At 36.4% G+C, this 142,834-nt stretch overlaps 12 protein-coding genes, 2 long non-coding RNA genes, 1 other non-coding gene and 4 pseudogenes across 19 annotated transcripts; 11 read left to right on the top strand and 8 right to left on the bottom strand.

Moving 5' to 3' along the window:
- Nucleotides 1–12,385: 12,385 nt before the first annotated feature.
- Nucleotides 12,386–13,956, bottom strand: LOC132312755 (uncharacterized). The gene is made up of 2 exons (XR_009483319.1): nucleotides 13,581–13,956; nucleotides 12,386–12,637 (listed from the first exon to the last, which is right to left on the bottom strand). It is a non-coding gene; the product is annotated as an uncharacterized LOC132312755 (long non-coding RNA).
- Nucleotides 13,957–16,736: 2,780 nt separating this feature from the next.
- On the top strand, nucleotides 16,737–17,783 carry LOC132314556 (uncharacterized). The gene is made up of 2 exons (XM_059813403.1): nucleotides 16,737–17,036; nucleotides 17,106–17,783. The coding sequence occupies exons 1-2, from the start codon at nucleotides 16,737–16,739 to the stop codon at nucleotides 17,781–17,783; spliced, it is 978 nt and encodes a 325-aa protein (XP_059669386.1).
- A 6-nt stretch (nucleotides 17,784–17,789) lies between these two features.
- Nucleotides 17,790–18,401, top strand: LOC132314555 (uncharacterized). The gene has a single exon (XM_059813402.1). It carries the CDS (start codon nucleotides 17,790–17,792, stop codon nucleotides 18,399–18,401), a length of 612 nt encoding a protein of 203 aa, XP_059669385.1.
- Nucleotides 18,402–50,079: 31,678 nt separating this feature from the next.
- LOC132312754 (GDSL esterase/lipase At4g10955-like) lies at nucleotides 50,080–53,840 on the bottom strand. Of its 3 annotated transcripts, none has more exons than XM_059811247.1 (3): nucleotides 53,619–53,840; nucleotides 51,738–51,835; nucleotides 50,080–51,305 (listed from the first exon to the last, which is right to left on the bottom strand). In XM_059811247.1, the coding sequence occupies exons 2-3, from the start codon at nucleotides 51,803–51,805 to the stop codon at nucleotides 50,363–50,365; spliced, it is 1,011 nt and encodes a 336-aa protein (XP_059667230.1). In that variant the 5' UTR covers nucleotides 51,806–51,835; nucleotides 53,619–53,840; the 3' UTR covers nucleotides 50,080–50,362. The 3 variants fall into 3 exon arrangements, with proteins under 3 accessions (XP_059667230.1, XP_059667229.1, XP_059667231.1); XM_059811246.1 differs by having other exon boundaries at nucleotides 51,738–51,860; nucleotides 53,619–53,839; XM_059811248.1 differs by having other exon boundaries at nucleotides 50,080–51,287; nucleotides 51,738–51,860; nucleotides 53,619–53,834.
- A 2,261-nt stretch (nucleotides 53,841–56,101) lies between these two features.
- Nucleotides 56,102–62,906, bottom strand: LOC132312753 (GDSL esterase/lipase At4g10955-like). 2 transcript variants are annotated; one of them, XM_059811245.1, is made up of 5 exons: nucleotides 62,630–62,906; nucleotides 61,983–62,069; nucleotides 57,904–58,012; nucleotides 56,495–57,454; nucleotides 56,102–56,402 (listed from the first exon to the last, which is right to left on the bottom strand). In XM_059811245.1, exons 3-5 carry the CDS (start codon nucleotides 57,963–57,965, stop codon nucleotides 56,360–56,362), a joined length of 1,065 nt encoding a protein of 354 aa, XP_059667228.1. In that variant the 5' UTR covers nucleotides 57,966–58,012; nucleotides 61,983–62,069; nucleotides 62,630–62,906; the 3' UTR covers nucleotides 56,102–56,359. The 2 variants fall into 2 exon arrangements, with proteins under 2 accessions (XP_059667228.1, XP_059667227.1); XM_059811244.1 differs by having other exon boundaries at nucleotides 61,983–62,064.
- Nucleotides 62,907–65,016: 2,110 nt separating this feature from the next.
- On the bottom strand, nucleotides 65,017–68,462 carry LOC132314553 (UDP-glucose 4-epimerase GEPI48-like). The gene is made up of 9 exons (XM_059813400.1): nucleotides 68,277–68,462; nucleotides 67,830–67,879; nucleotides 67,352–67,487; nucleotides 67,120–67,221; nucleotides 66,730–66,957; nucleotides 66,037–66,115; nucleotides 65,666–65,748; nucleotides 65,371–65,462; nucleotides 65,017–65,131 (listed from the first exon to the last, which is right to left on the bottom strand). The coding sequence occupies exons 1-9, from the start codon at nucleotides 68,457–68,459 to the stop codon at nucleotides 65,017–65,019; spliced, it is 1,068 nt and encodes a 355-aa protein (XP_059669383.1). The 5' UTR covers nucleotides 68,460–68,462.
- A 365-nt stretch (nucleotides 68,463–68,827) lies between these two features.
- On the bottom strand, nucleotides 68,828–68,900 carry TRNAA-UGC (transfer RNA alanine (anticodon UGC)). The gene has a single exon. It is a non-coding gene; the product is annotated as a tRNA-Ala (tRNA).
- Nucleotides 68,901–69,667: 767 nt separating this feature from the next.
- On the top strand, nucleotides 69,668–73,359 carry LOC132315015 (protein BOBBER 1-like). Its single transcript, XM_059813771.1, has 6 exons — nucleotides 69,668–70,281; nucleotides 70,973–71,145; nucleotides 71,308–71,356; nucleotides 72,228–72,394; nucleotides 72,822–72,905; nucleotides 72,997–73,359. Exons 1-6 carry the CDS (start codon nucleotides 69,927–69,929, stop codon nucleotides 73,036–73,038), a joined length of 870 nt encoding a protein of 289 aa, XP_059669754.1. The 5' UTR covers nucleotides 69,668–69,926; the 3' UTR covers nucleotides 73,039–73,359.
- Nucleotides 73,360–84,176: 10,817 nt separating this feature from the next.
- On the top strand, nucleotides 84,177–89,391 carry LOC132312752 (zinc finger protein CONSTANS-LIKE 1-like). The gene is made up of 4 exons (XM_059811243.1): nucleotides 84,177–84,488; nucleotides 86,521–87,027; nucleotides 88,495–88,638; nucleotides 89,037–89,391. Exons 1-4 carry the CDS (start codon nucleotides 84,384–84,386, stop codon nucleotides 89,127–89,129), a joined length of 849 nt encoding a protein of 282 aa, XP_059667226.1. The 5' UTR covers nucleotides 84,177–84,383; the 3' UTR covers nucleotides 89,130–89,391.
- Nucleotides 89,392–91,771: 2,380 nt separating this feature from the next.
- LOC132312750 (probable plastid-lipid-associated protein 14, chloroplastic) lies at nucleotides 91,772–100,428 on the top strand. 2 transcript variants are annotated; one of them, XM_059811239.1, is made up of 15 exons: nucleotides 91,772–91,878; nucleotides 92,310–92,632; nucleotides 92,734–92,777; nucleotides 92,858–92,936; nucleotides 93,077–93,193; nucleotides 93,719–93,904; nucleotides 94,025–94,111; nucleotides 95,086–95,192; nucleotides 95,290–95,377; nucleotides 96,605–96,685; nucleotides 96,788–96,864; nucleotides 97,821–97,964; nucleotides 98,334–98,367; nucleotides 98,841–98,903; nucleotides 99,665–100,428. In XM_059811239.1, exons 2-15 carry the CDS (start codon nucleotides 92,321–92,323, stop codon nucleotides 100,313–100,315), a joined length of 2,070 nt encoding a protein of 689 aa, XP_059667222.1. In that variant the 5' UTR covers nucleotides 91,772–91,878; nucleotides 92,310–92,320; the 3' UTR covers nucleotides 100,316–100,428. The 2 variants fall into 2 exon arrangements, with proteins under 2 accessions (XP_059667222.1, XP_059667223.1); XM_059811240.1 differs by lacking the exon at nucleotides 98,334–98,367 and having other exon boundaries at nucleotides 91,773–91,878; nucleotides 97,821–97,956.
- A 773-nt stretch (nucleotides 100,429–101,201) lies between these two features.
- LOC132312751 (uncharacterized) lies at nucleotides 101,202–107,294 on the top strand. The gene is made up of 6 exons (XM_059811242.1): nucleotides 101,202–101,419; nucleotides 101,551–101,604; nucleotides 104,492–104,565; nucleotides 104,844–104,961; nucleotides 105,618–105,676; nucleotides 106,878–107,294. Exons 1-6 carry the CDS (start codon nucleotides 101,321–101,323, stop codon nucleotides 106,954–106,956), a joined length of 483 nt encoding a protein of 160 aa, XP_059667225.1. The 5' UTR covers nucleotides 101,202–101,320; the 3' UTR covers nucleotides 106,957–107,294.
- A 703-nt stretch (nucleotides 107,295–107,997) lies between these two features.
- Nucleotides 107,998–108,619, top strand: LOC132312749 (uncharacterized). The gene has a single exon (XM_059811238.1). It carries the CDS (start codon nucleotides 108,063–108,065, stop codon nucleotides 108,417–108,419), a length of 357 nt encoding a protein of 118 aa, XP_059667221.1. The 5' UTR covers nucleotides 107,998–108,062; the 3' UTR covers nucleotides 108,420–108,619.
- A 1,035-nt stretch (nucleotides 108,620–109,654) lies between these two features.
- On the bottom strand, nucleotides 109,655–111,040 carry LOC132312745 (rust resistance kinase Lr10-like; annotated as a pseudogene).
- A 3,351-nt stretch (nucleotides 111,041–114,391) lies between these two features.
- LOC132312746 (rust resistance kinase Lr10-like) lies at nucleotides 114,392–115,733 on the top strand (annotated as a pseudogene).
- A 47-nt stretch (nucleotides 115,734–115,780) lies between these two features.
- On the bottom strand, nucleotides 115,781–118,116 carry LOC132312747 (rust resistance kinase Lr10-like). The gene is made up of 3 exons (XM_059811237.1): nucleotides 117,963–118,116; nucleotides 117,455–117,469; nucleotides 115,781–116,605 (listed from the first exon to the last, which is right to left on the bottom strand). Exons 1-3 carry the CDS (start codon nucleotides 117,998–118,000, stop codon nucleotides 115,951–115,953), a joined length of 708 nt encoding a protein of 235 aa, XP_059667220.1. The 5' UTR covers nucleotides 118,001–118,116; the 3' UTR covers nucleotides 115,781–115,950.
- On the bottom strand, nucleotides 118,114–118,659 carry LOC132314552 (putative RING-H2 finger protein ATL21A). The gene has a single exon (XM_059813399.1). It carries the CDS (start codon nucleotides 118,657–118,659, stop codon nucleotides 118,114–118,116), a length of 546 nt encoding a protein of 181 aa, XP_059669382.1.
- Nucleotides 118,660–119,895: 1,236 nt separating this feature from the next.
- Nucleotides 119,896–122,940, top strand: LOC132314551 (rust resistance kinase Lr10-like; annotated as a pseudogene).
- Nucleotides 122,941–130,474: 7,534 nt separating this feature from the next.
- LOC132312744 (uncharacterized) lies at nucleotides 130,475–132,354 on the top strand. The gene is made up of 2 exons (XR_009483318.1): nucleotides 130,475–131,298; nucleotides 132,118–132,354. It is a non-coding gene; the product is annotated as an uncharacterized LOC132312744 (long non-coding RNA).
- A 2,407-nt stretch (nucleotides 132,355–134,761) lies between these two features.
- On the top strand, nucleotides 134,762–135,909 carry LOC132314550 (rust resistance kinase Lr10-like; annotated as a pseudogene).
- The last annotated feature ends 6,925 nt before the right edge of the window (nucleotides 135,910–142,834 follow it).

Below are 142,834 nucleotides of genomic sequence, written 5' to 3'. Positions count from 1 at the left end.
GTTAAGTGGAGCCCTTATAGTGAGGTTGCGTCTACTTGGGAATAGGAGGATGTTTTTCGCTCACAGTTTCCAAGCATAATGAAAGAATAATGGAAAGAAGTAAGAGCGAATTCCGAGGACGGAATTCCTTTTGTTAGAGGGGAAGAATGTAACACCCCTAATTTTAAAAGGATAGTCTCGGTATTTATTTATTTATTTTTGTTGTATTTTTTTTAATTGTTTAATTGATTATTTGACTAATTGTTTATGTGCTTAATTGAATTAAGTGTTACTTGATTAATTGGCTACTTATCTATGTGTTATTTGTATTTTGTCCAGGTGTTATTTGTATTATTTGTTTAATTAGATTGTGTGCTTAAATGATGTATTTGATTAATTGAAATTAATTGTAAATTAAATGATTAAATGTTTTATTTTATTTTATTTTATGGTTATGGTTAGTGGTAATGGACTAACTAATTGGGTCCCATGAACTACTTGGATAGGAGGTTAGATGGGTATGAAAAATTACCCATGGATAGTTGTATATGTATATATATAGATATATATGTATATACATATATATAAAAAGGAAAGTAATTTATTAATATTATAGTAACTTTAGTATTAATAAATAATCTGATATATATATTTATATAATAAGGATATACATATATTTTATACGTAACATGTTTGAAGTTACCTTTTTAATATTATGGTAACTTTAGTATAAATAAATAATCTGATGTATATATTTTATTTATTTAATGAGAATACAGATAGATTATATACGTAACATGTTTTAAGTTACTTTTTAATATTATGGTAACTTTAGCATAAATAAATAAACTGATGTATATATTTTATTTATTTAATGAGGATATAGATAGATTATATACGTAACATATTTTAAGTTACTTTTTAATATTATGGTAACTTTAGTATTAATAAATAATCTAATGTATATATTTTATTTAATTAATAAGGATATACATAGATTATATAAGTGACATATTTTAAGTTACCTTTTTAATATTTTCATTTTTTTTAATTTTTCTTTATTAAGTTGACTTGGATTGGAAAAAGGAATAGGGTTATTATTTAGCCTATAAATATACAACTATAGGTTGAAAAAGGAGTGAAAATATATCACGTAATATATTCTAAAGAGAGAGAGTTAGAGAGAGAAGGAGAAAGAGGAAGGAATGAGAAAAAAACCCTTTAGAGAGAAAATTAAAGAAGAAGAAGTTTAACTTTCAATCCGAAAGTTTAGGGCAAGTTCTTCTTCTATCTCTTTCCCTTTGATTCGTGTTTCTATACATGCCTAGGAAATTTTAGGATTTATTAAACACATAAAATTAAATAATTATGCATGTTTAATTGGATTAAAGCATAGGTTTTTATATAATTGGTTCATATCTGTTATTGTGTTATAAATTAAAAAATGCATGATTTTGGTTTGATTTCTGGTGTGAATTTTACATGTTTAAATTATGTATTTTTCATATCTGTGGAATGATGGAACGTAGAAACATGTCTAGGATTCCTGAACATTAAATAGGGACTAGATTTGGGTTTAAATAAATTTAAATACACTCAATCATAACGATGCTTGCTATTTAAATGTTTAAACAAACGAATGGATTTAATCTTTTAAAATGCTTTAGCAATTGAGATTAAATGTGTAGGATGAATTGGATATGGAGAATGCTTATTTGACGATATAGTAAAATATCATCATGTATAAGATTCAGTTTGTGTAGGACATATGATATAGGAGCTTAAATAAATAATAAGTCATTCATATTATGTGATAACTTGATATCATATTATCATAGTTATTTCTGGAATGTTTGATGTATTTCTTTAATTATTACATCAATTGTTGGATTGTGTGGTTTAATGCACCGGTATGGGACGGTGGCATTCTAGGGACGGATTAACTTATCAGTTAAGTCCTACCTATTTTATATAAGGGAATGGATTAACTAAAATGTTAAGTCCTACTTATATTCAAGTCAGGTTAGCTGAACAAGTTGAATGACTTATAGAGGATTAATTTATTATATAAGGGAATGGATTAACTAAAATGTTAAGTTCTACTTATATTCAAGTCAGGTCAGCTGAACAAGTTAAATGACTTATGGAGGATTAATTTATACTGGATAGGATGGTTACTAGATTATATATATATAAGTATGGTGCCATGATATGAGCTTGAGTCTCAGGATCAGTGGTTAAGGTGCGTATATCGCCAGGGATGTGTAGCTAGATATAGTGTAGTTGTGTACCCTGGTAGGTCTAGGTACTCATGCCCACTATATGTGCGTTTTGCATGTTGTCTACTTTTCAGGTTGAGACAACCCTATAGTCTAGTGAGGTTCCTTTAGTGTGTGTATATATATATATATATATATATATATATATATATACGAACTACTAGTTACTGTTGGATTGACTATGATGTATACGTGTATCAGATCTCTGCTTGGACTGTAGTAGAGTATAACTTGTTTGTGGGCCTGACCCACCATTATTTTTCAGGTGTTCGTCACGAGTAGAGGTTGTTCGTGCTGAGCGGGGATCAGTCTACTTCATTCTTCCGATGTTACATAGGAGTTTCTTTATGATTCAGTTTCCTGTTTTAGATTACTGTCATTTGTTTAGTTTGGATTTTCTAGGGGTCCACACAGTATGGATTTCCGAATTGTATTTTGGAGGATCAATTGTATCAAAATAGTTTATTAATTAATGGAAATATATTATAAGGTTTATTATTAGATTATCATTTTAGTTTCTTGTCAGCATTTTATTTATTCTTCTTTATTCTTTTGTACTCTGTGTTCGTTTATTATCAATTTGTTTTGATATCCTCGGGTATTCGGGCGTGGGCCTGGCCAACCCGCATTCGGAAATTCGGGGGTATCACAGCCGCAGACTCAGGGACAGGCACCACAGCAGTTGCACTATGGCAGGGTGTATAACCCCATGCCTTAGGATGTTCAGGCACCTCAGACTATTGAGGGTAAGTTTCCTATTCATGGTTTAGATGGACGTGTTTTATTTGATACGGGTGCTACACATTCATTTGTAGCTAAGACTTTTGTTACTTTATCTGGGATGAGGACGAGGGTATGCACTAGACCTCAGGGTATTTCTACACCATTGGGCGGTACAGCTATTATACATGAGAGTGATGGGCCTGTGACACTAGATATTGGCAGACTCAGATTTCTAACCAACCTATTGGTCCTGGACATGCACATTTATGATATGATACTTGGGATGGATTGGTTGTCTCACTATCATGCCCAATTTGATTATTTTGATAGATCTATTATATTTACCATACCTGGTCAGGATATGTATGTAGTAGCTATGCCACGTTCTAAAGGGGGCGGTAGCACCTATTTGTTCCATGTGGAGGAGGAAAAGGATGAGGGGATTACTGTGTCATTAGATAACATACAGATTGTAGAGGATTTCCCGGATGTATTTCAGGAGATTCCAGGATTGCCACCTAGTCGCGAGATTGATTTTGTGATAGACTTAGCTCCAGGCACTGCGCCTATTGCTAGGGCACCCTATAGGATAGCACCGGTAGAGATGAGAGAGCTGAGGGATCAGATTCAGCAGTTACTCAGCCAGGGTTTTATTCGTAGGAGTACATCACCTTGGGGAGCACCGGTTCTGTTTGTGAAGAAGAATGATGGTTCGTTTCACCTATGTATAGATTACAAGGAGTTGAATAAGGTTACGATTCGTAACAAGTATACTTTGCCCAGGATTGATGACTTGTTTGATCAATTAAGAGGAGCCACATATTTCTCCAAGATTGATCTGCGTTCTGGGTATCATCAGTTGAGGGTTAGGGAGCAGGATGTTCCTAAGACAGCATTTCTCACGAGATATGGTTCTTATGAGTTTCGTGTTATGCCGTTTGGGACGACTAATGCACTTGCAGTGTTCATGGACTTAATGAACAGAGTTTTATGGGCTTATTTGGACCAGTTTGTTATTGTTTTTATTGATGATATCTTGATCTATTCTCGGTCGGAGGACGATCATGCTCGACATCTTCGCATAGTCTTGCAGACGCTTCGTGAGCATCAGTTATATGCCAAATTCGAGAAGTGTGAATTTTGGCAGCGGGAAGTGAAGTTTCTGGGTCACGTGGTGTCAGAAGGGGGGATAGCGGTTGATCCAGCCAAGGTTTCAGCTGTGGTGGAATGGGGTCAGCCTACTTCACCTACCGAGATTCGAAGTTTTCTCGGTTTGGCAGGATATTATCGTCTGTTCATCCAGGGGTTCTCTAAGATAGCAGGACCATTCACTCATCTGACCAAGAAGGGTGTACAGTTTGTGTGGGATAAGCACTGTTAGCGAGCTTTTGATGAGCTAAAAAGGAAGTTGACTTCTGCACCAGTTCTGGCTACTCCACAAAGCAGGATAGAGTATCTTGTCTACTCGGATGCTTTGTTGCAGGGTCTTGGATGTGTTTTAATGCAAGAGAAGCGACTGATTTCTTATAGATCTCGGAAACTTAAGCCTCATGAGCTTAATTATCCAACACATGATTTAGAGTTGGCAGTAGTGGTCGTTGCCTTGCGTATTTAGAGGCATTATCTGTTGGGTGAGTCCTTCAAATTATTTAGTGATCACAAGAGTCTGCAGTACTTGTTCACTCAGCGGGAGCTGAATATGAGGCAGCGCAAATGGTTGGAGTTTGTAAAAGACTATCATTTTTCTATACAGTACCATCCAGGAAAAGCGAATGTGGTGGCAGATGCACTCAGTCGCCGACCTTTTGGTAGTCTTTCTACTCTATTCACTACTGAGTGGAATGCTTTGAAGAGTGTGGATGAGTTATCGGATGGTTTTATGGCTTGCATGGTGGTTACACCTTCCATCATTTGCAAGGTTTTACAAGCACAACTCATGGATCAACAGTGCATTAACAAGGTTGTAGAGATAGCTTCTGGAGAGGTTCCATTTTACTATGTTGGGGCTGTGGAGGTTTGACGTACAAGGGATGTTTAGTAGTACCTTCTGCTGTTGTTTTAAGGAAGGATGTGATGACTGAGACTCACCACTCTGAGTTCTCTGTTCATCCAGGAGGCGATAAGATGTATCAGGATATGAAGCGGCAGTTTTGGTGGGCAGGTATGAAGAGGGACATTGCTCTTTTTGATTCTTAGTGTAGTACTTGTCAGATGGTTAAGATTGATCATCGAAGGCCGCCAGGAGCTCTACAGCCACTACCAATTCCAGAGTGGAAATGGGAGAGCATATCTATGGATTTTGTGGAAGGGTTGCCAAATTCTTTCAAGGGGCATAATTCCATATGGGTCATTGTGGATAGGTTGACCAAGTCAGCTCATTTCTTGCCTATTTGCACTGATTTCACTTCGAAGTAGTTGGCAAGGCTTTACATCTCAGAGATTGTGAAGTTGCACGGCATTCCATTGTCTATTATATCGAACAGGGATTCGAGCTTTGTGTCTGGCTTTTGGAAGAGTTTTCAACTGGCTTTGGGTACGGAATTGCACCTTAGCACTGCCTATCATCCTCAGACTGATGGACAGACTGAGAGGGTTAATCAGGTCATGGAAGACATGCTACGGTCATGTGTTCTTGACTTCAAGGGACACTGGGAGGATTATTTGCCACTTGTGGAGTTTGCTTATAACAATAGTTTCCAGAAGACTATTGGGATGACACCTTTTGAGGCATTATACGGCCGACCATGTTTATCGCCGTTTGTTGGATAGAGGTTGGCAAGAGCCGATTCTTGGGTCCTGAGTTCATCAAGGATACTTCTGAGAAGATAGCTCTTATACGAGATCGGATGCGTACTGCCCAAAGAAAGCAGAAGAGCTATGTGGATTGTCGCACTCGTGCTTTGGAGTTTCGGGTTGGGGATTAGGTTCTTCTCAAAGTATCTCCTATAAAGGGTGTTATGCGCTTTGAGAAGAAAGGGAAGTTGTCTCCGCGGTTTGTCAGTTCATTCATGATTACGGATCGAGTTGGAGCTGTGGCTTATCGGTTGGCACTTCCGGATAACTTGGATCGCGTTCACAACGTGTTTCATGTTTCCATGTTACGAAAATTTCTGCGCGATGAGGATCGGTATCAGCATATCGATGTTGGGGAGATTGAGTTGCAGCCGGATGTAACTTATTTGGAGCCACCGTGTCGTATTGTCGACCGGCGGGATCAAATTCTTCGTAACAAGGTTATTCCATTGGTTCGTGTTCAGTGGAGTCATCACAATGAGGCTGAGTCTACTTGGGAATAGGAGGATGTCATTTGCTCACAGTTTCCTGAAATATTGGAAGAAGGTAAGAGCGAATTCCGAGGACAGAATTCCTTTTGTTAAGGGGGAAGAATGTAATACCCCTAATTTTAAAAGGATAGTCCTGACATTTATTTAATTGTTTAATTCTTTATTTAATTGTTTAATTGGTTTTTATTTGATTTAATTAGTTTAAATTGGTTATTTTAATTGTGTGTTTATTTCATGGTTATATTAAATTTGGGTTTTGTTTTACTTAATTGATTAATTGTTTTGTTTAATTAGTTGTCTTAATTGCGGATTTAATTGTTTTAATTTAATTTTTTTTAATTGTGTTAATTTTAAGGGATTTACTAATTTAATTTTCTTAAGTTAATTGTTTTAAGTTACTGGTTTAGTTAATTTAAATTAGTGTTCATCATGACTGTCTTATAGCTTTATGTGCCGACAGTGAATATAACCTAGGTTTTTATGGGCCGAGTTATACATGGATTAGGGTTTAATCACTAAGCCTATAAGATTAGGGTTTAATCACTAAGCCTATAAGTATGTATGTCACGGTGGTTTAGGGTTTTAGAACAATTAAACGTAATTTTTGTAGAAGCAGAGACCGTGGGATACAGAGGGAGAATAGAGAGAGATATGAGAGGAAGGATAGGTGGGAGTAAGGTAGAAGGAACGTGGGTTTGTGGAACAGCAGTGGGGAATTGAACGGGCAATACAGAACCTGGGAATTTAGAGTTTCAAGTCTGAAACTCAAAGGCAAGTTCTTTTCTTTCTCCTTCCCATTGCCTGTGTTCTGTGCACCTAGATAGCCTTTAGGGGATTAATTGGACAATAATTGAACCATGTATAATTGTTGTATGATATATTTGATTTCCTGTTGTCGATGAAATTAATCTGAAATTGTTCTGTCATATATGGTTTTGTATGTCTCTGGTTCTGCATAAAAACGTCCATCGGTTTTAAATCTTTTGTTGAACCTTCTACACTAAACCAAGAACTTAATCATCACTAAATGTAAATTAAGACCTGTAAGCTCAAAGTAGAGGAAGAACAGGAAGGTTCAAGTAGCCGGAGATGGAGGGGATAAGTTAAAGCGGAGTAACAAGAGGCCGGAAGCTCTCAAAGAGGGGTGAGAGCCGGCTCCTTAGATGTGGAAGCCGGCTCCCACACAAGTAGAGATGGCTCCAAGGACCTTGGAGCCGGCTCCAAGCATTCTAGAGCCTACTCCCACAATTTGGAGCAGGCTCTCTCTCAAATACACTTTCTAATTTTTTTTTTTTTTTTTTTTTTTTTTTTTTTTTTTTTTACGAGTAATTTGAGACTGTAGGTGTTGGGGACTGTTTGGACTATGTCTGGGACTTCACAGAATGTTTAAAAGGTAGTCTTAGGTTTTAATAAGACCTTTAATTGATGAAAGTTTAATTCTAGACAACGGAACAACAGCATAAAATTTATTGGGTTGTCTATACTGTTAACGGAGGAATGATGGATTAAATTGTTGAATTAAATTTTAGCAATGTATTAGGAGACTGGATGTTTATAAAACCTATTTTAAATGCACTATAAGGTCCCTTATTTATTCCTTGTGATCTATACATGCTTTGGGATGCTACTTGTCGAAATAGTAAGTCTTTTCTACAATTAAGTGGATTACGGTTGAATTTTAATTGCTAGATTGTTAATCTTCTTACTGCAATTATTTTGGATATTAGTTTTGGATTGTAAATTACTAAACTGTTATATATATGATGTAATTTACAAGGATATGGAGGATGGTATGCACCGGTATGGGACGGTGACATACTAGGGACGGTTTAGCTCAAAATACCTAAACCTAACATAACGGATTAAAGGAATGGATTGAAAATATATTGAATCCTAATTGGAATTAAGTCAAATCAACTGTAACTAAGTTGAGTGGCTTTCTGGATTAATGGACGGTAGTTAAGTCACATCGACTGAATAAGTTGAGTGACTAACTAGTGGGTTTGTTATATGTCAGTTTATTAATTATTTGAACTACATACCCTGGATTTGGACGGACTTTATATATATGTTTATAGTACCACGAGCTGAGCTTGAGTCTCAGACTCGTCGGTTAGGGTGCGTATATGCAGTGGATGCATAGCTGGTTATAATAGGTTGAGGTGTACCCTGTTAGGTCTAGGTACTCATACCCACCTTTGGGTGCGTATTCATATGTTGCCTTCTATTCAAGTTGAGACCCCTATTATAGACTAGTGAATGTCCCTTAGTGTGGATATATTTATACGTATGGACTAGATAGATATTGTGAGGTGTCTACGGTGTATCTGCGTATCGGGTCATTGTATGGATTGCAGTTAGATTAGAACTTGCTCTTGGGTCTGACCCACTCCTTTATTATTCTTTTCAGGTACAGGACGGTTCCAGCCTTAGAGCTTGATCGTGCTTGTGGAGGACAGTCTCACATTCATCTGATTACGTAGGACTTTTCTCGATGTTTCTAGCATTTTCTATTTTCAATTTTAAGTTTCAGTTGAACTTTTAGTTAGGGGTCCACCAGTGGATTCCCAAGTTGTAACCTTGAAGTTTTGGAGGATTGGAGTTTTATTTTTTAGTTATGCATGGAGGGTTTTTATAATTAATGTTTTTTCAGTTTTATTCCAACTTTATTATTTCATTTTGTCATCTGTGTTCGCTTTAAAATACTTCAATTGTTTGATATTCCCTCGGGTTTAGGCCTGGGCCTAATCAACCCGTGTCTCAGATCCGAGGGGTATCACACTTGGCATGAGCTTTTATTAGAGACCAAAGGTGAAAGAGCTTAGAGGATTTCAAAAATTGGGGCATTTCTTCTAATTGAGGTAGAGTTTGTCTAATTGTCAATTTCATTGGAATTGGTAGTTAATTAAATGTCTTTCCCTCCTTTGACATGCCAATTTGATGTTAATTGAATAATGAAGATTTTAGGATTTTGGTTGATGCATAAACTTTGTTTAATTAATGTGTTTGATGAAAATTAATTGTTTATCTTGTGTATTAATTTTAATTAACATGCTATGAAGTTGCTATATGGTGGATTATTTCTATTACTCTTTGTATAGTCATCTTGATGTATGTAGAAGCATGTTTAAGTGTTGGATTATCTTGTTATGGTAGTGAAATTGCTTATTGGATAATGAAAGCATGATGAGAATTTGAATGGCTGAAATCAAAATATTTCATGTGCATGTCATGAGGGTATAGATGGGTATAAGAGAGGTGAGGGTGTGAATGTGATGTGTGGATGTGTGAAGGGGTGAATGAAATGTGTGGGTGTGTAGGAGTGTGGAAGTGATGCGTGGACATACGATGGTATAGACAGAATGTGTGATTAGGTGAGGGTAGAGTGTGATATGTGGTTGCATTGGCATCTTATGCATAGCATTGAATATTATGTTGTGTGAATTATTTAAAAATTGAGGTGTCGTATGTGAATCCCTTGCATAATCCCCGTCTCTTTTTCCTATTCATTGCTTGTAAGGCATGTAATTATTTACCATGCTCGAGGAGATGCCACTTAGGTATTCTCTACTAAGCCTTGTGCTCACTCCTCTACTTATTGTCATTTTTCAGGGATTGAAGATGAGCCGGTGAATAATATACATCCATGGATATCAATGTAGATAGGACTTCACTTTTATTTATACCAAAGCTATGTAAATTTTGGCCATAGAGGCCTTACTCTTGTATTTAATTCCTTTGAATTTTGTATAAAATGAGACTTACATAGTTCGGTCTTTAAATGATGTATTGGACCGTGTTATATATCCTACAAAAATTTCGTTATCAATATGTATTATTCTTGCAACATGTTAAATGATTGGATTCATTTTGTATATGGCCCTTGGATAATGAAATTATTTTTTACTCACTCAAAATTAGTTTGTGTGTATTTTAAGTAACGTGCGGCAAATTACGTAATAACGTGGTTGTTGTACTCGAATTTATTGTTGAAATGTATTAATTTTGCACGTAACTGTTGTGACGTGGGTGGTTGAACGATTAAAAGTTGGTGTATAGGGGTTACACAGGACAGTGGAAAGTGGGAGTGAAGATTTTCTAGAACCGATCGACCGGTATCTTCACAGTATGTTTGAGCATTTCACGTCCCTAACCAGTCGACGAGTATCCCAAACCAGTCCACCGGTATCCGTTGGAACTTATGTTCAGAACCAGTCGATTGGTATCCCAAACCAGTCGACCGGTATCATGGCAGTGGGTTTTCCCACTGTTCATATCCCAAACCAGTCGATCGGTTCTGCCTTTTCATGTAATTACCAATTTAAGTTCTTAAAATTACACTTTAGCATCATTTGAAGTTGAAATTAATTATTTTTATGACCCAATTAAATGCCATAATTATATTTTTTGCCCCAAAAGGACTATTTTACCTAGGACCTCATTTTAATTATTATGTGATGCAAGTAAATGGCCATATTACCCTTTGAGTCTCAAATTATTGAATTGGGGCAAATTACCATTTTGTCCTTTTTGGACCTTGATAATTAAATTTAACGTGAAAAGACTGTTTTACCCTCGGATGATTTTGGGCCGGGTAAGGACCCGTTTAATGATCCGGATCCAGTGGATTCGGGTCGTTACAATGACGAGGGCCTGGAGGTTTCTCTGTAAACCCTTCCCATGCCCATCCACAATCAACGAATCTAACGCTTTAAATTTTCCAGAATTGTCCACACCAATTCGATATTCGAATTGGATGGCGCTTGGAATTGGATGAATCGAATGAAAAAAAATGTCAATTGAGATCAAATCTAGGATTCATCAGCGAAATTGAAATGAATTGGACTGGTTTGGACTTCGAATTAGGGAGTGATGCTTTATCTGAGAAACGAAATGGCCGTCGTTCAGAGAAAATCAAGGGTTACTGTTAACGAAGCTTCTGCAAATTTTGGAAGATGAAGCTTCAATGTGTTTGATTGAAACTAATTCTGGAAGTTGAAGCTTCAGGGTTATTGTTAATGAAGCTTCAATGTGTTTGATTGAACCAAATTTTTTTTTTTTGTTTTTTTCACTAATTGAACCTAATTTCACAAAACAAAGTCGGCGGCTGTGATGGTGTCTCCCTGTTTTAATTTTGGTGGTTGGGTTATAGAATCTGTGGTTGTGGTGGTGGTAGGGAGAGAGAGGAACGGTGTTGTGCTGGTGGAAAGAGAGGAACGGTGATGGTGGTGGTGGTTGTGGTGGTGGAGAAAGAGGAACGGTGGTGGTGGAGAGAGACCGGTCCGTGGTTATAGGTTCACACGGTTTGAATTGAAAATTTAAAATTTATCTTCAGAACTACGAATCTTGGAGTGTATTTCACGAATCCGAATCTTGAAGTGTGTTTGATTTGAAATTTACGGGCACGGATTTGCATGTTTATGGTCCTTCATTCGCATGTTAGGTTCTTTCAAGAATTTTTGCAAATTTTGATCCAGAACTTTTGCATTATGAGGCACAATTCTTTTTTGGTAATTTTTCGTGATCCAAAAGCATGCAATTAATGTGCATATATATAAAACTTGAAACAAAATAACGATAGTACATTGCCGTAATTTCCAAACAATCACCATAGTTCTTTTGGCAAATTGACTGGTAATCAAGTTCTTGACAAGGGAGTAAAAAATCCATGTTCGTTTGATTTTTTGTTTTATAAGTGACGTTAACATTGAACCCTGCTAAATTATCCAAAAAAAAATTGAGGGAGACAAAGCAAAACCTAGCCAAGCACACCTCATTCCTGTAATTCTCATAAACCAGATTTACAGTTCTCATCTTACTAGTGTACAACAATACGTCAAATTCCATGCTCTGTAAATTAGATTTCAGCCTGATAGATATCATCAGAGTCGCACCTATCCCTCTCCTATTGTGAAATGCAGTGTGTTTTTCCTATAAAACTCTTTATGTCAAATGCATTTGTAACGATTCCAAAACTGATACTTTTTAAACAAAAAAAAAAAAATTCGGCATGACCTCCCCTAAAAATAGGCCTATCACAACCTGTTTAAATTCATTTTTAACCTATCATGGCTCAAATTCCGAATTCACGGCAATAGTAGATGATAATACACAATCAAATGACCTCAATAATACTTCAAACTAGTATTACTCTCCCCATTCATCAATAAGGTTTACATGTTATCAAATTCACATCCAAAATATCATTAAATAACATAATTATATTACCTAACCATGGTTTTGAAAAATAAATACACATTACTACACTTTTGGGGCCTTACAAAAATGGGAGATATACAAAAGATACAAAATGAGCTCCAAGTCATCCTTAAGCTTGTGGAAGATCGGCATCCACTACCTCCTTACCGGTTCCTGGAAAATGTTAAATAAAATGGGGTGAGCATAAAGCTCAGTAGAGAGTGCCTAAGACGCATCTCTTGTAGCCCCGTGAATCCAAACAAAGCATAGGCCAATAGGAAGAGGGGTCATGCAAAATGAGGGAAACACATATTAAATTCCAATTCCAAACAATCATATGTAAAATGCCATGAATGCTATGATATGCGTGTCACTCCCCATTTCTCAGAATACAACCATACTTTTCAAACTGTTAATATAACCCGCCCTTTGGTGACCCCGCAGCGACACGAGAGGAGGATTGGCTAGTGTCCCTGACCCCTGGTAACCCCGCGGCGTCATTATGGGGCCCAGCTAGCTCAACCACGCTAGGGCGACTCCCTAGTCCCCTCTAGGCTATATTAAACTCCGGCCCTTTGGTACCCCCGCGGCGACCGGGTTTCTCAAAAAAAAACTTTTTCAACAAAGCTTTCCCGAAAATCCCCATTCTTTCATTTTTCAAAAGTCATTTCCATACGTGCAATCCCCAATGATGAATTCATGAATGCCACATACTTTCAATGTTGTAATATAAGGGATTTCTAACATTTGACATGCCGTGACAATATCATAAAATGGGGAATTTAATACCACAATTTACCACACATGCTCACAACAATCAACTAGATATTTAGCATTATAATAAGCATGATAAATCAACCATTTATCACAATTTCCATACAATCCAACAAATACACATAGATACATGCTTCACATACACAATTAAATCATTTAAGGAGTAATCCATCTAAACTAAGCATGCTTATCACATAAGTCAACAAACACACATATATAAAATCTTTATATGCACCATTAAATCATTTTTAAAGCAATCAACCTTAAATCAAGCATGTTTGGCCAAAATTCTAGAGGAATAACTCACTAAGGTACAAGAAAAGTGTGAATTAGACACCTTTACCTCTAATTGAGCAAAAACCCCAATTTTCTTCACAAACCCTAGAAATGGGTCCTAAGATTCGAACTCCAAGGAGTGCACTAAATCTGAAATCGCTTGTATGGATGTGTAGAGCTTGACACGAGCTTCGTTTTGCCTCAAACGGCACTCAATTTCGATAAGAAATGAGATCAAGATCTTGTTTCAAAGTTTTGGAAATTAAAATGAAAAGAAAAACAGAGAGGAAGAGGGGAAGAGAGAGGCGCACGGGAGAGAAGGAGAGAAATGAGACCATTTGTGGTCTCTTGGCCCTTAGTTGGTTTAATGGTAGGTCCCACCACCTTTTATTTTCTTTTTCCTTTAACTTTTTGCTTAAATTTGAGCCATAACACAACATAATACACATAGTATATATACACCTACGCACATAAATACACAGACATTACAGCATCACTGCCAGTCTTTGTGATGACACCCTGATCAGATAATTCACATCGTTAGACTGAAATCCAAAAAATTACATTTAAACAACTATTTTTGATACGCATGAGAGATAAAGAGAGACCTTTTCAGTAATAATACCACTTATTATATTAGGTGGGGTAACGTCAAATGCTGCGTTCCAAACTGAGATTTGGAGGTCTCCAATTCCACCGGCGATGCCAAATTCTTTGGTGAATTCACGACGCAATGGCGAACAGCAGCACAGCTTCAAGTGTTCCCGCAAGAAATCCATAGATGAACAAAACTGGTGGTGATATTGGTGATGATCGGTGGCCTCGACACTACAACGGACTTGAAGGAGACGAACAAATTTGGATTTTCCAGAGAATTGAAGAAATTAAGGTTTTGTTGCAAATGGGTTTAAATTTGAGCGAGCTAACTCTTCAAATTCAATTTATTTAACTACAGTGAATCAGAAAAGCAAAATTGCTAACAGGGACTTAAAGACGAAGAGTGTCCATTGTTTGGTTTTTCGAAATCTAACTGGATTTCACTGGTTTAGGGCTTTAATGGTGGATGTAAGAGATGACACAAGGAGTCAGTTGGAGCTAATTTTACTGTATATGGAAAAGGTAAACATGTCATTTGATTAGTCAAATGAGGGTAAACATGTAATTTTAATCATTAAAGAAATCATTTAGTGGGTCAAACCAAAGTCAAAGGGTAAGAATGTCTTCTTATACGTAAAAAGTGATCTGACACACCTGTCAACTAACTTTTGGAGTGTAAGTGAAAAACGGAACAAACGTTTATAACGTGAGTGATAGTTATTTTTTAAAAATGTTTTAAACTGATATTTGGCCAAATTTCAGGGGATGTTAGTGAAATTATCCCTTAATTTTAAATATGGCAAGGAAAAAAGATAGAAATGGAGATTACCAGACTACTCTGACCATGGCTCCCTCCCCGATTATAAGTTCTCGTTGACCGTGGCCTTTAGGAACTGGGCTATCGACCGCTTTTAACCCCGTTTGCATAGGCTCGTGCACAAATTAACGTTCAATAATCCCAGGGGCTTTCACTTCGACACGTTTTCACTTGTGATCGCCTAGGTAGATGGAAGATACCATCAGGCTAAGCTATTTTTTATTGACCATCTTGCTTCCCCCTGTTTCGTCTTGCTCTATTGATTTTGTATATAGCGGGTGTAGCCCTACTCGTTTGTGTACATGATTTTTTTCTTCTTAATATATTATTATTTACCAAAAACAAGACAAAAAATATGTAGAACAAAAAGGGAAAAAAATGAAAAAAAAAAAGAATTGGAAAGTGATTTTAAAAGTAAAACTACAAAATATTTTTAAATAGCATAAATCGAAAACAATGGAGATAAGGCTGCACATCTGAATCTCCTCAGACTTTGTAACGACGGAAGTCTTGCGCACTCAACTAGCTTTTTTTTACTTTGGAATAGCAAATGCCCTTAAAGAAGCTCCCAACATGCTCTTAGTGATTCATAGATGAAATTTTACATCGCCAATGCAAGTTCACAGGTATAATAAAAACAAAGATAATGCTAGGACAAAGTGCTCATCACCCCCTTGTGCTAGAGGTGATGGAAATTCAACATCCTACCTATAATGTAATTTCAATTTACATCAAGACATATGCTTGAAATTTCGGGGAAAAAAAAAAATAATTAATATATATTTTTTTTAACCTATAACGAAAAATAAATTTACAGATGAGGACACCAAAATGACCCGGGTTTGGTGTGATCCACATTGCATAGGACGGGTCGGGTGTGGACGAACGGGATGGAGCAAGTTCGCGCTGTATGGGCCCAGGTCCATAAAGTCATTTCAGAAGCCCATGTTAAAATGAGGGAAGTCGAGTCCAGCCAAAAGAGAACAATATAGGTCCAGCTCAGTGATGGTTACAACCGTCTATAAATAGAGGGGATTGAGAGGGAAAAGGGGTTAGAAAATCATTGGGAGTGTAAAGTTTCTCTCTCTACAATTAGGGAAAAATTCTTTGAACTTTCAATTAGCGCCGTCTGTGGGAAGAACAGAAAGGATTGATTGATATCATTCCAGATCGGATCGATTCAATGCATTCTGCGAGGAAGATGATTAATCTGCGAAAGCTGAATCAACATTGGTAATAATACGATTTTTCTTGACGAGTCCAGGTTCCGGTTGATTTCGGAAAATTGGCGTCCGATCCAAGCAAATCAGATCCGTGCTTGATCCGGCGAATTGTGCGGTTGTGATCTGTTGTGATTACTGAATCCGGCCAGTAGTGGACTGAATTCGGCAAGTGTAAGTTCAGATCTGGTGTGCGCACGTTAGCGGAACTCCGATTTGATCAAGAAGCCTGCAGTTGATGACTTTGCTCCGATCTGGAATGATGATCGGAGAGGCGAACTTGAATTCTTTGGAGAACGGCCAGCAGATAAAGCTCGATGAGCTAATGAACATGATCGATGCTTTAAGGAAAGAAAATGCAGAGCTACGAGCTGGAATGGAGCATCGTGAGGCTCCTGCAATTTCGAGGCCGCCTCTTGAAGGAGAGGGAGCTTTACCATCCGAAGCTGATCGTCAAGGTGATCCAGAAGAAGTCAATCGTGGTGGTCCACATCGTGATGAAGGTATAATCGGTAATCTGCCCCCGAATGTCGGCCAAGTAGAGGATCGGGAAGGATCTGTTCGTCTAGAACCGCATCACAAATGAATTATGAGGGAGGAAGCACCGGCATATGAACATAGGATTGTGTCACCATGGCGGAGTGAATTTGCGGAAGATAGGTCGTTCGATCCGCCATACCGACCTTCATTAGCAACAGTTGATTACCATAGCTCAGAAAGAAGATCTGCCAATCGAGGATTTCCGTCACGGTTTTCAAGAGAAAACGAAGCATTGCGTTCATCAGCAAGGACGGTCGCATCGCCGTTCACTGATGAAATTATGAACGCACCGAATCCGAAGAAGTTTTCCATGCCGATCTTCATTCTCTTTGACGGAACAACCGATCTGGTCGATGACATATACCATATTCAGTTGAAAATGGCTTTGAATACTAATAATGATCCTTTGATGTGCAAGTGTTTCCCTACGAGCTTGGCTGGACCAGCTCTCAATTGGTTCAAGAATCTGGCTCAAGGCTCAATCGCCAGTTTCCAGGACTTATGCGATAAGTTCATAAGCCAGTATTACGGGAATAAGCGTCCGGCTAAGGATGTATCGAGCCTTTTCACAATGAAGCAGCATGAGGATGAGCGGCTCCAAGCTTTTCTCACCCGGTTCAACCTCGTTAAAAGCATGGTAATGGAGTGTCACCCGTCAACAGCAGTCCAAGCATTTAAACTCGCAATGAACCGGGGGACGCCGTTCCACACCAGCTTGGTGGTTAATACGCCAAAGACAATAGACGAGCTGAATGAGAGAGCTGACGGTTTTGTTCACCTTGAGGAGGGAGAAGCAGCTAATTCAAGGAAGACGTCAATTATTTCGACGGAGGAGAAGTCCAAAGCCAAGATCCGGCAAAAACAAGCTCAACCGCAACGTCACCCCTCATGGAAGGCGGAGAAGAGGCCTAGGGAGGAGGAATCAGTCACTCCACTCAGAGTCACCTTAGCAAGGTTATACCAAGAGAACAAAGATAAGCTTCATCCTCCTCTACTAATCAGGCAACCTCTTGAACAGAGAGATCAGACTAAACATTGTGCTTTCCATAGTGCTATTGGGTATCAGACTAACGAATGCAAGAACCTAATGAGGTAGGTAAAGATGTTAATCGTAAAGGGGGAATTTGCAAGCTATGTTCAAGGTCTGGCGCAAGAACATAACCGCCCGATTGAACAAATCAAGCGGAACCAGAGGCCGAACAAACACAACTCTCAGCCCGTCCGGATTATAAACGTAATTCATGGCCGGCCTGAACAAACGACGGAGTCAGAGGAGTTGCTCAGAACGAGGTTGCGCCAGGCCCAGCTGAAAAGAAGAATTGGTAGTGTGCATGCTTTGCACCAGCAGAACGCGTCCACATCGATAAAGTTTGATAAAACGGACCTGCTACGCGTTCAGATTCCTCATGAAGATCCACTAGTCGTCAGTCTGACGATTGCAGAATGCCTGGTTCGGAGAGTCCTGATTGATCCAGGAAGTAGTAATAATGTCCTGCCCAGGGTGACGTTCGACCGACTGGAGATCGAGCCCGAAAAACTCAAACCCACAGGAAATCTGTTGCTCGGATTTGATGGGAAGCGAGTGGAACCCATTGGAATAGTGGAATTGACAGTACAAGCCGCTGAGCGGGTTTTGACTGAAAGTTTTGTGGTAGTGGAAATTCATCCATCATACAACCTCTTGATGGGCAGAGGATGGATTCACAGAATTTAGGGAGTTCCGTCAACCTTACATCAAGTGATGCGATGTTTGGGTCCGGATGGGACCAAGGTGATAGATATACACGGGGACCAGGTTGCGGCTAAAGAATGTTATTCAGTAACTTTGAAATCTGCTAGAAAAGGAAAAAATCCCATCCGTTCAGCCAGTCCAAAATAGTAATTACAGAACCCTCCTCCCAACAAGGATGGAGGGGAGGAGCCACCAGTTATGACCACAGAACCCCTTTATGAAGTGAAGATTGATCATGAGAAACCAGACCGAACAACAAGGGTGGGAACCAGACTCACTGAAGAAGAGAGACTAGAGTTGACTAATTTCTTGATTCGGAATGCGGATGTATTCGCATGGAGCCATTCAGATATGCCAGGGATAAATCCTGTTGTATCCTGCCATTCCCTCAATGTGGATCCGAATGCAAAGCTAGTGAAGCAGAAGCAAAGAAGATTTGCTCCAGAACGAAATCAGATTATAGCTGAGGAGGTTGATCGGCTGCTTGAAGCCGGATTCATCAGAGAAGTTCAGTACCCGGCCTGGCTCTCTAACGTTGTTGTAGTGCAGAAGAAGAATGGGAAATGGAGAGTGTGCATCGACTTCACTAACCTGAATAAAGCCTACCCAAAGGATAGTGCATCGACTTCACTAACCTGAATAAAGCCTACCCAAAGGATAGTTTCCCATTACCCAGGATTGATTAAATGGTAGATGCCACCACAGAATATAAGCGGTTAACTTTCCTGGATGCTTATTCCGGTTATAATCAAATTCCTATGGACCCAGTTGATGAAGAGAAAACTTCATTTGTTACTGAATGAGGGACTTATTGCTATAAAGTCATGCCATTCGGATTAAAAAACGCTGGAGCTACTTATCAGAGGCTGATCAGCAAGATTTTTAAGGGCCAAATGGGCAGCACTGTCGAGGCTTATATTGATGATATGGTGGTCAAGAGTAAGAAGAAGAGCGATCATTTAGCGCACCTGCAAGATGTGTTCGATGTGTTGCGCCAGTATGGGATGAAGCTTAATCTGGCCAAATGCTCATTCGGTGTAAGCTTCAATCAATTCCTGGGACATATGGTCAATCATAGAGGAATTGAGGTCAGCCCAGCGCAGGCAGAAGCCTTGATCAGGAATGCAGAGCCAAAGACAATTAAAGAGGTACAGACACTCACAGGCCGGATAGCCGCACTGAGCCGATTTATTTCCAAGCTTTTGAACCGCTGTAAACCTTTCTTTGATACAATTCGAGGGTACAGAAGACAAACCTGGGGGGAATGAGCAACGGCAGGCGCTAACCAGCCTGAAGGAGTATATGCGTAATCCTCCGGTTCTGTCTGCTCCAGAACTGAATGAGAAACTCTTTCTATATCTCGGGGTGTCCAGTATAGCAACCAGTGCCGTTCTGATCCGTTACAAAGAGGGCAAGCAGTTCCTGGTGTTTTATGTTAGCAAGACAATGTCTGAACCGGAGAGAAGGTACTCTAGGGCCGAACGAATGATCTTATCGCTGGTCAACGCAAAAAGGAAGCTTAGACATTATTTTGAATCTCATCCAATCGTCGTTTTAACAACTTTCCCTTTGAGAATGATCCTGCATAAACCAGACCTGTCGGGGAGAATGACCAAGTGGGCCATTGAATTGAGTTCATTTGATATCGCGTACGAGCCCAGGACGGCAATCAAAGGTCAAGCGGTGGCAGATTTCCTACTTAACTGTGTTGCTGAAAATACGGTGGAGGATTATAATTGTTCCTGGTAGAAGCTCTTCGTGGACGGCTCCTCGAATCAAATGGGGGTCGGGATTGGAATTCAATTGTAAACACCAGAAGGAACTACACTGAGCCAAGCGATAAGACTAGAGTTCAACGCGACCAACAATGGGGCAGAATATGAGGCGTTGATAGCTGGGCTGAAGTTGGCTAAAGAACTGAAGATCAAGAATCTGATGGCTTATAGTGATTCACAACTAGTCATTCGACAAGTCAATGGGGATTATGGGGCCAAGGATGAGACCATGGAAGCATACCGAACTGCGGTTCTGTGTGAGGCGAAAGCCTTTGATCAGATCAGGTTTATCCAATTGCCGATAGAGTATAACGAAGATGCCGACCACTTGGCTTGTAGTGCATCCAGTTCTGGAGATACTTTAGCTAAGGTCATCCCGGTCGACATACTGATCCAACCTTTCATTTTTGAAGAGCTGCCTAATCCGAGCACTCAATATGTTAATGTTATACCATATGAGCTGAGCTGGATTGATCCAATCATGGCTTACATACATAATGGTACACTCCCCGAGCGTAAGGACGAGGCAAGAAGAATTAGGTCCAGCGCAGCAAAGTATGCCATTGTGCACGATCAGTTGTATAGACGTTCCTTCTCGGGTCCATTTTTGAAGTGTGCTACCCCTGCAGAAGCTAGACAGATTATGCGAACCATTCACGAGGGAGTATGCGAAAATCATTCCGGAGGAAGATCTTTAGCACACAAAGCAATGACACAGGGGTACTTCTGGCCAAACATGGCACGAGATGCAGAAGAATTCTCTAGAAGATGCGATAAATGCTAAAGGTTCGGGTCATTGATACATCAACCACCTGAAGACCTGCACGTAATGGCCACCCCATAGCCTTTCGCGCAGTGGGGGATGAACGTGGTTGGCCCTTTGCCGACTGCAAGATCGCAGAATAAGTATGTTCTGCTAGCTACTGATTACTTCACCAAATGGGTAGAAGCAGAGCCGTACCCTTGTGTCACCCAAACTCAAGTAAGATGCTTCATCTGGAATAATATTATCTGTCGTTTTGGCGTACCAAGGTCAATCGTGATGGACAATGGAACCAACCTCGATAGCAAGCAAGTAAGAGAGCTGCTGGAGGAATATGGAATCAATCAGAAGTTAGCAGCAGTCAGTCATCCCCAGGCTAATGGTCAAGCCGAAATCACAAACAGGACAATATTTGCTTGTATTAAGAAAAAGCTGGAGAATGAAAAAGGCAAATGGTTAGATGAGCTACTGAATGTCTTGTGGGCTTACAGAATAACCCCAAGACGGCCAACTGGAGAGAGCCCATTCGCTATGGCCTATGGCACCGAGGCGGTGATACCAGTCGAGCATTTGGTTCCAACTGTAAGGAGCTTGGCGTGGGATCAAGAGTAGAATGATAGAATACTGAGGTTCAGTCTTGATTTGTTGGAAGAAAAAAGGGATACGGCTGCAGTGAGTCTTGCCTCTTATCAACAGACGCTTGTGAATAGCCATAACAAGAAGGTGAGGCACAGGGGTTTCACTCTTGGCGATCTGGTTCTGAAAAGGAATGTAGGAATAGTCAAAAAGATGTTCTCCCCATGGGAAGGTCCATACAGAATAGCAGAGGTCATAGGGAAGGGGGCATACGTCCTAGAAACTATGACAGGAAGGGTGGTCAATAAGCCATGGAATACTACGTCTCTGAAAAGGTACTACCAGTAAAAGTAGAGTTTAATTTCAAGCATATTGTACGTTCTAAATTGCATGCTTGCAAGTGTACAAAATTTCCATGCTTTATAAAAAGTCTCTTCTTTGTTAAAAATTTACACTTTCCCGTTCAGCAAGTTAGTGGCAGCTGGCACTTCAAGCCGAACGCCAAACACTTGCTCAAAAAATAAAAAATAAAAATAAAAATAAAAAAAGCCAAGTAGCAAGAGGCGTTCAAGCTTAGTGCCAGGCATTCAGCAATTTAGTGGCAACTGGCACTTCAAGCCGAACGCCAAACACTTGCTCAAAAAAAAAAAAAAAAAAAAAAAAAAAGCCAAGTGGCAAGAGGCGTTCAAGCCGAACGCCAGGCATTCAGCAAGTTAGTGGCAGCTGGCACTTCAAGCCGAACGCCAAACACTTGCTCACAAATGAGTAAAAAAAGGACAGAATGGTGACATGGCCGAACGTTAAGCACTTGTGAAAATACACTGCAAAGCTAAAAATAGAAAACTCAAAGGAGGAAAGTGATGCTGAGCAAAAGCATTATTATTCATAACCAAAAAGGCCTCAAGGTACGTAGTACCATACATGCAGATTTAAAAATAAATAAATAAATAAATAAAAAAATAAAAAAAACTGCTATTGGGTGTCAGTTCTGATCTTCTCCAGGCTGTAACTTGTCATTCTTGCCACCATCTTCCTCTGGACCATCGAGATCTTCTCCATTCTCATCTGCCCTATCATCCTTAGAAGGGGAGTCGAGATGAATCACCCCCTCAGCAGGCATAGGTCTGTCGGCAGCAACAGAGGAAGAGAGCACGATGGTAGAAAGAGGAAGAATGTTCAGGGGATGAAAGGGTGGGACAATTCCTGAAGATACGACCTCTATGCATTCAATAAAAATGTTCTCAGCTGGGTCGCATGGTGGATTTTGATAATTGTTTGGGGGGTGGATGTCCAGAGAAGCATCTAGTTCATCAGGACCAGCACAAGAACTTGATTCACCTTCAGGGGGAGAACGGTCAACAAAACCATCTCTGTACCCTTCAGCATACCGGATGGCACTGGTCCTGGTAAAGCGAGCAAGGAGAGCTCTCATACCCCCTTCGACTCTGCCGATCATATTCATCAGGGAAGACCGTTCGTTTTGAAGTTTTTCTTGGGAATTCGCATGCGACAACCGTTCAACAATGAATGAGTGCTGAAGGTCTCCCTTTTCGGCTTTGAGAGAGTCCCTTTCTGTCAGAGCCACACTCTTCTCAGTTTTTAAGATGTCAACCTCATCATGAAAAGAATCCCGTTCGGTCTTCAGGGAATCCCGTTCAACTCTGAGGGAATCCCTCTCGTTTGCCAAACCGTCTCTCTCTGCCTTTAGGTCAGCAACTCCCTTCTCTGAGTCCCTAAGCTTAGACTCCAGCTCAGCAACTCTAGCCTCAAGAAGAGTCTCTGCTTCAACAGACCTTTTAAGGCCCACAGAGAGAGACTTAAGTTTTTTGTTCAAAGTTTCAATTGTTTTTTGAAAGGTGAACATCCTGAATAGAGTCTGCATGAAGAAAAAGAAATTCAAGTCAGACTAATTACTAAGGAATTATAATAGAAAAGGAACACATTTCAGTAGAAGAAGAGTCACCTCCATAGCAGTGGTCGGCAACCGTTGGAACATCTCACCAAAGGATAGCTTGTTCTGGATTTCAAGGTCTTTGGGGGTCCAGAAACCCTTGTAGAAAGTAAATGAGGTGAGGGGGTCCTTATATATTGAGTCAGTGGGGCCAATGGTTGATCCATCTTCACGGCTGATCCAACTTTTTTCCAACAGAATAGCATTAGCTGGCCCCCCATTGTCCTTAGAATTTCCAGCATCCTAAGTGCTCTCTGAGGAAGTGTCAGACGAGATGTTTGATGGCATATGACGGGGGCAGCAGGACGGACTTCAGCAGCATGGCCCACAACAGGGTTCTCAGCATGGGTGAGCTCAGAGGGCGCATCAGCAGAACGGTTTGAGACTTGAATCACAGCTGGGGCAACCGCGACTTGTTCTGGGGCAGAGATAGCAAGGAGAAATGATGTGGAAGCAGGTGTAGATTATGAAATGGTGGCAGGAGCGTTAGGAGGGGTGGGAGCAGGATGCCTCCTCCTGCTGAACGATGGGATCTGAATGTTCTCCATTGTAGACCCTAAAAAAGAGATGTCAGAGAGATTATCAGATGTAAGCAAATCAGTAGCTGAAGGGACATTGTTCAACACACTTTCTTACAAGGTATCTAGCCTAGCCCTGTAGACGCTATAAACTAGTTCATCATGGGGAATTTGAAGGCATCTACAAAGAAAAGTGCAAAAACGGGGAAGACAACTTTCACAATGGCATTCGGTAAGATGTGTTTTCAGTTTTTTGTAGCCAGAGAAAGAACATGCTCCAAAGGAAGAAGGGATAGGGAAGGAATGGTAGAGCGGAGTCCGCCAATTCCCACCAACCACGATTAAATTCCGCCTCCAACCTTTTTCAAATGAGCTTTTATCAGTGCAGATCGACCGTTTGTCAATAGGAAAGAAGTGATAGTACAAGTCGTTTTATGAAATCTTGTTAATCCGATAGCAGAGGAGAAGGTCAATAATGTCAAGATTGAGACCCCTATCACGATTCAAGAGCAGGAGGACTGAAATTACCCTAAGGAAGTTTGGGTTAACTTGTAAGGGGCAGAGCCCCAATTTGTTGAAAGCATAACAAAAGAACGGGTGTACGGGGAACCTAATGACGTTCAAGTGAACGGCGGAGAATAAAACTTCCCCAGGAAGAAGACCCTCGCCAGATCTCTCGTCTAAGTTTGTTGGGTAGACTCTGAGAGAAACGTCGCGAGGAATATAATTCTTGGATCGAATGGCGTTCAAGTTAGGGGAAGCCATAAAAAAGGGGAAGAGTCCTAGGCAGTAAAGGCGTCTCTTAAGGAGAGGTTTTAAAAAAAAAACTAACCTTAAAAGTTTGTGATGAACTCAGCAACGGCACAGTAGATAAAAATCGAAAAGGAAGGGCTTGCCAGAAGAACTTGCCGTAGAAATTAAAAAGGATCGTCGGAATGTGCAGGAAAGCAATAGAGAGTAGAAGCGAGAGGTAAGAGGAAGGGTGAAGGTTGAGAAACCAGAATTTATAAAGAGGAGAAGTAAAAGCGACATAGAACTCCAAAGGTCAAGGCAAAAAGTGGCACTGTAGATCTCGAAACTTGGGTTCTTGTGCCAGCCGTTCGATTCCTCGAGTCATTGCTCCAAGCCGTCAGACCAAGATCGTGTCCTTTCAATAATCTCACCCTCATTAATGAGGAAAGAGATTATTGGGGGCAGATGAGGACACCAAAATGACTCGGGTTTGGTGTGATCCACATTGCATAGGATGGGTCGGGTGTGGACGAACGGGATGGAGCAAGTTCGCGCCGTATGGGCCCAGGTCCATAAAGTCATTTCAGAAGCCCATGTTAAAATGAGGGAAGTCAAGTTCAGCCAAAAGAGAACAAGATAGGTCCAGCTCAGTGATGGTTATAACCATCTATAAATAGAGGGGATTGAGAGGGAAAAGGGGTTAGAAAATCATTGGGAGTGTAAAGTTTCTCTCTCTACAATTACGGAAAAATTCTTTGAACTTTCAACAGATAAACAAAATGTTTAAGATGGAAAGAGAAGAAGTAGACATTGTTGTTAACTGCACTTTTTCTTCCTCTTCTCTCAGTACACAACCACCACCACCATTCACACAAACATACCAACCCAAATTCTGTGCAGCTAAAATTAAACAGTCTTGAACATTAGATTCACAATTTTACTTTGGTATTCACACTCTCTGCCATCTATCCATTCCCATTATGCAGTTAAGGACAAAAGGAGTTGCAGCTGTCATTGAAATATGCACCAGGTTGTATAGAGTTTGCCTAAAAAAAAAACTTTCGTCAATAAGAAAAATTCACCAAAGGAATCAAAGAGCTACCTGAATTGGTGTAGGTTGGACTGCGAGTAGATCGAGATTTAATCTCCACCATTGGTGGATGCCATGGGCTTGTTTAAAATCCTCGTAAGGGCTCAAATTTATAGTCAGATTTGCTGAAGGAACAAGATGCAATGATTTTGAAGCCTTCCCACTTGAGAATATACTCCCAATTGAATTCTGTGTTACAAGCATTTCAATTTCTCCGGCACCAAGCTTCACCATATTTTCCCTGTGTTGAAAATACCCAATATACTCTGAGCAGATGGGATCAGAACGATTCACAAACAGGTTGGGGACCCATGCAGATTATACAACTAAAGTGTCATTTTCTAGACGCCTTTGTTGATGACCCTTAGAGCAACAACAACTCCTACCTTGATGACGCTGCTTGTAATGCGTATCCCATGCTTCACTTTATGATTCTTGAAAAGGAAAGTTTCAGTAGGACAGCCCGTCTTAACCATTTTCTTTCTCGCTAGTAGTGCGATGGCTGACCCCAATGTCCAGTTAACCAAATGTTCGTAGCCATGTTTTGTTGAAGAGAAATGATAGATCTTCCCATTTATTTTGCCAGACTTATCCTCCTATTCCAACGTGGCTAGGCCACGTCTAATTTTTTTTTTTTTTTTCTTTTAAGCATAAAATGTCAAAATTGGGAACAAAAGTTAATTCGATCTCCCTCTCTCCGACGGATTTATTCTCTCTCTTCCTCTTCTTCTTCCTTCATCGCTCTGTGCTATCTCCTTTCTCTTTCTTCCTCTTCCTTCATCGCTCCAGAAAACGTGTTTGTAGTCTCTCCGACATTGATTTCGCGAACTGGGTCTTTGGGATTACAACCCCAAAATGGCAACATCGTTGGATTGGTGGACCAAAGAGCCACACCGAGGAGCGCCGGTGATCGTCAAGATGGAAAACCCCAACAACTGGTCCATGGTCGAGCTCCAAGGCCCCTGCCGACGACGACTTCCTCCTCCATGGCCACGGCGACTAGACGCTTGGTCGCCACCGCGACAAATCCCGCAACAACAATGCCAAGCAGGCTACAGCTCACCTGGGTCCTTCCCCTCAAAGCCCACAGAGGCGTCTGCTGCTTGACCTCCATTGCCTACGCAATGTTCAGCTTCGCTGCCACTCCGCAGGAAGGACAGACGCCGACCCCGACCATGATACTGGACCCGTGCCAATATTGCCACTGGAAACTTGACCTTTAAAGCCCGTTTCTATTTCTACATAAAGGTGTTCCTTTGGCTCTCTGTTGGCATTTTAATCCTCATAACCTTCAAATATAACATCAAAAGAATGGTATCAAAAGAAATCTTCCACTGCTTTCTATACTTGGGCCCTCTTCTCCTACTCAACGCCTGACCTTTTCACCATTCTCTGCTCAATATATAAAGAAAAAGGCGCTCTGTGTTAATGGCTTCTTTAGAGCAGCGTGTTTATTTTATTTTATTTTATTTTATTTTGGGGCAGGAAGCCAGCGTTATTTATTTATTATTTTTTTTTTTCCGGGTTGGAAGCAAGCGTTATTTTTTGATGCGACGTGGCCCCTCCAAGATGAATTCGGAGGATAAATTGGCAAAATAGGTTGGAATTTATATCATTTCTCTTTGTTGACTGAATAATGCTTAGCTACTCAATGGTGAGTAGGGTGAAACTACTCACCCATATGTGGTCTAATAACAAAATAACACATCACATTTAATAATAAAATAATTCACACCTAAAAAAAGATGTTATACATTTATTCGATGGGTGATCCAAGAAAATAGAAAAATGTGTGAATTATTTTATTATTTAAGATGATGTGTTATTTTGTTATTGGACCACATAGTAGTGAGTAGCTTCACCCTACTCACCGGTGAATAGCTAAGCATTTTCCTTGTTGAATTATCTAAATATTATATATATATATATATATATATATATATATATATATATATAATATTTTTAAAACATTGTCACTTTGTTGAAGTGTCGGATATTGGATAATATATTAATAATAATCATTATTTAGCAATTTAAAAGTTGAACCATCTTATTTATTGGGTTATTTTTTTTCTTTTCTATTTTTTTTTTTTTTTTTGCTAAATAATAAAAGTGCTATAATCCTCCCCTACCCAAGCCGGCCTTGGCCTAAGGCGGTGGGCCTAGGGCCTCAAAATTTTTAGTGCCATTAGTGATAGGTTAAAAAAAAAAAAAAAAACCCAACCAACCTTAATGTCACGCCCTGCAACTAAAAGGCTACGCCACGCAGACGCCCAGCAGACGATGACATGGAGCCTGCATGGAGTGGAGCTTTCTAGACTTCTCTACACAAGTATGGAACTTTCCAGAATTCTCTAGATTAGTGTGGAGTTGTCTAGCCTTTTCTAGACTTGTCCAGAGTTGTATAGAATTCTCTAAACTTGTCTTGTAGATTGTACATAGTTCTAGAATTGTGTAGATATTTCTTTGGAGGATTCTAGACACTAAATCTAGGCCACACATTTGTACACATGTAGAATATTCTTGTAAGGCCAAAGGCCTATAAATAGGAGGTGGGAGTTCATTTGCTCCTCACCAAGCAACCAAGTTGTAATCTTCTCCTCTCAAGCAATACAAGTTCTATACATTCCCAAACTCTCTTGCTCACTTGCCTAATCTCTTCCTACACACCCAAGTAAGCAAAACACTTGTCTAGCCTTAGTCTTCACTAAGTTAGCACACTCGAGTAGGCTGACTTAGCGCTTCAAGGGGGCTTGAAAGTATCTAAGGCCGCACGGGAGCTTAGAAAGGTTTAAGTCCGTGACAGTTGGTATCAGATCTAAGGTCGTGAGGCATCATAACTTTTGTGGAGGAAGCTATGGCGGAGCAATCAGACTTGTGTAACACCCAAGAGGAGGAGCTACGTGGAAGGGAAACAAATCTCCCTCCAGTCGGAGTGAGGACAAGGGCTAGGTCGAAGGACATTATGGCAGGCTTAGAGGCACGTATAGCAAACATGGAGAGGTCCATAGCCAACGTGTTGGAACAGGTTGATGATGCTCACCAGTGTATGGATGGGCTGGAGTCGGAGGACGCTGAGGTCCAGAATGCTGTCAAAGGGTCATTCAATGCCCTAAGTGGTGACTTTCGGCAAGAGCTCCAAGCACTTCGAGAACTTATGTTTGGCGAGTTTGCCACCCTACATGGCTATGTTGATCAAGAGCTTGGCACTTTCCGCGAGCAAATAGAGGAAATGCGAGCGGACTGGGCATTGTGCAAACGGGCGGTGGCGTCCGGCACAGCTACTATGGGGGTAGTAGCACCCCGGGTTGATATTCCTAAGCCAAAGTGCTATGGTAGGAACCGGGTAGTGAGGGAGTTGGAGAACTTCCTCTTTAGCATAGAGCAATACTTTGAGGCTACGGGCAGGACGGATAAGACCATCAAGATACATACGGTGACCCTTTACCTTACTGACCATGCCATGCTATGGTGGAGGAAAAAGTATGGTGACATGGGCAAAGGTACGGTCTCTATTAATACTTGGGCTGATTTCGCAAGGGAAATTAAGAAGCATTTTTATCCTGAGAATGCCGAGGATAAAGCCAGGGGCAGACTCCGAAGGCTAAAATAGGTTGGGTCAATTCGGAACTATATAAAGGAATTCACTAACTTGACTCTTGAGATCCCAGATCTATCTAACAAGGACTCTTTTTTCTTCTTCATGGATGGTTTGCAGTTGTGGGCTAAGACGGAGTTAAGGCGGCGCAACGTGCAAGACCTTGCCACAGCTATTGCAGAGGCAGAGTCCTTTATTGATTTCAGCTCTAAAAAGGAACCCTCGTCCAAGCCAAAAGACAAAGACAAGGACAAATGGAGGTATGCCGGCAAAGGTGGAGGGGACAAGGGCGCTGCACCCCACAAGGATTGGTCCCGTAAGCCAGGTGGCGGCCATGGTGGCAAAGAGGGAAGGGAGAACAAGAAAGTAGCACCCAAGCCTAATGGTTCTTGCTTCATATGTGATGGACCATATTAGGTAAGAGATTGCCCAAAGCGGAAGAACCTCAATGCCATGACGAGCTGCTACGAAGAGCAACAACAGGAGGAGGCGCAAATGGGTTCACTGCAAATCTTTAATGCCATCAAGGCTAAAATTGAAGTCCCTAAGGCGACGGCTAAGGGGCTAATGTTCGTGGAGACGAGCATTAACGGGACACCCACACGTGCTTTGGTGGACACGGGTGTATCCCACAACTTTGTGAGCCTTGACGGACGAGGCCAAGAGGTTGGGCCTCAAGTATAGCAAAGAAAAGGGCTCCATAAAGGTGGTTAACTCGGCAGCAAAGGTTATACATGGCATGGCACACGGCGTCCAAGCATGCATTGGCGAGTGGGGTGGCCACATAGATCTATCGGTGGTACCCATGGACGACTTCAAACTAGTCCTTGGGTTGGAGTTCTTAGACAAGGTGAGAGCTTTCCCCATTCTTTTTGCTAACACTATGTGTATTATGAAAAGCAACACAGCATGCATGGTGCCAGTAGAGCGAGGTGCCAAGTTGGTAGCCCAAGCCTTGTCAAATATGCAGTTCAAGAAGGGCTTCAGGAAGGGGGAGACTAGCTATCTTGCTACGTTGATGGAGACACCCGATGATGAGCTAGTCCCTTCCCCACAAGAAAAGGTGCCTAATGAGATACGAGTCATGCTAGACGAGTACACGGACGTGATGCCTAAGGAGCTGCCAAAGAAGCTTCCACCTAGGAGGGAGGTGGATCATAAGATTGAGTTGGAACCGGGTTATAAACCCCCTGCTTTGGTGCCCTACCGGATGGTACCCCCAGAGTTGGAGGACTTGCGGAGGCAACTCAAGGAACTGTTAGATGTGGGCTATATTCGACCCTCGAAAGCCCCATATGGCGCACCGGTGCTGTTCCAGAGGAAGAAGGACAGGTCCTTACGTATGTGCATTGACTACCGGGCGTTAAATAAGGTGACTATAAAAAATAAGTACCCCATTCCTCTCATTGTCGATCTTTTTGATCTGTTTGGTGGAGCACGCTACTTTACTAAGTTAGACTTACGCTCGGGGTACTACCAGGTGTGGATAGCGGACGGGGATGAGCCTAAGACTACATGTGTGACGAGGTATGGCTCTTATGAGTTCCTTGTTATGCCATTTGGTCTCACCAATGCACCTACGACTTTCTATACTTTGATGAACAAACTCTTCTATCCTTACTTGGATAGCTTTGTGGTGGTGTACTTAGATGATATTGTTGTATATATCACCACTTTAGAGGAGCATGTGCAGCATTTGAGGGCGATCTTCCAAGTCTTACGGGAGAACAACCTATATGTAAAGACAGAGAAATGCTCATTTGCCCAAGAGGAGGTGTTGTTCCTAGGGCATAAAATATGGGATGGCAAGCTAAGGATGGATGAGGCAAAGGTGAGGGCCATTCAAGAGTGGGAGCCACCCACTAAGGTGACAGAGGTACGCTCATTTCTTGGGCTTGTCAACTACTACCACCGCTTCATCAAGGGTTACTCAGTGAGAGCAGCCCCGTTGACAGACCTTCTGAAGAAGGCGTGTGCTTAGAGTTGGACAGAGTTATGCCAGGGGGCATTTGATGGCTTGAAGAAGGCAGTTACAGAGGAGCCGGTACTTAGCTTGCCCGACCACTCCAAGCCATATGAGGTGCACACGGATGCATCAGACTTTGCAATTAGGGGAGTGTTGATGCAGGAAGAACACCCTATGATACCCCTCGATTCTAGACCCACGGGTGATCAAGTCTGAGCACAGATCCGAGGGATACCAACTGTCAATATGTAAACAAGTAAGCATAAAAACTGAATTAAGAATAAATTCATAATATGCTGAAAGAAATCTAAAATAGAAATCCTCAAACTTTAAATAATAAACTAATATAATTTAAATCCTTCAAATCCATACAACTCGGGAATCCATCTAGCGGACCCTAATAATTCCAACAGATAAAATGGTTACAAAATTAAAATCCAAAACTAAAATAGAAAGGAAGTCCTATGTAAGCGGAAAAGTGAGTGTCTGTATCTGCATCAACACGATCAAGCTATAAGCCTGGTACTGACGAACACCTGAAAAATAAGAATGGGTCAGGCCCAAATGCAAGTTTCAATATACTACAATCCGTATATAAACCTGATACGCAGATACATCCTAAATAGCTCAACAATAGCTAAAGTAGTCTATATAGATATAAGTACACACTATAGGACATTCGCTAGTCCAGTAGGTCTGTCTCAGCCTGAGTAGAGATACCATGCGAATCACATATAATGTGGTCATGTGTACCTAGACCTACCAAGGAACAACACCTATGTCCAGTTATCCATCCTAGGCGATATACGCACCCTAACCGTGATCAGGAGACTCAAGCTCATACCACGGTATCATAAATATATATATAAATTCCTTCCTAAGATTGAAAAATAAAGCAACCATCCATTATGTCATTCAACTATTTTAGTTGACAGGACATGCATCCATGTAGGAGTTAACTGTTTTAGTTAATCCATTCTGTACGTATGATTGGGTTGGAATTAGCGTTTTGATCTAATCCATCCCTCCGTATGTCACCGTCCTATACCGGTACATATATGCATATGATCCACAGATGATGCACATTCAAATGAACATCAAATATATCCAGAAACAAACATAATACCAATCAAATATAGACAAGATCCTATTATGCATCCAGTATATGATTATAATCATAGATCCTCCTTTTAAATTGTTAAAGTACTGAGAAACAATTTAAGCAATCCATTTCCATATAATTGACAGAACAGAAATTATGACAGTTCAGCAATTATCATCCATAACATAATATAATGAATATCAGAATTATAACTGCACATTATACTAGAATTCCCAACCAATACATCCATACTAGTTCATTTACATTATTAAAACGAAGACTAGCATTTAAATCCTCCTCAATCCTTGTCGGCATGCAAATTAATATTTAAATCCCACGGCGTCTATTTAATCCCCAATTATAATCCGGAGTGTGATATAAATGACATACAGACATATAAACTGAGCACCTACACTCATATTCCATAACCACACTCCTATTACTCCGTTTACTTTGTCAAAACAACCAAAAGCACTAAACCTTCCATATTCCGAGACGATATGCAAATTATTACTTAAAATTTCATGAAGTCTATTAATTTGGTGTAAACTAACTTCCTGGCCCTAATATAAAATATAACATTGATATAACACCCCAAAGAACAACTTTCATTCCAGTCCAGTCCAGTTACTTTGCTAAAACCACTAGCATCAACCATCTTCCTCATTCCTCGACAATATGCCTAGTCATATGTTTATTTTTCATGCTCAACCTTTTAAGATTAGCACACTAGCTTGTAATAACTATTTCCATGCTTAAATAGATTAATTTTAACTTATATAAACCTCCCACAACTTCCTAGAATTCACTTCCAAGCCCCTGAAGTTCAAAAACCATCAAAAACCCACATACTAGGCATTTAGAAAATTGGAGCCACCTCCAATTTTAAGTTGAGCCGGCTCCACCCATATTGGAGTCACCTCAACACTTTGTGGAGCCGGCTCCACTTCAATGGAGCCACCTCCATTGAAGAGTGGAGCCACCTCCACTTTTTTAGCCTTCGTTTTTCCTTCTCTGCTTCCTCTGTGTTACCTTCCTCGCGTCCGGCCAAGTCTCAGTCCTTTGTCCCAACTTTGTTAAAGATTTTTAAGGTTCAAATTAAGTCCTAACAAGCCTAGAAACGTCTTTATCAAAATTCAATACGCGAGTGATCAATATGCGATCCCTGATTATCAAAATTCAATACCCTCTTTGTTGGGTATATTTAAAACTCTTCCACTAGAATCCTTTTCGGACTCCCATTCCTCGGTTGTTTCCTTTAGGAGTACATCTGAAATCGTGTTGGTCCCTTTATACGGTGACCTAAAACACACTCATAAATTCTTCCATGCCTTATACTTCTAAAAGTAGTGCCAACCAGAACTAAACCTTTGATCCTAAGTTCTGCTTCTGATAGAGAACTCGATAACGTACTCCTTTGCTCTGTCGGGTCTGATTCGCTGTCGCCGTGGACCCCATCCCTCTTCTAGTGTCAACCATTCCATAATTATGGAATATAATTGACATTAGCTGCTCCTCCTAACGAACCGTAAAAGAGTACTACGAATCCTAATATGACTCTAAGTTTATTTAAGAGACTCAACGCAGAAGACTTCTAACGAAAGACACTCTTAAGGACACTAGAACCTGGAGTGCTCTGATACCAACTGTGATACCCCTCGATTCTAGAGCCACGGGTGATCAAGTCTGAGCACAAATCCGAGGGATACCAGCTGTCAATATGTAAACAAGCAGGAATAAAAACTAAATTAAGAATAAATTAATAATACGCTAAAAGAAATCTAAAATAGAAATCCTAAAACTTTAAATAATAAATTAATATAGTTTAAATCCTTCAAATCTATACAACTCGGGAATCCATCTAATGGACCCCTAATAATTCTAACTAATAAAATGTTTACAAAATTAAAATCCAAAACTAAAATAGAAAGTAAGTCCTATGTAAGCGGAAGAGTGAGTGTGTGTATCTGTATCAACACGATCAAGCTCTAAGCCTGGTACTGACGAACACCTGAAAAATAAGAGTGGGTCAGGCCCACATGCAAGTTCCAATCTACTACAATCCGTATATAAACCCGATACGCAGATACATCCTAAATAGCTCAACGATAGCTAAAGTAGTCCATATAGATATAAGTACACACTATAAAACGTTCGCTAGTCCAGTAGGTCTGTCTCAGCCTGAGTAGAGATACCATGCAAATCACATATAATGTGGTCATGTGTACCTAGACCTACCAAGGAACAACACCTATGTCCAGTTATCCATCCTAGGCGATATACGCACCCTAACCGTGATCAGGAGACTCAAGCTCGTACCACGGTACCATAAATATATATATATATTCCTTCCTAAGATTGAAAAATAAAGTAACCACCCATTATGTTATTCAACTGTTTTAGTTGACAGGACATGCATCCATGTAGGAGTTAACTGTTTTAGTTAATCTATTCCGTATGTATGATTGGGTTGGAATTAGCGTTTTGATCTAATTCATCCCTCCGTATGTCACCGTCCTATACCGGTACATATATGCATATGATCCACAGATGATGCACATTCAAATGAACATCAAATATATCCAGAAACAAACATAATACCAATCAAATATAGACAAGATCCTATTATGCATCCAGTATATGATAATAATCATAGATCCTCCTTTTAAATTGTTAAAGTACTGATAAACAATTTAAGCCATCCATTTCCATATAATTGACAGAACAGAAATTATGACAGTTCAGCAATTATCATCCATAACATAATATAATGAATATCAGAATTATAAACTGCACATTATACTAGAATTCCCAACCAATACATCCATACTAGTTCATTTACATTATTAAAACGAAGACTAGTATTTAAATCCTCCTCAATCCTTGTCGGCATGCAAATTAATATTTAAATCCCACGGCGTCTATTTAATCCCCAACTATAATCCGGAGTGTGATATAAATGACATACAGACATATAAACTGAGCACTTACACTCATATTCCATAACCACACTCCTATTACTCCGTTTACTTTGTTAAAACAACCAAAAGCACTAAACCTTCCATATTCCGAGACGATATGCAAATTATTACTTAAAATTTCATCAAGTCTATTAACTCAGTGTAAACTAACTTCCTGGCCCTTATATAAAATATAACATTGATATAACACCCCAGAGAACAACTTCCATTCCAGTCCAGTTACTTTGCTAAAACCACTTGCATCAACCATCTTCCTCCTTCCTCGACAGTATGCCTAGTCATATGTTTATTTTTCATGCTCAACCTTTTAAGATTAGCACACTAGCTTGTAATAACTATTTCCGTGCTTATATAGATTAATTTTAAACTTATAAAACCTCACACAACTTCCCAGAATTCACTTCCAAGCCCCTGAAGTCCAAAAACCATCAAAAACCCACGTACTAGGCATTTAAAAAATTGGAGCCGCCTCCAATTTTAAGTTGAGCCGGCTCCACCCATATTGGAGTCACCTCAACACTTTGTGGAGCCGGCTCCACTTCAATGGAGCCACCTCCATTGAAGAGTGGAGCCACCTCTACTTTTTTAGCCTTCGTTTTTCCTTCTCTGCTTCCTTTGTGTTGCCTTCCTCGCGTCTGGCCAAGTCTCAGTCCTTTGTCCCAACTTTGTTAAAGATTTTTAAGATTCAAATTAAGTCCTAACAAGCCTAGAAACGTCTTTAATTACAGCATGAATTACCTAGCAAAAGCTTAAACCATGAACGCAACAGTTTATGTTTTCTCCTTTGTCTTCTTCGCGTTCGGCGAAGTTCAACCTTCCGTTCTAGAAGTTTTTCCTTACATTCCTAGGGTTCAATTCAAGTTCATTCAATCCTAAAAACTCCTCAAATTCTCTTGTGAAATTAATGACAAAAATTTTAAACAAAAACACAACAATTCATAGTTTCAAAACGAACAGGGGTCTAAACTTGTACAGAAACTCTATCATGCATAAAACATCCGTTTTAATAGTTAAATTAAATTCCTAGAGACTATATAGAATGCACAGAACACAAGTTTACAGGAAGAAGATAGAATGAAACTTGTCTTTAGGTTTTGGTTTGAAATCTTTCAACGCCGGGTTTATAAATTCCGGCAACCCCAACACTGTTCTCCTCCTCTGGCCACCGTTCCACTCCTCTGTGACTTCTTGATTCTATCCAGGACCAACCCCTTCATTCTCCTTTAGCCTCACAAGCTATCATTAAAACCTTCTCTGTTTCTCCTTAAGCTTCTCTCTAGTTTTCCTCTCAAGACCTCTCTTTGGTTTCCTCTCAAAACCTTATTACGTTAATAGAGTTCTTCCCAACCCTAGCAGACGTATCAGGATATATATATATATATATATAGGCATCCCAATTTTACGTCTGATTATAACCATATCTCTATAGGCTTTAATTAAACCCTAATATAAGTCGGCGACCTAATTATACAAAATCAATAAAACCCTACGACACAAATAATTTATAAAAGCTATCAAATATAATCTACCAAAGACACGTCAATTAAAACCAATAAATCAAAGAAGTAAATTTAATCACAATTAAACAATTAAATAAAACCAACTAACAAATAATTTTAATTAACCAATTAAATAAAACAAACACATAATAATAATTAACCAATTAATTTAAAATAAATTCACACTAAATCAACTAAGCAATTAAACCAAATAAGTCACATAATGAAATCAAAATGCTATAAAAACAAAATTAAATTCCCCTTTTCATCCTTTTGAAAACTAGGGGTATTACATTCTTCCCCCCTAACAAAAGGAATTCCGTCCTCGAAATTCACGAAACTCTGAATTATTGTCGTTTTAAAATTCATTTCCATTTTCGTGTGGTATAGCCCCTTTTAGGTAAGCTTTAACAAATTCCCAACATAACCAACAATATACGAAGTTTCCACGTAAAAGAAATAAAGTATAAATGTATAACTCCTAGGTTGTATCTATCAACGATCCAATCAGACCCATATTTAGTGAAGGGTAACAATCCCTATTCCTTCCAGTTCCATAGAACAAACACATAAAATTCCAATACATTTAATGCTTAACAAGTTGGTAACACTAAACAATAGGCAACTGCCTAAACCAATAACCAAAATTTGCGAAGAGTCAGTGCGATACGTGAACCTGACCTTCCTCCAAAAGACAATGTTTTACCATGATCTGATTTCCTGTCTAGAGATGCGAAGCATAGTTGTTGCTCCCATACCTTCAAAAACTCCGTTGACATAGCAGTGTCTAACTCTTATAAGAGATAACTACATACTACAACTCCATTATCAGCTCAAAGTAGAACTGACACAACACATCAAAACAAACCCGACTAACAATAATGTTCATAATCGAACTTGCTTGATCCACGACGCTTAATCCATATGGAATTAAAATTCTAACCAATGGCGATACTGTCTACCAACCATCCACCTCCAGATGAGTCTTACTTCCCTGTTAAGATAGGGAGTGGCTAAAACCTCCAATGATATCCAAGTATCAAATTTCCACCTTGTTAACGGGTGACACTTGGAGATTGTGATATACATGTATTTATCCGTACCGGCTCACCAAGACGAACATGATAAGTCGTACTATAACTCCTATCCATTTGACTGCACTGTAAAATTTATAAATATTACACCGCAGTCACTCCGATTTTCCTAGAATCAGAACGAAAATTACCAATCCTCCTTCAGTACCCTAAACTTATCAGAGTAAAGTATAACCTCCTGTGGGGTCAGCTCAAACATTCTAAGTTGCCCGCCTCCATGTCCCTGGTAATAGCAAATGTTAGCATTTCCACATGTAAAAATGCTACTGATTTCACAAAAATCACCAAAGGTTCTATTACCATATCGGTTGATACAATCATCCTCCCCCCTATTACTTCCACCAGATGAAACTCAATGCAAAGTGTGAATCACCACATCTATCCATCTAAGCCGTCTCGTGATCCGTGATATTCCTAGGAACTAATATCTTACTAGTTCCAAAATAGACAAAACGAAGCTGATATAATTTTATCAGTCAAGCAATATCCCAACCAGAATCCTGACCATTGTGTAGAATCAGTAATGTCTCAACTAAATCTGTGGAAACGACTCTGTTATTCCTTCTCTAGTAAGAGAAATGGCTACAAAGATCTAGCGATCTTTGATGGTCCATCTGAATTTATCGAATAGATATCAGACTTTGAGACAAACTCACTATGTCCCTCCTCCTGCTTGTCCTCCAAACAGCTGCTTTAATCCGTGAAGCATCATGTTTCCTCCATGATAAACAAGGAACTAAGAGTTGTGAACCTCAGTTCTCACATCCTCCTTCCAATTTGTCTAACGACCATATCATTAGTCTGGTAACACCAGCTTCCATATTTAGATGTTTAATCTGACCTGCAAGTCTTTGACATCCTACTTCCTTAACACAAGTAAGTGTCTGTTAGACTTCTTGTCTAATTTCAAGGATTATCTCCCAAAAAGTCAACAATTCCCAGCAACAACTATTTGTTGCGAACTGTGACCTAAAAAAAAAATTTTCCATATTATTTGTGCAAATGAAAAGACCTTGCTTCCTCCTTGATATGCAACTCCAGCAACTCCTCCTAATGACACCCCCTTATGAACTAAAATTCTTAATTAAGAATTGACTGATGACTAGTTAGTCCGTCTATTATTCTCAGTCGGTGCCATTCTAATAAATACTTAAACCAGTACAAAATCCTCCTACTGACTTGGAAACACCTGTTTAAAACTTTTGAGAAGATATTCAGCCAAGTTAGTTCCTCCGATAAACCATCGTGGCTTTACAATTTATCAAATGATTTTATATCATTTGACTCGAACTGCTGGTCTACTTACCCCATCCTGAAAGCGTATTATCACCTCACATGACTCGGTTCATCAGATTGGCTAAAAGTTGGTATACCTACCAAATCCCATGACCACATGCCCAAAATCCTAGCATAATTAACGCTATTCCTCCAAAATGGTAGTTGACTGACCACTCACTTGTGTCCCCAACTAAACCGTTTTTCCGATCCTGACCAATTAACAAAAAGGAAACACATATAACACACACAATAAAAATTTACATAAAACATCGTTCCTCCTAGCAAAGAAAATTGTTTTTGGAAATCAACTATACCTGATTGGTTCGCAATCTCCTTTTCCAGTTCCAGAGGTAATCATCTAACCTCAAAACCTAAGCTCAAACCATAGCTCAAACAACATCCATTTGCCGCAGCAAATTCCAAAGGCTTAATCGTCAACCTCCTTATACACGGAATGCAACCCGTCAATGTAGCTATATAAAGCAACTTAGATCGTCACAACCTAATCCCCCTACTCCTTGGAACGTGCTATATAATCTTTGCTGTGTTCTGATAAGAACTCCATCTGATCCTAAACTCCTGAAGAGTTCTCTTTCTCTACCTCGTTTAAAGGTAATATAGAAGGTTAACTATATGTAGGTCGATCCCTACCAACGCCACCAACATCAGTCCCTTTTCTGTTAGTGAACACGAGTGATCAATATGCAATCCCTGACTATCAAAATTCAATACCTTCTTTCTTGGGTATGTTGACAACTCCTCCACTAGAATCCTTTTCGGACTTCCATTCCTCGGTTGTTTCCTTTAGGAGAACAACTGAAATCGTGTTGGTCCCTTTATACGGTGACCTAAAACACACTCTTAAATTCTTCCATCCTTATACTTCTAAAAGTAGTGCCAACCATAACTAAACCTTCGATCCCAAGTTCTGCTTCTGATAGAGAACTTGATAACGTACTCCTCTACTCTGTCGGGTCTGATTCGCTGTCGCTGCGGACCCCATCCTTCTTCTAGTGTCAACCATTCCATAATTATGGAATATAATTGACATTAGCTGCTCCTCCTAATGAACCGTAAAAGAGTACTACGAATCCTAATATGGCTCTAAGTTTGTTTAAGAGACGCAACGCGAAAGACTTCTAACAAAAGACACTCCTAAGGACACTAGAACCTGGAGTGATTTGATACCAACTGTGATACCCCTCGATTCTAGAGCTACAGGTGATCAAGTCCGAGCACAGATCCAAGGGATTCCAGCTGTCAATATGTAAACAAGCAGGAATAAAAACTGAATTAAGAATAAATTAATAAAACGCTGAAAGAAATCTAAAATAGAAATCCTCAAACTTTAATAATAAATTAATATAATTTAAATCCTTCAAATCCATACAACTCGGGAATCCATCTAGTGGACCCTTAATAATTCCAACTGATAAAATGTTTACAAAATTAAAATCCAAAACTAAAATAGAAAGGTAGTCATATGTAAGCAGAAGAATGAGTGTCTGTATCTACATCAACACGATCAATCTCTAAACCTGGTACTGACGAACACCTGAAAAATAAGAGTGGGTCAGGCCCACATGTAAGTTCCAATCTACTACAATCCGTATATAAACCCGATACGCAGATACATCCTAAATAGCTCAACAATAGCTAAAGTAGTCCATCTAGATATAAGTACACACTATAGGACGTTCACTAGTCCAGTAGGTCTGTCTCAACCTGAGTAGAGATACCATGCAAATCACATATAATGTGGTCACGTGTACCTAGACCTACCAGGGAACAACACCTATATCCAGTTATCCATCCTAGGCGATATACGTACCCTAACCGTGATCAAGAGACTCAAGCTCGTACCACGGTACCATAAATATATATATAAATTCCTTCCTAAGATTGAAAAATAAAGCAACCATCCATTATGTCATTCAACTGTTTTAGTTGACAGGACATGCATCCATGTAGGAGTTAACTGTTTTAGTTAATCCATTTCGTATGTATGATTGGGTTGGAATTAACGTTTTGATCTAATCCATCCCTCCGTATGCCACCGTCCTATACCGGTACATACATGCATATGATCCACAGATGATGCATATTCAAATGAACATCAAATATATCCAGAAACAAACATAATAGCAATCAAATAAAGACAAGATCCTATTATGCATCCAGTAGATGATTATAATCATAGATGCTCCTTTTAAATTGTTAAAGTACTGATAAACAATTTAAGCCATCCATTTCCATATAATTGACAGAACAGAAATTATGACAGTTCAACAATTATCATCCATAACATAATATAATGAATATCAGAATTACAAACTGCGCATTATACTAGAATTCCCAACCAATACATCCATACTAGTTCATTTACATTATTAAAACGAAGACTAGCATTTAAATCCTCCTCAATCCTTGTCGGCATACAAATTAATATTTAAATCCCACGGCGTCTATTTAATCCCCAATTATAATCCGGAGTGTGATATAAATGACATACAGACATATAAACTGAGCACCTACACTCATATTCCATAACCACACTCCTATTACTCCGTTTACTTTGTTAAAAGAACCAAAAACACTAAACCTTCCATATTCCGAGACGATATGCAAATTATTATTTAAAATTTCATGAAGTCTATTAATTCGGTGTAAACTAACTTCCTGGCCCTTATATAAAATATAACATTGATATAACACCCCAAAGAACAACTTCCATTCCAGTCCAGTTACTTTGCTAAAACCACTTGCATAAACCATCTTCCTCCTTCCTCGACAGTATGCCTAGTCATATGTTTATTTTTCATGTTCAACCTTTTAAGATTAGCACACTAGCTTGTAATAACTATTTCCATGCTTAAATAGATTAATTTTAAACTTATAAAACCTCCCATAACTTCCCAGAATTCACTTCCAAGCCCCTGAAGTCCAAAAACCATCAAAAACCCCACGTACTATGCATTTAGAAAATTGGAGCCGCCTCCAATTTTAAGTTGAGCCGGCTTCACCCATATTGGAGTTGCCTCAACACTTTGTGGAGCCGGCTCCACTTCAATGGAGCGGCCTCCATTGAAGAGTAGAGCCGCCTCCACTTTTTCAGCCTTCGTTTTTCCTTTTCTGCTTCCTCTGTGTTGCCTTTCTCGCATCCGGCCAAGTCTCAGTCCTTTGTCCCAACTTTGTTAAAGATTTTTAAGGTTCAAATTAAGTCCTAACAAGCCTAGAAATGTCTTTAATTCCAGCATGAATTACCTAGCAAAAGCTTAAACCTTGAACGCAACAGTTTATGTTTTCTCCTTTGTCTTATTCGCGTCCGGCGAAGTCCAACCCTCCGTTCTAGAAGTTTTTCCTTACATTCCTAGGGTTCAATTCAAGTTCATTCAATCCTAAAAACTCCTCAAATTCTCTTGTGAAATTAATGACAAAAATTTAAAACAAAAACACAACAGTTCATAGTTTCAAAACGAACAGGGGTCTAAACTTGTACAGAGACTCTATCATGCATAAAACATCCATTTTAATAGTTAAATTAAATTCCTGGAGACTATATAGAATGCATAAAATACAAGTTTACAGGAAGAAGATAGAATGAAACTTGCCTTTAGGTTTCGGTTTGAAACCTTTCAACGCCAGGTTTATAAATTCCGGCAACCCCAACACTGTTCTCCTCCTCTGGCCTCCGTTCCCCTCCTCTGTGACTTCTTGATTCTATCCAGAACAAACCCCTTCATTCTCCTTTAGCCTCACAAGCTATCATCAAAACCTTCTCTGTTTCCCCTTAAGCTTCTCTCTAGTTTTCCTCTCAAGACCTCTCTTTGGTTTCCTCTCAAAACCTTATTACGTGAATAGAGTTCTTCCCAACCCTAGCAGATGTATCAGGATATATATATATATAGGTATCCCAATCTTAAGTCTGATTATAACCGTATCTCTATAGGCTTTAATTCAACCCTAATATAAGTCGGCGACCTAATTATACAAAATCAATAAAACCCTACGACACAAACAACTTATAAAAGCTACTAAATATAATCTACCAAAGACATGTCAATTAAAACCAATAAATCAAAGAAATAAATTTAATCACAATTAAACAATTAAATAAAACCAACCAACAAATAATTTTAATTAACCAATTAAATAAAACAAACACATAATAATAATTAACCAATTAATTTAAAATAAATTCACACTAAATCAACTAAGCAATTAAATCACATAAGTCACATAATTAAATCAAAATGCTATAAAAACAAAATTAAATTCATTTTTTTATCCTTTTGAAAACTAGGGGCATTACACACCACATAGCTTATGAGAGCCGCAAGCTTAATGACACCGAGCGGCGCTATACGATGCAGGAGAAAAAGATGACGGTGCTCATCCATTGCCTATGTACTTGGAGGCACTACTTGCTTGAGGCACAATTTATGATCAAGACGGATAATGTTGCCACCAACTACTTCCAGACACAGAAGAAGCTTAGCCCCAAGCAAGCTCGATGGCAGGACTTCTTAGCGGAGTTCACTTATCATTTTGAATACAAGCCGGGTAAGGCCAATGTTATGGCGGATGCGCATAGTCGCAAGGCCGAGCTCGTAGTTATTAGTCGGCCCCAGCACCCTTTTGTGGAGCAGATCAAGGAGGGGTTGCAGCATGACCCTCTTGCCAAAAGCCTTATTCAGCTGGCTAAGGAAGGGAAGACTCGTCGCTTTTGGCTAAGGGATGATTTACTTCTCACTACAGGGGATCGACTCTTTGTGCCCAGGTAGGGCAACTTGCGAAATGAGCTAATATAGGAGTGCCATGACACCAAATGGGCTGGTCACCCAGGTATGCGACACACACTAGCACTCCTAGAAGATTCTTACTATTGGCCTCGGATGCATGATGATGTGGAGACATATGTGAGGACTTATATTGTGTGCCAATAAGACTAGATTAAGCAACAGCATCCTGCAAGCCTACTAGAGCCACTACCTATTCCAGAGAGACCATGGGAGAGCGTCTCTATGGATTTCATCACTTGCTTGCCCAAGTCAGAAGGTTACGGGAGCATTACAGTGGTGATAGATCGGTTTAGCAAGTATGCCACCTTCATACCCGCACCAGCAGATTGCACGACAGAGAGGGCAGCAGAATTATTTGTTGACCATGTGGTTAAGCTTTGGGGAGTTCCACAAACCATTGTCAGTGACAGAGACCCGCACTTCACGGGTAGATTTTGGATGGGGACGGATCTCAACTTCTCTACGAGTTTCCACCCCCAATTAGATGGGCAGACGGAGCGCATCAATGTTCTCCTGGAGCTTTATTTAAGGCACTATATGAGTGCCAACCAGCGAGATTGAGCCAAACTCCTTGGGGTGGCACAGTTTTCTTACAACTTACAGCGGAATGAGGCTACCAATCACAGTCTATTTGACGTTGTTACCGGACGACAGCCTATAACACCCAACGCCATTGCTTTGACTTGCGATGGTAAGAGTCTGGCGGCCTACAAATTTGCCAAGAGGTGGTATGAGCAGTCCAACTTGGCTAAGGTGTACCTTGACAAGGCGGCAAAGAAGATGAAGAAGTGGGCCGATACCAAGCGAAGGCAGGTGGAGTACATAGTGGGAGACCAGGTGATGATGGTGACGGTTAAGCTACTACCCCAACAGTTTAAGTCCTTTTGGAGCGTGCATAAGGGGCTAGTAAGGAGGTACGAGGGCCGTTCTCCATTGTCAAGCGGGTGGGCAAGGTCTCCTACACGGTGGAGCTTCCACCCAAGTTGAAGATACATCCAGTCTTCCATATTAGCATGCTCAAGCCTTATCATAAAGACACGGAAGACCTTACTCGGGGCATATTGCAGAAGGCACCCACGGCCGTTGTCACATTCTTTGACAATGAAGTTGATTGTATCCTTGCGGATTATGTGATGAGCAGAAGAGGTGTGCCCAAGTATACAGAGTATTTAGTGAAATGGAAGAACCTGCCAGATAGCGAGGCGAGCTGGGAACATGAGGATACACTTTGGCAGTTCGCAGAGCATATCCATCGGTTCAAGCAAGAAGACGCGACGAGGGCGTCGCGAGCTTAGGTGGGGGAGAATGACACGCCCCGCAACTAAGAGGCTACGCCATGCAAGTGCCACGTAAACACCCAGCAGACGATGACATGGAGCCTGCATGGACAGGAGCTTTCTAGACTTCTCTACACAAGTATGGAACTTTCCGGAATTCTCTAGATTAGTGTGGAGTTGTCTATCCTTTTCTAGACTTGTCTAGAGTTGTATAGAATTCTCTAGACTTGTCTTGTACATTGTACATAGTTCTAGAATTGTGTAGATATTTCTTTGGAGGATTCTAGACACTAAATCTAGGTCACACATTTGTACACATCTAGAATGTTCTTATAAAGCCAAAGGCCTATAAATAGGAGGTGGGAGTTCATTTGCTCCTCACCAAGCAACCAAGTTGTAATCTTCTCCTCTCAAGCAATACAAGTTCTATACATTCCCAAACTCTCTTGCTCATTTGCCTAATCTCTTCTTACACACCCAAGTAAGCAAAACACTTGTCTAGCCTTAGTTTTCACTAAGCTAGCACACTCAAGTAGGCTGACTTAGCGCTTCAAGGGGGCTTGAAAATGTCTAAGGCCAATAGGCCCAAATATATATATATATATATATATATATATATATATATATATATAATAATAATAATAATAATAATAATAAAAACTTAGAGCTTTCAATGAAACAAATTCACAGCCCATTCAAAATTAGTGCCCTTAAAAATTTGGTGATTAAATTAAAAATTAAATATGGCCCTTTACTACTTTATGTGTATGTTAGTGTGTATTTCAGTAATTAAAGGGTCTAACATTTAAGTTCGCCTATAGCCTCTTAAGATTTTGTTAATCTCAGGCCGGCCTTGCCCCCCGCCCCCGCCCCCACCCTCATCCAGCAATTAAATTGAGTACGCGGGTCGGCGTCGGCACTTTGTCTGTTGAAATAGAGGCAGGAATGGTATACAAATTATAAACCCGTTTCAAAGTAGGGACGGAGTTGTGATGACGAATTTTATAAGGAGGAGAATAGGGTTTAGGCAAATTCACCCAAATTTCGTTAGCCATCCTTTACCCGTAACGATCTCATATTAATTAGACCATTCTATTTATTCGAGATAAACCTAGACATCTTCCGGATAAGCACTAAACATCAACAAATAAGACTTAGGGCCTATTTGGATTGGCTTTTCAAATGCTATTTTTGACTTTTTGGGCTTGAAAGTTGTTTTGAGTAGTATTTGGTTAGTTTTTAAAAAGAGCTTTTGGGGCTTAGAAGAGCGTTTTGGAGAAGATAGTGCCCCCTAGCTTCTCTAAAACGCTCTTCTAAAATACACAATAAGAGTTTTGGGGGCATTAATAAAACTTTTTAAATGAGCGTACCCTTTATGTTGGCCCTGTTTGGGGGAGCTTTCAGTTTATAAAATTTCTTCCACTGAATCGACTTTCAAGAATGTATTTTGATAAATGGAATTTAAAACAAAAAAGTTGTTTGGTGGGTAAATTTTTTTAAGCTCTTTAACTATTAACATAATTTAACTTTGACAATTATATCTTTAATAAACCATAAATAATAAGTAAAGAGTTGAATTGGAATGTACAAAGAAAGAAAAAAAAAAAATTATAATTAACGTGATGGAGTGAAATTGCTAATGATGCAATGAAAGATCAGGATATACAAATTTAACGCAATCTACATGGTAGATTTTTTTTTTCTCCTTGACTACATGATAGAAGTTAAAAGAGATAGAAAAAATAAAAGGAAAGAAAAATAAACAAAAGAGAGAGATGGCAGCAAAAATATTCAATTTTTATTTTTATCTATATCTATAAATCACTTTAAAGCGGAATGGGTAGCCTTCAAAAAAGAAAAATAAAATTATAAATACATATATATATATATATATATATATATATATATATTGTGTGTGTGTATATATATATATATTTTTTAGAGGAAGAAAAATTATTTAGAATTCTACATAGAATTGAAGTTTAAATGAGAGTTCATAAATCTTGGAACTCTTCGGACTATGAAGTCTGCTAAATCTTTTTGTTCTTCTTGAATCGTTTTTCAACAATGTTTTTTTCAATAAAGTTTTGTGAAATTTTGCTCAGCATTATTTTTTAAAATTTTTGGGTAGAGAAGAAGGAAGAAGATGACGCAAAAATATAATGATAAAAATTTGCAATGAAATTCAGAAATGGAAATAGGTTAAATAATGGATAATATTAGAATTTTATATTTATTACTTAAAAAAGTCTGTAGGTTGTGGGAAGTCGATTAGGAAACATGTTTTATTGGTTTTGGACAATCGGGCTTCTAAACCACTGAAACTTTTTAAAAGTCCATTTCAGAAATTTTACCAAACGCTCTTTATTATTGACAAATGACTTTCTGGGCTTAGAACCTCATTTTGAAGCTACAGAAAACCCAGCCAAAAAGGTCCATTATCTCATAACAAATTATAATTCCAACCATATCCTTATAAAAAAAAACCCCTTATTCTATTTCCAACCCCTAATGTCAAAAAAATTCACATTGGTATTCTCTGGCAACCCCCCCCGGTAACATATCCCTTCATACTCACAAGAACCATCCCCCCCCCCCCCCCCCCCCCCGGCGGGCGAACAATCACTGGCTTCCATAGAAATACATATTTCAACGCTCTATCCTACAGTCACAAATCTTTAATTTTTTTTTTACCCTTCAAATTGAATTCCCTCCTGTTGCAACAATGGATTCATAAAGTTTTTTTTTTTTTTTTTTTTTTTTTTTTTTTTTTTTTTTTTTTGTATCAGATTAATTTACCGGCATAGATCTTTCCTGTATTGCAATTAACTCCATTGGAAAGTCTAACGTTGACTGTAGCAATATTTTTCTTCTTTTTCTTTAATTTCCGTATAATATAATTAAGTTTGTTATTATAAGGAAACAAAGTCATGAAACATGAGATTAATTATTTTCGTTTTAGAAGAAAAATGTTGTATATGGCATATTGTGGATAAATTTGATTATATTGAGTGGTTTATTTGTATGTCTAGTTGTGAAAAATAAGTTAAACAAAAATACTCTATCTAAGGGCAAAATAATTATTTCAGTTGTTGAAGAGCTTTCGTAAATGTTTAGCCAAATAGATTGAAAAACTCTTCTACCATTTAAAACTATTCTAAAATACAGTTTCTAAAAACTAACAAATAAGCAAAATAAAAGTGATAGTTTCTATTTCTCTCTTTATTCTACATAAAACCGAAAGCAAAAACTATACCAGTCCTTAAAATGTGACTCTAATACCAACAACATATAAGAATTTTGTCTTTCAAACTCAAAAACTTAGAACTGCTGCCTGCCTCTCATATACGTTGAAGACCTCCATCAGGTTTCTTGTGAACAAACACCTCTCAAAAGTGTGTGGCTCTCTATATCTTCTTACTGCTGTCGTGATATATACGATTGTCCTCCAAGAAGATGAAATGACAAATTAGCCCCGTGATCCTATGGACAAGGGTCACATCGGACAATTTGGACTGCATGCCCTTTCATTGACCGTGTAATGTTGCGGCCCATAGCCAAATTGGACGGATGATGTGCCCTTTCATTTTAAATTTTGTTTTATATTTCTAAATTTTTCACTTGCAAGTGAAAAATATCTTGTGATATCTACGTCATGTACATTATTATTCATAAATTTGTCAAAAAAAAAAAAAATTCTTTCTATTTGTTTTTTTACCAATTTTTAAAATTTTCATAATTTATTATTTATTTATATTTTAAAATTTTCACTCATAAATAGGCGTTATGACTGATAATCTTCTTAGTATTTTTTATTTGTCATGTATCCTTCTAATTTATTATAATTTTTAGATTTATCTTTTATTTTTATTTTTATTTTTTGTTTTTATGCATAAAACAATTTCCGTATCAGCATGTGGTCGTCCAGCCATGAGCAGAGGGAATTTATAGGTATGGAAACAGGGATCAGCTTGAGGGTTAAGCACTGACTAATTAATCTAAGCAACTATACTTTTTCATTTTTCCACTTAACCATTGAACAAACCAACGAAGAGGAAAGTTCAACCAGCCCAAGGAATTTTTTTACGGCTAATATAAAAATTTGTACAAAAATATGTTTGATTGAGGGTTTCTAAAAAAATATTTTCCCGTATCTTAATTAATAAAAAATAAATCGATCAAACAAGCCATACTTTTCTTGGAATAGCAAATGCCCCCAAAAAAGCTCCCTGTATGCTCTTAGTCATCCATGGATGAAATTTTACATGACCAATTAGGTTCACAAGTAAAATAAACAGAGACATTATGTTGACCCTTACATCGGCAGGCTCTGTTGATTCAGAAATTAGCTCGGTATGGGCTTGGTTTCGAGTTGTAAAGATCTGATCAAACGGTCTATCTTTAATGAGTTCAAATGCCTTAAATAGAAAGGACTTTAAAATGTAACGAATTGCAACAAGAACGACCTAAAATTGAACTGAAAATGGAAACTGGAATGCATCTATGGCTGCTGGAAAGCAAAACTGAAATAGCAAGTGGTAGTAACAGATTGGAAAACAAGAAATTGCAATTAACAAGGAACAACTAATAAATGAAATAATCAAGTAAAGAAAGTTGTATTATATTAGGAAATTTATATTAAACAAAACAAGGAAGCATGATTTAGAAAGAATTTTATTTAGTTGATTGTGAGGTGCTGGACCCTTTACAAGGAATGTTTCTCCCATTATTTATGCTAAAACAAAATAACAAACTCCTACTATCCATCAAACTGGATCACCATGCAATTTCCAAGCCTGGATAACCCACCAACCACCACTTCCAAATGGTCCTTCACCACTTTCAATCTTTATCTTAATCTTCTAATTATCCATCTTGTTTAAAATTAAAGTATTTAAACCAGCAAACAACATCAACATCTTACTATAAGAAATCAAATAGCTACTTGAACTTGAATATGTGTCGCTCGGAATGCGAGCTCAGTTCTGGGCTCCACCATTGTTGGATTCCATGGTCTGGTATAAAATTCTTGGAAGGGTTCATATTTTGAGTCAGAAATGCTGAAGGAAGTAGTAGTTCTGATTCCAATGTCCCACTAATTGAAATACGTGTTCTGAGTTTTCCCATAGACTTCCGTTTTTGAAAATGCCCAATATACCCTGAGCAGATAGGATCATAAGGATTCACAAACAGGTTGGGGACCCATTCAGATAATGCAACAAAATTTTTACGATCTTCACGCCTTTGTTGATGACCTTTCAGAGTAAAAGTAACTCCCGTCTTGAGGAAACCTTTTGCAGAGCGTAACGCATTCTTGGCTTTATCATTCTCCAACCGCTGTTCTATTGGAAAAGAACTAATGGATGGTGAATTAAAAAGGTAAGTTTCAATAGCATAGCCCATATTCTTAAACATGTTCTTCCCAACGAGCAGCGCCATGGCTGACCCCAAAGAATGTCCAGCTAACCAGATGTTTGCAGCTCCATATTCTGCGGCCATGTTTCGAACTATTTCCATTGCAAGCCCAAAGCGGGAGCTCTCTTGAAGTCTGTTGAAAAAGATCTCGAAATCCAACTTGAGATCCTGACGCCAAGTGTCTCGTTTGAAGAGTGTGCCTCGAAATGCAATAACACGTTTTGGGGCCTCATCCAAATAGTGGGAAGAAACGATCTCATAAATTGCACCAAAGATGGAGTGATCATTAACATCTTCTAGCTGTTCGATCAACTTAAATCCAAAAGACTCCCACCAGGGAGGAGCAAGAGCTTGAGGAGTCCCTTGGCTATTCTTCTGGCGATCATGTTCCTGAATGTACACTCCCTCAACTAAGCAAGCAGCAACACACCGTCGGTAATCTCCGTCGTTCCTGCAAACGAATATAACACTATCTGAACATATATAGAGTATTTCAACAATATGAAAGATAAAACCATTAAAAAATAATAGCTCAACCCAACCAAGATAAAACCATATTGCTTTGACTCATTGTGTATTAATAAATTTGATATATTATTGTTCTTTGTGTTTTATGATCTGCGTGTTTATCCCCCAACACAAACTAGGGCTATGTCCGCGCGTAATTTCTTATCAAACAGCAATAGAATATAGAATGTAGTTGATGTAGAACTAACAATTTTTAAACTTTTGACCTATTTTAAAACCCAATGGTGCACAGAAAACCAGACTAGACCATCAACCAGGAGAAATATTTCACACAGTAGGACTTAAAATTGTCCAATAATACTTTGAAAGTCAAAACATTTGAGTGTGGGAAAGATTATAAGCAAACAAAGAATAGCTGTAAAATGGTTCTTACCAATTAACACAACCAATCAGATGTTGTGGTACTCCTGACCCGGAGAAACTTTCCCTTGGAGACTCCATGAGTGAATATATTCCTTTTCGGCCTTCCACCTGATCGATGTCCTCAAAGTGAACTCTGTCACGTAATGTCACACGTACATGCTTTGATAATTAATTATTACAGTATGATCCAAAAAGTTGATGCATAAAACGTTTTAATGAACAAAAAGTCAAATTCTTTTCAATGTGTCCTCCCTCTCCTTTTTTCATGTCTGGGAGATTACTTGAAAGTCGAATGCAAGAATGCCAATGTACAATATTGCTATATAATTACTTCACGTCATATGGAAACAAGACAATGAGGAAAGTACAACCAGTACGAGTGTTGTCTATTGCTAGATTATAATCATCCACAATTTTTTCTCAGTACATGCAGTTAAATCATATGATATGGGAATATATATATATATACACACTGTGATAGATGTATAGAATTTCTAAAGTTTCCAGGTATCTAAACCTATTCAACATAAAACAAGATTAAGGCAATGGATCAATTACATCATCAAATCAACTAATCAACCTTACTCCAACCAAATTCCCAACCTATATGAATCTTGTTCATCCCTTCCGCAATATTGCCCCCTGTTCTATTAAATCGTAGTCTTTTTACAAGATCAATGTCTTTTAATTATAGTGAGAGTCTCAAACCTTCACCAATAGCCAGTCACTGGTCTTTTCTGCACTTAAAGAATGCATGTATAATTCATCAACCCCCCATGTCCATTAATATCAAAGCCAGTTTGGTTCTTTCAGTGAACAATTAATACTTCCAAGTTATTTTTTAGAAAAATGATAATATATATCATCTCCATTCTAAAAGACAATAATTGAATAATGACTCTTCTGTGGGTAATGGGTATAGTTTCAACCCGCACGAGTGGCCCAGTGGTAAGGAATCTCCTAGGGAACCATAAACGCGGACATCCTAGGTTTAATTCGCATGGAGTTTGCAAATCTTCCATAGAGTCTAAAGTTGCTAGCAGGTGAGTTAATTCTTCACTACAAAAAAAAAAAAAAAAAACACACACACACACACACAAAAGGTACTGTTTCAAGTGGTCTAGGTTTTGGTAAAATCCCTTCATAAAACTGCCTCGTGATGTTTCAGTCCATGATTAGTGAGCCAGCTTTTCCAGTAATTTGCGACCAAAATCACCAACTAAAAGAGAACTTTTTTATTATAAGTTCAAGGATTAGAGTCTTCTGATGTGCAAAGACAACTTCTCTTAGAAGTTGTAAGTTTGAAGTTCTAAGAAATGTCATAGTGAAAGCCACTTCAAACATTAATGAACAGACTTACCCAAAAAAAAAAAAAAACCATTAATGAACAGTCAGTACGTAATATTCTAGCATCCAAAACTGCAGCTAACTTGCGTGAAACTCCTATTAGGTTAAGAAGGTACAGTTGCAGGTGGATAACTATTACGAAGATAGATAGTGAGAAAAGTATTTGGACTGCAATATACCTAAAGGTTAGGTACAGTCCTAAACATAGAAAAATCCTTTTGCCAGGGTATGCTTAAGTCACAAAATATAGAAAGATTGAAAAGCAACAAATCCATACAACAAATTTAATCATAAAACCATACATCTTAATTTAGACTATAAGAACACAAACCGCATGCAGTTATCATCAGTAGAAGCAATTGGGCATTAGTTAAATGACATAAAAATAATAATAATAAAAAAAATATAATAATAAAAACGAAAATCAGAATCTAAATTCACATATATGGAATAGTTGATACTACAACAAAACGCAATTCAAGTTCACAAGAATGTTATATATAAATAAATATCCCAATAAATTAAGTACCGAATCAGAACTTACATTTGAAAGCGTTAATTGATGGTTGTTTGGGATGGGTGCCTTGATTCTCTCTGGTCTGGTATTTCTTTCGGTAAGGGACGAGCTAGAGCTGAAACCAACAAGCAAACAAGCAACGTGTGTGTATGTATATATTTCTGCAATATGAGAGAGATTTTGCAGAGTGTAGTTTCGTGAGAAGCTGCATGAGAAGAATTACGGTAACAAACACCACAAGCAAACAATGTACTACTTCCAGTGTAGTTTCAAGGTCAACTTGTAATTAATGATTTTATGGAAATTAATGCATTGGCGAGAATATTCGACCTTAAAATTATTTTCTCTCGACTTTGGCTTATATATATTTTTCTGCAATATGAGAGAAATTTTGCACAGTGTAGTTTCGTGAGAAGCTGCATGAGAAGAATTACGGTAACAAACACCACAGGCAAACAATGTACAATTTCCACAGTGTAGTTTCGTGAGAATATTCAGAAGTCAAGGTCAACTTGTAATTAATGATTTTATGGAAATTAATGCATTGGCGAGAATATTCAACCTTAAAATTATTTTCTCTCGACTTTGGCTTATTTCTTAGCACCTTTGATCTTTTACATGAATATTGCGTTGTGATTCAGAACAAAACAAATGGCAATTTCTTAAAGTTTTGAACATTTAGTGATTTTATGGAAATTAATGCATTGGCTAGAATATTGGACCTTAAAATTATTTTCTTTGGACTTTGGCTTATTTCTTAGCACCTTCGTTCTTTTACACGAATATTAAGGCCGTGATTAAGAAGAAAGCAAATGGCAATTTCTTGAAATTTTGAACATTTAATGATTTATGGGAATTAATGCATACGCTAGAATATTTGACCTTAAAATTATTTTCTCTGGATTTTGGCTTAATTATTAGCACCTTCCATCTTTTACACATGATCGTGATTGAAAAGAAAGCAAATGACAATTTCTTGAAGTTTTGAACATTTAATTATTTTATGGAAATTAATACATAGGCTACAAGAAATTGCCATGTCTATTTCTCTTCTTCACTCTCTTTCTTCGACTGTGATAAATATTTTTGGTCCTAGAGAAAAATGAAATGACAAATTAACCCCGGAGATCACATTGACATTGGTCATGTAGTGTTGTTGCAATAGTCAAATTGGTCTTTTGCAAGGATGAGACTTTTGCGACATGAGGTATTTATTATGAAAGGTACCCTTAACGTCATGGTGGGATTCACATCCCATGCCACTCAGACGCGTGATACTGTATCACGACTCACTAAATAAAATTATTAGGTGGTCGGTCACATGACATGGCCAATTACAAACTATTTAAAATGATATAAATCGATTTTAGTGAATTTTAATACATAATAGTTTGTAGGCAGCAAAAGACTGAATCATTTATGTTGGGAGTTTCTCATAAATCCCCCAACAACCTAGTTCCAATAATGACTTGGAAGATAATCCTATCCCGAGATACATTAGTTACACAACAACCTTGCAAATGTTGTACTTATTCTCAAAAATCTTGTGTTGTGTTTGTAGTATCCTTCAAATTAAAATATATATTTGAATCTTAAATTAAATTTTAATTATTGAAAAAAAAAAATCTTAAATTAATTTTTTTTTTTTTTTAATTTTATGGCAGCGATTCAGTGCTTTAAAACGTAGTATTAGGAGTTCATCACTTTCTGAATTTTGACTTTCTGAACTCTTTATATGTGTTTGTTACATAAAAAATAATAAATGATGTAGTTTTGAAACTATTTGACAGTACAAGAGAATTTGGTGTAATTTGACTTACATATTTAAATAGACGGTTATCTTAAAGACTTTCGGCTCCTCAGCCATTTAAATTTTAAATATGGCAAGGAGAAAAGATAGAAATGGAGATTACCAGACTACTCTGACCATGGCTCCCTACTTAGGTTGATGGAAGATACCATCAGGCTAAGCTATTTTTGATTGACCATCTTGCTTCCCCCTGTTTCGCCTTGCTCTATTGATTTTGTATATAGTGGGTGTAGCCCTACTCCTTTGTGTACATGATTTTTTTCTTCTTAATATATTATCATTTACCAAAAACAAGACAAAAAATATGTAGAACAAAAAGGGGAAAAAATGAAAAAAGAAGAAGAGCTAGAAAGTGATTTTAAAAGTAAGACTACAAAATATTTTTAAATAGCAGAAATCGGAAACAATGGATATAAGGCTGCACATCTGAATCTCCTCGGACTTTGCAATGACGGAAGCCTCGCGCACTCGGCTAGCTCTTTTTTACTTTGGAATAGCAAATGCCCTTAAAGAAGCTCCCAACATGCTCCTAGCCATTCAAAGATGAAATTTTACATCGCCAATGCAGGTTCACAGGTAAAATAAAAACAAAGATAATGCTAGGACAAAGTGCTCATCACCCCCTTGTCCTAGACGTGATGGAAATTCAACATCCTACCTATAATGTAATTTCCATTTACATCAAGACATATGCTTGAAATTTCGGAAAAAAAATTAAATTAAATTTTTTATTTTTTTAACCTATAACGAAAAATAAAGTTACAGATAAACAAAATCTTTAAGATGGAAAGAGAAGAAGTAAACATTGTTGTTAACTGCACTTTTTCTTCCCCTTCTCTCAATACAACCACCACCACCATTCACACAAACATACTAACCCAAATTCTGTGCAGCTAAAATTAAACAGTCTTGAACAATAGATTCACAATTTTACTATGGCATTCACATTCTCTGCCATCTATCCATTCCCATTATGCAGTTGAGGACAAAAGGAGTTGCAGCTGTCATTGAAATATGCACCAGGTTATATAGAGTGTGCCTAAAAATAACTTTCACCAATAAGAAAAATCCCCCAAAGGAATCAAAGAGCTACCTGAATTGGTGTAGGTTGGACTGCGAGTAGAGATTTGGTCTCCACCATTGGTGGATTCCATGGGCTTGTTTAAAATCTTCATAAGAGCTCAGATTTATTGTCAGATTTGCTGAAGGAAGAAGATGCAGTGATTCTGAAGCCTTCCCACTTGAGAATAGACTCCCTATTGAATTCTGTGTTGCAAGCCTTTCAATTTCTCCGGCACCAAGCTTCACCATCTTCTCCCTGTGTTGAAAATACCCAATATACTCTGAGCAGATGGGATCAGAAGGATTCACAAAAAGGTTGGGGACCCATGCAGATAATACAACAAAAGTGTCATTTTCTTGACGCCTTTGTTGATGACCCTTTAGAGCAACAGCAACTCCTGCCTTGATGACGCTGCTTGTAATGCGTATCCCATGCTTCACTTTATGATTCTTGAACTGCTCTATTGGCGCAGAAATGAATGGTGAATTGAAAAGGTAAGTTTCAATAGGACAGCCCGTCTTAACCATTTTCTTTCCGGCGAGCAGTGCGATGGCTGACCCCAAAGAATGTCCAGCTAACCAAATGTTTGCAGCTCCAGCTACAGCAGCCATGTTTTGAACTTCTTGCATTGCAAGCTGAAAGCGGGAGCTCTGTTGAAGTCTGTTGCAAATGAACTGGAGATCCAACTTGAGATCCTGAGACCTAGTGTCTGGTTTGGGGATTGTGCCTCGAAAGGCAATAACAAATCTTGGGGGGTTTGGGGCCATACCATAACAGTAGGAAGCTGGGAATTTGAACTCATAAATTGCGCCAAAGATGGAGAGGTCAGCATTATCTACTAGCACACGGACTAACTGAAAATGAAAAAAGTCCCACCAGGGACGAGCAAGAGCTTGAGGCCCTTGGCGTTTCTGCTGGCGATCACGTTCCAGAATGTACACTCCCTGAACCAAGCTAGCAGCAACAGATCGTCGGTGATTTGGGTCTTTCCTGCAAAAGAAAATAACAGAAAAATAACTTCTCAAATCACTTGAACATAGAGTATTTCAGGAACCTGAAAGATAAAACCACTAAAAAAGAATAGCTCTAACACAAACAAGAACACCTTATTTATGTGGTTCACCCAAACTAGCTATGTCCACAAAATCATTCCAATTTCACTATTCTATAAAATAAAATAAAAAAACTCCGGCACCAACAAATACCTATTGGAAGTAGTTGAGGTAGATATCACCACATTTAAGCTTTTGCCCTTTTTGTAAATAAATCAAACCCAATGGTATACAGAAAACCAGACTAGAACATCAACAACACACACAGTCCCAATCCAAATCAATATGAGAACTTCACACAGTGGAACTTAAAATTGTCCAATCAAACTTTGAAAGTCAAACCATTCGAGATTAAGCAAACAAACTATAGCTGAAAAACGGTCTTACCAGTTAACAGCAGTCAGATGCAGTGGTCCTGAAAGGCTGAAATTTTCCCTCGGAGATGCCATGAGTGAATTCCTTTTTGGCCTTCCACCTGAGGTCCTCAATGAGAACTCTGTACATGGTAGAATTGAAAGCCAATAAGCGAATGGTGTATTCTCCAGAAACATAAATGAATAGCCCTCGAAGACAATGATGTCACACTTGCTTTGATAATTATAATCCAAAAAGTTAATGCATAAAATGTTTTAATGAACACAAGGTTGGAGTCTTTTCAAGGTGTTCTCTCCTTTTTATGCCTGGGAGATCTACTTGAAGGTTGAATGCAAGAGTGCCAATGTACAATGGTATAGAATTATATGATATGGAAACACAGTACAAGGGATCAGCTTAAGGGTTAAGTACTGACTAATCTAAGCAACTATACTTTTTCATTTTTCCACTCAACCATTGAACAACCCAACAAAGAGGAAAGTACAAACTAGATAATGAGGAAAGTACAACCAGCACAAGTGTTGTCGACTATTAGATTGGTAATCCACAGGTTTTTCTCACTGTTAAATCATATGGGAGCATCTGTTGTGATACATAGAATTTCTAATGTTTCCAGGTACCCAAACCCATTCAACATAAAAAGAACCTAGGTAAGGGATTAATGAATCAAGACCTCTAATTTATATCATAAGATATTAGTCACTGGCATTTTCTGCACTTAAGAATGCATAATTCATCAACCCATGTCCATTCATCCCTCTAGGCCTGTTGGGTTCTTTCAGTGAACTTATACTTTCAAGTTATTATTAGAAATGATAATATCATCTCCAAACTGGAAGACAGTAGTTAAAAAATGACTTCTTCTGTGGGTAAAGGGTACATTTTCAAGTGGTCTAGGCTTTGGGGAAAATCTATTCATAACAATACCTTGTTTCAGTCCATGATTACGTTTTACAGGAATTTGCCACCAAAATCACCAAACTAAAGGAAACTTTTTTATTAGAAGATCAAGGATTAGAGTTCTCTGATGTGCGAGGACAACTTCTCTTAGAAGTTGAAAGCTTGAAGTTCTAAGAAGTATCACAGAGAAAGCCACTTGAAACATTAATAGAAATACCACAAATCTTATATCCAAAACTTCAGCTAATTTGCATGAAACTCCTATTTGGATGAGGAGGTATGATTGCAGGCAGATAACTATTAGGAAGAGAGATGGTGAGAAAAGTATTTGGACTGAAATATACATAGAAGGATTGATTAGTGTTATCTACTCTTGGTTTGAACATTGACACAATAAATAAATTATATTTAGATTACATATTATACAAATTTGTTTCTTTTGCACCGTGAAAGAATATATAGTGTTCCTTCAATCTGAAAATATCATTATATATTTGTGTTTGTCATATAAAAGACATTTTTAGTTCCCTATTAACTCTTGTAGGCATCCAGAAAAGACTAAAATAAGCAATACAACAACAATTTATTGGAAACTATCAGGCTGGAGAAAACAAGTTCATAGCAGGTTGTAAGTGTTAAGGTTAGGAAACAATAGGAGTCAACTTCTGAAATATGATGAACAAGACCTTGGTAGGTCATGGATGGGAGAAAGCTAAGGCAGGCAAGCATGGGAAGAGCTAGAGATGAGGCGAAGGAAGAGAGTCCTGCCAACTTTGTATTGTTCTTTCTCTATTTCTTAACCATTTGCAGTTGGAGAATGACCTGTATTTAAGGTGCAAATCGTGGAGCCACCCATTAATAATAATGGAACTCTGTGCAAAGTTTCCTTCCATAATATGAGTTAGTTACTACCTCATGACCACTTAATACTGCCCCCAAACATCTCATTGCATTTTCCAGCTGAAATGGAATATTACCACTGAAATTGCATAAACAATTTGATACTTGACGTGTCCCCGCTCTTCCAGGTGCATCACAAGGAAAGCAAAAACAAAGATTTGTTTTATCCGCTATCAAACAGGGCAAACCAAATCAAAATAGGGTTGATATACAGAATTTCCTTGATTATTCGGACACACCAACTAGGTATGAAATTACATTAGTAGCCTCTACTTGTGTCCTAGCTCATCTAAGAGCTAGATTTGCCTAAATCATTTGTCTCTTGCCTTCAACCTTCCTCAAATTAGCTTCTGCTATTTCCTTAATTGCTTATCACTTGGACGCGCCAGTTAGGTTTTACTTGTCAAACACCCTTGAAGAGCCCTGTGTCTATCCCTTTAGTATCAGGGCCAAAATGCAATCAGTGGCAAACCATGTGTGTGCCTTGCGTATTACATATGTCCTGGGACACAATTTGGGTGAATCGGATTACACATCAACTTCCCTTTATTTAATCCAACTAAAAAAAAGAAACGACTTATCTATATGGGATCATGACATAGCATCCAATGGGCATAGCATAATAGAAGGACCACAGGGCAGTGGATTGACCAAACAGTGATCGTTAAGTGTGTGCTTATACTTTGACCACAAGGATCACAACACAACTTCAAAAACCTAGTGATTGTTACTTAAATCACAGTGCAGTATGGAAATGGGTATAATCCCAATAGTGGTAGTACAATGTGATGTCAAGGATCACAATGCAATAGTTAGGATTATAAATCACCATGGAAGGGGTGCATCATGATCGCGGAAAATAAAATGCAATATCAAGAGTCACACTGTAAACATTGGGATCACAATGTACCACAGTACGAACAAATTGGTACCATAAGATTACAACGAAAGGTCAAGAATTAAACATTATACAGGATATCACAATGTACCGCAGAAGGGGCACATCGCAATTGAGAATTACAATGCAATGTCAAGAATCAGATGTATAGTGGAGATTAAATCGAACTACAGGAGGAGTAAATTGCAATCATCAGATAACAATGCAATGTAAAGAATATGTCACACCAATGTGAATGAGTTCTCTAATATTGCCTCCAACTCAAATAAGTGTGTTAAACACTCGAAATCAATATGAAGACTGCCATACGTTTTTCAGACAAGGAGATACATTGTGTTTAACACACATCATATTTTGTAAGGTTCCATGTGTCATCTACCAAGAAAATCACATATCATAATTAGTCCCATATCAACGAAGGTCACTCTGCATGTAACCTAAATAAGAGTTGACATGTTCTTAGATTTCAATATCTCGTGCACGCGCGAGAGAGAGAGAGATTAGCAAACAATGCAGAACAAACTACATCCAAGTTTCAAACAGGAAAAGCTGAGGAATAAGATCAGGAGCAAATCTCACATGGCATTTGACATGCTATATCCAGGATGTATGTGCATCCCCAGTGAACCACACTAATGGTAACCCAATTGTTTGGCCAACTACCCACTAATTTGAGGGTTTTCCATCTTGGGCTTCTACCTTGAACTTTTATGAAATAGCTCTATGTGCCTAGTCAAAATGTCCAAAATCCATGAGGCTCGTGACCACAAAAACCGAAAAAACAACATGGCTGGATACTTTTTTGAGAAGCGCTTAAAGGCCTAAGTCTTCCATCATGATAAATGGTCTGAACAATACCACACTGAAAACAAATAAAATAAAATAGGCACTTCAAGAAGGAAACATCTCCCACATTTCACATCTTCGTTTCAGCCTAAGACACGGCATGAGGCGCGCTGGATGAAAAATAGAACTTGAGTTGCTGATAACATCTCAAAAAAACCTTCAAATGGAATTAAAGTTACCTAAACAGAACTTAGAAGCCGCATTCCTAAACATAAGGTGTACCAGATTAATCCTTTTGCCAGTGTATGCTTAAGCCACAAAATATCGAAAGATCAAAAAGCAACAGGTCTATACATGAATTTAAAACATGAAGTCAATAGATGAATTAAAATCATAAAACATATATCTTAACACTATAAGAACACAAACTGCATGCTGTGATCATCAGTAGAAGAAACTGGGCATCAATTACATGACATAAAAAATGAAAATCAGAATCTCAGCATACATATATGAAATATTTGATAGCACAATAAAAAGCAATTCAAGTTCATGCAAATGTTGTATTTAAATTTAGCAATAAATTAAGAACCTGGTCAAAACTTACATTCAAAACTCTTCACACCAAATCAAGAGTCTCAAAGCGTTAATTGATGCTATTGAACTCCATCACCCATTTTAGCTTATTTCTGCACTATGAGAGAGAGATACCAAGAAAAAATGTACAAATTGTTAAATCTTTTGTGTGAAAATTTCAAAAAGTCAATGCCAGCTTCTAAATTATGGAATTTAAAATGGCAAAGTTGAAATAATATAATAATACAAACAGTCAGATTAGAAATTTAATTAGAATATAAGAATCTTATAATAGATCAATAATTTGTTATGAGCGAAAACTTGGAAAAGACAAGTTCAACTTTAAAATTATGGATTTTAAAAGGCAAACTTGAAATAATATAATACAAATTAATAGTATTCTATGCATCTTATAATAGACGAAACAGAATATATAATTTATTCTGAGTAGAATTTTGGAAAAGCCATGGTCAATTTTTAAAAGGCAAAGTTGAAATAACATAATACAAATAGTAATCAGTAATTTATCAGTATAGAACTAGGGTTTTAGCAAAGTGACAACAAATACCTTTCCAAAATCCAAACACTACTTAACAAAATACAACTATAATGCAGTATATCTTTATAATATATGTATGTCTGCCTATATAATATATAATATTTGGAGAAATGACTTACCTTCGATGTTTAGAACGATATTACGTCTTCGGTGATTCAAAAGAAATCAAATGGCGAACTCTTGAAGTTTTGATTACAGATAGAGTTTCACCATGACTCTCTCTCTCCGCCTCTCTTTCTCTCTACTTTCGTCTGCAAAATTTTGTCCCAGAGGAAGGAAGATGAAATGACAGATTTGCTCCGGCGATCTTGTCGACAATGGTCCTGTTTACAGTGGATACGGCCGCGTTCTTATTGGTTACGTCGTTGCCGGCGGAGTCAAATTGCTCTTTTTTAACCAATGCCTCGCGTTGACTTTTGTTGATTACCACTAAGATTTAAGACTAATGAAACGTGTGGGCCCGGCACCATTCTCAATAGTCAACACTATGGAATTGGATGAGCAAATTCAATCTTGTTAATCTTTAAATTTTATAATTACGATTTTGTTAATCCTTCCTCATTTCTCACTTAAACAATATATTTTTAAAAAAATTATAATAAATATATAAATTTCTCAAGTCACATTTTTCAAAAATATAAATATATTATAATTTTAATATTTTAAATATAACTACATACTAATACTATGAATCAGACTAATATAATTCAGACAATCTTTCTCGGGTAAACAAAATTACATTTTTATTCTTTTACAAAGTATATAATGGTGATTAACATATGAAAATATTTTTAAAACATTTTTTATATACATACATATATTTAGTAGCATATATGTGTACAAGCGTTCAAGCCTCAAAAATTAATAAATTAACAGTCTTACCCAATCTCACAATATCATTGGGTAAGATTGTTAATTTATTAATTTTTTATTCAAAATTCATTCGAATTTAATTTATAACTCGATTATAAATTAAAAGTTTAATTCTATTATTTGTAACCAATTCAAATTTGATGATCTGTTAAAGGGGCGGGTCAACGTTATTTGAGGCCTTAGGCGAAAAAAATAAAGTGGCCTTTTAATTAAATCTACTTATATATTTATGTCAGTATTATGATAATTATTTATTTTATGATTTTTAAACCTGTCACTAAATTTTTTCCAAACTTTAGTTTCATTATTAATTAATTGGCCATATACTTTCTAATAGTCACATTTAACAATATAAATAAAAATTATAAACAAAATATATAATTTTATGATAACAAAAATTAATAAAACTATAAACTAATTTAAGTTATAGAATAATAGAAACTGATTTCGAATAATTTGGTATAAGACTCCAATAAATTCTTTAATAGAATATAAGTGTATTCAAAATCTTATTATAGAGTGAGATTGTGAGATTGTGAGATTGTAAATTGAAACAGTGGAGAAGAAGAAAAAAAAAAATTTATAATGAGAGAGGAGAAAAAATATATATGGAGTAACAAAAAAAGAGAAAATAAAAGTTAATAGGAGTTTTAGAAAAATATAGAAAGTGTTACCAATTTTCACTTAAATATATATTTAATATTTAGTGTGTGTGTATATGCTGATGTAACGAGGGTGAGAGAGAGCCAAAAAAAAAAAATTATAATAATACAAGGATAGAAATATTTTGGGCACACTTTGTATTTGTTGAGGTTTAATAATATAAGAAAATAAAATATTTAGGTAAGTTATAATATATAAAGAAAAAAAATTTGGGGGTCCCTCAAAAAAAAATATAAAGAATAGAAATGTTAGGTCAATTGTCAAATTTCTCTATACGGTAAAGTTTAATAATTAAAGGAAATACTATAATTGTTTAAGAAAAATTATAATATATAAAGAAATAAAAAATTATGGGACATTCTTATTAGATGAGGCCTTAGGCAACTGCCTAAGGCTATAGCCGCCCTTGTCTGTTAATTAAATATATCTTCTATGAATTATTGTTAATTCAATTAAATCTGAATGCAATATGTTAAGTGATGTACTTTTTTTAATCCAAACCTCTGCTTCTTGCACCTGCAAATTACAACTGAAGGTAATTTTGCATCCCCACTTTTTCTTGGCGTGGTCCATGGTAATTACAACTGAAGGTAATTTTAAGTTTTTTACCAAAATATTATTTAAAATTTTGAAAAGAGGTCCACTGTTTGGTTTAATCAGTAAAAACTTGACTCTCAAGCATGACATCTCGTGTTCGAATATGAGGAGAACCAACTATGTATAAACAATTTTTAAAGAAAGTCTTTGCTAGACTCTTTGATATAAACAAAAGAACTCACTCAAATTTATTGATATAGCCATAAATAAGATTATTGTCTAAGTAAATAATTTTAGTCTCTGCATCTCTACGTATTTTCTTCACATTGGCTCCACTCTAACTCGGTGGCATTAGTGCCTTTAAATTGCAAAATGCAACAATTACGTGGTGTGTAAGTGGATTGGTACTTAGGCACTTGGTACCCTCAATTGCTCAAGAACTTGATGTTTTTTGACTTGTTGAGTGATCAGGTGATCCATATCCAAAAGGGTTCTTGCTTGCCCAGTTCCATTGATCCCGGCACATCTCTTCAATCCCGTATTCGGCTCTGAAAATGTGTTAATCATGCAAGACATTAACAATAAGAATGAAACTTAACTAGTTCAATGCTAGATACTGAGTTGTCAAGTTCACACAAGGAGTATGGTCCTTAAAGAACAACTCGATTCCTACAATGTCACTTTGTCAATATGGTCACTCCATCAGAATGACATGTAATACTGATCAATTAAGTACGATGTGCTTCAAATTAATATATGCATGCATATTCATATTTTGGTTACATACTTCCAATTCAACTCGCGCTCTGCTTTGTCTGTTGATGCATAAACAATTTCAGCATCACCAGGTCGTCGCCCAGCCATGAGCAGGGGGATTTTCTGTGACAGCAAATATAATTCAGCTGAAACTAATCAAGAGAAGGAAGCAGCAACTCACCGAGTAGTAGAAAGAGGTAAAAGGTTAAATGAATGGTGTCGAAATGAAGGTGGCTCTATAGTCCCATATAAAAAAATTGCAGACTTAAAAATAGATACCAAAGAATGATGAATTTCCCTCTCACTAAATTAGGAGGGGATGCTACCTTTCCACAGGCCTTCTCAAATGCAGAAACCAACTCTAGGACTGATGTTCCTTTACCACTTCCCAAGTTATAAACTTCACAGCCTGTAGTTGTCAACAATACCATTAGGCTCAATTTACGAAATGTGCAAGTCTGGTATGACAAAAACAAAAATGACATGAACTGTACATTACATTAAGGCCAGTATTTATTTTATAATGCCTCTTTCAGGAGTATTAGCTCAATAAATAGAGAATGACAAAATAAATTATCATGATATACTAAGAAACATAAATCTTCAGGCTCTATAAATTAGATACATGAGAGGTCCGTAGGACAAGTACTATGGATTATATCAGATGTAAAATTTCATATTTGGAGCACATAAATACCTATGTTGGAGTCAAATAGTTTGCGTAATGCAGCAAGGTGTCCATTTGCTAAGTCAACAACGTGAATGTAATCCCGAACCTGGAAAGAATCAAAATAGAATAGAAGAAATGTCAGATAGAATTTGGTATTAGAACTAGAGAACTTGGGGAAAAGGAGTCATATAAATGACATTTCAGTTGTATTCTGCACAAATTTGAATTCCGCATTTGTTTCTCCACAGAAAAGCTCAAAATCCAACTAGAGTTCCCTGAAAATACATTAAATTATAGTTTTAACAACAAAATGCAGCATCTTGTGTCCTTAACTTTTTGATTTCTTGTTCTAGTTCTTTGTATATCCATAGCACCTAAAGATGTTCTACATAAAAATGTAATTTTCAGGAAATAAGTGAATGAAAATTGCTATGTCACTGAACTACATTCATTCTCTTTAAAAAATTCAACATGTATATAGGAATATTGCTTGAGAAATTCAGAAACATCAGCACTTATTATGTGGTTAAATTTTATTTTCCTCGATCATACAAATAAATGGAAACCAACCTCTACAAAAATTTCAGCAAACCAGCTTCTAAAAATTTATCAACGCCTATTATTATCATATAAATGTGCATAGTGAAACATAAAGAAGACACAAGTTCAAAACAAAATTTGTAAAAACTAGGTTATATCATTGTTTGGAAGATGAAGTACCCCAGTTCTATCCTTTGTTGAATAGTCACTTCCGAACACTGTCAGCTCAGGTCGCCTGCCAAGAGCCACTTGTTGTATGAAAGGCACGAGATTGTTTGGGGTTCCACTGGGATTTTCCCCAATACTTCCACTGGGATGTGCCCCAACTGGATTAAAATATCTAAGTATTATGATTTTCCATTCCGAGTCTGAACTGTAGATATCACGACAAACTTCCTCCATGAAAAGCTGAAACAGAATACATATCATCACACTATGGAAGTGTATAGTAAAAATGGTGTGGCAACGATGTAGAGACCGAGCAAATGAGGATTAATGTTCCTCTTCTCTATGTTCACGAGCAAGCAATATGACAAAGTGTTAACCACTAGAATATGGCCTGAGACGTACCTTGGTTCGTGCATATGGATTCGCTGCACAGAGGGGAAAATCCTCTGTACATGGAACTTCCTTTGGCCACCCATAAACAGTAGCTGATGATGAAAATACAAGCTGAAAATGGGGATAACATATTGAAACATTAGCTCTCTTTTTGATGGCAAAGTCAGTTTTTCCTGATAAACACAGATAGATTGGAATTTTAAATGAGCATGGACAATAAATGTATATATATGAACAATACCTTTTTGCATCCATGGGAAACCATGACTTCCAAAAGATTTATTGTACCAATGACGTTGTTGTTATAATAAAGCAATGGATTTTTCACGCTTTCACGCACAGCTTTCAATCCGGCAGTGTGAATAACAGCATCAAAACTGAAAATGGAGGGTAAGTACACATAAATTAGAGTATATGAAGTTGGAAAATTTAGAGAAATCTTACTGTATTGAAATGTTCAATTATACAAAAATTCAACCATTGTGCACACAGCACATTTATCTGTATACTTCGATTCTTCGTAATGCTTGGATGTGGCATATCAACAATATGTATCTCAATTGAACTGTATCATCATATTACTATATTTATGAATTTACAATTAAACACAGCCTAATTTATCATCATAGATCGAGGCAATTCAATTCTAGAATTCAGTTAAAAAGGAGCAAACTTTACCGAAAAGTGACTCATTGCAAAAAGAAATGTAAGACCCTCACCTTGTGCAAGCAAAAAGTTTCTCCAATGCTGGTTTGTCCCGCAGATCCATCTGCTGGGGAGAACATATATGTGACAATCATGGGGAGAACATATATGAAAAGTGCAATTTGCAGAGGTAAAATGACTTTCAACAGCAACCCTTTTGATGTCATACATCAATATACATGTATAAATGCTAAATGAATATTCAACAGAAATTTGGCGCCAAAGAGCATATATCTTTCCCCATAATGTGACTAGCAGAAACAATGCCAACGCGTATAAATGTATAATGACTAACAAAATCTACTAAAATCAATATTTTTAGGTAAATGTAGTCGAGCAGATAACGAAATGAAGAAATGAGCAGAAATATATGAGACACAAATAGTCAACAAAAAAGTCCTATACAAGAATTTTCGCAGGAAATAACAAGTGAAAGTATTTGAATGCAATTGGTACGGAACCTGATAGAAGGCAAGGTTCTTGCCAAATTCTCCGGCGAGTTTTGCAACTCTTTTGAGGACAATTTCTAAGGGAGAGTTTGGAATGTCAATGACAACCACCTTGAATCTTCCCAACAGAAGTTGAACAACTGTGTGGCTTCCCACATACCCAGCTCCACCAGTAACTAAAATGCTCCTAGACATGTTAGAGATTGAAAATACAGAGTTTTAGAGAGAGATGTTTATGAATGTTTCAAATTAAATAGGGAAATGAATAAATTATATTTATACATATATATAAAAGAATTAAAGGCTCTTTAAGACACTACACAGTTTGTTAAGAAACTGTTAGTTTCAGACACTACACAGTTTATTAAGAAACTGTTAGTTTCAGTAATTCTTGAACAAATGTGTTCCAATAAAATTCAATCAAACATGCCAAGAATTAATATGTTCCATAAAGGTAACTGTTGTGGTAGAGTTCGTACAGATATATATATACCTGTCAGATATTTATGAGTTTGATTAAAACTGTCACAAAGCTTTGAAAAAATAACGCAAAAAATAAAAAATGGAGATGCAGGGAATCGAACCCTGTGCCTCTCGCATGCAAAGCGAGCGCTCTACCATATGAGCTACATCCCCATTCGTTAATGCAAATGAAAAATACATAATTATATAAATATACAGTATAGTTGTAAATAATACATTTGACCCCAAACCCAAACAGGCCATTGGGCTTAAACGCACAAACAACAGCAGAGAACTAGGCCTAAGCCCAAACCAATGGAAAGAAGTCAGAACCCAAACAAAGCAACGTTTACGGGCCTAAGAAAATGTAGAATAACTCCGTCAATGTTTTAATTACTTTGTGTATGTGGCCGTCAATGTTAATAAAATAAATAAATAAATAACAAAGGAATTTGAGTTTCACTGTGAGATTAATCCACCCAATATTTAACAATTGCTTTTTTATATAGTTAAATTTGTTTTGGATAACTTGGAACAACTGGCTGTACGATGATAAGACAGTAACTATGCATAGTTGCACAAGCTGAGTTTCTTTTAAATATGTTTGGACATAGTTTTGAAATTGACATTGAAAAGACAAAAAAAAATTGAGCATTCAATCAATCATATAGAATTATCAATACACTACAAAGCACAAACTGTTTAGATATTCCCATCTCACGCCAAAGAGTGTCTATATTTAAACCCTAAACAGCAAGAAGATAGAATCATGTAATAATTGAATTATTCTCATATGACATAAATACAAAGAAATCGTGAGTTTGAAAAAAAATAAAAAATAAAAAACCTTAAAATTGCACCCAATATTTAAGGCAATGGAAATATTTAAGAAAAACACCTTCTTTTTTTTTTTCTTTTTTTTTTCTTTTTTCCCGGTGAATTAATAAGAGAATTTTTTTTATTGGATAAGTCTTAATAAGAGAAAACTTGTAAACCAGAAAGAAACCGAAAAGACCAATTCCTAATTTCACGTACAAGAACTTCACGAACTCCATAAACACTACTCAAAATTTTTAGGAAGAACGTGTCTTCAGCTCTCCATCTATAGTCTATTTATATATATATACAGACACACACATATTCTCTGATCAGCTTTACATTGCCACAATCCTCATTGCAGCGATCAAATTGAATCCTCTAATGGCGAAACTCTCCGAGTGCGAAGAAGATAATCATCAGAATCAGATTCAAAGTCAGAAGAAGCCAATGCAGAAGAAATCAACCACGCCAAAGCCCTTCAACGCGACGCTCGATCCCACCAAACCTATGGCCTTTCTCGAGACCGTCTTCGACTTCGTCTCCCGCGAGTCCGATCTCTTCAGGAGCGACTCCGTCCTCAAAGACATCATGGTCATGCTTCGTTCTGTGAAAGAGAAAGCAGACGTCGCGGAGAGGAAGAGGAAGGAGATGATCATGAGGCGCATGGCGGAGGAGAAAAGGGCGGAGGCGTCAGCCTCAGCTCCTCCGCCCCCAAAGGAAGAACCCAAGGGACTAGGTATTCTTCCGACTTCAAATGAACACGTGTCATTCTATAATTGTATCACTAAAAATTATTACACATTGTCCGGACAAGGTCCGAACCATGTACTAATTCCTTAGTGTCACATCAGCATTCCTCCTCACTGCTGAGGAGTCGATTATTGTTTCACCAAGTAATGCCTATTTTTGTTGTGTGCATGTTGATCATCAAATTTGAGTTTTATATATACATATAAAGTAAAATACTTTATATATATTTTTTTTGTTTATGTATAAATCCAAAACTAAACTAGTAATTGTATCTTGTTTTGGATGCATTGTACTAATATTTGCTTGCGGACATGGACATGGACATGGATGGACTTGGGACTAAATTATTCATGATACATTTTCATTGTGTCTTGGTTCTTCTTTTATAAGAAAGGTCAAATGTGATGGTATGGGTTGAGACTTCAAGTCTGCAGGGTTGCGTTTAAGTGATGTTGATATCAAATTTCTTGGAGAATCTAAAAAAATGTTGGATGGCTTTTTTAAAAAAAACAATCAAATTGTGGATACATATAGGAACTAGGCCAGATACATTCATGAGTATTGGAGAAATGGATGTGATTCTCAGTTTCTATTATCTGTATACTTTTGTGTCAAAAGTGTTATCTGTGTGACTAACAACTTTCTCTTCTCTCTTTCTGCTTAAATTTTGTTGGCAGTTCCCAACAAAGGTAATGGTCTCGATTTCGATAAATACTCTTGGGGTCAAAACTTGCAAGAGGTCACCATCAATGTTCCCGTTCCTCCTGGAACTAAATCGAGCTCCATTATATGTGAGATGAAGAATAAACATGTGAAAATCGGACTTAAGGGTCAGCCTCCAATAATTGATGTAAGCATATAACCCTTCCAATCATTTTATCTTCATTTTTATTTTTAAGAAAAAGAACAATAAAAATTCTGGAGTGGGTACTCTATGATTTCAGTCATGCAAAGTTTGTTTGATTCATGTGGACCCTTTTCACTCTAATCATCTTTGTTTGTCTACTTGCAGGGGGAGCTTTACCTGTCAATCAAAGTTGAGGATTGCTTTTGGAGCTTAGGTACGTTCCAATGCAAAAAACACTGGACATGCATGTACTCCCGCACAATTTTTGAACACTCTGTTTTTTATATTACTACCTCCATGTGATGGATACAACTTTATTGCTATTATCAATATGTTGTGTTATTGGGGATGGAGACATCTTTTTTGCTGATATCAATATGGGGATATGTTATTGGGGAATGCAGTGAACATAGTACTTAGTGAACCATCCAAATACTCTGCGTGTATGCATAAATTTTCACAGATTTAAGTAGTGATGCGGATAATAAATTTCTTTTTAGTATTTTTATCTATACAATTATATAAATGTCAAAAGAATTTTCAATTTTTTATATAATTTCTATTTAAATACAGTCGAGATTAAACTCTACTCATTGCAAAATATATATACACATCATATTAATTTGGGAGTTCTCTTGAAATAATCTACCTCCCTCGCATTTTCCTTCTATGGCTGTTAAAGAAAAGATGAAGGATGTCAAATTATGAATAGGTAAATAGTTGCTTCTCTAGGCTCGAGATCAAACAAATGCATACATATCTACGATGTGTCCTGTTATGTCCGTCTCTATGTAGTGATTAAAATTATATAATTAAGTAACAAATTCCATATTTATTTTGCACATAATGTAATTTTATTTAAAAATATATATTTTATATCTTAGCCATGTCAAGGACTCCATGCCGCATCTGTTTCCTATTTCCTTGAGGGTATCTTTTTTTTCTTTAGAATTGAACAGTCCAAGATGATAAATCCCAGTTAGAATTTGATTTCTTATCCTATTTTTTCAAAAAAAGTTAATTGATGCATGAAATGTTCACGCATACAGTACTTATGATTCTATGAAAATGTGTTCATCTCGTAGAGGATCAAAAATCCATTTCCGTACTTATGACCAAGCAGAACAAAACAGAGTGGTGGAAGTATTTGATTAAGGGTGAACCTGAAATTGATATTCAGAAGGCACAACCTGAAACCAGCAAACTATCTGATTTGGACCTAGAGACAAGGTCGACTGTGGAGAAGATGATGGTAAGACACTAATGCTTTTCCCCTCCCTGCGATAAAATTGAATAAATAAAGATGATCCCAAAAGGCAAATAGTAATGCTGCACAAATAAGTTCTCATCTTCTTTAGTTTTGTTAATCAACTGAACAGTTCTCATGCCATTTGACTAATTCTTGTCATAGTGACCACCTGTTACATCCCTTTTCTGTTTTCCTTTTCTTCATTTGTTATCTCCTTCCCGCATACAGTATAATAATCAAATGTTTTTTTTGTTTAACTATATGACTAATCCTTCTTGGCCTCCATCAATCCCACCATTTTATCTATTTATTTATTACCACTTACTCGTGGCAACTTATTTTGTCAGTTTTGTTCATGATGTTTTGGCAAGAGAAGTTTCTGCTACTGACTGTGATCTCTTTGCTTAATGCTATTTTCTGGTTCCCGCAGTTTGACCAGCGACAGAAATCCATGGGTCTTCCGACAAGTGGTGAGATTCAGAAGCAAGAGATTCTTAAGAAATTCATGGCTGAGGTAAATGCTTAAGTTAACCCCTGCTGCTTTCTCTATCTGTTTTGTCCAACACCAAAATTGTTTTACTAATCTTCTCATTGAATTCATGCAGCGCCCAGATATGAACTATCCGGGGGCGGGACAGTTTGTTTAATTGGAGTTCATTACTTGGAGATTCTACTACTCATAATTTTTTGTGAGGAGAGAAGCAAGTGTCCCTCTCATATTTTTTGGCTGTCTTTTGGAATTATGTTTTTTTTTTTTTTTTCCTCTCTAAACTTGATATGATATCTTTACTTTTTGTTTAATAAGATGACTTTTACTTTTTAGGATATTACATTTTGATTTGCAAAATTGTGTGGAATTTTGTGTTACCCCATATTTGGAATCATGGCTTGGTGACTATCTTGGATGTCTCTTAGTGGAACACGTTATGTTTTTGATGTGTTTATATTCCTCACTTCTACATCAAATGATTCAAATGGCATTTCAATACACTGTATTTGGCTGAACCTGAACACATAATTCTGTGGCCTGTGGTGTTTGGTTTTGGTTCTGATGTTATATATTCATTTAATTGAGTCTGTACTGTCAAACCTGGACTCACGTCCAGATGGGCCAGCCAAGCGACCTACCCAGAGCCATCGCGGACGGTTCGTTCTCCAAATTATGTCCCATTCACCTGGACACCTGGTATCGGATGGTTAAGTAACTTCAATTGCCCAGTTATGGTAAGGAGAGTCCTACAGATTGACTTTTCTTTTAGGGCTTGTACAAGTTGACCTGTCTGTGTTTGTAACGTTGGTTGTTTTAGTATGGACGGTTTATTTTCTTAAGTTGAAATATTGCATAATATGTGCATGAGCTAGAGTTGTTTTGTAGTGACACCTTTCACTTCAAGACTATATATATATATATATGCAATGCAATCACACCCAGAAACGTGCCCTATAAAGGCCAAACAAGTCGTTCTCTTACGCCCTTTTCATAAAAAAGTTATGGGTCCTCTCAGGGTACCACAAACATTGTCCTGCTCTACAGGGCATGTCCAAAACAGCTGACCCACGGAATTCATCCATCAACATTAAGTCTGCACTATACATACATTCTATATATATACATATATATCATTCTTCTCGATCGATCTAATTCAACGCGTCTTTGATGATCGTATTTGTGTTTTGTTCAATTATATATATATATATATATATCATTCTTCTCGCTCGATCTAATTCCATGCGTCTTTGATGATCGTATTTGTGTTTTGTTCAATTATATTTTGTGCTCTTTTATTGATTGACTAGATTGCTTCATGTGCATTGGAGTCCTATTTGTGTCTTATTGTCTAGGAGAAATTTAATCAAAGAACGAGAACTGAGGACTGAATAGACAATAGACCTCAGTTACTGGAGAAATAAAAAATAAAAAGGGGTAGTCCAGTCATTTATTTTATTGATAAAAGAGAATTGGAGTGGTAGAAGACTTTGTTGGAGGGCCATTATCATTTCCTTAATGTAAATATTTAGATATTTAAATTAACAATTATGCATATTAATATATTTTAGTAGCTTTTTGTGATAGTGCCTACAAAAATATCTATTCTTAGTTTAAAATATACGCATATAAACTTCATTTTCTTAGTGGATATAAATAATATATATTACTTCACATCATCTTCTTCTATTACAACTAAAAAAAATAATGGGGATAGCCATTGGTTAAAGGTTAGATATTTGTTATCTAACTCGTTGAGGCTCAACTTGTATGACATGATGGTACGTAAATTATTTGTATCAATTTTGAGAGAGATCAATCCTAATCAATCATTGTTCAAGGTAGAAAAAACAAAAATTAGCATCAAATGTCATAAGATTATGACAAGTCAAGTTGATCGGCTGAGCTGCTCCCTCAGACAACTCCTTTGTATTGGATTATGATTTCAACACCCGTGTAGTTATACAGAAGTTGTGCCAATTACAACGTGTTATGGACTGTCAAGTTGATTTCACTAGTCATTAGAGACTACAAGTGGTTCCTACGCAAAGTTGATTTACTGAAATGTTTTTTTTAAGGTATTGAATATGGTTAATACTCAACTCATAACATTATTTTTTACCTGAACTTACACCTCACCTTCTTTGTCTGCTCAGTGGGCACACCCGAACTCCTCTGAACTGGGTGCTTAGCATGACACCGAATCAATGATTGAGTCTGACTCTAATACTAATTATAAAGGGTCGGATTCTTTGCAATCCAATTCAAAAACTTAAATTATTAAGTAAAACTAAAAACCAATCCATATATACACATTTTTCTTTCCTTCTGGATCATTCACCTCTAACCAAAAATTGGGTATGTCAGTCTTTTTGGTACATATAAAAGCATTATTGAGAACTTTGTACATAAAGACATGATGGGAGTTGAGCACAAATTGATGATAAAAACAAAAAGGTCAATACATTTCCCTTAAAATAATTTGTTTTTTTGAATAAAAATGGCATTTCGCTATAGTAGTCTGTTTCTTTCCTTAGCAGATAATCAATAGAGAAGAGCTATTTGTCTTGTTGCCATAGAAATAGAGGAAAATTAAATATTAGGGAGACTAAACGAAAGATTTATTATTATTTTTTTTTTTTCACATTACACTCCTCTTTATTTCCTTGTATTTTTTGTTTATTCAGTAAAAAATTATCTTAAAGAAAAAAATAATTAGGAAAATTGTTTTTGCCTTCATTTTTATATGAATGGTGCTAACTGTTTGTCTTGTTGCCATAGAAATAGAGGAAAAGAAAATATTAGGGAGACTAAAAGAAAGATTTTTTTTTTTTTTTTTTTTTTTCACATTACACTCCTCTTTATTCCCTTGTTTTTTTTTTTTTTTTTTTTTTTCAGGAAAAAAAAAAAAAAAAATTATCTTAAGAATAAAATAATTAGGAAAATTGTTTTTGCCTTCATTTTTATATAAATGGTGCTACTCTAACATATGAATAGTGCAAAAAAGCAAATTAGAGGACTCTCGTGTTCTTGGTTCTTGGATGCATTCAAATGGGATTCAATGCATCTAAAGGTTAGAAGCCCTAAAATTTATATTTTCGGTTCTACTAAATCAGTTTGTAAAATATTTTTTTATTTTATATCTCTCACTAAAATTGTAAAAAAAAAAACTTTATATGAAACTCTTTGTATCCAACCCGAAGCCAACTCAATTACGAAATGACTACATAAACATTAAAGGAGAAGAATTAACTTATTTTGGGTCATTTCAAATGGAACTTTGGAAGCTTGATTTCGTGCCATACGCACATACTGGAATCATTGTAATTGACATTCACAAACTAACATTAAAATTGACATTCTTCAAAGTGCATTTTTTCTATTATTATAAAGCTTGATTCCAGACAACCAAATGCGCCCCCAAACTGTGTTTATGTACTACTAATTACCCTTTTTACTAACAAGGAGCACTTACTTTTGTCAATGTCAACTTACTTAGATGCCTCTCTCTCTCTCTCTCTCTAGTGTGTTTGAGAGCATATAAAAATGTCTCTCTCACACATCATATTTTTTTTTTTTGTCTACATTCAAAAGAATACAAAAAGTGCCTTGAATTTTGGGCCATATAAGGGCAACACAAGGGTCCCATTTTTGCCAAAGCAATTCCCATTCGTCTAGAACGACAGTGCCCATCACAATGAGACAATCCCACTCCAGCTGTTTTTCCTTTTCTTTTCATCCATCTTTTCCAGCATCTCTTTCATCTTTGTCCCACACCCTTTGTCCTGAAAAATTATTAATTAGGTATTTGGAGTATGGAAAATGTGGCACTCCAGGCCTGTTTAGTTTGTAATTCTAAAAATAATTTTTTATTTTTGTAGTTTTTAAAAAATTATTTTTTAAAAATTCAGTTATAAAAATATGTGATTTCAGATGACTTATAGGTTTTTTTTTTTTTTTTTTTTTTTTAAGAAGTTTTTGGGAACTGTTTACAGAATTACAAATTAAATCAAATAAATATTTTCTACATCAAGAAAATTAATGAATTTTTATTGGTTAGAAGTACTATACTATTGGTGTCTGTGGGTACTCTCATCTCTTCTCTAATGTCCCTTGAAAGTTTGGGAACACGGTATCAGTGTTTTGATATTGAATTTTGAAGATATTAGGGCCCGCTTGGATTGTAACTTTAAAAACAGTTTTATATTTTCAAAGAATTAAAAATTAAAAAAAATGTTCAAAAACTTTGTTTAGTTTAATTTTCTGAAAAATTGTTTTCTGGAAGATAACTGTCTTTAATAATTCTCTTAAAATAATTTTATATTTTCGTGTTGTTCAAAACTGTTTTCAGAATTATAAATCAAATAAAATTCTGTTTAGTTCAGTTTTCTGAAAAATATTTTTTGGAAATTATTTTTAGATAACTGTCTTTAATAATTCTCTGAAAATAATTTTATGTTTTATGAATTATTCAAAACTGTTTTCGAAATTAAATCAAGGAGAATTCCAAAAAATGCGACATAACAGAATTGACAAATAAAATTTTAATATATTAATTAATACAAAATTTCAATTGTAAATTCCTTTATGAACTTAAATCATTGAAAATTTTGAAATTCTAGAAAATTTAAAATATTTAACCTAAAAATTGAAATGGAAGTGTTTATTTTATCTATGAAATCATAATTTCAATTGAAACTTTGTGGGGGAGAAAAGCTGCTAAAGTGGGGGTGGCAAGAACATTTTCCTTACACAAAAGTAGGAATGGGTACTTCTCAAAATAGATGTAACGATTCCAAAAATGTGACTAGATTCATTTCATCACTTCTTTTGCCAATTTATACTTTCCTTCTTTCTCAATCTCAACTTAATGAAAGACACTGAGTGTTCATATTTGGCTACACCCTTTTGTGTTGAAACTTTCAACCAATCATGCAAAAGGAAACAAACCTGTGTGGAGGGGATCTACTCATACTCATTAAAATTAGGGGCAATATGGTAATTCACTTGGATTGAAAGGACAAAAGTACCCCTACGCCGACAACAAAAACACACGCCACTATGTGGAATTGGAATTATTTTCCATTACTGATTGTGAGGGCTCCCAGCATCTTTCAATTTTTTTGTCCTATCCAGGACAGCGATGACTTGCCCTACACAAGTGTCGCACCTAGAAGGCACCACATGTGGAGAGCTAATAGGTTCAATTCCAATTTAGGTGATGTGGAAGACAAAATGAGCTCATGTACCTAAAAGTAAGTGCTCCATAGAGTTGTAGGGAGCTTTTCCTTGTATAATTTTTTCTCTTTTTCCCAATGTGGGAATTTAAGGTTGTGTGCCAATATTTTTCTATGAGGCATGCCAAGGTGCATTCCTCATTAGGCACTTACTCATCACTCAAAAGTGGGCATATGCTCCATTCTTTTTCATTATTGGGGCTTATAGTTGATATTCTCTAATTACCTTTTCACACTCATCTTACAGCTCAACTCCATTTGTTCAATATTCCTTTTCATTGATTCATTTCCAAGTTAAAAACTATTTGACCTCCAAATATTAGTATCAGCTTATAGAGTCAATGGGTTTTAACTGGTTAAGCGTTTCTTCCGCATTTTAGTCTTTTCTCCCCCCATTTGGCGAACAATACTTGTCTTAAGTCGTATAAGAAGGAATCTCCTTCTTATAATGAGGTGGCCCAATAAAATATTAACAGGTGTTTTGTTTTAAAAAAATAATAATAATGACTGCAGACAATAAAAATTTCAAGAAGTATCCATAAATTATTCAACCGGCTCTTTCTACGACGGAAAAACCACTGGCGTACGAACTCTATGGAATCGTTTCAAATTCCAACTCAGCGTCATGGATCTGGACTTAAACTCATTGCCGGAGCCGTAAAACGACACCACTAAAGATGAACACGAGCGATACATTAGCCCGCCACCACCACTGTCTGTAGAGGACGACATCGATGTGGAGTAGAGACTCAAAGGCTATCAGCTGTGTGGAATGGTTAATTATTTGTCCTGAGATGAAGACGTCGTCATTGATCAATTCAACTCACAACTCACATGGTCCGATTCATTAAAGCGAAAAACATTGTTTGATTTTAGATTCAAAACACATAAGTAATATATATCGTTGCGTTACTTGTGTAAGAGAGAAAGAGGGAAGAGTCAATTTCTATTGTCTGTAGTCATCATTTTTTTTTTCTTTTAAAACTTAAACACATGTTAATGTTTTATTGGGCCACCACCTTCTTATGCGACTTAAGACCAGCATTGTTCCTATTTGGCCAATTAATAAAAAAAAAAAAAAAAAATCACACCCTTTATCCCTTCATTTTGTGGAATGTTTCAGAATTGAAACACGTAAAAATACCAGTATAGTATTTTAATTTTTTGCCATTATTTATGAAACGTTTACAAAACAAAATATTTTTTACCAAACATATTTTTTAACTGTTCACTGATGCTACAGTACTTGACAAAAACAAAATGTATACCAAATAATCTCTTTGTTAATCAATTTTTTGAAGTGTAGTCTGGATGGTAGCTAGTTGGACATTTTGGTTTATGAACACATGATACAAATACATTGTAATTTTTATAAAAAAATCTTTTACCATTTTTGTAAAGAGAGTTGTAACATAATGAAAATATTAAAAATTATGTTTATGAGTTTCAGGTTTACAGGTCCTATCATCATGAATCTAAGACTACAAAGCCCTCTGATCATAATTTGGTACATTGTTTCAGTATTTGCAAGAAGGATTTGGATCATGTTCATTAAATTTTCTCTTCAAATACTTTTAAATTATCATCCAATGATTACGAATATGTCACGTCATTCTTTGTAAAATTACTCAACACCTATGATTGCAAGGGCTTATATTGGTCATGGTGGAACTAAGGACCAATGCCAGAGAAGGGTTTCTTTTCTATTTATTTTTCTTCCCCAGGCTTAGACCATGTCTCAAACAATTTCAATACGTATGGCACAATGTTATGTACGTAACTAAATTCGAATTCGAATGAGGAGTGTTAGCGGTCATCGCTGGACACTTACTTTCACTGATTGATTTTCAACTAATCACAATGATTGTAAAAATAATTAAAAAAATTAAAAATAAAAATTACAATTTGTGAAAAATCAATCGCTCTACCTCCATCGTCTGAATAAAAATGTTATGTCATCACCAAATTTTGAAAAGAATTACAACATACCATGAGCACAAAATTAGACCTTAGCACCACATTTCATCCTCAAAAGCACATTTGTGAAGTTCAAACTCATTTACTCCGCCATATTTAACTTGTTTTGAAATCCAAGTCCAAACAATCTGTCACTCTCTTCCACTTCACATTTCTTGAAGTTTTAACCTATATTCTGAAAGAAAAAAAAGAAGAAAATTAAAAAATTGTGGATTTAAGTCTCCATCATTTCCAATAAATTCCACGCCCCAGATGATTCTAGCTTTATGCTTTGAGTTAGAGAAGACGACAAAAGTTTGGTGATACTGTAATATATATATATATATATATTATTTTTATTACAAATTGCAGTGTGGAGGAATAGACAGTCACCATATTGGAAGAATTTGAATAATTTGATCCAACTGGAATACAGAATCCTTCTTTCCTTTCTTTTACAGCTAATATTTTCCATCTTCTAACTTTTCAGTTTTTATTGTTAACAAAATTATTATTATTATTATTTCTTATCACTGGCTTACATCTTCTATGACGTATCACATAGATGTATACATAATTTAGTGGTCTAAAAATATGTGATGGCCTGAAAAAAAAAAAAAAAAAAAAAAAAAAAAAAAAAAAAAATGAAAGGAAAAGAAAATAAAAGGAATTGGAAGGAAAAGAATAAGAATAGAATGATTTGAATATGATATCATCATATTTTTTAATTATCAAACTCTAAATTTAATTGATTTATTAAGTATTAATGATTCAAAATCATCACGGCATGACTCCGATGAGTGGCTGTTAGCACTCCTCAGAAGCTAAATATTAGTTCCAAGTCCTATGATTTGATAGCATGGCCCCTGAGCTGGACCACATTAACTATAAAAACAACAAAAATAATAATAATATTTATAAGGCGCCGCAAAGAAACTAGTCAAGATAGTAAGAAAATTAGTTCCTTTTTATGATTTAGCTTTGATTTCAACATGTTATAATATCATATTTGATAAATATAATCCCATTAGCAAGTCCAATTCAAAATGATTCGAAACTACCATGAATTAGACTGCTAGTGGACATTAAATAAATCATTGTTGGGATCAAAGATAATGCAATCCTGAAATAAGATTGAGTTTAATTTGTCCGGCCATTGAAGAGACTAATATTTTATTTAAATAATTGATATTTTTTAACCAAGCTCATAATTGGACAAAAGAGTCATCCTCATAGCTATTGAATGCTTGTAGTCTCCATTCAATATCATGATAGTTTTTTTTTTTAATATATTTTTTTTAGGTCATGATAGGTTATTTAAGGATTGCCAAAATAATATGGATTCCTAAACTATTTTTTGTTGTAGTTGTTATGAGGATATGACAACAATTTTATGTAAGTAACGTTAAATGTGTGATACATATTTGTCTGGCTTTTCTTAATTAATGAAATCATACTATAATATTTAGGGTAAATTATATTAACTTCTCTTAAAATTTGAATAGTTACATATGACTAGACTGTTTAAGTGTCATAGTAAATTTATACAAAATTTTTGGACTATTTATTTTTAGCTCCAATCATTATTTTATAACTTTTGTGTAAAAATGTATCTACTAATAACAACCAATCATGTGTCCCCATATAATTTGTACAAACCTACTTAATATAGGGTTAATTCGTTAATGGAAGGAGAAGAGGGAAAAAAAATGAAATATGCTGATGTGGGTGTATAAAAAAGTTGTGTAAAAATACACAATAATTTTACACATTTGTGTGTCTTAACATACTGCTGGAGATAAAAAAAAATTTACACATCATATTTTGTGTAAAATATACACTGCCACATATGATGTGTAATTTATTTATTTATTTTTATCTTCAACAGATACACAAATATGTAAAATTGTTATATATTTTACACAACCTTTTTACACAGCATTAATATATTTTCTTTTTCCTCATTCCATTAAAAAATTAACCATATATTAAGTAAGTTTATAAAAATTATGTGAGTCCAGATATGACACGTGATTGGTTGTTATTGAGAAATGCATTTTTACACGAAAGACATAAAATAATCCTTTGGGTTAAAAATAAATAATTCAAATTTTTGTGTGAATCACATAAAAATATATATATGTATATCAATACAATGATTGAAAATGTTGTAACGTTTATTATTTTAACTTTCTTTAAATTTGGAACATAAACACACCCTGTCGTTTTCTTTCCCATAAATAACCAATGTCACTCAAAGTATAATATAATATATTATTATAATATAAAGGAGTTATTGACTTTTTTACACTCAAAATCACTTTTTTGTAACACTGGTTCGAATCATATTAATTAAGATTGTGGCCTTACAACTTTTCTTTTTCTTTCTATTTTCTCAGAACAACTACTATTAATTTTCTAGAGAAATAACAAAATAACAATTTCATTGTTTTCTAAATACAATCACATGAAAAACAAAGTAAAAAAATGATCCAGCTGTTTGGAATACTTTTTTTTTCGATTGTTCACGTTATTACATTTATCTAAAAAATCTATGATTTTGCGTTTTCTTTGGATTGATGCTGAACATATTAAAAATAAAATAAATTGGACTGCCATTGCCGTCCCCATCCCAAACATTGGAGCTTGTCTCAGGCATCTAAAGTTTACATTGGCACCAAATGAATACTATAACAATCAACAGTAAAAAAATTCTCCTAAATAATCTTTTTAACTAACTATTTTATTTTTAAGACTTGTGATATTTTTTTACGAAATATAATTTCATAATTTTTGCTTTCAAAAATATTATAACAAATATAATTTTAATTCGGAGTAATATTGAAAACACACCAAAATAACAACACTGCTTTTATTTTAAATCAAAACAAAAACAGGAAGAAAAACGATTTGTCAAACATAGTATATAAATGTATATACATAATAGAATAAACATAATATCAAACACTAAAAAAAGTGAGCATGATAAGGGACATGGGACCCCTTAGGCAGTGCATAATATATGACAATGTCCTTTTCACACTTTGTCATTATTATATCCGACTACATATTTTATTGTATAGTGTTTAGTGTGTGTACACACACGCTTGTGTATAAACAAAAGTATTTTTCATTTTGAATTGGAATTTTCATAGTGCACTGCTTTAAATAGAAGATCCAACGCTCTTACTACATATGAGTAAAAATTTATGTAACAAATTTATTTGACAATGTGACATAGTCTGGGATAGAGATGCCAACAAGGTAGAGTTGGCTAAATCCTACTCTATTCATTAGAAAATTTGTGATATTAATTATGTCCCTATTTTGGAGCGAATTTTTAATTGGTATATCATTTCTGTCCTTATTTCGATAGACAAAATACATATTCCGTCCCACATATTCAGTTTAATTACAGGGCTAATAAAATAGAAACTAATCCAATGTGTGCTCAAATTTGACTCATAAATAAGCTGATCTAACTTTTAAATTACTAAGTAACAAATAATAATATATTAATTGATACTTCTAACAAAATAACAAGGGTTTTAAAAATAATATATATATATATATATATATATATATATATATATATATATATATAAATTAGAAGGTACATATATAATCAGGGGCGGGGACAAGACGGGTTCATCACTAAATCCATCCATGCCTCAAACCAAATTCGAGTTTTCAATTATTTTATCATACTCGTCCCAAATTTATATAAGGAGCTACCAAATTTGCGGGGCAGGGCAGGGCGGAAATCGTGGGTTGAAAGAAATTACCATCCCTAGTCAAGAATTCGAAAAATAAATATGTCTCACTTTCGAATCGCACTCTTAACTTGAATAGTGAGTGTGTTGTGAGGCCGATACCGCTTTAAGAGATATAAAAAAAGAAAAAACATAGTTTCAATGTGATTGTATTTTCGATTTAACAAAATGAATATACTTTTATTTATATGATAAAACATAATTGATTTTTGTTTAGAATGTCTTTAAAAAAACAAAGGATTCTTTCCTTTAATTTTATATTATTACGTCACATTTTTAATATTACAGTGTACCCCAACATTATAGTATTATAAATTCCCACCCCTACTGAAAACACCAGGAACCAACACGGATTCTTTTTTCTTCTCTCTCTCTACTTTCTCTCTCTACGTTACGGCTGTTCTGTTGTGTTATGCTACTCTGGTGCTCTGTTTTTTTTTTTTTTTCTGGAGGCTTTGACGGCCGTCTTCTCCATTGAAGCTGCGGTGCTTCAAGCTATAGTTTTACTGTGAGAAAGGATTAGAGAGAGAAACGAAGAAATGTATGCCGAGACTGGCCTCCTCTTTCCTTACTTCCACAACTCCTCTCAAGAAGTACAACAACTTGAAGATTTTTGTTATTTTCAGAAATCGAATCTTCCAATGGTAAACCATTTCTCTCTCTCATTTCTCAATTTGTCTCCTAGATGGTTTTCTCTCTCTATTACTCCCTGTTTGGTATTGATTTGGTTGATCGGCATTTCTTTTGAGTCGATTGAATGCAGAGTTTGAGCTTCGATTACCATTCGCTATAGATTTAGGGTTTCAAAATTTTGCTTTCTGTTGAAGTATGGTGTTGATTTCTGCTGTGGTTTAATGGGATTCTGAATTGAATAGCGATCTTTTTCTTTGGAGGTCATTGATTATTTTTGGAGGCCTTTTGTTGGTTGCTAAGAAAACTCAGGGAAACAAAAAAGAACGCTAAAAATTTTTTAAACCTAAAATATGCTGCTTTGAAATTCCCTTAGAATAAAAATGTAACTTGCATTATTTTTGTTTTTTCTCATCATTTTTTCAGCTACCAAAGGGAGCATTATAGGAAAATATATATGCAAAAACATATATATTGTTGCATATATATGTTTTTTTTTTCTTCCCCCTTTTTATTGCAATTGTAGCACTTCCTCATCAACGAATGAGCACGAATAGAAACATTCAGTTTCTTTTTTGTGTGCTCGATCTAGAAATAAAAAGACTTTACAGAATGGAAAGTAATATCACAGTCATGAGTTCCGTGTTCTCCACTCACTTTTCTGTTTTCCCCAATTGAAAAGACGGAAGTAACGAAGAATTTGTTTTTCCATCTCATCTCTGGTTCTAAAATTTCCAATTTTGATGTCAGCTTGTTGTTAAAGGTTCACTTTTAACCGCACTTACAAGTATTAAAGAAGAAAAAGTTGGGGAAAAGCAAAAAATAATCTACTCCTTTATCGTTTTATTTTAAGGGTTATTTTTGTATCAATACTAATTCTAGAAAAAGGAGAACAACCTTGGACAAGAGTTGCTGCAACTCTCTGCTTTTGTTGAAAGTGGTGACTTTTCCGGACATTTCCGAGAAAAATGATCCACTTTGAGCCTTTGAGGGGTTGAAGTTTTACTTAGAATAGTATTAGGGACAACTAAACAGAGTTTGCTTCTTATTAAGGGAGCCCTTTAAGATATGAACTTTCAGTATGTGGAAGTTTTTGGGTAGCCCTTCCTTTTGCTTTGTGGATTTCCAGCTATATGACCGAATTGGGATTGCAAAATTTTCTGAACATTTTTTATTATTAACCCACCCAATTTTCTCTTGATGCATATAGAACATGGATGGTCAATGTTTTTGAATATTTTCCTGATTTTAATATTTTTATGGGCCGATTGTCCAGGAAACAGCCTCATTTTACCTTCACCAGCTAAGCCTTGGTCATGTGAAATCCCTTTTTGCAGTCCATGTTTAGTTGATTTTAGTATAAAACCATACTTGTGCCATGAATTAAAACTCTTCCTTTAAGGAAGTGTCAGTTCAATTTATCTTTTCTTTTCTATTTTTTTATTTTATTTATTTATTTATTTTTTTTGTGCCTATATGAAGGAATGTTCTAGTCTTTTAATTGCAAAGTATCCATGAACTTCTCAGTAATTCCGCTCAAATATTTCTGAATTTGACCAAATTTTATTGACTGGACTCGGGATTTTATCAATATCCTCCTTCTATAAGGCATGAGTTATTTCTTTTACATATTTATCTGGCTGTACTGTTTTCTATTTTATTGATTTTTGTAACTCTAGTTTCAACAAAGCTGAACAACTTCAGAAAAATCACCACTTTCAACAATCCCAAATTTTTATTAGGTTTACTTTCTTCCCCCTCTCCCACTCTGGCATGAGAGACGGCTTTGTTAACAGATTTTATGTAATAGATACACCTTTTCTTAAAGCTAGTATAAATCTGTGACAAACGATTAAGATTTGTGAAAATTACTTCCATAATTTATATATTTTGTGGTCTTGGCATCCCGAATGTGTTTTAGAGCTTTTACTGGTTTAGAATTATACATCCACTTACTACTTCTGCATCTCCTTTGTGGAGCCTTACTAGTTTAGGGTTACACTTGTTATACCACTTACTCTTGAAAAATTTAAATTTCCAATGCAGGGGAACATGCTTCAGACCTCCACTATATTGGAATATGACTTGGGGGAAGAAGGGGATCTATTCAAAGCACCAGAACCAATTATTGAAGAACCAATGATGGGCCTTGATCCCATGACTGCTGCCATTTCAATGATCTCTTGTGGGGAGGATGCCATATCCTCCCAAGCACTCAAGGTTGGAGACATTGAATCAATTCAAAGTGAGCAACTTTTAAGTGAGGTTTTCTATGAATGCAAGAAGGATATCTTGGCAAAAGATGCTATAGAAACACCATTCTCTGATGTCCTGGATATCAAGATTCCAGTTGTGAGCATTGATGAAAACATGGTTGCGGAGAACAAATTTACTTCAAATGGACCATTCCAGAAGAGTGTTAGCTCCGGGTGTTTAAGTTCAATGGATTGGGTACAAGGGGCTCCAATTAGGCCTAATTTTCTGGATTTTCCTGGGATGAATCTTGATGTTGTTTATGGGATGCGAAGGGCATACAGCGAAGGAGACATAAAGGTCTACTCTCTTACAAATTTTCTCATCTCCATTCATTACTTTTTATCTTTATTTCCCTGTTTTTTCTGACTGAAACCAGTTATATGGTTTTCTTAGAAATATGAGCATGAAACAACACTTGTCATAGGTGCAGAGTTTAGGGGATTGGGAAGATATCACATACTTCTGGCCAGAAAAAGGAAAAATGTGATGAAGAAAAACATAAAAAAAGAAGTGCATAAACAAAACTTAGAGAGGAATGACAGGTTTATTCGGAATTCAAAGTAACTGGCAGTACTTAAAAGCGTAATTACTGGGAGCAAGTATCGAACAACACTGGTTTAAGTAAGCATGAATCTAGCTTTGAAATGATTGAGGTTTCCTTTCACATTTTCTTTATCTTGCATCACAGTCATCGCACAGGCTGGCAGATGTGTAGCTATTCCAGTCTTTGGAGTTAGTTACAGCATATGTAAGATGAACAGAAACATGAAGGATCTAAGAAGTCCTGTCTTCTTCAATTGATGGAAAAAGCCCAAGTGAAAATAAGTCAGTCGTTTTGTTTATGAGAAAGTGAAAACTGAGCTTGGATAAGAAATATGTTGTAATACTCTAGAACATCATTATTAACAGAGCAAAGAGTAGGTTGCATCAGATGGGATCAGGTGGCAAATGGCCAATGTCTATAAATCGGGAACCTGGGCACATCATACAAGGGTAATAAGGCAAAATATGACAGTAACGTTGACACTATATATCTTGACATAGCAGGACACACAACCCAAAAAATAAATTTTGATTTATACAAATATATGTGTGCATGTATCTAAGTAATGCATAACTTTAGTGAAAATGATATGCTATGTAGGTATCATAAATTGTGTAACTTTTAATAATCAGTAATACATTTCATAGACAGACAAGAGAAGGAAACAGTTTGTCAAATTCCATATACAGATACATTTTTTAGATAAGAAGTATGGGTTATGGAAAATAAGTGTTAAGCACATAGTTTTAGGGATATTGGATCCCATTGAGAAAACCACACCAATTGCCTTTCTCACCACACCAACTGATGAAATAGCTCTAGAACAGCTTTAAAATTTCATTTTATAATGCTCCTATCATTAACCATAGGTTCGTCCTGAATACACACACACACACACACACACACACACAAGCATTTATATAATCAGCTCATCCTTTATATTTAGTTGAACTGTTTACATGCTATGTCCCCAAATTGATCTTTCACTAAAAAAAGGTAATAGCCATTTCCTCTATAAAAATGGGCTTTGCTTCAGTTATTATTCAGTTATCTTTTGCTCTGCATTTCTTCTGTAAACCACCAGTCCCAAAAAAATTATTTGTGTTGGAGTCCTGAGCATTTATTGGTTTGTGACAAAGTCTACGAACTGAAAAATGTTTAGATGATTCTGGCCATTTCAACAGGATAGGACTGGGTCATTGATACTGTTTTTATGACAGGCTCTTGGTAATGATAATGTGAGCCTCCTCCATTCTCCCCGGCCGCCACAAATTATCAGCAATTGTAACACTGAAGACCGCATGCAAAAGCTTTCAAGATACTGGAACAAGAAGACAAAGAGGAATTTTGGCAGAAAAATCAAGGTAATCAACTTACTCCAGTTCATAGGTTTTCTAAAGTTGACCTAGGGCTTAGCCAAAGTGGTATTTCCAAATGGATGATTGAGGGTTCAAGTCCTTAATGGGACAAATGGGTGTGTGCATCTGTGGACTTAACCTAAAAAGAAAAGAAAAAAAAAATGGAACATTTTGTCCTGGCTGTTTAGCCCTTTATTCTTTCCTGATTGCTGCACTCCACATCAGTATAGCACTTTATTCCTAAATTCCACTGCATTCCGGGATTGATGGACACACCCTTTTGTCAAGGTGGACATTTTTTTTTTCTTTTCCTCTTCTAGGGAGGGGGTGGGGAAGGTGCTAAGGTAAAATTTAGTAACTTGGCCAACTTCTAACCAATACACTCATGGTGTGTTTTGCTTCAGTATGCTTGCAGGAAGGCTCTGGCTGATAGTCAGCCGAGGATTCGTGGAAGGTTTGCAAAGACTGAAGAGACTGATCTTTCAAGGAAGCAGTAACTATTAACTCCACCAGTACGAAGAAAAGTAGGAATAAGCACCCCACGAGAGTGACAAATGAGATCAGTGGTGGTAAAAGCCAGGCTTAATCTGTATGGAAACTTAAACAGGCTTTTTCCGAGATAGTTTATCTCTTGTTTCCACCTAATAATCTCTGTAGATTAAGATGGCCAACTAGAGTTGTAAATAGTGCTTTTGGAATAAAGTAAGTTAAGAGTTGTACTTGTTCATATACGTGCTATGAAATTCTGATATTGCAGTCTCCGTTGGTTCTTCCACAACAAATGGCTCAACCTATTTTGGCTTGTGCTCATTGGAGCTTATCTGATAAGAAAATATTTTGGAATGGAGTTGTTTCAGACAAATGCTTCATATTCCATTTGTAAACACCAATCTTGATTTTACTGGCTATTGAGGGTAAACTGGAAGCCAATGTAAAAGTCCAAATACTAGAGTCACAGTTACTTCAGTCACGACTAATGCTAGCATTCCCCTCTGGCCTCTGGTGTTGCCTCCCTTTAGTCGCCTCTCCCTCTAAAAGAGGCAATGAATCATTGCGAAACAAAAAGATGGTAATCTTTGTGAGCGAGCTTAGGAGCAACAATGGGGCAAGATTCATTTGTAACATTAGCAATTTAATGCTAGAACATCAAATCTATTTGTGACTACACAACTGGTAATCAAAATGTAAGATTTTATCAAAATTGCCTTTGAACTTCAGCTGTGTGCGCGAGAAGGAGACAACCCGCGAGAGACTTTTATAAATACAAACCAATTTATCATAGTAGAGGAGCTGAGCTTGCCTGTAATTTATAAGCAATTTTGAGCAGAACTTGAACTTGAACTCCACTTTCTATGTTCATCGCAAGCTTGAACTTGTGGTGAGTTCATAAACGGAGCTCCTAGAGTTTATAGAAAAAGGGAGCTGACTCCGAACAATATGAGACTTTGATTTGGTGCAATCGAAGCCGAGTTATAGTCCCTGGTAAAAAAGGGAGCTAAGTGTCACGAAGTGATTCCTAAGACGCTTGGAGGATGGAAGACACGCATGCTGGTTGGCAAAGAGCAGAGTTTGACTGGGAATGGTTCCAGGGAAGGGGCGTGCAGGAGCACAGGATGGTACCTCTTCAGGGTTCAGGCAGGTCGACTCGGTTCAGTTCGAGGTGCTTGTCGCTGGTCGTGGACTTGACTATGAAGAAGGGAGTTGGCCATCCCTGCACAAACTGGTCGGGAGCTGGAGCCGTTCCCCTGACGAGGCCATGGCAGGCCGAAACCAGTCAGCATGTATCCTTGGGAGGGCAGGTCGTGGTGGCTGACCAGGGCGCTTGCGCGAGCTGAAGCAACGCCTTGGTGCCGCACGGGCCGTGCCGCTGCGCCAAATCTCTAGGCCCGTGACAAATGGTATCAGAGCAGGACTTGGGGTAAAGCACGGTGGGGTGCCCCCTTGTCGGTCCGGGAGGGGTCAGAGAATGAAGACGGTGCATTGAAGTTGCGTCGATGTGGGGGAATCAATGCAGTTGGGGGGGAGAGCCTCCCTCTCCCTAGGAAGAGGCGTCCGTTGAAGTTGCACATTGAAGGGCCGGAGGGCCGCGCGCACCAAAGTTCGTGCTTAGTCCTTGGGTGATGCAAACCATGGTGAAGGGCGAGCATCAAGTCGGCAGAAGGCCATTGCTTGCTCGGGATGTCGCGGAGGCGGCATGACGGAGAAGAGTCACGTCCTTGAGGAGTGGACGTCCCCTTGGTCCGAGGCCTATCATTGGGCGAGTGCAGTGCAGGGAGCTGCACAAGGAAGCGATGGTGGGAAGGCGAGCATACCGCATGGAGGCAGACTTTGGAAGGGAGTGGACGCAGTAGTGAAGCGCCGCACTGCGACGAGGACGTCGCAGGATTTGGGTGGGGGAGAATGTCACGAAGTGATTCCTAAGACGCTTGGAGGATGGAAGACACGCATGCTGGTTGGCAAAGAGCAGAGTTTGACTGGGAATGGTTCCAGGGAAGGGGCGTGCAGGAGCACAGGATGGTACCTCTTCAGAGTTCAGGCAGGTCGACTCGGTTCAGTTCGAGGTGCTTGTCGCTGGTCGTGGACTTGACTATGAAGAAGGGAGTTGGCCATCCCTGCACAAACTGGTCGAGAGCTGGAGCCGTTCCCCTGACGAGGCCATGGCAGGCCGAAACCAGTCAGCATGTATCCTTGGGAGGGCAGGTCGTGGTGGTTGACCAGGGCGCTTGCGCGAGCTGAAGCAACGCCTTGGTGCCGCACGGGCCGTGCCGCTGCACCAAATCTCTAGGCCCGTGACATAAGTCCCGTATTCATATTCGTGCTTATGAAAAATAATGTCGCTGAAAAACCTCCAAAAGAAGAGCTGGTCCTGGGTTACTTCTTGTTGGGCTCTTATCACTCTCTCCTCTTCTGCAATGGCTTCATTTCATCAATTGTACTGTAGCTGGGCCCGGGTTGGTTGGGCCTGTCGTTTTATAATCATCCAAAACACCCGTTAGAGAGAGAGAGAGTTGAGAGAGAGAAGGGGGAGATATTTGGCGGGGTCTTGGGCGAACGTAGACATGTGTGGGAGAGTGTTTCGACTCATGTCGAAACGTTTTAAGCGCTCTCGTGCACGCAACTCTCACACGCTTCTGTCTTCCTCCTCTATATACACATACATACACATCACACACTCTCTCTCTCTCTCCCCTTAGCTTCCATCTTTGAATTCTCAGCATTCAACAGTCAACGACCTCTCTAGTTCTGGTAAGTAACCTCCTTCATCCTCAATTCTCTGCACAGAAAATTCATCCTTTCTGTTTTGTTGCCGAGAAAATGAAGGAAAACAAAAGAAAATCAAACTAATTTACATTTTACTCGTGTTAAAAACTCCAATAGCGTCCACTATTTTGGATCCAGCTTAATTATAGGACTTAGTTACCCCCAATTTCTGATTTCTTTCCAAGCCAAAACAACATGAAACAAGAAAATGGAGAATTCAATTTTCACTTGATACAAGTCTTTTGAATTGAATTGAAATTCTTATTTTTTAGAAGACCGGCCAGCTGAGAGCACAAAAATTTGTAATTTCTTTCGTTTTCCTTTCCGTTTTCCTATAATTTTCTCAGTAACCAAAAGGAGGGTTGAGTTGGTAGCAGCGGTAACTGTGTGTGATTGATGTTATTGTTTAACGTTAGGTTTCGAATCAATGGCGTTATGTGGAGTGGGCTTGAGTCCCAGTCTGGAAAGTGCTGAAGTACCATTTTACCGTTTCAATTCGTCGACGAGACTAATTAGATCAGCTTGTCTTCCTCTGATTGGAAAAACTGGTATATCCATTCAAAGAAGAAGCTCGATAATAAAGTGTTTTTCATCAAGAAAAACTGTATCTCCATTGGAATCTGATGAAAGTGCTGTCACTGGCTCGGATTTTATGGAGGAAGAGTTGGGACATGTTATAAAGTTCAAGATGTCTGACTTCAAGATTGGCGATCGTGTTAGCATTGGCCTCGGTGGGCGGGTATGGAGAATTTGAATAAATTTGTGAGATGTGTTGTAATGTTTTTAGAGGCAATTTTTATTACATTGAGATCTAATTAATTTGTTTGATGTTTGTAACAGGCAGATGAGGTGGTTTTTGAAGCCGTAGTGAAGGATGCTAATAGGTTAGTTTAAGCTTTTGTGTAGTTCAGTTATATTTTGTTAGAAGGAGGTGGAATTTGAGTGTTTGGAATCGTGAATGCAGCCCTTTGCACAATTCAAGAGTCGTGCTTCGAGGACTTACTAGCGCTCAAGCTCAGCGTAGGGGGAAACGGGCCATAGAGGTTTGTGGATTGTGTATCAAAATTATACTTCTTTTAGTTATTGAATATTGATTCTTCTGTCATATTTTGATCCTTTATTATTAATTTTAGTTGATAAGTAAAAGAACCTGTTTGACCTTGTATAATGGTTTGTTTCATAGGTATTGAAGAAACTAGCTCATCGTAGACTTATGTACCATTCTTACTCGATGCAAGTTCATGGCTATGTTTGTCAATCTACTATTGGTGATTATGGTTCATTTACCCTAATTCACGGGGTACGTCCTTTTCCAAGTAAGACAAATTTTTATAATTTTGCTCATATGGTCATGTCTATGTTTCAAACATATGGATTGAAGTTGTAGGTTTGTTAGTCATGACAAGTCTTGGCCTAGAGAAGTGTTGGTGGTTATTTTTGTGCGAAGGTTGACAGATGACCAATTGTATATTACAATCAGTAGATTGTTTAACACCAAAGCCCCCCTTTGGCCAGATCATCCGAGTAACATGATGAGCTTCCCTTGCCATGGCCGTTGTGTCACACTAGTTAAGTTTAGGCATTGCATCTAAGAGGGAAGGGTGTGGTTGAGGGTTTGGTTCTTACTGTTGATCAAAGAAGGGGATAAAATGATGAATCTTCCCCTCTGCATGCTGTAAGAGAGGCACTTGTACCATTCTTTTCGTTTTGCATTTGGATACATATCCAGTTACTTGAGAAGCTTCTGAATGGTTCAACATGAGGTTCTAAAAATTCTGAGATTGTTAACTTCTCTCTTTTTTTTTTTTTTTTTCTTTTGGTGTAGTATCATCATGGTAGTTTCTCTCTACGACATTGGCTTCAACAATCGGATTGGCTTCCCACACTGGAAGCTACTCTTGCTTTGGATGAGGAATCTGTAAGGAGGGTGGGAGATGATACAGTTGGAGGCCCTGCTGTTTCTCGACAGTTGCGACTTATCCGAATTCTCATGAGGGATCTCTTGATTGGAGTATGCTCCACATATATACGCATATTGTATTCTCCTTTTATTGTTGCAGTACTGGATACGTATCATTTTTTGTTTAGCATTGAATTGACTTACGGTGTTTCTGCTGTTTATTTTCCCTAGGTAAATTACTTACACAGCCATGGACTTGCTCATACAGAGTTGAGGCTGGAAAATGTGCATATTAGCCCTGTGGACAGACATATTAAAGTGAGTACCAATCTTTATCTTTACTCTATTAGAAGTTTAAAATTTGATGCTATGCCTTTAGGGTTGTTGATCTTACTTTTTACTAATTGCAAATATAATATCTATAATAATATCCAGCAATACAATGTTTTGATGACCTATTTCAAAGTTCTCTTGTTGCTGATCTTCTCAGGCAGATCTTGAATCTAATTCAGTCATATTTTTATGCAGAACTTGAAGTTAAAAGTTTTGTTACTACTAAATTCCTGTAGAAAAGTTGCTAGTCCGTGAAATATAGAAAAAGATTGTATTATATTGACTGTAGAATTGATAATATGAAATTGAAAAGTTTAGGTAGTTTTCAGACTGCACTGGCTCATAATCTTTGGTGACTTCACCTATGTAAAAGAAGAATATCTACGAAGCGAAGCATTTGTAAACTGAAAGTTAGCATTGATAGGCTGGAAATCTCTGTTACAAGAAAACGTGGATTTGTTTAGGAATGATTCGAATGAAAGACAATGGTTAGGGATATCTGTTAATGATGACAGTTCCTAATCAATGCATCCACGGTTCCCACAAGTATGATCCACGGTCTGAAATAATATTCATCCCACAAGTATGATTCACTGTCTGAAATAAATTAAATAATATTCAGTGTTTATAAGTTAAATAATCTTGAAGTTGTAAGATGCCTCTACCAGAGAAAAAAATATGTTGTAAGATGTTTTTTTAGTCTTTACAAATTTGATCATATAGTGTAATGGGAATTAAGTAAAAGGAGTGGAATGGGTGTTCACTGCCTTCCAGAGTGGTTAATGACGGTCATTGGTAAGTGTTACTGAGAGTTGCTGATTGATTTAATTAATTTGAGAGATGTTGTAATCTAAATCACCCTTTAGTAAATCTTGGTGCTTCTTGTTGCAGGTCTACTAGTTTTGTTCTCTTTATGTCCTACTCTTATCAGTATATATCCTGACTATTTACTTTACCAGGTAGGGATATTGGGAAATGCTGCTGACTTTTATGAGAGTGATCCAGATAATAGTACATTGGATGACAACTTGGGTAGACGACAAATGATGATTGCATTTGACATGAGGTATGGTGCTGGAACAAAATGAGGCCTACACGTGTTTACATGTGAAATTTGTCACAAGTTATTTATTAAGTTCTTTCTGCTTATATGTGTAACACAGATGTGTTGGATTCATGATGGTAAAAATGGTATTGCGGGAACTCATGGATCCATTAATCTTTTCAAAGTTCAAGTCATTCCTTAGTAAGGTATAAGATTCTCAACCTCTCATTGTAGACAAGATTTCTTATAAAAAGAGAACACACTTTATCCTTTTTCCCCCATTTGGATGGAAGTGAGCAGGCTGTTGGATATTTCTACATATGTTTTCCTAACTCAAGATGTTTGACATTTAAATTTTATGATTTATCTCTTTTACATACAAACAAAAAAAGTGAATAAAATTAATCAGACTTAAGCAAGTTGAACTACTTTGCATGCTTGCATTACTGACTGACCAAACTTCACAACATGAAAAATAATGGGGATCTATATTATTTAGAATAGCTGTTCTGGACCAGGTCCGAAACGGATTAAGAAAAGCGTTCTACTGAACCTGAGGTATTTGATTGATTGATTGTCAATGTTTTAGGCATAGTTGCAGTTGCATATTGACTTGGACCCTTTTCCTTTGGATGGGATCTATATTACTTAGAATAGCTGTTCTAGACCAGGTTTTAGGCACAGTTGCAGTTGCATATTGACTTGGACCCTTTTCCTTTGGATGGGGATCTATATTATTTAGAATAGCTGTTCTGGACCAGGTCCAAAACGGATTAAGAAAAGCGTTCTACTGAACCTGAGGTATTTGATTGATTGATTGTCAATGTTTTAGGCACAGTTGCAGTTGCATATTGACTTGGACCCTTTTCCTTTGGATAGGATCTATATTACTTAGAATAGCTGTTCTGGACCAGGTTTTAGGCACAGTTGTTGCAGTTGCATATTGACTTGGACCCTTTTCCTTTGGATGTTCTCTAGGAAGTCACTTTTGATACAGCATGCATATATAGAATATCTGGACCATCATAATGAAGTCTTCAATAGGTGATATCAACTTGGCCATAAACTAGGGAAAAAAAAAAAAACTTGGCCATAATACAGTGTAAGATGCACTATTGTCTTGATACCCCTATTAAATTGCTTTGCATTTACAAACATAGAAATACAACTTTACAACACGTCCAACTGAATCTATATATTTCTTTCCTGCTTGTACGATCTTCCACTGCCTCGCCATCACTGCTCCATTCTGAAAAATAAAAAATTGGTTGATTTAGCATTAATGTACCCGCACATTGCAGTTTATAAGTGTATTTGTTCAACTTTCATTAGACAAAGAAAGTGCAGCAAAGTCTAAATTAGGCTTGATTGAAGATCTGGTTAATGAGTTCACTTCATCATGTGTTTAATTCCCCTCTTACTTGCTAATGCAGGGAAACGACCCATCCTGCTTGCGTGAGTTTCTGTTGCAAACTTTGAGTAGGAATTCCTCATCAGGAAATGCTGGACTTCAAGTTAGTATCTGTTGGTTGAATACCATTTGCTTCCCTTCCTCTACTTTTCTTTCCATTTGTTTGAAGATCTAGTGACCTATTTGCACATTATCCGTCTTGCAGATACTTGATAGGAACTGGGGTGCAGGCTGGAACCTGCTATCCTTGCTGCTGGCAACCAAGTCTTCTGAGCGAATCAGGTATATCTGTTAAAATCTTGGTTAAAAAGTTTCTCTGTTTAAATTTTTTTATTATTATTTTCACAACCACGAAATACGCTAGCATAATTTTTGGAAAGTGATGGCTGCAGTGCAATATATGAAGACTGTGCACACAAATATTTTTTTAAAAGTTAAAAAACTTTGATCTCATGTGATGCATTTATTTAGCTATGATATCAATGTATGTCGTTTTATTTGAAAATTTCCTTCATGATTCTCGTCTAGATTGATTGGAGAGAACTGTAACTCCACAAATTACAAAGCGCATTCAATTACAAATTAGGAAAATCTTTTGATTACCTTGTTAGGATGCTCAACACGAGAGGTTTTTAAGAAACAGGCATGTTCTTGTTAATAGAGCTTGGAATTCTAATATATATTGAGGTTTTAAAGTTTCAGGTATAAAATATACGAAGTATAAATTTAAAATAAATCTGCAGCTTTAATTTTTAAAAAGAAAATAACAAAATTCTTGATAAGCAAATTGCATTATATATACATATATGTTTTTTTTTCAAATTAGGATATACCTTTTGTTGCCCCTCTTTTCCACGCTGATGGGAGCAGGACAACAGGGAGAGTTCATTAATACAAAAATGGTAGGAGGATTCTCTAACAGCCATTTTGGTATCAGGAGGCAATAGTATAAATATATGATTTGCACATTACATGGATTTATTCCCCCCCCACCTATTTCAGAAGCATTCATTTTCCATCGTCAAATTGGACTTCTAGGGCTTTCTTTATTAGACATTCCAACATTTATCACCAAGTTGATATTTTGAAAAGAAAAAAAATAAATCCTATCTGGTGGTGAAATAGAGGATTCTCTTGACGATAATAATTAGAGATTGTACATACTGAAAATAAGACAAATAGTGATTAGAGATTGCATTTTGCACTATCCATAACAATAACTCCGGTGTGCTTCACAGTTGTTTGGATGCTCTGAGACACCCATTTTTGTGTGGGCCGAGATGGCGGATAGACCCATCCATGGACATCATCAGATGGGGTCTTGGTTCAACAGCAGTTCGAATTGCAGAGGAATACATATATGGCAGGCAACAGGTATGCAGGTTATTTTCCCTCTGAATCAAGCTAATTATCTGCTTTTTTCAACAATGTAAAGTATTTGTTCACTTCCAGCTGTTAGCTTGAGTGGCCTTTCCCATCAACCCCAAAAGGGGAAGTACCTACTTTGGTTGAGACACGCATGTTCTTTTTCCTATAAAAGAAAATTGAGGTATTCATTAGTTAGAAGGATATTGCTGTTCTGATTTGTCATCATCTACTCTGATATTCCGGAAACCTCAGAATTAGCATGCATAAAGAGAACCTGTGGTTTTCTTCTGTAATGATGATGGACAAAGGGAACCTGTGGTTTTCTTCTGAAATGAGTATAGTATTTAAACTCCTTGAATTTGATTGAGACTCTGAATTGGCAGGAATTTTGTCTCACCAGTTGGCTCTCCCATGAAGGTGGTTTCTTTTTTCTGATACTAACATAAATAGAATAATGATGATTTTGGTGGGAGAAGTAAAACCTTAATGCAGATTTTTTTGTGTGTGGATGATTTACTCTATATTACTTGGTGCAAGAATTTGAGATATTGTTTGGCTAGCATAGTTCAGAGAGACAAATTGTCAAATTTGATTTTCTTGTAGACAGTAGTTTTTTCTCCATGCCATGTACTCTGTTGTGGCAATGAGACTAGCAGATATTAGTAACATATTACAGACTAGAGCATTAGTTTCTACCTGAGCTTAAAAAGGTTCTGTGATTGTATGTGAAAGCTGATATTACCTGGATGGAATGCATTCATATTGGTGTATATCCAATGTTGCAGATATTTTTTGTCTTGCTACTAAACCTTATATTTGCATCCTTGTATTTGATTGGTGCTGCTTTGATTGTTAAATATCTTCTAGTAAAGGGTTATTTCCTGTTTCAGCGTGCTAGGCTTGCCCACTTCATTGAATTGATGGAGATGCTGAATTGTCATTCAAAACCGAAGGTAGCAAATGTTGAAATGTTCAGTTTTTTTTTTTTCTTTTAAACATCTAATGTTTCTATCCCAACCTGGATATGGAGAATTTTTTTTCTTTCATAGTTGATACTCACACACACATCCCTCCATGGAGGCTTGAACCGTTGACCTCCCTTTGGGAAGTAAGGGCCTGATACCGCTAGGCCATCGGTCCGTTGGTGAGAATTTATATATGTATATATATATATTTTTTGTTTTGTTACTTTTAATTTAAACATTTTACTCAAATATCAGATTTTTGGCTCCTTTAGAACACATCATTACTTTCACAATGTTTCACACGTTTAAATGTGGATACCATCCGAAAAAAAATGGGGATAGCTGTTTGATAACTAGAACTCAGTTACATTAAAAATGTGGATACCTGTTTAATAACTATAACTCAGTTACATGAGCTCTTTAATTCCAACTACTACTAAAAATCTTAACTATTTATGTTTTGTGTTGTATTTTCCTTATAATATTTTTCAGTCGTTTTTTGTTGTTTTGGAACTGCCCTTGCTGCTGGGATTCGGCTAAAGCCTGTGCCCTACCTCACTTGGTTGATTTTGGTGTCCAAACAACTATAGCCACTCTGAACAAAAAGAACACCAGTTATTATTATTATTTTTTTTTTTGCTTTTCTAATTTTCTTTTGTTTTATGTGTGGGTAGGGTGCTGGGGACAATTGTTCCCCTGATTTTAAAACTTGCAGATTAGTTTCATCCTATTTCAATTCAAACTTGCAGAATTGGCTAGAGTTGCTGCCTGGAAAATGGCGGCTGTTATACTGCACTGGGAGGCACATTGGATTGACCCTTCGCCAGCCTCCTGCCCGAGTCCTCATTGGTGATGTGCACCTTAGTGTATATAGAACATCAAAGTTGAACACGGCTCTTTCATTCATTTCTGACATTAGTTTCACGGTCTTAATTGGCCAAGATTGGCCCCATGACAAGGCTGGAGTAACTGGAAATTTGCAAGTGAAGTCAATTTTCAGATTAACAGCTGGGAGACGACTATATCTCAAGGAACAAAACGCCACAAGAAAGTTCCCTTCAGCGACAACAAATGCCCAGGATTCCGTAGTTCAGAAACTCTCGGGTAAGAAATGGAGGAAAGCAATTCCTTTCAAGGATTTACCATCAAGTCTTCCAGTAGCCAAGCTCGCTTCTCGTGAGATTGAGGTTACGATGGATCTCAGTGATCCGTTGAGTAAAAATGTTGATTCTGCGCAAGATGTAATTCGAGAAATCCGGACACAAGTCCCACCTGAAATGTTTGATCTCTCCAAACTAGTGTGTGGAACATATGTTGACTCAAGGCTGCTGGTCCTCCGCGGGGTGAATGGGTCAGCGCTCTTATTTACAAGGTCTTGTGCAAGTGAGAGCTGTAGATAACAGAAAAGTTCGTTTTATTATTTAATTGTATATTCTGTTGTAAATTTTGTGATTGCTGATATTTGGATTCAAAAGGATTGAAATAATTGAAAGGTACCTTGTTAGAAGTTAAACTAGATCGGCCATTAAATATGTCATCTAATGATCCATTAGATATTTCACTTGTTGAATGTTTGACTTGGGAGCTTCCATAATGAAAAAAAAAAAAAAAAAAAATGAAAAGAAAAAGAAGAGGGAAGAAATCAAATCATTTGACTGCATGACTATCCAATATTTCATCCCAACACCCTTGCTAACCTTAGCACCTCTTGTAATTCCATAACATTTTGATCCCAACTATGAAGATTTATTACAGAATTTATAAGACTTCTAAAGTATTTCCCGTAATTGATTCATATAAACTTTATGATGTCTAAATTACTTGCCTTTTCGAAAGTATTTGATTATAATTTTTTTAAGAATTATGTTGTCTCAATTTTGAATCCATCCTTATTTTTAATTACAAAGTTAAAGACATACCATAAAGAAAAAAAATTGACTCGTTCATGATAAATGATCAATTCATAACACGATAACAACATAGTATCACAAAGTAAAGTGAAGCATTTTATTCAATTTATTTTCATATTTGTTTAAGCTTAGGGCAAAATCATTATTTTTTTTTTAGCACGGAGTATTTTGTTTTTCTACAAACCGTTTTAACATGTCTCACACTAAAATTGTACAAAAGTTATTCCTTTTGCAAATCCCATTTTATTCCAAATGTAAAATAAAATTCTATATTAATTACAATCCATTTCCTTTTCCAATTCTAATTTCAAATCCCCAAAGTGTCGTTTCCAAAGAAAGCAAGGTACATACGTAAATAACCATAAAATTTGGGGGGACTTCCAAATTTTCCCGGACTGAAAATGTTCTCTTGAACACTCGAGAGAGGGAGAGAGTGTGTGTGATTTTTGTCGATCAGAAGCAGAAAGGCTTAATTACAATTCCCCATAAACAACAATGTGGAAGCTTAACCAGTCTATTTTGGGTGGAGATGAAGAGAGAGAAGACAACTCGTGGGATGAGAGTGAAGGCCTCTGCTCTCTCTCTCCTATGCAGGTACTTCAAATTTTATTCGAAATTTACTCCAAATTCGCAATTTATTGTAAACCCATTTTGATTCGCACTTTTTTTTTTTTTTTTTCTTTTTTTCCTTTTTTTTTTTTTTTTCTGTGTTTTTGTACGAGCAGAGAATGTACGCGTTCGCTGCCTGCATGATCGCTGGCCTTGTTTGTATGTTTCTGGTATGACCTATTTATACAATTTTACTCAAACTTGTGTAATACTGTTTTATTAGGTGTTCGATGGATTATTTCGATTGTTTATAGTTCCTATTATATGTGAAATAAATGATGAATTTTAGACAGAATTTTTATATAAATCCTGATTTCATCCGTAGTGATCTAGTTGATGCAAAACATTGCTGAGTGAGCTGAACTTCATAAATATATAGTGAACTCCAATAAAAGACCATAAAAATGTTTTTTTTTTATTTTATTTTTTATTTTTATTTTTTAAAAAGGTTTGTAGTTACAACTTGTGTAATACCTTTTCAAAGAAGTCAAGAATAAGATCTCTCAGAAATAGATTAGGAAAACCTTTTAACTATAGAGATTTAGAACCACACTTTTATTAAATATAATGTAGTTGAAAATTGAAATAACTTAACAAAGACAGTGAAGGAAAAGGTAGTTTATGAAAACCGGTAGAGCCTGCTTGTTTGGAGGGGCATGGATTTAGACATAAGTTGAGTTCCTAGGTGTCTGATGCTTTTTAAATGAGCATCTTTTCTTGATCTCGAGCTTTTGTTTGCCATTAGCTGTTTTCCTTGAGCTTCAACGCAAGGCAGGTTGTAATCCTGTACAACCTTTAAAATTTATGGTGGCATTACCCTTATTACAAAACTACATACTAACACGGAGGTGTTTACCCCAATATTCACTTAAAGAAGGAATGATTCTTTGCTCATCTGCTATCAAGGAAATAAAAAGCTCCTATACTACGTTGTGGAATCCCTTCCAAGGCATTAATAATTTTTCTTAATATAGACATGATTGAGATTGATTGGTGCTCACAGCCATATTCCTTTCCCTTCATGGTTAATTGACTTTTCATTTGTTTTCTCCTTTTGTGTAAAGAAGAACTTATCGTATACTACTTTTTTTATGCATTTTGGTTATGTTGAATGTATTATCTTGCTTATTGCCACTGTTGATATTCATCATATTTCTTTTTGCTAGTGCTTTCAAGTATCGTGATTCTATGGCTTAATCTTATCTTAAGATATCCTCTTCAAAGCCTTTTAGAAAAGCTAAACCTTTTCATTTCCACTACTTCAAGTGTTACAAGAATGACACAAACTAGGATAAAAAGTTGTGAATAGATGTTAATGTACATGATGTAAGGTTGTGATTGGATTCATAAATGTGCAGGGGGTGAATTGAGCCTTTAAATCCATATTCATTGAGTAGAAAAAACGATACACCGCAAGATTTAGAAAAATTTTTTGGGGGGAAAAGTATGAAGAAAATTTATGAACTTATAAAAACATTCTAGAAATTGTAGTTTGAGTGATTTATATCACAAGCTGTTAGCATGCTAGTGTTCAACTGATTAATCTTTAGCTACCTGATGTGGTTATCCTGATTACTTTTCAGCGAAGATTTAGAATAGAGTTTTGTAATGATTTTAAAACATTAATTTCGTAAGTTGGTATCCTTTATTGCAGAACCAAATAGATAAATAGTTCCAATTTGCCATGTATACTTTATCATTAGGTTTGGCATGTTGCACATGCTCTTTCAGATCAGCATGGTACTAATGTCCCATAGCCACCTAGGAGACTTTGGATCACTTCCTCTCAGTTGTTGCTTCTAAGAGACATCTCAGTCCCCTCCACAGTTTCAACAATGGTGTTGCATCCCTCTGAGGCAGCTGACACCAGATTTGACCTTTGTTGGGTTTTTTGTACCTTGTAACTAGGATGCCAGGAACAATTTTTTCGCCCCATAGAATATCTTCCTGTGTTATTGATTGATCAAGGATCTAGGCTTGTTGGTTGAAGCAGCATATCAGGCACTTAATTCCTTTTAGTTAAGTATCAGTCACTTCCATATATATGATAATGGCACACATCCCTTCTTTTTGCCTTGAGAAGAAGAAGACTTCCCCATCTGTCTACTAAATAGTTGGAACACCATCTGCACTATTTGCAGCCCCAAAAACACCAAACATTTGGCTGTCGGCTGGAGTACTCAGACTGTCTCTGAGTAGCTTTCCTGTGTGCCAGATAGCTTATTAATTTTCCCTTGATTATCGTTTGGAATAACATGCGGATTCCTTATGCACGTAGGAGTACTATTCCCTACTATTTCCTCTCTATGGTCATTTTTCTTTCCCTTTAAGACCCATCACTGCTTTCATTCACACATATCACGTTTTCAGGTTACATGTCCGAATCACAAGGATATGTGGTAAAAATACTGATTTATTAGTTGAGCTGCTATAAAAGCCCTTTCAAATTACATTCTTCTAAATGAATATGTCTCATAGTTTTGAACCAGATCTCCAACTAAAATATATTCTGGAATATAAATGTTCTTTTTTCCCCAATAAGGATAGTATAAATGATGTTGCTTTGTAATCGAACCTTTGAGTTCTCTCTCTCTCACTCTCTTCTTGTGTGTGTATGTCTTCTTCTACTTCTTTATTTTTACCATCCCATATATTTGTACTTGCAATTTTCTTAGTTCGAAAGGTGTCTAAAATTTTCTGAATATGCAATACTTGTTTTAGTTACAAAGCATGACATGTTTCAAATTTTGAATAAGCTATATAACTTCCGTTTCACGAATGGAATTGGAGATTTCCTCTCTCTCTCTCTCTCACACACACACACACACACACACTCTTTGAGCAAAAAAGGTTTAATACACAATAATGAACTTTTTCATATTTAGCTAGGAATTTTCTTGTTGATTTGGTATGTCTCAAGTCTTCACATTTAGAATATCTAGTATCTTGATGCACATGAAGAATTCCATAACTGTAACTGAATGGGAAAATGGAAATGTACTGTTCAATTCCCAGTATCTGTTTAACATCTTCTTTTATGTTATGCTTCTTTTGCAGTCACTGATTGTTTTTGCCAAACCCATCAAGTTTGCAGTGTTATTCACTTTTGGGAATGTGTTGGCTGTCGGAAGGTAGGATACTAAACTGACTGAGTCAAGCATAGTTAATTCATTGAACATTGTGTGCTTGGCATCCAAGTCTGGCTGGACTACCAAGTTGCTGCTTGTGAGCTTGTAACTAGAAATAAGTGGAAGAAGTGACATATATGCATATATATATATATATATATATATATATATATATATATATATATATTGACACTTTTCCTACATTCATTCTCGATTTAATTTTGTTGAATATTTTACTCTCCTTAATTTCGACAGATTCTGAACTCGTGTCTGTGTGGCAGCACAGCCTTCCTCATTGGACCTGGGCAACAGATAAGAATGATGTTTGATCCTGTCCGTGTTTATGCTACAGCTATTTATGTTGGATGTGTTGTTGTTGCTCTCATCTGTGCTCTTTTGGTAAGGCTGATATTTGATTGATAAGCGTGGCAGACCAGTACTAGTGCCTAGAAAATGGGAAAATTTTGTCACTTTGGCAAGCCTAAGAGGTTCTTGCATGAGAACTCTGGAGAATACATAAGTACCTGAACGTGGATACGTTCCCACAATTAGGCAGTTTCCACTACTCAACCTCCATGCTGAAATAGGTGTTAATAAGATAACTTTTTAACCATCCCAGTTCTTTTGGCTATTTGGAGAATGTAATGAGATTGGATGTCGTGTGTGTCATTCCAACTGTCTTTCTTCCCGGGCCTTTTCCTTGGGGTTCTATATTTTATTCTTGTCATCAGCATCGGCTTGAAAGAATTCAAAATGAAATTTAGATAATTTGAAAAGGTTTTTAAGTTCATCAAATATGGGAAGAACGAGAGCAAAAGTTTGAAATGGTTCAAAATCCTTATGGACTGGTTTACTTTGTTCACTCATGAGCCATGACCTCTCTGGATTCTGTCCTTGTGGTGTCAACACAATAACTTCTATGTTCTTGTGTTGTCAAACACAACAACTATGCTGTATCTTTGCATTTAAGGGCAGAAATAACTATGGGAACATTTTCATAGTAATTTTTTTGGGATTCAATCAGTTCTTACTGTCTCACCTTTTTTGTCTTGCAGATCCATAGTAAGATTTTAACAATACTTGCAATTATATGTGAGATCTGTGCCCTTCTTTGGTGAGTTTCTTTTTCACTTTCATAATTCTTGCTTGTTTATGCATGCACTATTCTTTCCCGATACTGTGACTGCATGTATGACGTGTCATATGATAAATTGACAAGACTCATCATATAAGCATCATACCATGTGAACAAAATATATAAAAAAAAAAAATTGGAGTTGAGGCAATTGCCCAATTATCAGAATTGTATCTGGATTTTGTGTTGCTGGAGGCCCAATTATACAATGGGACTTTTAACCAATCCTAATAATATATTTGTTGTATAAGAATACTCCCATGATGTTACGGGTTTGATTACATTGAAGCTACAAAAAGAATATGATACTTCAGCTCTGATACACTTGAATTTGGGGCATTGAGAATTTGAGATTGTTTACAAGTATGATGTGAAGCCATGAAGGTGAAGCTTTATTATGCTTTTAAGCTTCATATTTATGATGTTTTATATATTTATTTTTAGAAATAATTGACAAATGTAATATATGGAAAAGAACTGGGAAAAAATAATAAAACTATTGATGTACCGAATCCAGTTCAAATTTAAAATTACAAAATAAAAGAGTCTTCCTGATGTGCAGTGCTGTGTCAACCTTCTGTTTTGCCTATGTAAGTCTGACATTTTTTTTCTCAATATTTCCTCCTTTTTTGGGAAAATGATACAGAGAAATATGTCTTTGTCTACAACATAAAAGTCTCCTTCGATCATTAGTTTTGGCTATAACAACTGTTGCAAAGAGTAAAATGATAGGTTTCCGTAAGTGTAAATGTTGGGCTTTTGTTCTCATGATAGACTTTTGAAATAATTGCGAATTTATGCAAGTGCTTTAGAAGATTTCACAGTATTCATGACTAATATACTGAACATCAAGCACACATTACAGAATTTACAGGAATTACTATAGACTAAAATTCTACATTTTTGAGAACCTGTAAATTTATTGATCACAATTCTGTTCTTTTGAACTGGTTATTCATTTACCATCCTCAACTGCTGAAAGTGGTGATATTGGTGGGACATGGACACTTCCCGTCTCTTCATTAATTCAGCAAGCATGTCTTTCTATGGTTTTAAGTTAATCTTCGGTGAATGGTGTTTAACAAATACCTTTGTGAAGTGTATTGTCCTCTCTCACCATTGCAAGTTCTATTTGTGATTTAGAATAGTTTCTTATGTAGTCATTTTTTATCTGTTTCAGGTACAGTTTAAGCTACATTCCATTTGCCCGCGGAATGGTTTCTAACTTGATGATACGTCTTTTTGACACTGAGATATAGACAATGCAACTTCAAAGGATTGTATCTCCAATTTAATCGTCAAAGAAAATTCTGAGGCACTGAGATTTGATTGACTCCTCCATATTCCCTTTTCTCTAATTTTTTAATTTATTTTTCCCTCATCCTTGAGTTGGCTTGTAATGCGTTATATATTAGGGTTGGATTGTTTGGGCTTGTGGTTGTTTTGGTGATGGAGGTTGTATCTTTGGGTTCTTTTCTTATTCCTGGTGGTTTCCTCTTGTTTCTCTTTTACTTCCTTTGATGTGTCAATGAGACAGTCAAGGCTTCATTTATTGAGCAGAAAAGAAAAAGCAACAGGGCCAGGCCTGTTAGTAAGATTAGTAGGAATTGGAGATGCAGAAGCTGATTTCTCTTGTCAATTTCCATACTTCAAAAATATTCAAACTGTCCAAACTACAATAATCTCATTTTAAAATCTAAATTTTGTCGCTCCGTATAGATCATGACGCTCTCTTATGTCATTTTTGTTTATCCTGCGCTTACATCAACAATTTTACATTGTCAACATAACAATTTTAAGTTAACATTCTTGGAGAATCGAATTTACTAATCGGAGAACATATTTGTGCTAAATTTTTTATAATTTTAAATTTATCAATTTAGTGCAGTCAAACATAACAAAAATATAAATACATTAAATTAAAGTAGTGTTATAACACTGTAACACAATGTAATATATTTAGGGATTGTATTTTTTTATGTTGGGTGTTATATCTTTGACATATTGTATGGATATTATATTTTATAATTACATTGTAAAGGTGAATCAGAATTTAAGAAAAGTAGTAGCCAAGGGTAAATTGAATTCTCAATGGAAACAATTGATCTTCCTATGCCCAATTTTCATTTTTTATTTTATTTATTTTTGTCTTTGGTAATTTCCATTAATTCAAGACGGCCACGTTTGACTATCATTATGTGCCACGTGGCCTTGCACTAATCTAACACGACACCATTAAAGCACCGTTGATCGGTTACTAATTTATCTACCCATAATTTCTGGGTCTGGAATGGGACTATAAATAAAGAAAGCTACCATCGGTTTGTTATTTCATTTGCTTTCTGCAGGACAACGGAGGAGAAGAATGGCAAGCAATCTGTGCCGTCTATTCTCATCAGCGATTGAGCTGTCGACACCAAAACTAGGTCTATATAACCTGAGATCTGGAATAGTGAGTCTCTCCGACTCCAACTCAGCTATGAGATTCATTTCCTCTTCCTCTCATCATTATCAACAACAACAACAAGAGACAAACCCTAACAAACCAGAAGCAGAAACCTCAGAGATGAAAGAGAAGCTTCAAAATGAGAAAGAAGATGTTGAAGACGACGGCGATGCCCTTGACCTCAATGAAGAGACCGGTGAGATCGGAGGGCCCAGAGGTCCCGAACCCACCAGATACGGCGACTGGGAACGAAATGGTCGCTGCTATGATTTTTAATCGTACGAGATCGATTCACCACCCCTGGTTTCTAGAAATCAAACAGTCTTGTGAGGTTAGGATTATTCTGATTCCATGATTTCACAAGATTCTTCCTTTATTACTGTAATATCTTTTTTCTTGTTGCAATTTTGGTTTCGACAATCTACACTGTTGTTGCGGTTTGCACTTCATAAATAATAGTAATCTTTTTTCTCTTATATATATATATATGTATATGTTGTTGCTAACTTAATTTGAATTTCTATTTTAATAACAATAATTAGGATAAAAGCATTCATTATATTACCAAAAGAAAATTAGTAATATGATAAAATATTATAAATTGCATGTAATAAAACATATATATTAGATAATGTAATGTTAAGACAAGGATTGAATTTATACTTTTGTCAAGCTTTGGAAAAGTGTGTAACCTGTGGAGTTAAAGAAAGTAGGCTCACACAATGAAAAGTTTATCTTTGATGTGTGACACTGTAATTTGGCTTATCTTTTCGGAGTAAATTATTTAGTTGCATTTTTACTTATCAAAAAAAAAAAAAATTATTTAGTTGCATATTTGGTCATTTTAAACAGGTTTATCTTGCAATTCTTTTTTGTGATCATCATCATTGATGGGTTAAATAAAAATGCAATTGACAAATTGAGCTTTCATCTGTTTGAACTTGAGCTCGATAGTTCAAGTCTAGTCCAATATTTGAGCTTGGCAAACGAATAACATCGTAATTCCCCCGCCCCACTCAAACCACCCCCTAAATATCAATTTAGGGCTTTGTTAATTATATCAATTGCCTGATCTGAATTAAGTGTAAAATTCCCAGAAACTAAAAAAATAATCCCTTGATATTAATTAGTTTTGCTGTTCATAATAAAAGTATGGTTGTGTTTTATGTTATAACAGTGTTCTACAACTTAGAAATTTATGTTCAGATGAAGTTTTTTTTTTTTTTTTTTTTTTTTTTTCGATAAATAGATAAGGTGAAGAATTATAGCAGAGACCTTTTTAAAATTTTTTACTTTTTTTTTTAAAAAATATTTATTTCATTACCTTTTGGGATATAATGCATAAAATGTTTATTTGTGTGTTGTGTGGTTCAATTGAAAAAAGGAAGCCCTTTTCTGTTTATGTATGGTGTACAAAAAACTTTTTTCAGTTAAAAAAATATACATCTACATGTAGTAACAGTATGTGCTTACTATACTATCACAATTGTTTAATAATTCAACCAGTGACTTTTCTTATAATACCTTGCTACCGTATTTTAGTTAAATCCAAGATATATATTTTGCCTGCTCCTCTAATAATGCAATAAATTTGTTCTCTATTACCATTTGCACTCGTACTTATGTATTAGTGCAGACATGGTTCCTACCCAAGACAAATACTAATAGCTTCAGAAACATCAAATTTACCTTGTTACTCTGATTCAAAAATAACTTCCAATTCTGCATCAAAACTTCCTGTAGACATGATTGAGCTATTCGTTTGAACTGTCGAACCAAAAGGACTTGGGGGCACGTTCAGAGTATGTCCTTCCCCTTCCAGCATTTGAACTACAGTGTTCATGGCAGGGCGATCCACTGGGTACCACTGAATGCACCATAGTCCAACAATAGTTAGTTTATTCGCTATCTTGGCATGTTCCTCTTCTTCAATGTGCATCCCTAGCTCTTCTCCTTGATGCAAGCGATTATAAATCCATTGTGGGAAGTATGTTTGGCTGGTTTCCTCTACGGTAACATTACCCTTCTTCCTCATACCAACCATATCAAGTAGCAACATCCCAAAGCTATAAACATCCGATTTATAGGACACAACTGCAAAATTCATAGAAAAAACTTCAGGGGCAATATAGCCTATCGTCCCTCTTGCCCCAGTCATAGAAACTACACTTTTTTCCTTGGAACACAACTTTGCCGGGCCAAAATCTGAGACCTTTGGATTGAAGTTGTAGTCTAGCAAGATATTATGAGGCTTAACATCAAAGTGAAGTATTTGTTGATCGCACCCTTAATGAAGATATTCAATTCCCTTGGCTATGCCTATACCAATGCCTTGTAGCTTCTCCCAACCAAGTGATAAGTTTTTGCTATTTTCCGTAGATATGAACTTTTGTAATGAATCATTTGGTAAGAACTCATAAACAAGAGCTCGTTTAAATCCATCAGCACAGAACCCAACTAGGCGAACAACGTTGACATGGTGGATTCTACCAATTGTTCCCACTTCATTAATGAAATCTTCCCCTTTTCCTGTGGAATTGTTGAGGACCTTAACTGCAACAAAAATTTCATTGGATAGTTTTCCTTTGAATACAGTTCCATAACCTCCTTGTCCTAGCTTGTCCTTAAATTGATTTGTAATCTTCTTAATATCAGCATAAGAGTATCTTGTGGGCTTGAAAGCTCTATAGTCCTCCAAAAACTTTTCAATCTTTACTTGGTTCTCTTTCTCCATTTTATTTGTGGTATGGACACAATAGAGTACATTTGCAATTACCACAAGAAAAAGGAGACCTAAGACTACACCTGCAATTTAACAAATCAGGGTTTTAAACCTTCCTCAATAGTCCAGTCCCTGGTAATATTAGTAGCTACTAGTACAAAAGAACGTTAGACAAATTCACCTGTAATTAGTAGCTTTGATGCTGCTGATGTATCTGTATAAGATAATAAAATAATTAATTCATCATGTTCATGAAATAATAAAATCACGATAACATTTTTTTTTTTTTTTTTCGTTTTCAAAAAATGATTAACTGTTCAATTAATTAATTTTGTTTGTCTACAAGCAACCAGAGTGCAATTTAATCACAGTAGAAACCTTAGTTTTCTCCCCCTATGTTTTATATCACAATGGTTAGGTGAAATTCAAGAAATGCTCTATGGGGGTCTGAGTGTTGGTTAAAACTTTTAATATGACCTTCCGATCGGGCAGAGGTGGTATGTGTGAGCTCAGTTCAGTTTGCACAAGTTGTTTATTTGGTGTTCAGATTTTTGGCTCTGCTTGAGGTTCGATCTTTGGCTCTGCTTGGGGTTGGATCTTGAGAGATATGGAAGACCTGAGGTTGGGTTATTTCACCCAGAAGTGAAAAATAAATTATCAGTTGCTGGTATGTGTAGCGGTGTTGACTGCTAACGTAATTTGTGGGATGGTTTTGGGTTACGATGTGTAGCAATGGAAAAATTTTGCTTTGTACGACACAAGATACCGAGTGTTTCTTAGCGGTCTCTTGGACGTGGCGTGCAAGTTGGTGTTTCTTTATACTGTTTTGCTATAAAATGTGGGTGTATTTAAGAAGACTGTATGCGCCTTGTTGGCGCATCAAGTTATGTGTGTTATTAGCGCATCAATGTACAGGATGCAGGTGGTTGGCGTATGCATGTTGTTGGCATATGCCTGTGGTTGGCACTTCAATGTGTTCGTTGAGGTATGTGTGTGGTTGGGCATGTTGGTTGAGGTGTGTGTGGTTGGTATGTTGAGTGGAGTAAGTTGGTTGGGCGGTGTTTGTGTGTGTGTGTTTTGTTTGGGTATCAAGAGGTGGGTTTTGTATGTTTGAGGGACAAAAACATGGGAGAAATTTTCCACTCTTAAAAATTGGTGTATTGTGTTTTATTGCATCGTTTTTTTATTTTTATTGGCCAAAATATTTGGGATCAACAAGACCAATCAACACTTAATTAGTATCTTAATTTTTAAATCCTTCAAAGAGAACGAGATAAACTAGACAGTAAGAAACGTGATGGTGGTAGATATCCAGCCAACATGCTTAACTTTGTTCTTATTTTTTTAAATTTTGCAATCCATCTTCATGAAATGAAATCATATTTTAATTTATAATCAACAAACCTAGATGAACATTTCAAGAATGAAGTTTCATGGGCAGCATTTATCTTGTGTGATACTAATAATATAATTGAACAGAGTTAAAAAAAATTCAAATAATATTAAACAAAGTTAAAAAATTTCTAACAATTTTAACTTTTAAAGGCATCCATTATTAACATGTGACATAACACTTTGTTCTATTAAAATGAAATGCTTTTGAGATTTGTATGACTGTTTTTTCTCAAAATTTAAAATTATTTTTTTAACAAAAGATAAGAAGAAGATTGAGGCATTTGAGAGAGGGCCTTATTTTTCGGATTCCAGCCGACCCCTTTTGTTTGACAGATAAGTGAGTCTACAGTGAGAGAGTACAATTCTGATACCATCGATGAGGTGAATTTTCTACTACCTCGCATCCTCGTCTTGTTTCTCGATTTTGTCAAAATGTTAAAGCATAGTTAGTAATTATTTTGTTTTTACCAAAAAAAAAAAAAATTAATTACAATTTACAAGCAAATTCAAGATTTACACTGTTCAAGTCATTTAAATTTCTTATATTGTTAACCCCTTCTACTTGTCACTCTCTCTCCATGTCTGGAGGAAGGCTTCTAGCTTGTCTCACAGCCCTTCTGTTTCTCATCCAGCTACCTCAAATTTCCAATGCGAAAGAAAAACGTCAATGTGAACCTTCTTCTTGTGGCAATATTGTAAACATAACCCACCCTTTCCGATTAAAAAAGCGATCCACGCTATTGCGGTGACCATAGGTATGAGCTTGATTGTAAAAACAATCATACAATACTATATTTGTTCTCAAAAAAACACCACTACTACGTACGTACAAGCTATCAACTATGGTAACTTCACAATCCGCCTAGTCGATCCCGGTGTACGCAACGATGATTGCTCCTCCTTTCCTCGTTAGACAATTTCAGCTACGTAGATGTTCCCTATGGCTTTTCAAGATATAGATCTTTTTCGAACTCGAAGAAGAACATTATAACGAAGCCTGTAGTTTTTTTCAGTTGTCAAAATCCAGTGGATTCTCTTCTGTACGTGGACTTTTCTTCTTGTTTCGGTTCCTCCGGGAGCCATTCTTATGTTCATGTTGGGTACCTAAATGCAGCAGATGTGAGGGCCTTGTGCGCCATAGACCTAATTGTTATGACATCGTTGTCGGTTCATGAAAATCAGAGTAACCTTTCGTTTGCAGAAGTCCATAGTGCCCTGGTTTATGTATTTGAGCTTTCCTGGTTTAAGGGTCAATGTGGGAACTGCAGTGGAGGATACTGCTACCTTGATGAAAAAGACCAATCATACTGCCTCGGCGGTCCATGTATATCACTGCCCTGTGGTAAGACATGGATTTTATTTTTATTTCTCTTTTTTTCATTTTATTTTTCTTTTCGGGTTCCTTTTTTTTTTTTTTACCATTCTTGTAATGTCCGAATTTTTTTGGAATTTTTTGAATTTTTATTTTATTTATTTTTTCATACCTCATTTCTCATGTAGCGCGGGCCCCGAGGGCCATTTCAGCCATTTTTCAAGTCAAGGGTTTTAAAAATATATTTCTAATTATTTTAAATCAATTAGAAGTGACGGAATATTTTTTTTAAATTTTTTTTCAGAAGTCGAGACGATTGCCAAATTCGGGAACCTCTCTTGGTTTAACTAAACCACTCGACCAATTCTGGGATCTTCCTTAACCTTGTTCCTCCTCCTCTTGTGACCAGTCCCAAGTCGTTTAATGATGTAATGGTGTACTATGAACCTCAGAATGACGTATTATTTGTGCCTTGACATTGGAAATGAACGTTATATTCTTAGATGACCTCAGGTTTTGGGTAAGTACCCAGATAACGATCCGGACCTCCGAGTTTCGATCGTTACAATTCTCTTCACGTCAAAATTATGCATGCATGCACATTCATGTCAAATATTATGTTGTTACATTTTTTTTTTTTTTTTTTTTTGGGTATTAAATACCTATAAAATTATAAATTGCCCCCACTAAAATTAAAAAAAATAAATAACTGGTTTTGAAATACTTTATTTATTATTATTATTTTAAAAAAGTTAAACAAACACACTTCTCTTAACCTTCCCTTTAAAAAGGAGAGATTATAACGTTGGGTTAAAACTTCGTTTGGTAATTTTGAAATACTTTGCATCATGTTGTTGAAAAATAGTCTTCTATCCACTTTCGAATTGCTATACGTCATTATTGTTTATATATCACTTTTATCCATCTCAGTGAATTTGTAACAATGAAATGTTGGCTCTTGATTTATATATTTAGGTATCAAGGACATGCTGCTCAACATTGCTTACTGTAAGACTTTCCTCAGCATATCATATAATTTAGATGTTTGTCATGCATTGTTAGAGGTAGTATAAATTATTTGTCTATATAAATTAAGAAGATGACCAAAAGTTTCAAAGACAAATTGGGTGTAGGAGGTTATGGTTCTGTATATAAAGGAAAGCTTAGAAACGGCCGTGTTGTAGCAATGAAGATATTGGGAAAGTCTAAAGCTAATGGGCAGGAATTTATCAATGAAGTGGCTACCATTGGAAGGATTCACCGTGTCAACGTGGTGCAACTAATCGGATATTGTGCTGAGAGATCTGAATGCGCTGTTGTGTATAAATTCATGCCTAATGGATCGCTTGAGAAGTACATTTTTCCTAGAGACGAAGAAACTGTCTCCATAAGTTGTGAGAAAATGTACAAGATTTCTCTTGGAGTAGCTCATGGGATAGAATATCTACACTGGGGATGTAACATGCAAATCTTACATTTTGACATAAAGCCACACAACATTCTTATTGATGAGAATTTCATTCCAAAAATTTCTGACTTTGGGCTTGCCAAATTTTATCCGACGGATGATAGCATTGTGTCTCTCACTGCAGCAAGAGGGACGATGGGATACATGGCCCCATAATTGTTTTACAAAAACATTGGTGGTGTTTCATACAAAGTTGATGTTTATAGTTTTGGGATGTTGTTGATGGAAATGGCTGGAAGAAGGAAGAATTTGGACGCAGATGCCGACCGTTCGAGCCAAATTTACTTTCCTTCATGGGTTTATGACCAAATCATTGAAGGAAAGGACATAGAAGTGGGATATGCCATTGAGGAGGAAATGAAAGTTGTAAAAAAGATAATCATTGTAGCATTGTGGTGCATACAGATGAAGCCTAGCGATCGTCCTTCAATGAGCAAAGTTGTAGAGATGCTTGTGGGAAATGTTGAAGTACTGCAAATGCCTCCCAAGCCTTTTCTGTGTCCATCATGGAATCAACATAGATCATACAAAGCTACCAATTCTATCACCTGATTCTATAGATTCCATCAATTTATACATACTAACTTTCTTTACATTCATTCTATCAATTATGTGACTGCAAATTATGCAATCTATTATAGAACTGTGATTGTCTCTAATGGATAATGAGCATGAATTACCCTTTCTTAAGAATGCAGAATCAGTAGAAGACTAATCAAAAGGGTGTTACTCAGTTCATATGATGCAATAAAGTTTTTCTTTATTATCATTTGAAGAATAAAAAGAAATAGAGACAAAACTAGCTACACAACAACAAGCAATAGGGTTGACATGGTACTTATGGAGGAGTGGATGCATGGTTCCTACCCAGGGCAAATACTAAAATAGCATAAAAAAAACAAACTTACCATCACCCTGATTCAGAAATAACTTCAATCTCTGCATCAAAAGTACTTGTAGACATGGTTGGAGCAAATGGACTTGTGGGCACGATAAGTGTTTCTCCTTTGGCTTCCAGGATTTGAAGTACAGTGTTCATGGCTGGGCGATCCACTGGGTACCACTGAATGCACCGCAGCCCAACAATAGTTAGTTTCTTTGCTATCTTGGCATCTTCCTCATTTTCAATGAGCATCCATAACTCTTCCCCTATACTTGAGGGATTATAAATCCATTGTGGAAAGTATGTTTGGTTGGTGTCCTCTTCTGTAAGAGTACCGTTCTTCCTCATTCCCACCATATCAAGTGGCAACATCCCGAAGCAATAAATATCCGATTTACACGACACATTTCCAAAATTCCTAGAAAAAACTTCAGGGGCAATATAGCCTATGGTCCCTCTGGCTGCAGTCATTGAAACTGCGCTTTTTTCCTTGGAACACAACTTTGCTAGGCCAAAATTTGAGATCTTTGGGTTAAAGTTGTGGTCTAGCAAGATACTATGAGGTTTAATATCAAAATGAAGTATTTGTTGATCGCACCCTTGATGAAGATATTCAATTCCCTTGGCTATGCCTAGAGCAATGTCTTGCAGCTTTTCCCAACCAAGTGATAGGTTCTTAACTGCAACAAGAATTTCATTGGAAAAGTTCCGTTACCTCCTTAAAAATTTCGCCCCGGGGGGGCGGAATTATAGTATTTTATCATAACATATATTTATAATATAATGTACATGCATATAAATCAATGTTTATGAGTGTGTGTAGAAAGAGATAGTGATATTTTTGGAATGAAATTAATTTACATATATAGAATATAAGGATTAAGGAAATAATTTTTGAGAAAAAAATAAGAAACATATATAGAATTTTATGAACAATGAGAAAATTCAGAAAGGGGGGAGGGGGGGACATGAACCCCTGAATTTTCTTCCTCTCTTATATTCTATGTATATTTAAAACCCCACCCCCCCTCTGAATTTTCTCATTGTTCATAAAATTCTATATATGTTTCCTCTTTTTTTCTCAAAAATTATTTCCTTAATCCTTATATTCTATATCTATAAATTAATTTCATTCCAAAAATATCCCTCTAATTTTCTCATTGTTCATAAAATTCTATATATGTTTCCTATTTTTTTCTCAAAACTTATTTCCTTAATCATTATATTCTATATCTGTAAATTAATTTCATTCCAAATGAATTTTTACATTGTTCATAAAATTCTATATATGTTTCCTAGTTTTTTCTCAAAAATTATTTCCTTAATCCTTATATTCTATATCTGTAAATTAATTTCATTCCAAAAATATCACTATCTCTTTCTACACACACACTCATAAACATTGATTTATATGCATAGAATATAAGAGACGAAGAAAATCCAGGGGTTCGTGTCCCCACCCCAGCCCCCCGGGGGGTCCTTAACTGCCTCCGTCCCTGTGTAACTAGGTAGTAACAAATGAATGGTAGCTTTGATGTTGCTGATCCTGGAAAAGATAATAAAACAATCAACTCATCATCATGTTCATGAAAGAAATAAAATCATAATTTTTTTTTTTTTTGTTGTCAATTTCTTAAAAAGATGCAACTGTTCAAGTAAATAGTTTTTGTGTTGACAAGCACCCTGTGCATAATAATTGGAGAGGAAAATGGGTAGAGGAAATTCAAGAAATGCTTCCTGTGGGGTGTCAGGGATGGTTAAGATTTTGGGTCTGTTTGGGGTTGGATCATGAGAGAGTTACATGAATTTACAATTATGCTCTCTTTTTTTTTTTTTTTTTTTTTTTTTTTTTTTTTTTTTTTTTCGTGGCTAAAATAAAATGTTTTATTGATAATTTTTATTTCTTTGATGCTTACAAAATTATTTATTTGGAATATTAAATTGTTTTTTTTTTTTTTACAAAAAATCATAAAGTATTTATTGGATACAAATTTATTTAGACATATATTATCCAGTTTAATTAAAAATAAGAAACATACCTTTGGATGTTTTGGGCTTGTCCAAAGACTCCAAACATTGAATTTCAGGTCGCGGCACAGTGTAGTTGTTGAAGCTACAAATCTTGCCATGTGATTCACACATCCACAATTTGGAGTGGACCAATAAAGTTGAATTGTATAGCTAAAAATGTCAGAAGTAACTGAGGAATATATTATCAATCTTGGTGCAAGATGTCAAGGAATAGTCATTTATTTGACTGTTGGAATGAACCGCATAAACTTGGTAGCCCGTGACACCAAGGCAAGGGATGAGAAAGGTTGGTAGATCCCTATCTGCTGATGCAGAGCAATTGAACAAGGCAAAGTCAGTCCGGTCGAAATCATGGTTGAAGTGGAAAGGAGAGACAGAGAGGTTGAGGTTGGGAAACTGCCTTGGGAGGCAGCTTTTTTCATCATCTTGATTTATTTGTATCAGCTGAGATGTGTAATCAATTTTGCCAACCAATACCTTCACTGAAAAGGGAAGCTCGAGCACTGTTTGGTGGTGGTTGTTGCAAGATAGCTCGAACCCGGGATGGCCACAGTGGTCTGGCTGTTGGCCTTTGAGCTTGAATGGGAACCTGATGGCGGGACCATTGTCACTGTAACTTGATACCTTGCACTCGTCTTGGCCTGCAGCTCCAACAAGGATTGTTAGAAGGAAGAAGAAGAGGAAGAGGATAATATTGATGGTCATGTACGCATCTGCCAAATTAGATAAAATTCAATGTGTCTGGTTCTCTGTATCAATTTTCTCACCCAAGGTTCTGGTGTGGGAAAATTCTCATTCAACAGTGGTGTGTAGATATAACGGTTGAGTAGTTAAAAGAGAAATGATTTGGACAGTCAAAGACTGTAGATTAAATATTTGAAAGTTTATTTTGATACATGATCAAAGTATTGTTGGTACTGAAAATAATGAATGTAGGACTAATTCTTTAGAGTAACAAGTTTTTTTTTAATTTTCTTGTACATGGTGGTAAAGTCATCTAAGACCTCATGACCAAAAAAGAGGATTAGAAGCGGGAGAGGTCCAGGGAAAAAAAAAGAGGAAAGAGGGATGAGCAACTTCCTTTTATTATTTAATTTTAAGAGCAGGTCAAGCTTTGGAATGCGTGAATAGCTGCATTCACCCAATCGAATTAAATAAGAATGTGCACCCACTGGAGATAGAAGCTGTGTGGAATAAAAAAATAAAAAAAAACACTAAGTCAAGTCAATGCTGGTGGATGTGCTGGTGGAGAAGTCCATCTTACATGATATGATAAAAAAATGTTTACTAATTTAATGCTTCATGATCAAAGAAGACTTTTAGCCAAAAAAAAAAATTGCCCAATGAACAAGTCAACGCAGTATACTTAAAGACATAACCGAAAGTGGTTCTTAATTTAATGGCAAAAGAGGGATACAAATATGGAGAAAAGACCCTCTAACAAAACAGATTGAGTGCACTGCGTGAACTTTGCGATATGCATTGAAAAAATGAACCGATTATTATTTTATTTTATAAAGAATGTGAACCCTTCAAAAATTATAGTAGGAAAATGATTTTAAAATTGAAGAATTCGGCAAAATTGCTAAACTTATTATTTTTAATTGGTTAATACATGTTAAATATGCATTAATAATAATTAGATATATTCAGTCAAATAATTCTGCTTAAAATAGATAAATAAATAATTTTCTTGAAAGTTCCTTGATCTAATGAGTTTGATGAAAAGAATCTTGATAAAATAGCTTTAGAGCAAACTAGAAAAGTGTTGTTGAATTAATGATCTATAATTAAGTAAAGTAGCTAGTAATATTAATAGATTATACATATTTAGCTAGGGACCATCTAAGAGGATGAAATGAGGAGAGATTTCTAACTTCTTATCTCTCCCTCTCTCTCTCAACTGTGGAATTTATAACTTCTTTTCTTCTCTCTCTATCTATGTCCGGAGGAAGGCTTCTAGCTTGTCTCACAGCCCTTGTACTACTCATCATCCAGCAACCTCAAATTTCCAATGGCAAGGAAAATAACCAGTGTGAACCTTCTTCTTGTGGCAATATCCTTAACATAAGCTACCCTTTCCGATTAAAAGGTGATCCACAACATTGTGGTGATCATAGTTATGAGCTGAGTTGTGAAAACAAACCTTACAGTAGGATATTTCCATTCAAACAAAGACTATGTACAAGCTATCAACTATCACAACTTCACAATCCGTCTAGTCGATCCCAGTGTGCGCAACAACAATAATTGCTCCTCCTTACCTCGTCACTCCTTGAACCAACACAACTTCAGCTCGGAAGATCCCACATACAGCATTTATCAGCATACCCTTGACACAACATCCGCAATTATAACGCCTACCATTTTTCTAAGTTGTCCGAAACCAGTGAATTCTCCTCTCTACCTGGACTATAATCCTTGTACGAATTCTACTTTGTCTTCCACATCTACAAGGCAATATAATAATTTGTATGCTAAGGTTGCCTACCTGAATGTATCAGATGTGGTGGACTCGTGTAGTATAGATGTAACGGTCTTTACGCTGATGCCGGTTAAGGAGGAGAAGCTGGCCGGTAACCTTTCCTTTGCAGATATTCACAGTGCCTTGGTGTATGGATTTGACCTTTCATGGTATAAGGCTCTATGTTCTAATTGTTCAGGATACTGCTACCTTGATGATGCCTATTTGGTGAGATGTCAAGTTTTGCTCATAGCTTTCAGTAAGTCAATTTCTCCTCAAATGCATTTATATATATATATATATATATATATATATATATATATATATATATATATGTACATGTATATGTATATGTATATGTATATGTATATGTATATGTATATGTGCCACTGACCATTTGATATATATCTGAAATACTTCTTAGTACGCAGTCAATTGCTCCTCAAATGAATTACTTATTTCATTTCTAAAGTTTATAACACTTGGTGATAGATTTGTGATAAATGAATGGATTGGAATGAAATAATTTGAGTCTGAATAAGAGAATGACTATTTATGTTGATATACGCGATGTTAGATTAGAGATATGGAATTAAAGCATATTTTGTTGCAACTGTTATGTAATTATAATTTTTATTATTTTAAATTTATAAATATTGGTCATTCAAATCAGTCTATGTATATTCTTAATTAATTAAATCCAAATAAATAAATTATTAAATTTAAATCAATTAATTTCAAATTCTTCAATCCACCCAGAGCCTCAACACTATTATGGATTATAGAAAGTTTCTAATTGCACTAATCATTACCTTCTTCTAATATCCCCTTCTGTGCATGGTTGTGTAGTAGAGTGTTCTACGCCAGAAAAACAATTAAATCCAGATGCAACATATTAATTCTGAGTCTCAAAATAAATGTGTTTTCAACCTCTATTAGTTAATAAAGAAATAAGTAAATTTTTAATTTTTTATTTTTATTTTCTGAGATTCTATTTTCTTATGTTTTATATTCTTTCTTTGGGTAATTCAGGCACGAATAGGGGCCGAGTGCTTGCTATTATTCGGATTTGTAAGAATTCTTTTCACAACACATTATGTTTAATTTCACGCAAAGAACACATAGATTTGTTGCATTGTTGCGTCAATTGATCATAAAACTTCAAGAACTGCTAGAGGTATTCCTTGCTACTGAGTTTCCTCACTTATTGTCATTGTTTATTGCAGCATTTTTGCTGTTGGCACTGCTTGTGATTGGTGAGAACCTGTGTCTTTTTATACTGAACCATGAACCATATTTAACGTGGAGATAATATGAAATGATGTATTGCTTTACCTTTCAAAAAAAAAAAAAAAAACTATATATTTTGTAGGCAGATTACTAGGATCTGAAAATTAATGCTATTGATATAAAGCAATTTTAAACATTGCAATGAGAATTGTATGTGGAATTCCATTCCTATTGACAGTCTAAATCTGTAAATGGCGAAGAAGGCATTTATCGATGTTCGATGACATAGAAGGTTACTTACGTAGCCAGAATAACCTCATGCCTATTAGGTATTCTTACTCCCAAATTAAGAACATGACCAAAGGTTTCAAGGACAAATTGGGTGAAGGAGGTTATGGTTCTGTATATAAAGGAAAGCTTAGAAGCGGCCATCTTGTAGCAATCAAGATACTGGGGAAGTCTAAAGCAAATGGTCAAGAATTCATCAATGAAGTGGCTACCATTGGAAGGATTCACCATGCCAATGTGGTGCAAATAATTCGATATTGTGCCAAAGGATCTAAGCGCGCTCTTATATATGAATTCATGCCTAATGGATCTCTTGAGAAGTACATTTTTCCTAGAGATGAAGAAGAAACCGTCTCCATTAGTTGTGAGAAAATGTATAAGATTTCTCTTGGTAGTAGCTCATGGGATAGAATATCTACACCGGGGATGTGACATACAAATCTTACATTTCGACATCAAGCCTCACAACATTCTTCTTGATGAGAATTTCACTCCAAAAATTTCTGACTTTGGGCTTGCCAAATTGTATGCAGCGGATGATAGTTGTGTCTCTCACTGCAGCAAGAGGTACAATGGGTTACATGGCTCCAGAATTGTTCGATAAAAACATTGGAGGTGTTTCATACAAAGCTGATGTTTATAGTTTCGGGATGTTGTTGTTGGAAATGGCTGGAAGAAGGAAGAATTTGAATATATTAGCAGATCATTCAAGCCAAATTTACTTTCCTTCATGGGTTTATGACCAAATCATGGAAGGAAATGACATAGAAGTAGGATATGTCACTGAGGAGGAAATGGAAGTTGTAAAAAAGATGATAATTGTAGCATTGTGGTGCATACAAATGAAGCCTAGTGATCGTACTTCAATGAGCAAAGTAGTAGAGATGCTTGAGGGAAATGTTGAAGTTCTGCACATGCCTCCCAAGCCTTTTATGACTCCAGACAACATGTCAGCTAAGGATCATGGAATCAACACAGAACATACAGAGCTACCAATTCTATAACCTGATTCTATAGATTCCATCAATTTGGATATAAATGCTTAACTTTCTGTACATTCTATCAATTATGTGAGTGCAAATTAAGCATTCTATTATAGAACTGTGTCTGTTTATAATGGATAATGAGCTTGAATTACCCTTTATTAATAAGGCAGAACAAATAGAAGCCTTAACTAGGGAGTTAATCGCTTCATATGATGCAAAATGGACATTAATTTTTATGATTAATGAAACCCAACAGAGGAGTAATGGGATTCTTCATCACTACTAGATTCCATTTACCCAAGCCTGATAGCAATCCTGAAGCTATAAACATCCGATTTTTATAGTTTCGGAATGTTAGTGCTGGAAATGGCAAGAGTGGATTAGTCTGAGTGCCCATAATTATATTTTTCTTTGAAACAGAGCATTCCAGACTAATTCGCATTTCTTCGCTCATCCATGTTTTATGTTTACAACATCTTCAGTAATAATAATACTTCTAATTCAATCGACTTTTACTATTAGTTCATACTTTCTACCTTCCATAAAAGAAATTATCAATATATTCTAATTCAATTGACAAAATTATAAGTTTATATCCTCTTATCTTTCAGAAAAGAAAATATCAATGTCAACTTCTATACAGACAAAAACAAGAATTTTAACCCCTTTTTATTTTTCTTTTTTATTTTCTATGAGGGGACACTGCCAAATAACAGAGACTCTCCTATATCAAGAAAATAACAGAGACTCTCCTATAACAAGAAAATAACAGAGACTTCATCAATATCAGGTTAGAATATGCAATAAAAATAAAAATAATAAAATCATGCTGATTGTCATCCACCTAAAGCAACCCTCCTCCTTCCCAGGTTTGGAGCTAACCATGTAAAGATAGGATTATGATTCATGAAAATAAGGAATATAATTTGAGGTTTGAAAATTCATGTAATCTAAAGATACTTACAGCAATAACTGTTGCATTCCCAAGAATGAGCTTATCAATGTCCAAGCGACTTGCCCTGTTAGAACAGACCTCATACACAACAATCCTCGCTGATGGAAACCCTCGTGCATTTCCTTGGGCCAAGCCATAAGAACTTCTGTAATGTATCATTTGGTAAGAACTCGTGCTGATGGATTCAAACGAGCTCTTTTGCTGATGCATCTGTAGAAGATAATAAAATAATTAATTCATCATCTTTGTGAAATAAATAAATTCATGAGAATTTTTTTGTCGATTTCTAAATAGATATAACTGTTCAAGTAATTAGTTTTATATGTCTACAAGAACCATGAGTGCAGCATAACTACACTAGAAAGTTTTTAAATGCTTATATGCCATAATTTTCTCACCCTGTATTTTATATCAAAAGGGGTAGAGGAAATTCAAGAAATGCAGTTCATGTCTGGGTGTCAGCGATGATTAAAACTTTTTTATGTTGTGTTTGCAATAAAGGATTTGGAATAAGCAGATTTAGTGTTTGGGTTGGATCATTATAGATAAGGAAGAGCTTAGATTGGAGTTGTTACCATTGCACTAAACAATGATCTCTATCAGAAATCTTTAACATGAGCAAAATTAGTAGTTAATTATCATTATATTTAATTGAATAACAATAGGTGATGGAATTTAATGCTTGATGTCCTCCCTGTAATGGCCCAACTTCCCACTTAATTAGTATATCTTATTTTTTGAGTACTTCAGTGAGAATAAGATAAAATAGACAGAAATAAAATTGATAGTGTGAGGTCGAGCCAACATGCTCGACTTTGCTCATATCCTTAATTTTATATTTTGCAATCCTGCAGGCTTCATTTTGTCCCCTCATTTTCTTAAATGAAATCATATTTTTTTAATTTTTTAATTTTTTTAATTTTTATTTTTATTTATTTTTTTATTTTTTTTCATAAGTAGAAAATTTATAATGAACAATATGATAATGAAGTTTCACATGGCAGAATTGACCCAAATGTCTCCATCTTATGCGATGCTAATAACATAACTGAATAAAGTTATAGATTTTCTAGAAATTTTTACTTTTAAAGGAATCCATTATTAACAAGTGACGACATAACACTTGTTCATTTCAAATGAAATGCCCCCCGTCATAGCCAAGTTATCTAAAATTAGTGTTACAAATTAGTGAAAGATGTCAGTAATAGTGGCCACAAGAGCATTACTTTGCATGATTAAAGGTGTGAAAAAAAAATGAAAAGATAAAGGCAGAATGAATGCAGTTCATTGTTAAAAGGTACAACAATTAAGTACACTGTTAAGACGAGGGAAGTACACAAACATGGAAATCCAATGAAAGTCAATAAAGTACTCGAACAAATACAATATTTTATAAGGTTCGGCCAAAACCAATTTTCATGCACAAAAGAGAAAGAGATTTCACTATAAAAAATAGAGATCTCAAAAATATTACAGGACCAATATATATATATATATATATATATATATATATATATATACACTCCCACTGACCCATAAAAAATGGACTTGAGTCACAACTCGTAAAATATAAAGTTAATCAAATTAGGGATTTGAGAGACAAGACCTAACACCCTCTTCAATATTTTAAAATTTTATAATGCTGCATTTGGGAGCACAAAATTGGACGCCTTAAATATGAAATTGGAGATTACTTACACATGGTATAACCATAGCAAATAGCAAATACGATTCTTAACTAATATTCTAAGTTTTTACAGGGTATTTGATTGTAACATACCTTTGGCTTTTTTGGGTTTGTTCAAACATTGAATTTCAGGTTCCACCGTGTAGTTGTTGAAGCTACAAATCTTGCCTTGTGCTTCACATCTGCCACAGTTTGGCGTGGACCAATTGAGTTGAAGGTTAACTTTCTGGTAAAAAATGTGAAAAGGAACTGAGGAAATATCACCGATCTTGGTGCATTTTGTTGACCAATATCTTCACTGAAAGGGAAAGTCCTATCCCTATTTGGTTCTTGTTAACCTCATCTGATATGTGTGTTCATATATGGTCGGGTCGGGTCTACACAGGCACACAAAATAAATTATACCGAGTATATATATTCAAAAAAAAAAAAAAACTCCTTAAAATATCATTAACACTAAGGACAATATTTAAGTCATTGTAGATATCTTGATCTTAGTGGTTAGTGCTTTCGATGAATTTTGGGAGTGCCAGATTTCGACTTTTTGCACCTACTAATCTAATTTTTAATCCTTCTTACTTTGTAACAAAAATATAGATTTCGACTTTTTGTATCTACTAATCATATATATATATATATTTATATTTAAGTCATCGTTAGTGGGGATTTACAACATATTTACTTCAAAGGTGATAGGTAATATTTACTTACCAAATTAGGTAATTTGATTATTATTTATAATTTAAAAATTAAAATAAGACGTATTTATTTATTACTGATCTACGTTATAAATCCTTATTAGTGAAAAGACTTCAATATTATTCTTCAAGCTAATAGCATTGAAAACATTTCATGATATTTATTATAAAAAAAAACCTAGCAATGCGGTCTTTAATATTTTCTGAGTAAACATCATGAAAAAAAGCAAACCCGACACTGTATAACAATGGCCAGAGATGGCATTTGTAGTATTGAATACTTGAAAGATATTTTAGATAGAAAAGCGACAAACCCGATTTTGTCCGTATTTTTCTATTTAAGCAATTAATTTCTTAAACTGTTTTTTTATTTTTTTATACCTAGCCATAATTTTGAAATGACAAAATTATCAATTTAATATATATATATATAGGTAACATAAAATCGATTTGCTCGATTGGAACTAAAAAGATCGCATTTTTCCGGAGAGATCTGATGACCTGGTCGATTGAATGGTTTAATCAAACCCACATAACATAGGTTCGGACTTCGGAATGCTGACCCTAAAGAGATCTATTATCGTTCAACTTGATTTTGGTATATATTCAATTGATTTGTTCTCTACTGTTTTAGGTTTTCTAAGTATTTTTAATATTTTCGAATCAATCCTAGTTTTCGGTTTTCATGTTTGACGGATGTTCTTCTTACTGGTTGCTTTAATTTTTTTTTTTTTTTAGAATATTTGTTTGTGATTGTTAAAGATATTGAATGTATTGTCTGATCAAATATTCTGATTTATTTTTTGGTGTACTTGTCAAACTGTGTAACCCTCTTTGTTTAACTTTTGTTTTCTCTTGAACTCATGTTTGTTTTTTTTTTTTTTTTTTCCGATGGCAGGACCCTTTGAACCCACCCCAGGAAATACTGCAGCTGACACCACAGTTATAGCACTAGGTTAGTTGATGAAACTAAAAGGCTTGGTAGAGGACTTGAACTCATGGTTTTTGGTTTGAGAGTAGAAGATGGAACTATTTCGAATGATCCGTTTCTACATGTCTATAGTGTTTAACTTTGAATCTTTCTGTCTTTTTCACATGGAGTCTATTGGCGCAAGATTGAGTTGTTTGGTAACTGATTTCTCATATTATAAGGATAGGATGAGTTGTCAAATTTTCATTGGATGTGAAGATTATACTAGCCAACAGATATTCTTAGATAACACATGAAAATGTGCCTCTTTCATTTTTATTAAATGAAAAAAAATAATAATAAATAAATAAAATTATTGTAGTTTAAGAAGGAAAAAGCCGAAGTATTTGTTAATGCGGACGGAGCCAGTAGATTTTTGCCTTGAAATGACCTGAAAGAAACCTAATAAAGACGTGTTGCAATGACACATGCATGGAGTAGGAAGTAGGTCGATTGGCTTTTTTTGTCGATGGAATTGTGGTGGTGCATACCTAGATGCCTTGGGTTGATCGGCTTGGCCTGCATGTACGCAGCGAATCTGCAATAAATGGTGTGAACTGAAGTGAGTGTGACTTGTGCGGTTGAAATCTCATATTATAAATACTTCATTTTAAATTTATTAAGCTGTCCCTATTTATAAAATTTAGTTCTTGTTTTGTTTGAGAATTATCAAAACCAATGAAATCAGAATGATGGGACACCATTTTATTTTTATTTCTCATCTTATAGTTTAAAGCGTGGTAAACATGTGCCAAATCACTAATTTCAGGTGCCTCTGCAATTTTATTAGAGAAAGTTTTACAGACAGTATCATGCATGCCACTGTTGCACACTGGATCAGTTTTCCCCATATCACATTAATATATTTAAGTTAATCCAAATATGCTTGTGCATTAGTATTAATCATCCCCATATCCTCCGCAATTGCTGACTTTTTTGTGTGGGCAAAGCACCCCTTTTTATCTTTAGAAGTTTTATGAGTTTAGCAAAGTAATAACCGAATTCTGTCGGAAAAAAATACTCTCAAAATTTGTAACCAATTCTTGTGTTGAAAATCTCTGTCTCTCTCTCCATGTCTCGAGGAAGTCTTCTAGGTTGTACTTCTCATCCAGATACCTCAAGTTTGGAATGCTAAGGAAATTCATCAGTGCGAACCTTCTTCTTGTGGCAATAACCTTAACATAAGCAATCCCTTCCGATTAGCAGGTGATCAACAACATTGTGGTGATCATAGGTATGAGCTGGCTTGTGAAAACAATCTTACGGTAGCATATTTCCATTCGAACAAATATTTTGTACAAGCTATCAACTATGGTAACTTCACAATCGGTCTGGTCGACCCCGGTGTACACAAGGATAATTGCTCCTCCATTCCTCGTCACTCTTTAACCCAATACAATTTCAGCTTTGAAGATGATCCCTATAGCATTTCTAGATATATATATATCGGACAGACCCAAAGAACATTATGACAAAGCCTATAATTTTTTTAAGTTGTCCAAATCCAATGGGTTCTCCTCTCTATGTGAATTTTTCACCTTGCAGTGGAATAAACTTTGCTTCTTTAAACTCCTCTAGCAGGCATTCTTATGTTAATATTGGGTACCTAAATGTATTGCATGTGATGGACTTGTGCCCTGTAGACCTAATTTTTATGACATTGTTGCCTGTTAATGAAGATGAGGGTAACCTTTCATTTGCACTAGTCAATCAAAACCGTGATCAATTCGATAAGAAGGTGCGGGATCTGTTTCCAAAATTGAAGATTTGCTTCCAAAATGATCTAGACCTGGGAGCAAGTTTTTTTCACATAAATATTGAAGATTTGTATCAACCTTATTAGAGTGTGTGGCACATTGTGGAGAGAGAGAAATACACGAGAGATTGTGAGATTGATGTATTGTGCGAGAGATTGATGTATTGTGAGACAAAGAGCAGATCGTAGTCCCGTAACATCCATCATTGTTATTGATAGTGAATATTCCGGTGCGTTCCGTGAATATTCCGGTGCGTTCCGTGGGCATAGGCAAAATAATTGTGCCGAATCATGTAAATCCATGCATTCTTATGTTATTGTTTTGTTTCTCAAATATTATTACCAACAACTGGTATCAGAGCATCCCATTGTTTCCCCAACATCCACCACGTCAATGTTGTTCACCTAGTCCGGTTTTGTGCTGATGGGGAAAATATTAGTCCTTACTTTTCATTTGAAATCACTTTGTTAGCCATAGAATGCTAGTTAGTATTACGCTCAAATGTGACACTATTGTTTAAGCTTGCATTATAAGCAGTGCTGACTTTTTGTGTGGACATAATCAATTCACAAGACCCTCTCTAGCTTATTATCTATCCTTAGGAGCCTTCTGAGTTCAGCTTCTCATAGCAAAATTTGAAACGAATTCTTGTGCTGAAAACTCTCAAAATTTGTAATCTACCAAGTCTCTCTCCATCTCTCCCTGTCTGGAGGAAGGCTTCTAGGTTGCCTCACAGCCCTTCTACTACTCATTCAGCTACCTCAAATTTCCATTGCTAAGCAAAATCACAAGTGTGAACCTTCTTCTTGTGATAACCACCTTAACATAAGCTACTCCTTCCATTAACAGGTGACCCAAGACATTGTGGTGATCAACGGTACGAGCTGGATTGTGAAAACAATCTTACAGTAGCATATTTCCACTCAAATAAATACTATGTTCAAGCTATCAACTATCACAACTTCACTATCCATCTAGTTGATGCCGATGTACTAGCACACAATAAGCGTAATTGCTCCCCCTTTCCTCGTCACTCTTTAACCTATGCCAATTTCAGCTTTTTTGAAGATCCATATACCATTTATAGAGGTGGTTTTTTGTCAGACCCAAATCAAAAAATTATATCAAAGCCTATAAAAATTTTAAGTTGTCAAAATCCAGTGGATTCTCCTCTCTACGTGGAGTTTTCTCCTTGTATGAGTATTGGAGGAGTACCCTTTGCTTCTAATTCCAACTCCTCTAGAAGGAGGTACGTTCATATTGGTCACCTAAATGCATCAAATGCGAAGTACATGTGCACTACTCCAGACCTCATGCTTATGACGTCGTTGCCGGGGATTAATGAAGAAGAGGGTAACCTTTCAATTGCACAAGTCAGTAGTGCCTTGCTTTATGGATTCGAGCTTTGGTGGATTAAGGCGAACTGCAGGGGATTTTACTACTTTGATCAACAAGATCACTTTCATTGCTTTCCTTTGGTAGGACATGGTGTTTTTTTTTTTTCTTCATATATATGTGTGCTTTATTTTTCTAAATTTTTGTATATTGTTTTCTAAATTTGCAGATTATGCTAATATATGTGTTTTATTTGTTTGTCGTGTACACATAAAACTCTCACAAATAAATTGTCGAGTATTATGTGTTTAATCAATTATTTTATTTTGTTAAGATTCAAATCTATTTATGTTCAATTTAAATATCAGTTAAAGTTTGATAGATTACATTTCATAATGGCACATGAATTTGTCATATATATATTTATTTATTTATATCCTAGCAACAAACTCAATACAACTGTAATAATTCTAATTTTCAGCATTTTAGAATTTTCTGAAAATTCGTTAATGCAAGGGCATTTTCGTCTTTTCACTTTACCATCCGGGTTTGTGGTTGGGTCCAGTTACATTTCCTACATTTTAATTTATGTGGTGATGTAGCATTTGTATGGTGCAATTGTGTATTTGTGGTGTAATTAGAGACAAAAAAATAAAGAGAAAAGGAAAATAATTTCAAGTGGGGCCCACCACTAACTTATTTGGCCAAGAAATCTTCTTTTCTTTCTCATTTTCTTTCTCTTTCCCGTATGCTCTCTCTCCCTCTCGGTTCCTTCTCTTTTTCTTTCATTTTGGAGACAAAAAACTTTGAGGTTTGATTACTCAATCATCTTTCATCGGATTTAGGAACCGTTTGAGGCGAAACGAAGCTTGTAGCGAGCTCTACGCATCCATACTATCAATTTTCAGTTTTGAGTCTTCCTTGGAGCTCGAATTTGGAGGACCTATTCTAGGGATTTCGGCTTGGATTGTGAGGTAGGGACATCTTAAGCCATAGAATCTTGCTCTATAATGAATCATGCTCCTCTATGTGTGTTATAGCATGTTTAATTGTTATTGATTTTGATTAAAATGATTTAATTGACAACATGCTAGTTATGTAAATGTGTATAACATGGTTGAATGAAAAGTATGTCTATGTGATGGTTGTTTACATTTTTTTTTGAGGTTACTAACATGCTATAATGATGCCATGAGAACATGCTTATTTATTATTGTGCTAAGTTTCCATTTGTCATTATATTGAAATCATGACATGAGTCTACATCTCATTGGGTTGCATGAAAAAGGGAAGTGGTTGTCTTGAAATGAAAATGGGGATTTGGGAATGAATGTTTTGGAAAAAAAATTGGTTTTGACAAACCCGGTCGCTGCGGGGTTACCAACGGGCCGGAGGTTAATGTAGCCTAGGGAGGACTAGGAAGAGTACCCTAGCGTGGTTGAGCTATTTGGACCCCTCGACGGCGCCACGGGGTCACCAAGGGCCTAGGGACGGTAGCCAATCCTCCTCTCGTCGCGGCGGGGTTACCAAAGGGGGTTACATTAACTTTGAACGTGATGGTTTTGAGAATGAAAACGGGGAGTGACTTTAGCATGCATTGCATCTCACTCCATTTGCATTTGTGTGTGATTGAATTTGACTTGTACTTGTAATTATTTTTCCCCTTCAATGCATGTCCCCAATCTCCCATTGGCGTATGCTTTATTTGGATTCACTAGGACACAAGAATTGTGTCTTAAGTGTCACCTGCTGAGCTATATGCTCACTCCTATATCTATATATATATTTTTCAGGTCTTGGAAAGGAACTGGTGGATGACAACCCACCTCAAGCTTGAACGGCGTTAGAAGTCCACTTTTGTATCTTTGTATATTCCCCATTATTTTGTAAAACACTAGAAGTGCAAAGATGTATAATTATTTTGTGGAACTTTGTCATGTAATATAACTAAAGTATTGATGATGTTTTGGATGGGGATTTGATAGTATGCAACTTATTGATGAATGGATGGATAATCCTAGTTTGAAGCATTGTCTAGATTAGTTGGTTGTATCATTATCTTTTGTTGCCGTGAATTCGGAATTTGAGTCATGACAGGTTAAAAATGCAATTAAACAGGTTGTGATAGGCCTATTTTTAGGGGAGGTCATGCCAATTTTTTTTTGTTTAAAAAGTATTAGTTTTGAGTCGTTACAACAACTGCATCTCCCCTTGTAGGCACTTTAATCATAATTTTTGTACTTTAAAAGGTGAGTACCACTCTACTACAACTCTTAGTAATTTTTTTTTTTTTTTAATATATTTTATTATTTTATTTTCTAGGTAAAACAACCTCAACAATCAGTTGACCAATTTATCTTATCTTTTAGGGTGGACTAGTGCATAGTTACTAGTTAAAAAGATGGTTACTTCTCACAATTGTGACCTTCAAATTTCCTTTTGAAATAAAATACTGTATTTATCTTAAACATTTTTTATATTGTAACTCGTAAATCTGTCATCCAAGGCCTTGTAGTATAGTGGAATTTCCTCACATTTAAATTAAAAATAGAAGTATACTTACTTTTCTAATCCTTAGAATTTAATTCTAAATTTTCTGTCGCCTTTAAATACCATTAGGGTGAATTGTCAAAAGGAGACTCTCCCAAAGGAAAAATAAAAAATAAAAAATCTAAGAATTCTCATTCTCTACTGGTTTCCGGCATAGAGGAGGTAAAGGGGTTGCGTTTTTCAGTTTTATCTTTCACCTACAAAAATGATGTTTGTCATGTTATATATATATATATGTATGTTCAGTGGTGTTAATCTGTTAGCATACTTACTTTTAATTGTATCTTTAGAATCTAATCCCATTTTTTATATTATCTTTAAATACCCTGAATTTTCAAAAGTGGACACTCTCTCAAAGAAAAAAGAAAAGAAAAATATAAGAATTCCCATTCTTTGCAATAGGCTACTGGTTCCCGGCATGAAAAAGGTAAATAGCTTGCGTTTTTCAGTTTTATCTTTAACCTAGAAGAATGATATAAGAATGATATTTTTAGACACCTAGCCACTAAAATTATGTTTACTTATACGTAAATCATATTGGTTAATTTTTTAAAGGAGAACTGAATGGACATCATCACGCTACATTAAAAATTGCCAATTAAGCTGCCATGGCACGCACCTCTCTGCGAATTCTTATTTTAATTAGTCAATGAACTTATATTTCAACCATCTGAAGTCAATAAAAAAAACTTTAGTCATATATTTAAGAAAGAAATTATATTTCAAGAAAAATAAATTTTATTTCGTGTGAAGAAAACTGTGGCATTTATGCTAATTTTTTATCAACTTTGGATTGCAGAGAATGAGCACCCAAAATCTTAGATTTTTTTTTCTTTTTTCCCCTTTGAGAGAGTGTCTATTTTTGATAATTCACCCATTTAAAGGTAATAGAAAAAATGAGCAAGTTCTCTAAAATAGTAAAATGAAAGGTTTATGTTGAATTAGATTTTAAGATTAGAATTAAAAGTGAGTATACTTTTTTTTAAGAACAGCTGAACACTACTGTATATATATATATTAGTGTTCTTTATATATTGATTACCTACTAATTAGTAAGGTCAGGTATACTTTACTGAAAACGATATAATATATATATATATTTTTTCTCTTTTTCTCTTTTGAAAGGTGATATAATAATATGTTTTGACAGTCTTCTGTCATATGTTCTTTCTTCTGGACACTTAAAAGTATGGTTTCTTCTTATAATTATACATCTATTGTCTCCGACTTTACATCTACATGTTTTTTTTATTTTTTTTTATTTTTAAGGCAATTCAGGTATTCTCGGACTCCCGCGCTACGTTATTTTAGGTAAGAGAATTCTTTCCCCAAGCAATTGGTTCTTAATTAAGACGTACATTCATCACAATTCTTTTTGGTATATTTCTCACTTTGTGCATCTTTGCTTGCTTTTGTCGATTATATTTCAGGGATTGTGTTGGCAGCATTGGTCATCGGTGAGAACACGTCTTTCAGCACTAAAATATACCTACACTCCATTTATTTGGATGTAAAATATTTTTTATTTTTTTATTATTTTTTGATGTTTGACACTAATGAAATATAGACAAAGAAAAAAAATACTAAAACCTAACAAAATAATTTACTCAGCAAATTTCGACAAGTTATTTTATACCCACATGCAATGGAGTCTTTTTCAACATTGACCTAAAACTTTGCTAAATACTAAAAAATAAAATAAAATTTATTTTTTTAAAAAAATACTTTACATCGAAACAAAAGGAGCCTTAACTTAGAAATGTTAGTATAAAAAATATTTATGTAGAAGAAACAGGGCAAATTACAGAATTTAAAAATGCCTATGATATCAAGGAGTAACAGTTATAAGTTCCTCAGGTTATGATTATCTTGTAATATGCGTACACAGGATTAAATATTGCTATGAGAATTATTTGTGGAATTCCGATTGGATTGACGTTTGGATTGACTGTCTTAATCTATCAATTGCGAAGAAGGCATGTATCAATGTTCGATGATACTGAGAATTACTTGCGAAGTAAGAACAACTTCACTCCTCTTAGGTACTCTTATTCTCAAATTAGAAAGATGACAAATGGTTTCAAGGACAAATTGGGTGAAGGAGGTTAGGTTGCATGTATAAAGGAAGGCTTAGAAGTGGCAGTCTTGTAGCTATCAAAATATTGGACAAGTCTAAAGCTAATGGGCAAGAATTCATCAATGAAGTGGCTACCATCGGAAGAATTCACCATGTCAATATAGTGCAACTAATTGGATATTGTGCGGAGAGGTCTAAACGTGCACTTGTGTATGATTTTATGCCTAATGGATCTCTTGAGAAGTACATTTTTCTTAGAGAAAAAGGAACTCTGTCCTTGAGTTGTGAGAAAATGTATAGGGCTTCTGTTGGAGTGGCACATGGGATTGAATATCTACATCGGGGTTGTGACATGCAAATTTTACATTTTGATATCAAGCCTCACAACATTCTTCTTGATGAGAATTTCACTCCAAAAGTTTCGGATTTTGGGCTTGCAAAATTGTATCCGACAGATGATAGCATTGTGTCTCTAACGGCAGCAAGAGGAACAATGGGTTACATGGCTCCAGAATTGTTCTATAAAAGCATTGGAGGTGTTTCATACAAAGCTGATGTCTATAGTTTTGGAATGCTGTTGCTTGAATTGGCGGGAAGAAGGAAGAATTTGAATGCATTTGCCAACCATTCAAGCCAAATTTACTTCCCCTCATGGGTTTATGACCAAATTATTGAAGGAAATGACCTAGAAATAGGAGATGCCAATGAAGAGGAAAGGAAAGTTGTAAGGAGGATGATAATAGTGGGATTGTGGTGCATACAAATGAAGCCAAGCGATCGTCCTTCAATGACTAAAGTTGTGGAGATGCTAGAGGGAAATGGTGATTTCCTACAAATGCCTCCCAAGCCTTTTCTTTATCCAGAGCAGATGCCAGCTGAAGATGGTGGAATCAACACTGAGCTTCCAATTAATTTGGGCGATTCTATTGCTTCCATCACTTTGGATATAAGTGCTTAACCACCGGCTGTACCACAGAGCCAAATGGAGGCAGTTGCCTCTTTGAATGTTATTTTAATTTTATATGTATATTATTTTATATTGTGAACTTCTTCTCTTCTAAATTTGTTTAAAAAAATGTTTATCATTAATGTTTTTTATTTATTATTATTATTTATCTTTGACGTTCACAATCTGTTTTTTAATGTCAAATTCTCTTTTCTTTTTCCAAATTCTGTGTCCCTCCTCCTCATGGCGAACACCAAGTTCAACATTTTGCAATCAACTTCTCATTAGGGCCTAGGCAACAGGCGAAAAATTGGGTAAGTTGGGTCGGGTTGAATATAACCAATCCGATAGGGTCACAACCCATATTCAACTTATTTGAAGTGATTTGAATATGGATTAGGTCAAAATGTTCCGGGTTAACCCGTCATGACCCGTTAACTCATTTCTTTATTCTTCTTCTTCGTTTTTTTTCTTCCTTTTTTTGCCAAAAAAATTAATACACTTATTCATTTAGGCTAATATCATAGTTTGGATAGATAAAATTAAACGGCTCAAAATTAGTTGAAAACACACATTTAATTCTGGGTCCAATCTGCTTGCTAAATCCTACTTCTTTTAAAAAAAATTAAATCAATATTATTTTATGAATTTTACCCTACAACGTTTTGCAAATTTTTAAATCTATATTATTTTATGAATTTTGAAACCATATTTCCAAATTACCATGTGGCGTCCCGTTTAGTGAAACCCGATCCATTTAGTACGACCCGACCCGTTTTAAAAATATATAAACTGTGTTTGTGCGTGTATAAAAATATAAATAGGTATTTCTTTGATTGAATATCCAACATGGTTTGGTAATTGCTATGGTGATGGCATAATACTTTGGTTGGTTGTATTATGTGGGACATATTAATCCAGCTGTTTATTAACAACTCTGCTCAATTAAAGATTCAATTTTTTTTTCATTTATTATTATTAATCCTTAACTCTACTTAATCATGAATACGAAGCGAGGTCAAGGTCTTTAAGACTACTTTTTTCACTGAACCAAAGAATTTAAACCTCCAGTGTGGTGACCAATAAACCTGTTTTAAACGCTACAGTTAGCATAATTAAATTAAACTGTTCGTGAACCATTTTGTCACCCCTTCACCCTAAGTTAGTGTAAAAAATCTTAATCCCGTTTTTTAGCCAATATTATTATTTCAATAAAATAAGATTATTATTATTATTTTCTTTCTAAAGTGCAGAATTTTGTTAACAAAAAGTCATTAATCAAACCCACCATTTTGGGTCAAATAACATTATCTTTTACACATCAAATCCCGAATCACAACTTTGTTTGAGAGAAATTGAAGATGCAAAGAATTTCTCTCTCTATTTTGACAGAGTCTCATTACATTTTCAATAAAAATAAATCTCTCTCTCTTTTACTCTCTCACTGCCCTTTTATAGGCAATTACAAATGTTGCTGGACTATCACTTTTGGGCCTTCTTTCCTATGGGCTTGGCCTTCTTTGGTGAACCCTTCGAGCTCGGCCCATTCTGTGGTGCTCTTGTATGGGCTGTATTTCTATTGTTTGCCCCGATGCCACGTCCGCGGACTATAACCGGCCCATATCACTTATTGTATCCTCAACTGTCCCTATAATTACTCCCTATTAATTAGGGGGTAATTATTAGAGGCTGCTAATCATGACCTGACAGCTCGAGAAGATCGCATGGAAGAATGGATGGTTAGATTTGGGGGCCGGTGCTTCGAGATTTAAAAAACTCCTCGCTTTCCTGATTCCTCGACTTTCGGGCCCACCTTGTCTTTATAAGCTTCATAGATGTTCCATCGATTCTTTTTACCGTTTCCATCTTACTTTATTATTGTTCAAATCTTCTCCGGCGATTTCTTGCAAAAACTCATTTTTCCAGCGACCTTGCAGTACTCTTTGACGTTTTCTCCCTCTGAGGTTAGTTTTGTTTGCCTTTTTCTTTCGGAAGACCTCCTTTTCTCCCTTAAAATCCTCATTCATTCTCGCCATGACTATAGATCTAGATGTTCTTCGCATGAGACTTCATCTTCCTGACGATATAGAAATTAGAAATTGCCCTAAAGAAGTGAATATTAGAACTGGTGCTGGCCTTCTTTCCGGCGAGGTTCTATTTTCCCACCTTCATCTTAACCTTCTTAGGTTCCCTCTACATCCCTTCTTTAACTATGTTTTTAATAGACTGAAACTTTCCCCTTTGCAAGTGAACCCAAATTTCCTTAGGGTTTTATCTGTTATGTTGCTTCTGAACTGTGACAAAGGTCTAGATCTAGACCTCGTAGATCTTCTCCTCTGTTACAAGGTTAGCAAAATCAAAACTGATGAACCGTTTTACCACTTCTACCCAATTGAAAAGAGGTCCATCTGCAAAGATAAAATCAAGTCTGAGAAGGGTTGGAGGAAAAATATAATTGGGATTAGGGGAGCTTGGTTTTCTCCAGCCGTAGAGGATTTCCCTATCCCTAGCGCTTTTGGAAAGTGCTCTGTCTCTTCATATAAAAAATACAAAACCCATAAGAGTGACTGTCCTTGTGAGGTTTGCGTTCCTCGCTTTTGTACTTCCTTATGCCATTCCTTAGGCATTCCTTGTGATGATTTGAGCTACGGTGTTTACAGGGATAGGGATAACTACTTGAAGGAGTACGTTCTGACCAACATTCCCTCTTACTCGGATCTCTTTACCTCAGACAACCTTCTTGCTCTCTCAGCCCACGGCAAGACAATGAGTCAGCTCCAGATCCCTTCCTTCAGCAGGAGGAAAGCTGCCCCCAGGATCGTTGTTGCCCCTGCAGCAACTTCTTCCCCAGTTTCGGTATCTTCCTCTGCCACTATTTCTGATACCACTCCTTCCACCGATCCGTACGTGACGGCTGCCGACCAGATTTTCAGCACTACGACTGTTAATCCGAACGCGATCCCTTCTGTCAACAACCTTCCTAGCACTGCTACTGCTACCGCACAGGGCAAAGACGAGAAGAAAAAGGCATCAGCCTGAGAGTGCTCTTAGCCCTAATGACGTTCCTCTGTCACAAAGGGTTAGGCCTTCTGGGCCGAGTGTGTCCGTGCAACCTCTAACAAGGCCTCCTCTGACTAGGCCTTCTACCCCTTCTGGGCATGCCTCTGCCTCTGAAACGGCTCCATGGAACCCTCGCTTCATTCGAATAGACGGATTGTCTGTAAAGCCGAACGAGACCATGTTCAAGGATGGTCAGACCGCTATGGCATACAACAGGAGCATGTGGACTCCCAAGGATATTGAAGTAGCCAAGGGTCTGTCCCAGAAGGAAGTGTTTAGCCGGTTCCCCTTATCTGCTATGGAGGTAACTTCTGTTCCTTAGTCAATGAATATTTACACAATCTTTACATTTGATTTCCTCTAACCATCTGCTCGGCTTAATCAGTTGTCATGTATATCTCTACAGACCCTATACGGGATGATGGCCATGCAGAAGCAGGTTGAGCTGGTGAATGCCAAGGTTCGCATTCTCTCTGACAACCTTGGTGCAGCTAACAAGGAAAACGATGCTTTAGGTGCTCAGAATACTGGGTTGATGGTTCAGATTAACAAAGTTGAAAAGGAGAGGGACTCTCTGAAGAATGAGATGGACTCTCTTCAGGACGAAAGGAACGCTCTGCAGCTTGAGAAGAGTGTCTAGCACACTAAGCGAGAATCCCTTAAGGCTAAAAAGGAAGAACTTCTACGCCTTCTGAGTGATGAGCGATCCGCTCGGATGGCCTTTAAGAAAAGGGCTCTAGACGAGCGCAATGCTTTACTCAACACCATCAGTAAGGTAAATGGTGGTATGCTAGCTCTGCACGCTCGGTTTTCCAGGGTTGGGGCCCTCAGATATGCTCAGGGGTTCCAAGAGGGTTATGCCGATTGGGTTCCAGATGAGGGTCAAACCTGTTCTACCCCTGATGAGGTTGACAAAGAGCTGGAGATTGATCCTTCGGGTGTTTATGCCGACCCAGACTCCACCCCTGCTGAGGGCGTATTTGATGAATGCCAAGAGATCGCTTCTTCCAGGATCACTCCTACTCCTTTTACCGTTCTGCCTTTGGACGTTCTTCCTCTGTCCACCGTGACTCCATCCATCACTGCTTCTGAGGATGACCCTCGGTAGAATGATTCTTCCAATGCTATTGAGGATAGGACTTAGCAGAATGATTCAATCATTCAGCTCGATTCTCCTCCTCGTGAGGATGGTAACGCCAACAATGATGAGGAGGCCGTTCAGCACCATCAAGAAGCTGACGGGGCAAATGCTTCTAGCTAGAACCTTTCTGATAAACTGACCTCCTTTCTTTTGTATTTTTCCTATCTGTATACCTCATTTTTTTTTTTTTTTTTTTTTTTTTTTTTTTTTTTTTTGTAACTCTGAGACTTCGTTATTAATGAGATGGCCGACTTTTGATTGAACTCTTTCCATAAATCCTTTGACTTTATGATTTAATGCTATCTGATCTGGTTCTTCTCTGTATGTCAGTGGCTGGCTTTCGGCTAGTATGCCACTTTACCACACAACAAATTTTTTGTGCAAGTTTTTGGCGTCCGGCTCATAGTGTCAGCTGCCACTTACTTTGTTGAGTGGTTGGCGCTAGGCTAGAATGCCACTTGCCACTTTCACTCTTTTATTTTTTGGCAAGTTTTTGGCATTCAGCTCATAGTGCCAGCTGCCACTTACTTTGCTGAGTTGTTAGCGCTCGGCTAGAATGCCATTTTCCACTTTCACTCTTTTATTTTTTTTATTTTTATTTTTTTTTAGCAAGTTTTTGGCATTTAGCTTATAGTGCCAGCCGCCACTTACTTTGCTGAGTGGTTGGCGCTCAGCTAGAATGCCATTTGCCACTTTCACTCTTTTATTTTTTTTTGCAAGTTTTTGGCGTTCGGCTCATAGTGCCAGCTGCCACTTACTTTGCTGAGTGGTTGGTGCTCGGCTAGAATGTCACTTGTCACTTTCACTCTTTTATTTTTTTTGGCAAGTTTTTGGCGTTCGGCTCGTAGTGCCAGCTGCCACTTACTTTGCTGAGTGGTTGGCGCTCGGCTAGAATGCCACTTGCCACTTTCACTCTTTTATTTTTTTTGGCAAGTTTTTGGCGTTCGGCTCGTAATGCCAGCTGCCATTTACTTTGCCGAGTGGTTGGCGCTCAGCTAGAATGCCACTTGCCACTTTCACTCTTTTATTTTTTTGGCAAGTTTTTGGCGTTCGACTCATAGTGCCATCTGCCACTTACTTTGCTGAGTGGTTGGCGCTCTGCTAGAATGCCACTTGCCGCTTTCACTCGTTTATTTTTTGGTAAGTTTTTGGCGTTCGGCTCATAGTGCCAGCTGCCACTTACTTTTCAAATTTTCAAACATTCAATTTTTTCATAGGAAGATAGCTCTTTATAGATTTCAAAATTTCGTACATTCATGCGTACACAATTTGAAAATAAACAATGATAAAATTGGAACTCGATTTTCTATTGATAATACCTTTTCAGAGATGTAGCATTCCATGGCTTATTGACCAGTCTTCCGGCCATGGTTTTTAAAGTGTAAGCTTCCTTTCCTAAGACTTCTGCAACTCCATATGGGTCTTCCTAAGGTGCCACCATTTTCTTAATCATTCCTACATTCTTCTTCAGAACCAGATCACCTGGTGTAAAGTCTCTGTGCTTTACCTTTCGGTTATGGCTATTTATAAGTGTCTGTTGGTAGGATGCGAGCCTTACTGCCGCTGCATCTATCTTTTCCTCCAACACATCGAGATTAAACCTCAACATGCTGTCGTTATGCTCTCGGCTCCATGCCAAACTTCGGACAGTCGGAACCAAGTGTTCGACCAGTATAACTGCCTCGGTACTATACGTCATGGCGAATGGGCTTTCTCCGGTCGGTCGCCTTGAGGTCGTTCTATCAGCCCATAAGACGTTCGGCAGTTCATCTAACCATTTTCCTTTCTTATCTTCAAACTTCTTCTTGATGCAAACAAAGATTGTTCTATTAATGACTTCTGCTTGTCCATTGGCCTAGGGGTGACTTACTGCTGCTAATTTTTGGTTAATTCCATATTCTTCCAGTAATTCTCTGACTTGCTTGCTGTCGAGATTAGTCCCATTATCCATAACGATTGACCTCGGGACACCAAAACGGCAAATAATATTACTCCAGATGAAGCGTCTTACATGAGTTTGCGTTACGCTCAGATATGGCTCTGTTTTTACCCATTTGGTAAAGTAATCTGTTGCCAGTAATATATACTTGTTCTGAGCTCTTGCAGTTGGCAGAGGACCAACCACATCCATCCCCCATTGTGCGAAAGGCCATGGTATGGCCATTACGTGCAAGTCCTTAGGTGGTTGGTAGATCAGTGGTCTGAACCTTTTGCACTTATCGCACCTTCTGGAGAATTCCTCCGCATCTCGTGACATGTTTTGCCAGAAGTACCCTTGCGTCATTGCTTTGTGCGCTAGAGATCTTCCCCCTGAATGATTTCCACACACACCTTCATAAATAGCTCGCAGTATCTGCCGAGCCTCTGTGGGGGTGACGCACTTTAAGTACGGCCCAGAAAAAAACCTCCTGTATAACTGGTTATGCACCATGGCGTACTTTGCAGCATTCAATTTGATTTTCTTAGCCTCATCTCTTTGCTCAGGCAGAGTTCCATCCCAAATGTAAGTTATGATCGGATCAATCCAACTTGGCTCATATGGAATAACATTCACTTGCCAAGGATCTAGGCCTGAAGGTTCTTCAAAAATAGATGGCTAGTTCAGTATCCCTACTGGAATCACCCTTACCAATGTTTCTCCAGAACCCGAAGCGCTACATGCTAGCCAATCGGCATCTTCGTTATGCTCTCTCGGTATTTGGATGAATTCAATTTTTTCAAAGTTTTTGGCTTCCC

This window comes from Cornus florida, unplaced genomic scaffold, assembly GCF_030987335.1.
Source record: "Cornus florida cultivar Cherokee Brave unplaced genomic scaffold, ASM3098733v1 CherokeeBrave_3.0.0_Hap2_Chr06, whole genome shotgun sequence".
Lineage (NCBI taxonomy): Eukaryota > Viridiplantae > Streptophyta > Magnoliopsida > Cornales > Cornaceae > Cornus > Cornus florida.
The sequence above is the reverse complement of the archived record's forward strand: the minus strand, read 5'-3'. Positions and strand labels throughout refer to the sequence as shown.

Bases quoted from the DNA above. Each gene is read 5' to 3' on its own strand.
- LOC132314556 (XM_059813403.1), top strand. From the start codon at position 16,737: ATGAGGGAGGAAGCACCGGCATATGAACATAGGATTGTGTCACCATGG. The intron at 17,037-17,105 runs GTCGATGACATA...TTGATGTGCAAG, and splicing joins TTGACGGAACAACCGATCTG to TGTTTCCCTACGAGCTTGGC.
- LOC132314555 (XM_059813402.1), top strand. From the start codon at position 17,790: ATGTTAATCGTAAAGGGGGAATTTGCAAGCTATGTTCAAGGTCTGGCG.
- LOC132312754 (XM_059811247.1), bottom strand. From the start codon at position 51,805: ATGGAGTCTCCAAGGGAAAGTTTCTCCGGGTCAGGAGTACCACAACAT. The intron at 51,306-51,737 runs GTAAGAACCATT...ATGTTCAGATAG, and splicing joins CTGATTGGTTGTGTTAATTG to TGTTATATTCGTTTGCAGGA.
- LOC132312753 (XM_059811245.1), bottom strand. From the start codon at position 57,965: ATGGCATCTCCGAGGGAAAATTTCAGCCTTTCAGGACCACTGCATCTG. The intron at 57,455-57,903 runs GTAAGACCGTTT...TTTCTTTTGCAG, and splicing joins CATCTGACTGCTGTTAACTG to GAAAGACCCAAATCACCGAC. The intron at 56,403-56,494 runs GTAGCTCTTTGA...TTTCAATGACAG, and splicing joins TCCAACCTACACCAATTCAG to CTGCAACTCCTTTTGTCCTC.
- LOC132314553 (XM_059813400.1), bottom strand. From the start codon at position 68,459: ATGTCTAGGAGCATTTTAGTTACTGGTGGAGCTGGGTATGTGGGAAGC. The intron at 66,116-66,729 runs GTACTTCATCTT...GATTCTTTCCAG, and splicing joins CAACAAAGGATAGAACTGGG to GTTCGGGATTACATTCACGT. The intron at 65,132-65,370 runs GTATGTAACCAA...ACACATTTTCAG, and splicing joins GAGCGCGAGTTGAATTGGAA to AGCCGAATACGGGATTGAAG.
- LOC132315015 (XM_059813771.1), top strand. From the start codon at position 69,927: ATGGCGAAACTCTCCGAGTGCGAAGAAGATAATCATCAGAATCAGATT. The intron at 70,282-70,972 runs GTATTCTTCCGA...TTTTGTTGGCAG, and splicing joins GGAAGAACCCAAGGGACTAG to TTCCCAACAAAGGTAATGGT. The intron at 71,357-72,227 runs GTACGTTCCAAT...TTCATCTCGTAG, and splicing joins GGATTGCTTTTGGAGCTTAG to AGGATCAAAAATCCATTTCC.
- LOC132312752 (XM_059811243.1), top strand. From the start codon at position 84,384: ATGTATGCCGAGACTGGCCTCCTCTTTCCTTACTTCCACAACTCCTCT. The intron at 84,489-86,520 runs GTAAACCATTTC...TTTCCAATGCAG, and splicing joins AGAAATCGAATCTTCCAATG to GGGAACATGCTTCAGACCTC. The intron at 87,028-88,494 runs GTCTACTCTCTT...TTTTTATGACAG, and splicing joins ACAGCGAAGGAGACATAAAG to GCTCTTGGTAATGATAATGT.
- LOC132312750 (XM_059811239.1), top strand. From the start codon at position 92,321: ATGGCGTTATGTGGAGTGGGCTTGAGTCCCAGTCTGGAAAGTGCTGAA. The intron at 97,965-98,333 runs GTTATTTTCCCT...CTGAATTGGCAG, and splicing joins GGCAGGCAACAGGTATGCAG to GAATTTTGTCTCACCAGTTG. The intron at 98,904-99,664 runs GTAGCAAATGTT...TCAAACTTGCAG, and splicing joins ATTGTCATTCAAAACCGAAG to AATTGGCTAGAGTTGCTGCC.
- LOC132312751 (XM_059811242.1), top strand. From the start codon at position 101,321: ATGTGGAAGCTTAACCAGTCTATTTTGGGTGGAGATGAAGAGAGAGAA. The intron at 101,605-104,491 runs GTATGACCTATT...CTTCTTTTGCAG, and splicing joins GCCTTGTTTGTATGTTTCTG to TCACTGATTGTTTTTGCCAA. The intron at 104,962-105,617 runs GTAAGGCTGATA...TTTGTCTTGCAG, and splicing joins CTCTCATCTGTGCTCTTTTG to ATCCATAGTAAGATTTTAAC.
- LOC132312749 (XM_059811238.1), top strand. From the start codon at position 108,063: ATGGCAAGCAATCTGTGCCGTCTATTCTCATCAGCGATTGAGCTGTCG.
- LOC132312747 (XM_059811237.1), bottom strand. From the start codon at position 118,000: ATGTTTGGAGTCTTTGGACAAGCCCAAAACATCCAAAG.
- LOC132314552 (XM_059813399.1), bottom strand. From the start codon at position 118,659: ATGACCATCAATATTATCCTCTTCCTCTTCTTCTTCCTTCTAACAATC.